Below are 144,179 nucleotides of genomic sequence, written 5' to 3'. Positions count from 1 at the left end.
TCTTTTTTCTCTCCTTTCTCTGCCAATTAATTTAACCCTTTGTGGGCCGGTCAAACTGTTATGGTTCTCAATGGCAAGAGAACATAGCCCAGCATACATAGGAACTAGCTCTTGGAAGGATGGAAACTTAAACTGACCATGAACTAAACCTGCCGCACAACTAACAGTAGCCGGGTAGCGTAGCCTGCGTTTTATCCCTAGACGCCCAGCGCCGGCCGGAGGACTAACTAATCCTGGCAGAGGAAAATATAGTCCTGGCTCACCTCTAGAGAAATTTCCCCGAAAGGCAGACAGAGGCCCCCACATATATTGGCGGTGATTTAAGATGAAAATGACAAACGTAGTATGAAAATAGGTTTAGCAAAATCGAGGTCCGCTTACTAGATAGCAGGAAGACAGAAAGGGTACTTTCATGGTCAGCTGAAAACCCTATCAATACACCATCCTGAAATTACTTTAAGACTCTAGTATTAACTCATAACATCAGAGTGGCAATTTCAGATCACAAGAGCTTTCCAGACACAGAAACGAAACTGCAGCTGTGAACTGGAACAAAATGCAAAAAACAAACAAGGACAAAAGTCCGACTTAGCTGGAAGTTGTCTGGTAGCAGGAACATGCACAGAAAGGCTTCTGATTACAATGTTGACCGGCATGGAAGTGACAGAGGAGCAAGGTTAAATAGCGACTCCCACATCCTGATGGGAACAGGTGAACAGAGGGGATGATGCACACAAGTTCAATTCCACCAGTGGCCACCGGGGGAGCCCAAAATCCAATTTCACAACACACTCCCATCAAAATTGTTGTCTTTTTAACCCTTTCCTGACATGCGCCACACTAGTACTGCTCTGTGGGAACTGCGTTCCCACAAACAGCAGTACTAGTGCGGCACACAGAACACGTGGCCTCATGCTGAGAGCTGCGGCGATCGGGTGCAGGTGTCAGCTGTATGTGACAGCTGATTCCCCACAGCAATGCCCACGATCAGTGCTAGCACCAATCATGGGCATTTAATCTCTCTGATGCCTCTGTCAGTAGTGACAGCGACCTAAAGGCGCATTGCGCAGGGAGTGGACTCCCTGCGTGCTTCTGCAGCGCCCCCACCGCCGCAGGGCCGAGGGGTACCCGGTCCCGGGCCTCTGAGTCTCTGCTCTGGGGTTGTCATGGTGGTTAAACCCGGTCCGTGACCCTGCTGAGGGGCGCCCAATGAAAGGTGTGGGTGGTGATGATGTTGTAGTGGTGCGGTGCAGGTCACAGTAAATAACAAGGACACCAGGTTGCAGTCTCTTTACCTCTTTACTGAAGGCTTCAGGATCCTCAGTCCGGAATACAGTTAACCAGGCTGCGCAAGTCCGGCCGGTCCGATGGCACCTCCAGAGTTCCCTTTGCAGGTGGAAATCTGTGCCTACCTTCTAGCGCTTGTGTGTTGTGGTCCTCCCCTGCTGTGCTTACGGGATAGTCCCCACAACTGTTGTGTCTGTTTCTGAAGTTCCCTCACAACTCGATTATGATGTTCTTCTTCGTCCCCCAGATTATATGGCTAGGACGCACCCGTATGACGGGTAGGCTCGGAGCTCTTCCTGGACCCTAGTGTCGCCCCTCTCCTGTTGTTGCCCCCTATGTCTTCTTAGGTGATTTGGGTGAGACAGCCTGCCTATAACTGACTGTCCTGCCGTAGGTTTGAAGTTAGGCCTGGAGCTTTATACTTCCTGGGCGTTCCGGCCACCGGCTGCGCGCCTCAGTAGGATGTTGCCTCGTCTTACAGCACGACTCCTACTGGTGTTTCTCCTTGTTGCGTTGATCTCGTTTCTCACTCAGCACAATAAACCTCGCTTCTTGTCCTTTCTTAGGGCACCGCCGCTATCTCGTGCAGGCGCGGTCCCGTAACGTTCTCTCTGTTCGCTAGGCCTCTGTCAGGATCCCACCCCTGACAGGGACCCCCCCTGAGTCTCTCCCCGCAACACCCACTGCCACAGGATGTTGCCTGTTCGATTCCCAGTCAGCTTCTCTCTAACTTCCTGTCTAACCCCCAGTTTTACCAGACTGTGAGGAGTGGCCTAATACATAGCGCCCTTAGCTCCCCCTGGAGGCCAGACTGTGAAGTGCATTGGTGTCTGTGATACCTGGTCAGGTGAACTCCTTCTGTGCCATCAGACGTAGCATAGCCCCCTTTAGCGGCGGAGCATCAGTACTGCAACGACCAGGACTCTGGGGCGCTGCACTCCCCCCCGGTTAAATCCAGTACTCCTGGACTGGGAAGAAAACAACAATACATGTCAGCAAAAAGACATACAATTTTGAAATGCAATAACAATAAGTAAGTTTGAACAGAGCTTCCCTTTATGGGAGGTGAGGACACTTGAACGTTACAAACATAGTTAAATACTTTAAATAACGTACTATAAATAACTTTTTCTTACCCAACCGGGTATTCTACTAAGTGCAAATTTTTGAACAATAATTTAACATTGCCTTTAAGGACGTACACACTGAATCCACCAAAGACCTTCTTATAAAACACTATAAGGCTAATCAACTTTTCCTTCATTTTCCATCCTTACATCTGCAGGACCACCTGTCTATCTGCCCCAGGCCTACTGCCTCTCGTTCTGTTGCAGGACCGCCCCTTTCCGCCCGGGCCTACTGCCTTTCTGCTACTATACACAGTATAGAACGTATCATCCATCTCTCAGTTCAGGATCACCGAGCCATCTCTGTATGGCTCCTAGGAGGACTCACCGACTAACCCCGTATGGGTTCACTTCCTGTCCTCATTCTCTAACACATTATTAAGCATTCCTTACAATTAACTAGCTAACTACATATAACTGCTACATGTCAGCATTATTACTTCTTCTGTTAAAGTATCATCATTCTCTAAGTGCTATCGATGAACATCCCCTTTAAGAAGGGACCAAGTCTCTATGAGGTAGTGCAACTTCTCAAGCTGCAAGTCCGTATGCAGTAAGGACTCCGGTGCTGTTTCCAGGAACAGTTTCTTCGCAAAGAGTCCTTTCTTTTGTAAAACCAGTAGAGGGCACCTTTAAGAAGGTGCAAACTATTTACAGTGAGTTTGTAATTATGCAGTGTTCATGATCCAACAGTTCTTTTCCAAATAGGGGGTTAAAAGGAGCAGAAAGGGAAAACAATAACAAAAATAAAAAGCAATAGGGATCCCGGGTAAACAAAGGGATCCCTTTAAGAATAACCCTTGTCGGGTTTAAAGCAGCAAAAAGCAGGGAAACAAACAGTTAACTATTTACATATCCATGGCATCGAGGTTTACTCTCGCTCTGGCGGCCGTAGCTCCGCATAGACCTCGCTCGGCAAGGTGATCGGCGAGATTGGGGCCTTTAAGGAGTGCTCCATACCCGTGGCCCAATCCCAGGGTGTAAAGCGCCGGAGTCTATAGGTCCCAGGGAGAGGGGGTAACGCGGCGGGGCCTATCAGCAGGTCCTCTACTGGTGAGGCAGCGTCGTTCTTCATACCTGCTTCAGATGTGGTCCCTCCGGTGCCGATCTGCTCCGTCTCTGCTGGGATCTGGAACGCTGGTTGCAGGGCCTTGCGCTGCGGCGTTGTCATCTCCGTTTGCAGCATTTCGCTTTCCGGCAGAGCCTTGCTTTCTGGCTTCGGAGCGCTGGAACTTCTTTCTTGCTCCGGACCAGACGAGGCTGCCGACAGACGTCTGGTGAGGCTCCCGATGAAGGTCTTCTTCCACCCGGCCTCAGTGCTCAGCTGCGTCCGCAGGAGTTGGTCGCTGAGCTCATCCACTCCGGCCGGCAGGAAGTCAGTATCAGCGGTGGAGGCCTGGTCACGGTGTCCCTCCGGGTAGCTGGGGGAGTCCTCTGCTCCGACCCCACGCTCCGGTTCCGGGCAGCTCACCATGGCGTCCTCCACGTGGTTCGCTTCTTCTTCCTCGTCCTTTTCCCGCTCTCTCCTTCGTGGGCGGTTTCGCTTTCTTTGCCCTCCATTAAGGATCAGGAGGCGGATCTCGGCTGCTGACGGACACGTCCTGAAGGGACAGAAATACTTAGACTGGGCGGCCATTGTCTTTCGCGCTCTTCAGCTTGTTTACGCCCACTTTCACGCCCTTATTCTTCTCCTGCGCTCTCCTTAGCGCTGTAATGGCGGCGGTTTTGGCGGGAACTTTTGGCGGCAAGTGGCAGTACACAGTCTTTGCAATAAGTCACAGTCCAAGTATAATAAATCACAGTTCCAAGGCACACATGACCTGATCCTTCAGGCTTAAGTAGATCCTGTTCGTGACGCCAAGTTTGCAGCGCCCCCACCGCCGCAGGGCCGAGGGGTACCCGGTCCTGGGCCTCTGAGTCTCTGCTCTGGGGTTGTCACGGTGGCTAGACCCGGTCCGTGACCCTGCTGAGGGGCGCCCAATGAAAGGTGTGGGTGGTGATGATGTTGTAGTGGTGCGGTGCAGGTCACAGTAAATAATAAGGACACCAGGTTGCAGTCTCTTTACCTCTTTACTGAAGGCTTCAGGATCCTCAGTCTGGAATACAGTTAACCAGGCTGCGCAAGTCCGGCCGGTCCGATGGCACCTCCAGAGTTCCCTTTGCAGGTGGAAATCTGTGCCTACCTTCTAGCGCTTGTGTGTTGTGGTCCTCCCCTGCTGTGCTGACGGGATAGTCCCCACAACTGTTGTGTCTGTTTCTGAAGTTCCCTCACAACTCGATTATGATGTTCTTCTTCGTCCCCCAGATTATATGGCTAGGACGCACCCGTATGACGGGTAGGCTCGGAGCTCTTCCTGGACCCTAGTGTCGCCCCTCTCCTGTTGTTGCCCCCTATGTCTTCTTAGGTGATTTGGGTGAGACAGCCCGCCTATAACTGACTGTCCTGCCATAGGTTTGAAGTTAGGCCTGGAGCCCTATACTTCCTCGGCGTTCTGGCCACCGGCTGCGCGCCTCAGTAGGATGTTGCCTCGTCTTACAGCACGACTCCTACTGGTGTTTCTCCTTGTTGCGTTGATCTCGTTTCTCACTCAGCACAATAAACCTCGCTTCTTGTCCTTTCTTAGGGCACCGCCGCTATCTCGTGCAGGCGCGGTCCCGTAACATTCTCTCTGTTCGCTAGGCCTCTGTCAGGATCCCACCCCTGACAGGGACCCCCCTGAGTCTCTCCCCGCAACACCCTCTGCCACAGGATGTTGCCTGTTCGATTCCCAGTCAGCTTCTCTCTAACTTCCTGTCTAACCCCCAGTTTTACCAGACTGTGAGGAGTGGCCTAATACATAGCGCCCTTAGCTCCCCCTGGAGGCCAGACTGTGAAGTGCATTGGTGTCTGTGATACCTGGTCAGGTGAACTCCTTCAGTGCCATCAGACGTACCATAGCCCCCCTTAGCGGCGGAGCATCAGTACTGCAATGACCAGGACTCTGGGGCGCTGCACTTCCATCAGGACAACGTGAAGCGATCACATTGCCCTGATGGTCTCCATTGAGACCCCCTGCCCCGGCAGGGTCCTGCAGGAAAGATGGCTTCCCAGTGCCTGCAGAGAGCAGGACCTGAGACGCCTCCTTCCCTGCCTGTCAGATGCTGCTCCGATGTTCTTCAGTGCAGATGCATTGAAGAACATCAGATCAGCGATCTAATGTAGTACAGTGATGTCCCAGGATGGGACAATGTAAAAAAGTTTTTAAAAAATTATTAAAAAGTGATAAAATATTTTTTACAAGATCCTCAAATAAAGTAAAAAAAAGAATCAAATATTTTTCTAATAAATACATTTATTTATATAAATAAAAAAATAAACAATAAAAGTACACATATTTGGTATCGCAACGTCCGTAACGACCCAATCTATAAAATTGTCCCACAACTTAACCTCTTCAGTAAGCACTGTAAAAAAAGGCAAAAAACAATGCTTTATCATCATACCACTGAACAAAAAGTGCTATAAAACGCAATCAAAAGGCATACAGCTTCATCAGCAGAAAAATTAAAAAGTTATAGCGATGCAAAAATAATTATTTTTTATATAAAAGTTTGTATTGTGTAAAAGCGGCAAAACATAAAAAACAATATAAATTGTGTATCACTGTAATCATACTGACACGAAGAATAAAGCTGCCCTACCAATTTTACCACAAGCGGAACTGTATTAAAAAAAAAAAAAACAAACAAACAAAAAGCAATTCCTGAACTGCTGGTTTTTGTTCATTTTGCCTCCCAAAAATCAGAATAGAAAGCGATAAAAAAAAATGTCATGTGCCCGAAAATGGTACCAATAAAAACATCAGCTTGTCTTGCAAAAAACAAGCCCTGACATAACTCTGTGAGACGAAATATGGAAAAATTATAGCTCTCAAACTTTGGTGATGCAAAAACTAGTTTTCACAATAAAAAGCGTCTTTTAGTCTGTGACAGCAGCCAAACATAAAAACCTGATATAAATCTGGTATCGCTGTAATTGCACCAACCTGAAGAATAAAGTTGCCTAATCACTTATACCGCACGAGGAACGGCGTAAAAAATAATAAAACCAATTCTTCACATGCTGTTGATTTTTTTAATTTTGCCTCCCAAACATCGCAGTAAGGCTCGGCGCACATTTATCCTGAGCTCTGCGCTGAGCGCTTACACCAGGGTTTCCGTGTAAATCTCTGAAATACATGATTCAGATAGAACCTCTCGCAGAAGATTCCCTATATTGAGGCAGATGGAGGCACTGTCGATGCCATGGGACCTATGATCCAGCGGTGTCCGTCTTTTTAGGATTGCATAAATGTGCCGTAGGCCACAGTTTTGTGCACTTCTGAAAAGAAGGACACGGCTGAACAGAGGCCAAACAGAGTCCAGAGTAACGCTTCTGCCTCATTATATTGAATGGATCCATCGAGGGTTCCATCTGTCACGTTCCTCGGAGATTTAGATGGAAACCCCGATGCACCATATTTTTCGGACTACAAGACGCACCGGACCATAAGACGCACCCCAAATTTGGGGTGAAAATTGCAGAAAAAAAGATTTTTTATAAGATGGGGGTCCGTCTTATTGTCCGAATTTACAGTATCTTACCTGAGGGCTGGCAGTGGCAGAGCAGGGTCACAGGAGGCATGGTGGTGGCAGAGGTGCGGTGATGCGGTACGGCGTGTACCTGAGCAGGGTCCCTTCCTGCTTAGGTGGGCGATGCCATGGCCTGGTGTCCATGGGGGGGTTGCAGCAGTGGTGTGGCGACGGCAGAGGTGCGGGGATAATGAGCGGTATGGCATGAGCAGGGTCTCCTCCACAGGTGAGGTGACACTGCAGCCCAGTATCCAAGGCAAGCAGCAGAGCCGGGTTAATCACCGGTTTCTCGGTGGCAGCGGCCATCTTCCTAAGGCTACGCGTGCGCAGATGGAGTGCTCTGCTTCCCAGGGATTCAGGAAAATGGAATTTTGGTGCCATGTTTACCATTTTCTCAGTGTGAAAATGTAAAATTTGGGGATAACACAATTTTGGTGGTAAAAATGTAAATTGTTTTTTCTTTACTGCCCAATTGTATAAAATTCTGTGACACACCTGTGGTGTCAATATAATCACTGCACCCGTTATTGAATTCATCTAGAGGTGTAGTTTGTAAAATGGGGCCACTTATGGGGGGGTTCTGCTGTTCTGGGACCTCAGGGGCTCTGCTAATGTATCATGGCAGCCTCAAGCAAGTGCAGCAAAATCTGCACTGTAATATGGCGCTTCTCTGAGCTTTGCACTGTGCCTCAAAAGTGGTTTTCGACCACATATGGGGTATCAGTGAACTCAGGAGAAATTGCAAAACAGTTTTTGGGATCCATTTTCTCCTCTTACCTCTGTGAAAATACAAAATTTGGAGCTAAAAAGATTTTTACGGGAAATATGTTATTTTTCTATTTTCACAGCTTAACGCTATAAACGTCTGTGAAGCACCTGTGGGGTCAAGGTGTTCAACACACATCTAGATAAGTTCCCAAAGGGGTCTAGTTTCCAAAATGGTGTCACTTGTGGAGGGTTCCAATGTTTAGGCACATCAGGGACTCTCCAAACGCGACATGGTGTCCGCTAATTATTCCAGTAAATTTTACATTCAAAAAGTCAAATGGCGCTCCTTCCCTTCCTAACCCTGCCTTGCACCCAAACAGTTGTTTTCCTCCACATATTGGGTATCTGAGCACTCAGGATAAATTGGACAACAAATTGTATGAAGCAATATCTCCTTTTACCCTTATGAAAATGTAAAATTTGGAGCTAAAAAATATTTTTGCAAAAAAAATTTGATGTTTTTTTATTTTCACAGCTTTGCTTTATAAACTTCTGTGAAGCACCTGTGTTTTCAATGTGCTCAATACACATCTAGATAAGTTCCCTATTGGGTCTAGTTTCCAAAGTGGTGTCACTTGTGGGGGGTTTCCACTGTTTAGGCACATCAGGGGCTCTCCAAACGCGACATGGTGTCCACTAATTATGCCAGCAAATTTTACATTCAAAAAGTGAAATGGTGTACCTTCCCTTCCAAGCTCTGCCGTGTGCCCAAACAGTAGGTTTCCCCCACATATGGGGTATCGCCATGCTCAGAATAAATTGCACAAACTGTATGGTCCATTTTCTCTTGTTACCCTTGCGAAAGTAAAAGAAATTAGGTCTAAAGGAAAATTTTTGTAAAAGAAAAGTAAATGTTTATTTTTTCCTTCCACATTCCAACAATTCCTGTGAAGCATCTGAAGGGTTAATAAACTTCTTGTATGTGGTTTTGAGTACCTTGACGGGTGCATCTTTTTAGAATTGTGTCACTTTTGGGTATTTTCTGTCATACAGACCCCTCAAAGTCACTTCAAATGTGAGGTGCTCCCTGAAAAAAGGTTTTGCAAATGTTGTTGTAAAAATGAAAAATCGCTGGCTAACTTTTAACTCTTATAACTTCCTAACTAAAAAAAAAATGTTTAAAAATTGTGCTAATGTAAAGTAGATGGGTGGGAAATATTATTTATGAACCATTTTGTGCGATATGACTCTCTCTGATTTAAGGGCATAAAAATTAAGTTTGAAAATTGCAAACTTTTTCTCAAATTATGTTTTTTTCACAAATAAACGCAAGTTATATCAAAGAAATTTTACCACTATCATAAAGTACAATATGTCCCGAAAAAACAAACTCAGAGTCAGTGGGATCCATTGAAGCATTCCAGAGTTATGACCTCATAAGGTGACAGTGGTCAGAATTGTAAAAATTGGCCTGGTCAGGAAGGTGAAAACAGGCTTCGGGGTGAAGGGGTTAATATATTGCTGTCAGGGTCATCATTAGGGGCAGGCAGACCAGGCAGCTGTCTAGGGCCCCTGCTTCTCCAGGGGCCCCCAGCCAGTGGCGTAGCAGCACACCATGCGGCGGCTATGGGGCCCATAAGAGGGGCCCGGCGCTGCCCCCGGCATCACGCATTCAACTGCACTCAGTTGAAAGCAGTGATGGTGGAGAGAGCATTAGATGACACTGCCTCACCCATCATTCCCCTCAGCCTCTGATACAGCAGGCGCATGATGACGTCACTTAATCGTGTGCCACGCTGTACCAGCAATTGAGGGAATAGCAAGAGAATGCCAGAGTAGAGCATAAGCAGAGTGAGAACACTAGAGCAGTGGTGGAATGGCAAGAGGTAAGTAATATATGTATGTATGTGCATGTGTATGCGTTATACTGTGTGTGTGGGGTGGTTGGCTGCATTATAGTGTGTGTGGGACTACATTATACTGTGTGTGTGGGCCGCATTATACTGTGAGTGGGGATCCTGCATTATACTGTGTGTGGGGGCTGCTTTATACTGTGTGGGGGGCTGCATTATACTTTATGCGTTTGCTGCATTATACTGTGTGCGTGCTGCATTATACTGTGTGTGTGGGGGCTGCATTATACTGTATGTGTGTGCTGCAATATACTGTATGTGTGTGCTGCATTATACTGTGAGTGGGGGCTGCATTACACTGTGTGTGGGGGGGCTGCATTATACTTTGTGTGGAGGGCTGCACTATACTGTGTGTGTGTGGCTGCATTATACTCTGATGGGGCTGCAATTATACTGTGTGTGTGTGTGGCTGTATTATACTCTGAGGGGACCTGCATTATACTCTGAGGGTACCTGTATTATACTGTGTGTGGGGGGGGGCTTCAGTATACTCTCTCACGGACCACGGGGAGTGCATTATACTATTTGGGACCTGCATTACACTGTACCGAGGACTATCTGGCCTCATCATTCTTCCTCAGCCGGTATAAAGAATCTCGGGAACAAGTGTCTAACGACTTCTATATTGTCGATCTCGCTTGTTTAACGGCCTGAACTCAGCGCATGTAAATACAACCAAAACATTTCTGTGTGATGGTGCAATATATTAGCATTTGGGGCCCAACTTTAAACTTTTGCCCAGGGCCCCACTTTGTCTAAAACTGGCCCTGATTGCAGTCATCATTTAATACAGCACTCTGCACTTACAATTACTCATTTTGTCGCTCTACCCAGTTATCTTTTCTCTGCTTTGTGTAGAAACAGGAAGTCTCTTTTCCCTGCATTTATCATTCCCCTCTTCAACTCCTGACCCAGCTTCTCCCTCCTCCCCCTTGTCAGGAACTTTTGCAGTGACTTACGACTCGTACAGGGAAAATTGACCTCCTGTTTCTACATAGAGCTTAGAAGGATTCAGCACATCAGTTTTTAATCACGTGATGTCATAGACCTAATTCTTCTCTTTTCTATTAACTGGGTAGAAAGGCAAAAAGAGCAATTGTAAGTGCAGAGTGCTGTATAATTTGGTGGCTGCAATATATTAAGAGGATAAACATTTTGATCGGAGTGCTTGGTTAAATTAATGCGGTGGGATTAAAGGGTTATTCCCAACATTAAAAGTTACCATCTATCTGTGGTATAGATGATATTTTTGCATGTGGTGGCGGTTTCAGTGCTGGTTCCCTCACTGATCCCAAGAATGGAGTTCTTAAATGCCCGTCGAACTTGAGCATTTGCATATATGTACTCCACTCCTACATTAATTTTCTAAGGGACTGCTAGTGAAAGCTGTACTTAAAGGGGTTGTCCACTACTCAGACAACCCCTTCTGAATCCCTATGGTTCACTCAAAATAATAACACTTATACTCACCTCCGGTGATCGAGTCGGTCCACTGGTGTTGGTACTGCCTCTTCCAGGGCTCGTGTGACATTGTTATGTCATGTGATCCTTGTGGACAATCAGAGGTCACTTCACTCTCCCTGCCTTTGGATGTAAACATGAATCCAGAGGAAATGAGAGCTGCAGCACCTTTGACTGACTCCAGATATATGTAATATGTCAGAAGGCGGGGAGAGTGAAGCCAGCTCTGATTGGAAGCAGGGATTGTGTGACATAATAATGTCAATTGAGCCCTGAGAGAGCCAGTGCCGTCCCTGCCGGAACAGCAGCATCATCAGAGGCGATTATAAGCGTTATTATGTTACAGGGGAAACATAGGGATTGAGAAGGGGTTGCTTGAATAGTGGACAACCCCTGGCAGCCCCATAGAGAATGAATGGTCAGACCCCCATCAGTTGGACCTGCGCCGATCAGAAAGTTACTGCCTACCTTGTGGATAGGTGCTAGCTTTTAATGTTGGGAATAACCCTTTACATTCCAGACGTAATCATTTTTAACTAATTTAATAAAGCCCTTTAATATGGAAAAATCCCTTTACAGAGGACATGTCACTTGCTGTAAATGTATATATATATTTTACCTGGTGTAAATGCTGCTGTGCTTCTGAATCCAGCGCTGTTTTTCTTCTGATCCTGCAAGAAAAATGGTTTGGTCCCCAATATATATATATTGTATTTTTTCATCTGTAATATTTGTGCAACAATACTCTGGCACTGGGACCCCACCTGTGTGCCCAAAATATTCAAAATATACAAAGTAACTTTATTCAGCTCATTCTGATTTTATATTATATTTTCTACTCCAATCACATCCAAATCTGCACTCAAAATTCTATTATGTTCCAGTATCTAGTATCAAATGCGTTAGCACTGAAATGGCTAAACATAGCTAGAGGAATTATGATATTCGTGAAACATGGCTGATTCTTTGCAGAAACAATGTTACTAAAATGAGACTGAGCTTGCAGTTCCAGACATGGCCCATAGTCAAGAGTGGCGCTACTTCAGAAAAAAAGACTGCCATGTGTATTTAATTTCAGGTAACCCTTTTAAATAAATTTGTTGAAAGTAGATAGTAGTTGTATGTTTTAAGCAAATTTTTTAATGGAGCTTTGGATGTGACTTGTCATGGATCCCAAATTCAGTACAACATAAACATACTTACCAACATAAGTGTTGGGGAACAAAAGGACATTTAAAGGAATCTGTCATCATTTTTTTTGCCACCTAATCTGAGAGCGGCATCGTGTAGGGACAGAGGCCCTGTTTTCAGCAATGTGTCACTTACTGGGCTGCTTTCTGTAGTTTTTTTTGTAAATTGCTGTTTTATCAGCAGGAGATTATCAGTAGAGGACTAGTAAACCTTCTGCCATGTAGTCCAGCCACACCCCCAACTCCGATTGGCAGCTTTCTGTCTGTGCTCAGTGTACACAAAAAGCAGCCAATCAGTGGTGGGGGCGGAGTTATACAGAGCTCAGCATTCAGAGAAATAGAAGATCTGCAACAGTGAAAACTGTGATTTTATTTTATTAGATTTTTGGCAGGAAAAGATTGCAATAAATGTAAAAAAAAAGAAACTCTACTGGGGATGATTTTAATCTTATCCATCCCAAGCCCTGAACCCAGGGGCAGACTGCACTCCGTACCCCCGGGTGTTAGGTGTCGTGGGCCCGTTATGATCCACTACAGACATATATTATGCATAGCTTAGATTGCCACCGGGAGTGACAAAATGTCCAAATCATCCTCATCCCCTGCCTGCGAGTGTGAAGTCCCCAAACCTTAGGTTGCTCTCGGTAGCAGGAGAGTTAACGCCAGGTCCTGACTATGAACATATGTATTTTTGTTCCTTCACGGCGCAGTGAAACAACTTGGCCCTGATAATTAAGGGTGACATTCTAAACTCAGGCAGTCGCACACAGGAAACCTGTCACACACAGCGGCCCCTTCCTTAATTTGGAAATTTGCATTTTTCTAAAAAATCTCAAACAGAGTTGTTTAAGGTGGAAAGAAAGAAAACAGAAAATTGCACATGAAAATAAACCTTCTAGAAAAAGGCGGCGAGGCGGGGAAGGTGAGGGTGACGCTCATTTATCAAATCTAATAGAACAACAAGGCCCAGATGTTATAATCTGTGGAATGTGAAAAATCTCAAGATTTACTCTCCAGCCAGAGGAAGGGATGGAAGATCAAAACAGGTATCCTCTGCTATATGGCCTTATAATGGGCTATTTATGGCCTGTGTGTACTCGGGACCTCTGCTGGACCCCAGGATCAAACACTGAACACATTTATATTCAGATCTCAAACCTCTGCTCCCTCCACTATGAAACCGGACATTATCCAGAGGCACCACCCTCCCAGCTGTTGCCAGAGGCCAGATGAATGCATTTTCGGGGTAAAATTTCAAGCAGCAAAAAGAATAAAACAGTTTTAAATCAAGTATGGGGAGGATGGAGTTGTTATTCCAGATCCTGACACCTACAACCATACAGGACTTAAAGGGAAATTCTACTTCTATCGAGACTTTTAAAAGAGGACCTATCACTTGCCATCAATATGTTTGTTTTTTTTTAACCTGGTGTAAATGGCGCTGTTCTCCTGAATCCAGCGCTGTTTTTCTTTTGTCCCTGCGCTTCTCTGTTCCTGAGATACGTCCCCTTCTTCCCTCTATGTAAATCTAGACTTGTTAGCCAAGTGGGCGCAATCATCCATTCTTCTCTAAGGCCATCTTCTAGTCTAAGACTAGACTTATCTACAGAGAAGAAAGGGCCATATCTTAGGAATATAGAGGCGCAGGAACAAAAGAAAAACGCCTGATTCACAAGAACAGCGGGAATTACACCAGGTTAAAAAAAATATACAACCCCTGGCAAAAATTATGGAATCACCGGCCTTGGAGGATGTTCATTCAGTTGTTTTATTTTGTAGAAAAAAAAGCAGATTACAGACATGGCACTAACTAAACTAAACTAAAGTCATTTCAAATGGCAACTTTCTGGCTTTAAGAAACACTAAAAGAAATCAAGAGCAAAAAATGTGGTAGTCAGTAATGGTTACTTTTTTTAACCAAGCATCGGTGAAAATTATGGAATCACTCAATTATGAGAGAAAAAATTATGGAATCACCCTGTAAATGTTCATTCCCAAAAATAAAACCTGCATCAAATTAGATCTGCTCGTTAGTCCGCATCTATAAAGGAGTGATCACACCTCGGAGAGCTGTTGCACCAAGTGGACTGACATGAATCATGGTTCCGGAACCTGGGAGGAAAAGCACTACTGCAAAAAATGCACACCACAACAATACAACTGATACAAAATTGATAATACAAGTTTTATTGGCACACACAATAATAATAAAAACACAATTAAAACCAAAACAAGGACATCATAACCGCTCAGAGTAAATAATGCAATGCCCGATAACACCAAATTTGCAAGAAGACATTCCCAAACCGAACCGAATGGCTCATGAGGCAATTATAGTTACCCTAAAACAGGACTCTAGCGAATTAAGAGATCCTCAACCCATCAGCCCAATAGCCGGTAGCTTAGAAGGGTCCAATGCTGTGGAAGCCCCATGCAGCTGAAAAAAGAGATATAAGGTTTGATTATCAAGTCCTCAATACTTCAGGGAACAAACCCCCAGAATCCGGGCCGTGAGTGGGAGAGACCGTGGCCCCACGCGTATCACCCTAACAGGTAGGGCTTTCGACTTCCCCTGATGAAGCCCTGTTAGGGCGATACGCGTGGGGCCACGGTCTCTCCCGCTCAGGGCCCGGATTCTGGGAGTTTGTTCCCTGACTAGTGATGAGCGCATATACTCGTTACTCGAGATTTCTCGAGCACGCTCGGGTGTCCTCCGAGTATTTTTTAGTGCTCGGAGATTTAGTTTTCATCGCCGCAGCTGAATGATTTACAGCTACTAGCCAGGCTGATTACATGTGGGGATTCCCTAGCAACCAGGCAACCCCCACATGTACTCAGGCTGGCTAGCAGCTGTAAATCATTCAGCTGCATCAACAAAAACGAAATCTCCGAACACTAACAAATACTCGGAGACCCCCTGAGCGTGCTCGGGAAAACGGGCAACGAGTATATGCCCTCATCACTATCCCTGACGTATTGAGGGCTGTTTTTCTTTTATTCCTCTCCGTTCCTGAGATATGGCCCCCTCTTCTCTGTCGCCAAATGGGCATGGCAGTCATGAAGACGCCCACAGATAAGAGCTGATGATCTCGCCCACTTGGCCAAAAAGACTAGATTTAAATAAAGGAGAGGTGCAAGAAAAAAAGAAAAACATTGTTGGATTCAGGAGAACAGCGGTGATTACACCAGGTTAAGAAAAAAAAACATTTATGGCAAGTGACTAGTTTACTTTAAATCTACATAAATGCGGACCCAAGGCCTTGTGTAAAGACACCAGACTGTAATTGGCACACAATCTTTGGGGTCCTGTTACGTACTTTGCAATGGGGCTTAGGAGCTTCTAGTTGTGCCTTTTAGTGATGAGCGAGCATGCTCGGGTGCTAACCGAGTGTCTTCGGCGTGCTCGAATAATATGTTCGAGTGCCCCCGGCTGTATGTCTCGCATCTGCTCGACAGCCGCAGCACATGAAAGGATTACCTAACAAAGAGGAAATCCCTGCATGTGTTGAGGCTGTCAAGGAGCCGCGAGACATACAGCCGGGGGGACTCGAACATATTATTCGAGCACAATGAAGACACTCAGCACCCGAGCATGCTCAGATACCACCTTATCCGAGCACGCTCGCTCATCACTAATGCCTGTTTGTCGATCCCTCTCAAAGGCAGTTGGGATGCTGGGAGTTTTAGTTCCACAATGGATGTTCATGGGCTGCCTAAGTGACAGCACTGACATCATTGTGAAGCTGCTTCTCCTTTATGTTGATCACCTGGTCCCACAATTTAAATCCATGCACAGATGGCTACCTTGTGGCTGTTCTCTGAACAGGCGGCTGCTGGGGTATAAATAAAATCAGTTCAATATGACATATCAGAATACTTCCTCTTTTCGCTTTGACAGTCTCACTGGTCTGATGGTCACCTGTACAACCAGCCAACCTCAAATCCGGGGAAAAAAACGTCCTCTACAGCGTGAATACAAGGCACATGTCTGATAAATCTGCAACAATTGCAAGTAGTGCGAATGCCCCCCTTCATCACACCCCAAAATGACTACAGACCCAGGATCGGACCCCTAAAACAAATAGAGACCCAAGACTTTCTAAATACAGACTCTGACTAGGTGCCAAAAATAAATACAGATGCCAGACCCGGCCCCCATACTAATACCTGGCAAGAACCCATCACTCAGAAATCTGTGAAGTAGAGACCAGCTCTGGAGTATAATACAGGATGTAACTCAGGATCAGTAATGTAATGTATGTACACAGTGACTGCACCAGCAGAATAGTGAGTGCAGCTCTGGAGGATAATACAGGATGTAAATCAGGATCAGTAATGTAATGTATGTACACAGTGACTGCACCAGCAGAATAGTGAGTGCAGCTCTGGAGTATAATACAGGATGTAACTCAGGATCAGTAATGTATGTACACAGTGACTGCACCAGCAGGATAGTGAGTGCAGCTCTGAAGTATGATACAGTAGGTATCTCATCAAGATCGGCAAACTTGTTCAGAAAAGATTCGCCAATCTCAAATTCGGCACAAACGTTGCACATTCAGATTCGTGTTAAGATTCCCAAGCTTTTTCCCTAAAAATTGGCAAAAAATGGCCAAAGTTCGATAATTATCAAGTTCACTATGGGCTCTTTCAGACATCAGTGTTTCCGGTAGCAGCACGAGCTGCAATACATCCTGCACACGTGCACACTGATGACACATGGATGACATCCCTTACTAGCCTGAGAATAACAACACGGAGCTGTCAGCTTTAGCTTGGCTGGTTGTCAAAAATGGGGGTGACCCCACGCAATTTTTTTAAATTATGGATTTACATAATTTAAAAAAAACAGTGTAGGACCCCTCTATTCTTAATAACCAGCTTTGCTAATGTTGACAGCTGAGGGTGCAGCCCACAGCTGTCAGCTTTGCCTGGCTGGTTATCAAAAATACAGGGGAAGCCACGCCAATTTCTGTTAAAATTATTTATAGTTCAATTGATGGGTCAATTAATGCCACTTTTCCTGGAGTCTGCCCCTAATTTGAGCTGTTTTGACAGCTTTTGTGCCCCCCTGAAGGTGCTTTCTATGCATTTGCATTTCGTCTGCCATTGAATTGAATGGTTTTCGGTGAACATCGGGCAGTTCGGGAAACATAGCCCAACCGAACCTTTAAAGGTAGAATACTTCTCTATGTGTATTAGTGATCACAATTTGTGATGAGCGAGTATACTCATTACTTGAGTTTCTACGAGCATGCTCAGGTGGTCTCCCAGTATTTCGGAGTGCTCGGAGATTTAGTTTGTTGAAACAGCTGCATGTTTTGTGACTGCTATACAGCTTGAATACATGTGGGGGTTGCCTGTTTGTTGGGGAATCCCCACATGCAGGGCCGTATTTAGAGTTTCTGCTGCCCTAGGCACTTTTCGTGCTGCCTCCCCCATTGGTGAGTATGACACTATCGGCAGTGACTTAGGCTACTTTCACATCAGCGATTTTTGCTATTCGCGGCAGATCCGGCAGCTTTTCCACATCCGCATAAAAAGAAAAAAAAAACCTTGCTCAGGTGCACCCCCTCCCCCGCATCCTGGTGCCCTCAAGTGACTAGTGACAAATACGGCACTGCTGCCAGGTTACACTCAGCAAGTATGTGGAGCTTAGAGGGCCTGGGACCTGGGAGCAATGAGTTGCTTGACCATTGGGGCAGGGACAAGTAACATTCGACCCTCCAGCCACAATACACTGGCCACAGCAGTGCAGGAGGCACTGGGCACCACAACACATGGGGCACAACAGTGCAGGTGGCACAGGGCACCACAAACGGGGCACAGCAGTGCAGGTGGCACAGGGCACCACAACACACGGGGCACAGCAGTGCAGGTGGCACAGGGCACCACAACACACGGGGCACAGCAGTGCAGGTGGCACAGGGCACCACAACATTTGGGGCACAGCAGTGCAGGAGGCACAGGGCACCACAATACATGGGACACAGTAGTGCATGAAGCAGAAGGCACAGAGGTGCCTGGGGGAGAGGATACAGCAGCACATGGAGCACAGTACTATAGGAGCACAGCAGCACAGTGTACAGTAGTGTAGGGGGCACAGGGTACAGTAGTGTAGGGGGCACAGCAGCACATGGGGCACAGGGTACAGTATTGCAGAGGGCACAGCAGAACATGGGGCACAGGGTACAGTAGTGTAGGGGGCACAGGGTACAGTAGTGTAGGGGGCAGAGCAGCACATGGGGCACAGGGTACAGTAGTGTAGGTGCCACAGGGTACATTAGTGTAGGGGGGGCACCAGAGGCGTACCTAGGGTTTCTGGCACCAGGGGCAAGAATTCATTTTGGTGCCCCCCCTCCGCCAAGGACATATGCGATTTGCACACTCAGTCATGTGCCCATGAGCCGCTCTCCCTAATGCTCTCAATGTTCAGTGAAAAACTGAGAGAAGGGGGAAGAGAAGGTCGGTGTCACAGGACCATAAGTGTGAAAGTCGCATGTGAGTGACGTGTCCATGTGACGACTACTGGAACCTGCAGAGCTGAATCCTGACATCGCAGCTTCTGAATTCTCACAACTAATGCACTGCACACTTTTAGGATTCTCCCTGGCCGGTGGACAGTCATGTCAGTACAAGCATGTGATTTGTATACTTCTGACCACATTCCAACTAGACATGTCCGGCCTCGCTTAGTTAATTTTCATTGAGTGAGGCCACACATGTCTAGTCAGCATGTGACCGCATGTATGTAAATCACCAGCACGAGAGAATCCTGACAGTGTGCAGTGCGCACTGTGAGAATTCAGAAGTCTGCAGTCACAAAGAATGACTGCAGACTCATCACAAACCTGGACATTCCCTTTAATGCTCCTAACAAATAAAAACATGAGAGTTAGCATCACAAATAACATTTACATCCAGGTACCTTATAGATGACGTCGCCTCTGCAGCCGTTCTTCTTTTCTTCATCTTGTCCAGACCCCATGATGAGTTTTCTCATCCACAGCCGTCTCTGCAGACTTCCATCTTCTCCGCTCTTTTGCAGAAAATCTCCACATGACGCCCTTAAAGATACAAGTGTCATTATAATGCTCCTGAATAAAAAATTGCCCCTCACTATATTGTCTGCACAAAATATGACCCCCACACTGTCCCTCTTATGGTACATGCTCTTTACACTGACCTCTCCTTTCTATACCGGCCCCCTCTTCACACTGTCCTCTCACACTGTGTCCCCCCTATAGGGCCCAGTATTTATACTCCATATTTATACGCCATCCTCCCACCCTGTGTGCATGGCTCCCCCATCTTCCCACCCTGTGTGCATGGCTCCCCCATCTTCCCACCCTGTGTGCATGGCTCCCCCATCTTCCCACCCTGCGTGCATGGCTCCCCCATCTTCCCACCCTGCGTGCATGGCTCCCCCATCTTCAGGGGCTGGCTGGCAATTTTCAGCCTGGGGGGCAATCACAAGGCAGTGGTCCTCGAGTTGCGGTGGCCCTCCTTTTCCCTGCTTATATCTGGCCACTGCATTAAAGTAGCAGAGATAACAGGCTTTAAAAACAGGCTGGTACACAGATATGGGAACTGAACGGAGCTTGCTGCATAGATATGGGAGCAGAATCGAGCTTACTCCAGAGATATGGGAACAGAACGGAGCTTACTACAGAAATACGTGAGCAGAACAGAGCTTACTACAGAGATATGGGAGCAGAACAGAGCTTATTATAGAGATATGGGAGCAGAACCGAACTTACTAGATTCAGAGATATGGGAGCCGAACTGTTATGGTTCTCAATGGCAAGAGAACATAGCCCAGCAAACATAAGAACTAGCTCTTGGAAGGATGGAAACTAAACTGACCATGAACTAAACCTGCCGCACAACTAACAGTAGCCGGGTAGCGTAGCCTGCGTTTTATCCCTAGACGCCCAGCGCCGGCCGGAGGACTAACTAATCCTGGCAGAGGAAAATATAGTCCTGGCTCACCTCTAGAGAAATTTCCCCGAAAGGCAGACAGAGGCCCCCACAAATATTGGCGGTGATTTTAGATGAAATGACAAACGTAGTATGAAAATAGGTTTAGCAAAATTGAGGTCCGCTTACTAGATAGCAGGAAGACAGAAAGGGCACTTTCATGGTCAGCTGAAAACCCTATCAAAACACCATCCTGAAATTACTTTAAGACTCTAGTATTAACTCATAACATCAGAATGGCAATTTCAGATCACAAGAGCTTTCCAGACACAGAAACGAAACTACAGCTGTGAACTGGAACAAAATGCAAAAACAAACAAGGACTAAAGTCCAACTTAGCTGGGAGTTGTCTAGCAGCAGGAACATGCACAGAAAGGCTTCTGATTACAATGTTGACCGGCATGGAAGTGACAGAGGAGCAAGGCTAAATAGCGACTCCCACATCCTGATGGAAACAGGTGAACAGAGAGGATGATGCACACCAGTTCAATTCCACCAGTGGCCACCGGGGGAGCCCAAAATCCAATTTCACAACAGTACCCCCCCCTCAAGGAGGGGGCACCGAACCCTCACCAGAACCACCAGGGCGATCAGGATGAGCCCTATGAAAGGCACGGACCAAATCGGAGGCATGAACATCAGAGGCAGTCACCCAAGAATTATCCTCCTGACCGTATCCCTTCCATTTGACCAGATACTGGAGTTTCCGTCTGGAAACACGGGAGTCCAAGATTTTTTCCACAACGTACTCCAACTCGCCCTCAACCAACACCGGAGCAGGAGGCTCAACGGAAGGCACAACCGGTACCTCATACCTGCGCAATAATGACCGATGAAAAACATTATGAATAGAAAAAGATGCAGGGAGGTCCAAACGGAAGGACACAGGGTTAAGAATCTCCAATATCTTGTACGGGCCGATGAACCGAGGCTTAAACTTGGGAGAAGAAACCCTCATAGGGACAAAACGAGAAGACAACCACACCAAGTCCCCAACACAAAGCCGAGGACCAACCCGACGCCGGCGGTTGGCAAAAAGCTGAGTCTTCTCCTGGGACAACTTCAAATTGTCCACTACCTGCCCCCAAATCTGATGCAACCTCTCCACCACAGCATCCACTCCAGGACAATCCGAAGATTCCACCTGACCAGAAGAAAATCGAGGATGAAACCCTGAATTACAGAAAAAGGGAGACACCAAGGTGGCAGAGCTGGCCCGATTATTGAGGGCAAACTCCGCTAAAGGCAAAAAAGCAACCCAATCATCCTGATCTGCAGACACAAAACACCTCAAATATGTCTCCAAGGTCTGATTCGTCCGCTCGGTCTGGCCATTAGTCTGAGGATGGAAAGCAGACGAGAAAGACAAATCTATGCCCATCCTAGCACAGAATGCTCGCCAAAATCTAGACACGAATTGGGTACCTCTGTCAGAAACGATATTCTCCGGAATACCATGCAAACGGACCACATTTTGAAAAAACAGAGGAACCAACTCGGAAGAAGAAGGCAACTTAGGCAGGGGAACCAAATGGACCATCTTAGAGAAACGATCACACACCACCCAGATGACAGACATCTTCTGAGAAACAGGAAGATCCGAAATAAAATCCATCGAGATGTGCGTCCAGGGCCTCTTCGGGATAGGCAAGGGCAACAACAATCCACTAGCCCGAGAACAACAAGGCTTGGCCCGAGCACAAACGTCACAAGACTGCACGAAGCCTCGCACATCTCGAGACAGGGAAGGCCACCAGAAGGACCTTGCCACCAAATCCCTGGTACCAAAGATTCCAGGATGACCTGCCAACGCAGAAGAATGAACCTCAGAAATGACTTTACTCGTCCAATCATCAGGAACAAACAGTCTACCAGGTGGGCAACGATCAGGTCTATCCGCCTGAAACTCCTGCAAGGCCCGCCGCAGGTCTGGAGAAACGGCAGACAATATCACTCCATCCTTAAGGATACCTGTAGGTTCAGAATTACCAGGGGAGTCAGGCTCAAAACTCCTAGAAAGGGCATCCGCCTTAACATTCTTAGAACCCGGCAGGTAGGACACCACAAAATTAAACCGAGAGAAAAACAACGACCAGCGCGCCTGTCTAGGATTCAGGCGTCTGGCGGACTCAAGATAAATTAGATTTTTGTGGTCAGTCAATACCACCACCTGATGTCTAGCCCCCTCAAGCCAATGACGCCACTCCTCAAAAGCCCACTTCATGGCCAAAAGCTCCCGATTCCCAACATCATAATTCCGCTCGGCGGGCGAAAATTTACGTGAGAAAAAAGCACAAGGTCTCATCACGGAGCAATCGGAACTTCTCTGCGACAAAACCGCCCCAGCTCCGATTTCAGAAGCGTCGACCTCAACCTGAAAAGGAAGAGCAACATCAGGCTGACGCAACACAGGGGCGGAAGAAAAGCGGCGCTTAAGCTCCCGAAAGGCCTCCACAGCAGCAGGGGACCAATCAGCAACATCAGCACCCTTCTTAGTCAAATCAGTCAATGGTTTAACAACATCAGAAAAACCAGCAATAAATCGACGATAAAAGTTAGCAAAGCCCAAAAATTTCTGAAGACTCTTAAGAGAAGAGGGTTGCGTCCAATCACAAATAGCCTGAACCTTGACAGGATCCATCTCGATGGAAGAGGGGGAAAAAATATATCCCAAAAAGGAAATCTTTTGAACCCCAAAAACGCACTTAGAACCCTTCACACACAAGGAATTAGACCGCAAAACCTGAAAAACCCTCCTGACCTGCTGGACATGAGAGTCCCAGTCATCCGAAAAAATCAAAATATCATCCAGATACACAATCATAAATTTATCCAAATAATCACGGAAAATGTCATGCATAAAGGACTGAAAGACTGAAGGGGCATTTGAAAGACCAAAAGGCATCACCAAATACTCAAAGTGGCCCTCGGGCGTATTAAATGCGGTTTTCCACTCATCCCCCTGCTTAATTCGCACCAAATTATACGCCCCACGGAGATCTATCTTAGAGAATCACTTGGCCCCCTTTATGCGAGCAAACAAATCAGTCAGCAGTGGCAACGGATATTGATATTTAACCGTGATCTTATTCAAAAGCCGATAATCAATGCACGGCCTCAAAGAGCCATCTTTCTTAGCCACAAAGAAAAAACCGGCTCCTAAGGGAGATGACGAAGGACGAATATGTCCCTTTTCCAAGGACTCCTTTATATATTCTCGCATAGCAGCATGTTCAGGCACAGACAGATTAAATAAACGACCCTTAGGGTATTTACTACCCGGAATCAAATCTATGGCACAATCGCACTCCCGGTGCGGAGGTAATGAACCAAGCTTAGGTTCTTCAAAAACGTCACGATATTCTGTCAAGAATTCAGGAATCTCAGAGGGAATAGATGATGAAATGGAAACCACAGGTACGTCCCCATGCGTCCCCTTACATCCCCAGCTTAACACAGACATAGCTTTCCAGTCAAGGACTGGGTTATGAGATTGCAGCCATGGCAATCCAAGCACCAACACATCATGTAGGTTATACAGCACAAGAAAGCGAATAATCTCCTGGTGATCCGGATTAATTCGCATAGTTACTTGTGTCCAGTATTGTGGTTTATTGCTAGCCAATGGGGTGGAGTCAATCCCCTTCAGGGGTATAGGAGTTTCAAGAGGCTCCAAATCATACCCACAGCGTTTGGCAAAGGACCAATCCATAAGACTCAAAGCGGCGCCAGAGTCGACATAGGCATCCGCGGTAATAGATGATAAAGAACAAATCAGGGTCACAGATAGAATAAACTTAGACTGTAAAGTGCCAATTGAAACAGACTTATCAAGCTTCTTAGTACGCTTAGAGCATGCTGATATAACATGAGTTGAATCACCGCAATAGAAGCACAACCCATTTTTTCGTCTAAAATTCTGCCGTTCACTTCTGGACAGAATTCTATCACATTGCATATTCTCTGGCGTCTTCTCAGTAGACACCGCCAAATGGTGCACAGGTTTGCGCTCCCGCAGACGCCTATCGATCTGGATAGCCATTGTCATGGACTCATTCAGACCCGCAGGCACAGGGAACCCCACCATAACATCCTTAATGGCATCAGAGAGACCCTCTCTGAAATTCGCCGCCAGGGCGCACTCATTCCACTGAGTAAGCACAGCCCATTTACGGAATTTCTGGCAGTATATTTCAGCTTCGTCTTGCCCCTGAGATAGGGACATCAAGGCCTTTTCCGCCTGAAGTTCTAACTGAGGTTCCTCATAAAGCAACCCCAAGGCCAGAAAAAACGCATCCACATTGAGCAACGCAGGATCCCCTGGAGCCAATGCAAAAGCCCAATCCTGAGGGTCGCCCCGGAGCAAGGAAATCACAATCCTGACCTGCTGAGCAGGATCTCCAGCAGAGCGAGATTTCAGGGACAAAAACAACTTGCAATTATTTTTGAAATTTTGAAAGCAAGATCTATTCCCCGAGAAAAATTCAGGCAAAGGAATTCTAGGTTCAGATATAGGAACATGAACAACAAAATCTTGTAAATTTTGAACTTTCGTGGTGAGATTATTCAAACCTGCAGCTAAACTCTGAATATCCATTTTAAACAGGTGAACACAGAGCCATTCCAGGATTAGAAGGAGAGAGAGAGAGAAAGGCTGCAATATAGGCAGACTTGCAAGAGATTCAATTACAAGCACACTCAGAACTGAAGGGAAAAAAAAATATCTTCAGCAGACTTCTCTTTTCTCTCCTTTCTCTGTCAATTAATTTAACCCTTTTTGGGCCGGTCAAACTGTTATGGTTCTCAATGGCAAGAGAACATAGCCCAGCAAACATAAGAACTAGCTCTTGGAAGGATGGAAACTAAACTGACCATGAACTAAACCTGCCGCACAACTAACAGTAGCCGGGTAGCGTAGCCTGCGTTTTATCCCTAGACGCCCAGCGCCGGCCGGAGGACTAACTAATCCTGGCAGAGGAAAATATAGTCCTGGCTCACCTCTAGAGAAATTTCCCCGAAAGGCAGACAGAGGCCCCCACAAATATTGGCGGTGATTTTAGATGAAATGACAAACGTAGTATGAAAATAGGTTTAGCAAAATTGAGGTCCGCTTACTAGATAGCAGGAAGACAGAAAGGGCACTTTCATGGTCAGCTGAAAACCCTATCAAAACACCATCCTGAAATTACTTTAAGACTCTAGTATTAACTCATAACATCAGAGTGGCAATTTCAGATCACAAGAGCTTTCCAGACACAGAAACGAAACTACAGCTGTGAACTGGAACAAAATGCAAAAACAAACAAGGACTAAAGTCCAACTTAGCTGGGAGTTGTCTAGCAGCAGGAACATGCACAGAAAGGCTTCTGATTACAATGTTGACCGGCATGGAAGTGACAGAGGAGCAAGGCTAAATAGCGACTCCCACATCCTGATGGAAACAGGTGAACAGAGAGGATGATGCACACCAGTTCAATTCCACCAGTGGCCACCGGGGGAGCCCAAAATCCAATTTCACAACACCGAACCGAGCTTACTGTAAAGATATGGGAGCAGAACCGAGCTTACTACAGAGATATGGGAGCAGAACTGAGCTAACAGCAAGGATATGGGAGCAGAACCAAGCTTACTGCAGAGATATGGGAGCAGAATGGGGCTTACTACAGAGATAAGGAAGCAGAAACGAGCTTACTACAGAGATATGGGAACAGAACCGAGCTTACTACAGATATATGGACGCAGAACCGTGCTTACTGCAAAGATATGGGAGCAGAACCAAACTTACTACAGAGATATGGGAGCAGAACCGAGCTTAGTGCAGAGAAATGGGAGCAGAACCGAGCTTACTGCATAGATATGGGAACAGAATCAACCTTACTACAGTGATATGGGAGCAGAACCAAACTTACTACAGAGATATGGGAGCAGAACCTAGCATACTACAGAGATAAGGGAGCAGAACCGAGCTTACTAGAGAGATATGGGAGCAGAACCGAGCTTACTACAGAGATATGGGAGCAGAACCGAGCTTACTGCAGAGATATGGGAGCAGAACCGAGCTTACTACAGAGATATGGGAGCAGAACCGAGCTTACTAAAGAGATATGGGAGCAGAACCGAGCTTACTGCAGAGATATGGGAGCAGAACCGAGCTTACTACAGAGATAAGGGAGCAGAACCGAGCTTAATAAGTCTGCTACATAGAAACTGGAGCAGAACTGAGATTACGACATACATACAGTACCATAATCTAGATTACTACATTGATAGAGCACCAGAACCAAGCTTACTGCTTAGATATGGTGGCATAACGGAGCTTACTTACAAACATACGCACAACAATACAGCTACACAGTGCCTAGTACTATCACCACTACACAGAGAATACATAATATTATAATATCACCATTACCTCTACATGAAACTACATTCTATACAAAGACCAATGATGCCACCATACACTCCCTGACAGAAGTTATGTCGCTTATCCATGTTATGTAAATAAAAGCTTATAACCTGATTCTAAATTTATCCATTGGTTGTATAAGTTATTCTTTTGAAAGCTGGAACCCTCCAAAATGTGATTTAGGTTAAGAAAATAAATTGTTATCAAAGCAGAAATATTGATCAGTTAATGGACACAGAATGGTCAGATTTTGGCAAGACAAAATTTTTGTTGCCCACACACAAATAATTAACTTAAAATACAAATATATGTTGCATAACATTGGTGAATGAAGTTGTGGTGCTCATCTAGATTCTTTGGTTTTGTCTTACAAGCTTCCTCTTTCATCCTTCCCCAAACATGCTCAATGATGTTCATGTCTGGTGGGCTGGCCAGTCCTTGAGCACCTTGATCTTTTTTGCCTGGAGGAACTTTGTTGTAGAGATGGATGTGCAGCGCCCCAGAGTCCTGGTCGTTGCAGTACTGTGGCTCCGACACTATGGGGAGCCATGGTGCGTTCGATGGCACTGAAGGAGTTCGTCTGATCAGGTATCACAGACACCAATACATTTCACCGCAGGGCCTCCGGGGGGAGCTAAGGGTTCTATTCATTAGGCCACTCCCCACCATAGTGGGTAAACTGGGGGTCAGGCAGGAAGTTAGTAGAGAAAGCTGACTGGATTGAACGAAGCAACACCTTGTGGCAGAGGGTGTTGTGGAGGAAGAGACAGTAGGGCCTCTGTCAGGGGTGGGATCCTGACAGAGGCTTGGCATTGGAAAGAACGTAACGGGACCGTGCCTGCTCAGCATAGCGGCGGTGCCCTAAGAAAGGACTAGAAGCGAGATAGATTGTGCTGAGTGAGAAACGAGATCAAGCGAAAGGAGAATACCAGTAGGGGTCATGCTGTAAGACCGGAGCAACATCCTACTGAGGCGCACTACCGGTGGCCGGAACGCCGAGGGAGTGGAATAGCATACAGCTTCAAGCCATACTCCAAACAGCGGCAGGGCAGTCAGTTTAAGGCGGGCTGTCTAACACATATCACCTATGAAGTCTTGGGGGGCAATTGCGGGAGAGGGGCGTCTCTAGGGTCCCGGAAGAACTCCAGGCCTACCTGACAAACGGGTGCCGTTCCAACCTGAATAACAGGGCGGGATGGAATACGAGAAGAACATCAAGTAATCGAGTTGTGAGGGAACTTAAGAAACAGACACAACCGTTGTGGGGTACTTTCCGTGAGCACAGCAGGGAAGGACTACAACACACAGCGCTAGAAGGAGGGCACTGATTTCCACCTGTGAGGAGAACTCTGGAGGTGCCATTGGACCGGTCGGACTTGCGCAGCCTGGTGAACCGTATTCTGGACTGAGGACTCAGAGATCTCCAGTAAAGAGGTAAAGAGACTGCAACCTGGTGTCCTCGTTATTCGCCGCGACCTGCACCGCTACACCACCATTAACCCCACTTATTGCATCGGACGTCCCCCACTGGCAGACAGGGCCACGGACCGGGCCTAGCCACCGTGACAACCCCAGGACTGAGACTCAGAGGCCCGGCTCCGGGTACCCCTCGGCCCTGCGGCGGTGTGGGGGCGCTTCAGATGTATGATATGGAGCACCATCCTGCTGCAGAATTTGACCTCTTTTATGATTTGGAATATAAGAAATAGCTAATACTTCTTGATATTTTAGGCTATTGATATAGCCTTCCACCTTGCAAATGTTTCGCACACCCCCATACTGAATGTAACCCCAGACCATGATCTTTCAACCACCAAATTTAACTGTCTTCTGGGTGTATTAGATCCATACTGGATCCAGTAAGTCTCCTGCAGTGTTTGTGGCAGCTGTGGTGTAATTCTACTGCAGAGAAATCCATCTTCTGCCACTTTTCCAGTGTCCATCTATTTAGCAGGCTGTGGGAGTTTGCAAATGCCACACGGTTTTTTATTTGCCTTTTGTTTAGTGCTGGCTTCTGGGCACTGATTTGACCATGGAGGCCATTTTGAGACAGAATCCTACAAACTGTTCTAGTTGACACAGGTAAAGGTTTAGGTGTGCACTCAGCCTTAATATGGCGAGGTGCTGGTGTAACGGACCAATGGCCCAGAATAACTGTAAAAGTTAAATTCACTGCACTCTCTCTAGGTTTCTTATGCAAAGTCTGGTATAAATTTATTATACATAAACTGGGAGTGTAACAGAATATTACAGCATCTGTGATTTTTTATATACAACGTTTCAGCTCAACCAGAGCCTTTGTCACGTAATCGCTTGTTCCAGCTAAGGCTACTTTCACACTAGTGTCGGGCTAGGCCCGTCGCGGTGCGTCGGGCCGAGGTTCCCGACGCTAGCGTTGTCTCCGCCGCACAACGGGGGCAGCGGATGCATTTTTCCAGCGCATCCGCTGCCCCATTGTGAGGTGCGGGGAAGTGCGGGGAGGTGGGGGCGGAGTTCCGGCCACGCATGCGCGGTCGGAAAAAGCGGACCGTCGTGAGCAAAAAACATTACATGTAGCGTTTTTTGGTCCCGACGGTCCGCCACAACACGGCGCAACCGTCGCACGACGGTTGCGACGTGTGTCAATCCGTTGCAATACGTCGCTTAATGTTAGTCTATGGGGAAAAAACGCATCCTGCAAGCACTTTTGCAGGATGCGTTTTTTTGCGGCAAAACGACGCATTGTGGCGGATTGCAGTTAACGCTAGTGTGAAAGTAGCCTAAGATAGTGATATACAGAGAAGGCGGAAAGTCCCAGCGGTGCAATATAAGCTCTATTGTAATCTAAATGTCTGCCTATGGAAGATCATGTCCAGTAGTGTGGACCTGCAGTGTCTGTTATGACAAGCGGCGCTCCCGCGCCTTGCTAACGATCGGCGTGTCACGTGCGGTGAATTTAACTTTTACTAGTTGACACAGGGACTTGAGGTGACCAGACCTGTTGGAGCTCTGCTGCTGTGGAAGAGGGGCTTGCTTTGGATTTTCTAACCAACAAACATTCCTCCTGAGCAGTTGTCTTGCGGGGTCTGCCGGACCTGGGCTATTCAAACACATCTCCAGTCTCTTCAAATCTTTTTTTTAATTCTTTGTACTTGACGCTGAGACACATTAAAGGTGCCCACCACCTCTGCAGTGGATCTGGTCTTCAGCCTCTTGATAATCCAGGCTTTGGTCGCAGGGTGGATTTTTGGCATGTTGTCAAGAGCTCAAGTTGCAGTTCAAATGAAGGTCTGGGGTGCTGGGTTTCTTTTTATACACACACACTAAATAACCAATCATTTACTGAGCACAGGTGAGGATGTAAACTAGGATTGGGTGCATTATATGACCAGGCGACAAAACTTTTGTCTTGCTAAAATCTGACCATTCTGTGTCCATTAACTGATCAATATTTCTGCATTAATGTCAATTTATTTTCTTAACCTAAACCACATTTTGGAAGGTTTCAGCTTTCAAAAGAATAATTTGTACAACCAATGGATGAATTTAACATCAGGTTATAAGCATTTATTTGCATAACATGGATAAGCGACATTACTTCTGTCAGGGAGTGTACAACTTTTACTACTAGTATACTACAATACTGATCATTAATTTTAAAAAAGCACAACACTATGTGGCATTGTATACAGGAACTCTGTATTTACGGTCAGTGTAAAGATACTACAGTGATCACTGGTGACATTATACACAGGAGATCTGTATAAGGTGTCAGTGTACAGGTAATACAGTGATCACCACTGCCAGTGACATTATACACAGGAGCTTTGTATATAGTATACAGTGTATAGTGTCAGTGTACAGGTAATACACTGACTCACTAGTGATGTCTCTAGCTGAAGTCCTTCATCTTTGCTTTTCATTTTCATCCAGCACAGACTGCCGTCACTTCTTCCAGCCAGGACTCGTCTCTGCATAAAATAACACAGTTACCTAGAGCACGGCTTCCAGACCACATTCCCCACTTTTTCCCTTTCTTCTGCACCATGTTCCAAATTATTATGCAAATTATATTTTTCTCGGATTTTCCTAAATGGTCGGTGCAAATGAGAGTCAGTCTAATAAAAGTCATCACTCGTTAGAGTATACATCGAATGTTATTGGAGAAACCTCCCAATGATAACAGTATAATCTCCAAAATGAATAAAAACTAAAAATGCACTGTTCCAAATTATTAGGCACAGTAGAATTTCTAAACATTTGATCTGTTTTAAAGAACTGAAAATGCTCATTTGTGGAATTTGCAGCATTAGGAGGTCACATTCACTGAGCAAAAAAAAACTAGTTAACTCCAAAACATCCTAACAGGCCAAGTCACATGTTACCATAGGACCCCTTCTTTGATATCACCTTCACAATTCTCGCCTCCATTGAACTTGTGAGTATTTGGAAAGTTTCTGCTTGTATTTCTTTGCATGAAGTCAGAATCGCCTCCCAGAGCTGCTGTTTTGATGTGAACTGCCTCCCACCCTCATAGATCTTTTGCTTGATGATACTCCAAAGGTTCTGTATAGGGTTGAGGTCAGGGGAAGATGGTGGCCACACCATGAGTTTATCTCCTTTTATGCCCATAGGAGCCAATGACTCAGAGATATTCTGTGCAGCATGAGATGGTGCATTGTCATGCATGAAGATGATTTTGCTCCTGAAGGCACAATTCTGATTTTTATACCATGGAAGAAAGTTGTCAGTCAGAAACTCTATATACTTTTCCGAGGTCATTTTCACACCTTCAGGTACCTTAAAGGGCCCTTCCAGCTGTTTCCCCATGATTCCAGCCCAAAACATTACTCCTCCATCTCCTTGCTGACGTTGCAGCCTTGTTGGGACATGGTGGCTATCCACCAACCATCCACTACTCCATCCATCTGGACCACCCAGGGTTGCTCGACACTCATCAGTAAACAAGACTGTTTGGAAATCAGTCTTCATGTGTGTCTGGGCCCACTGCAACTGTTTCTGCTTGTGAACACTGTTTAGGGGTGGCCGAATAGTAGGTTTATGCAACACAGCAAGCCTTTGAAGGATCCTACACCTTGAGGTTTGAAGGACTCCAGAGCTACCAGCAGCTTCAAATAACTGTTTGCTGCTTTGTAATGGTATTTTGGCAGCTGCTCTCTTTATCCAGTGAATTTGTCTGGCAGAAACCTTCCTCATTATGTCTTTATCTGCATGAACTCTGTCTGTGCTCTGTTTCAGTCACAAATCTCTTCACAGTATGATGATCACTCTTAAGTTTTCGTGAAATATCTAATGTTTTCATACTTTGACCAAGGCATTGCACTATTTAATGCTTTTCAGCAGCAGAGAGATCCTTTTTATTTCCCATATTGCTTGAAACCTGTGGTCTGCTTTATAATGTGGAACATCATTTTTAAGTAGTTTTTTTTAATTAGAATCACCTGGAAAACTAATGATCACATGTGTTTAAGATTGATTTCAGTGATCCATTGAGCCCTGAGACACAATACCATCCACAAGTTTATTTGAAAAACAAAACAATTAAATCTTTATGACACTTAAATCCAATTTGCATAATAATTTGGAACATGGTGTACACTAGACATCTGAATACAGAGGTGCACCCACAAACAATATATAATTGGTTATTATGCAACCTTATAGATTGTAAGCTTGCGAGCAGGGCCCTCATTCCTTTTGGTATCTGTTGATCTATGTGTTTATTGTTATGCTTAATGTCCATTGTCTGTACAAGTCCCCTCTAAAATGTAAAGTGTTGGCACTATAGAAATAAAATTATCATAATTATTATTATTAACCAACCATTCCAAATATAAATTATAATCCACCACTGTGCACCCACTAACTATAAATAACCACTTTCCCCATTTAATATATAAATTAATTAGCACCTGTACTCTTTCCCCCAATTCATTACCAGTCACTTCATCCTCAACGCCCCCCACTATGTACCTACCACTCTAACCCTATCCCCGATTCATTATAGTTACATGCCCCTCCCGCCCCAATTCATTGTCATGTCTTTCTCTCTCACCCTCTATTATTTATCAACTGCTCTACCCCACATTCAATACATCATTTACTCCCCCACCCTTAAAATTCATTATTTGTTCTTCCCCTAGATCATCATTTGCTCTCTCCACCCCCTCTTCAATTGATCATTTGCTCTCCCCACCCCACCTTCAATTAAATTGCTGTCCCCCACACTGAATTTATCATTTTGCAGCCCCCCCACTTTAATTTGAAGTCCCCTTACTTCATTCATTGCAGTCCCCTATCACCCCCTCACTTCATCTGCAGTGCGCCTTCATCATTTGCAGCCCCCTATCCCCCTTCCATTTCATTATGAGCAGTCCCACATCAGACACACTTCATCATGTGCAGTCCTGCAGTCCCCTTCTCCCACTTCATCATGTGCAGTCCCCTTACCCCCCACTTCATCATGTGCAGTCCCCTTACCCCCCACTTCATCATGTGCAGTCACCCTTACCCCCCACTTCATGTGCAGATCACCTTACCCCCCACTTCATCATGTGCAGTCCCCTTACCCCCCACTTCATCATGTGCAGTCACCCTTACCCCCCACTTCATGTGCAGATCACCTTACCCCCCACTTCATCATGTGCAGTCGCCTTTAACCCCAATTCAACATGTGCAGTCCCCCTTACCCCCCACTTCATGTGCAGCCCCACTCCCCCTTCATCATGTGCAGCCCCACTCCATCATGTACAGCCCCACTCAACCTTCATCATGTGCAGCCCCACTTACCCCCTCACTCCATCATGTGCAGTCTCCTTTAACCCCCAAATTCCATCATGTGCAGCCTGCTTACACCCCCCACTTCATAACTTGCAGTTTCCCACCATAAAATTTATTTTATAAAGAAAACAAAAAAGTTCTTCATACTTACCTCACCAGTCGCTCCCCTGCAGTGCCTCTCTGCTTCTAGCATCCGGGTCATGTCGGCGTGTGCGTGAGGACGCCATCCTGCATGCCCAACACCTAACCTGGAAGTATAGAGAACATGAAGGGAGCAGTAGCTGCGCAGCCGTCAAGGTGACAGCCAAGCATAGCTCCTGGCCCCAGCGCAGACGTGTGTGCTAACTGTGATGCGGCTGTGTCTGCTGCCAGCCACGTCACAGTACAGCAGACATGGCTGCAAACAATTTGCTGTGTGGCTGTAGCCACCACCAGGCAGCCGGCCCTGAACAGCTGCTGGGGGAGCGGCCCGGGGGGCATTTGCCTCTTTGCCACCTGGGCCAGTCAGCCCCTGCCCATCTTCCCACCCTGCGTGCATGGCTCCCCCATCTTCCCACCCTGCATGCATGGCTCCCCCATCTTCCCACCCTGCGTGCATGGCTCCCCCATCCTCCCACCCTGCTTGCATGGCTCCCCCATCCTCCTCCCCTGCGTGCATGGCTCCCCCATCCTCCTCCCCTGCGTGCATGGCTCCTCTATCCTCTCGCCCTGCGTGCATGGCTCCCCCATCCTCCTCCTCTGCGTACATGGCTCCCCCATCCTTCTCCCCTGCGTGCATGGCTCCCCCATCCTCCTCCTCTGCGTGCATGGCTCCCCCATCCTTCTCCCCTGCCTGCATGGCTCCCCATCCTCCCACCCTGCGTGCATGGCTCCCCAATCCTTCTCCCCTGCGTGCATGGCTCCCCCATCCTTCTCCCCTGCGTGCATGGCTCCCCCATCCTTCTCCTCTGCCTGCAAGGCTCCCCATCCTCCCACCCTGCGGGCATGGCTACCCCATCCTCCTCCTCTGCGTGCATGGCTCCCCATCCTCCCACTCTGCATGCATGGCTCCCCCATCCTTCTCCCCTGCGTGCATGGCTCCCCCATCCTTCTCCCCTGTGTGCATGGCTCCCCCATCCTTCTCCCCTGAGTGCATGGCTCCCCCATCCTTCTCCCCTGCGTGCATGGCTCCCCCATCCTTCTCCCGTGTGCATGGCTCCCCCATCCTTCTCCCCTGTGTGCATGGCTCCCCCATCCTCCTCCTCTGCGTGCAAGGCTCCCCATCCTCCCACCCTGCGTGCATGGCTCCCCCATCCTCCTCTTCAGCGTGCATGGCTCCCCATCCTTCCACCCTGCATGCATGGCTCCCCCATCCTTCTCTCCTGCATGCATGGCTCCCCCATCCATCTCCCCTGCGTGCATGGCTTCCCCATCCTTCTCCCATGTGTGCATGGCTCCCCCATCCTTCTCCCCTGTGTGCATGGCTCCCCCATCCTCCTCCTCTGCGTGCAAGGCTCCCCATCCTCCCACCCTGCGTGCATGGCTCCCCCATCCTCCTCTTCAGCGTGCATGGCTCCCCATCCTCCCACCCTGCGTGCATGGCTCCCCCATCCTTCTCCCCTGCATGCATGGCTCCCCCATCCGTCTCCTCTGCGTGCATGGCTTCCCCATCCTTCTCCTCTGCGTGCAAGGCTCCCCATCCTCCCACCCTGCGGGCATGGCTACCCCATCCTCCTCCTCTGCGTGCATGGCTCCCCATCCTCCCACCCTGCATGCATGGCTCCCCCATCCTTCTCCCCTGCGTGCATGGCTCCCCCATCCTTCTCCCCTGCGTGCATGGCTCCCCCATCCTTCTCCCCTGCGTGCATGGCTCCCCCATCCTTCTCCCCTGCGTGCATGGCTCCCCCATCCTTCTCCCCTGTGTGCATGGCTCCCCCATCCTCCTCCTCTGCGTGCAAGGCTCCCCATCCTCACACCCTGCGTGCATGGCTCCCCCATCCTCCTCTTCAGCGTGCATGGCTCCCCATCCTCCCACCCTGCGTGCATGGCTCCCCCATCCTTCTCCCCTGCATGCATGGCTCCCCCATCCATCTCCCCTGCGTGCATGGCTCCCCCATCCTTCTTCCCTGCATGCATGGCTCCCCATCCTCCCACCCTGCGTGCATGGCTCCCCCATCCTTCTCCCTTGCGTGCATGGCTCCCCCATCCTTCTCCCCTGCGTGCATGGCTCCTCTATCCTTCTCCCCTGCGTGCATGGCTTCCCCATCCTTCTCCCCTGCGTGCATGGCTCCCCCATCATTCTTCCCTGTCATACTTACCTCTCACCGCGCCCGGCATCTCTGCAGCGTCTTCCTTCCTGTATGAGCGGTCACGTGGTACCGCTCATTAAGGTGATGAATATGCACATATTCATCACCTTAATGAGCGGCACCACGTGACCGCTGAAGACAGGACACGCTGTCGACGCTGAGACGGAGTTGCAGCCGCCGCTGGAGGAAGGTGAGTATGATGTCTTCAGGGAGGGGGTCGTCAAGAAGGGAGGGAGGGGGCGTCAAGGAGGGAGGAAGGAGGGAGGGAGGAGGGGGGGCAGGCACTTGACCCCGGACTTTCATAAAAAAAAAAAAGAAAAAACTTAGCTCAAGTGCGCCCCCCTGCATCCTGCCGCCCTAGGCACGTGCCCTCGAGTGCCTAGTGGCAAATACGGCCCTGCCCACATGTATTCAAGCTGTCTAGCAGCCGCAAATCATGCAGCTGCGTCGACACAAACTAAATCTTCGAGCACGCTGAAATACAGGGAGACCACCTGAGCATGCTCGGAGAAACTCAAGTAACGAGTATACTCGCACATCACTAATCACAATCTTTTAACTCTTTAGTTTAGCTGAATATCTCTCTGGTATCCTTAGCTTCTCTATGAAAACAAATACATTATCTGACAGCTGGGAGCTCAGGAGTGTAAACTAAACAAGCCGTAAATACTACCCAGTAGCTAAATACATGCAGGTTCTTCTGTATTCATTCTGTGAAAATGAACAGAGTCCGAGGAAGGGTCTGGGGTTTACCGCTGATTTATACAAACATGCTTGATAAGACCTAAATATTGAGAGTACTCTGCAGGACGCGCTCACTCACATAGTCCTGCTTGGACATTTATGATATATGGTTAACAATTTAACTATCTGTTTTCACTTACCCAATGTTTGCTGCTTAGGTTTGACCTTTGCTGAGCCAAATGTATTTATTGGTAGGCTATATCCACAGCAACTGCCAAATATACATCTATAATTGCAATGACCCCTCTAATTGATCTTCTAAGATATTGGTGGAGGCCCCTGAATACAACATTTCTTGGGGACCTTATCCCATGTTTTGGTCTCTTGGCCCCTATACACATTAGATAAAAGTGAACTGCAGTCTGTGTGATGTGTATACATGTCCCATCCTTTAGTCCTATGGTAACATGTGTGTCCCATTGCACTAAAGATAATGGGAGGTTTGGAGTAGATGAACTCATCAACCGCTTGAATGAATGACCACGGGGTAGGTGGTGGAGGACAGAATAATGGATAATCTAGCCAGGGTTCTCTAGGTACGTACCTGTCAACAGTCCTATGAGTATGCCTAAAAACTGGAGTGAAAAGGTCCAGAATCCTGCAAATCGATTTGCTCATCTCTAGCAAATTTACATTAAAAGGGGTCGTTTATTGACATCTTGCAGACGAGACCTGAAAATAATAGTTAAGCACGTAAGTTAAGGAGATCAATTACTGTACAAAGGGCCCCATAGACTTCAATGAATGGAGCCATAATGGTAACACCTGTGCCGGTTTCTGCTTCGTGGTGTTGCGCCTTTGTTGCAATTGTGTGGCGTTGCAATTAGTTTTGCTACCTGGCTTGTGCTAGTCATTGCTTGTGTGGTTTTCCTGATTTCTCCTGTTTTCTGACATTGGTTTGAATTTTGACTATCATCTTGTTTTATGACTCTAATCCTGGTGTGACCCCTTGACTTTGACCCTGCTTGGCGAGACTTCCTCCCTCTTGTTTGCTCCACTGGAGGCCAGCCTTTCAATGGAAGCAATCCTCAGGACCCCATTTTAAGACCACATCCATGTACAGGGTTTAAAGGGTGAAGGTTGGGGTTCCTCTGGAATCTGCTAGATGGAATGGCAGGTGCCAAAATTTGCACTTTTGGGACAATATGTGTCGTGAACTTAGCAGTTACAATAGAGGTGAAGGGTGAATATTGTTCGACCATAAGAGAAACTGAAAGATCTCACAGTATTTATCATCCATCAGTTGTGGCTATGCTGGTACATTGCTCTGCACCTTATACATTATGTTACCATCCGCACCTGAGTCTAGTATTTGCAGCCTTCATCATATCACCAAAATCAGCCCATCCTTCTGCCCATACAGAGACCTTGTGCTGCTTCTCCGATCACTTTAATCTCAGCAGACAGCCTTACACTCCCCACTAAATGTCCCTTGGACAATGCCATCCCTAGGGGCACATGAGAGCCAGGGGGCACTAGGGCACCAGCTGCTGTGGCTATAAATAAAAATTTCCTATGCAGGCTGAAATAAGGTGGATCTGGATCAGTTCAGAGCTTCATGCAATAAGCTCGGGATGTCTATTTAAGCTTCCGTGCTCAGTCGATTCACTTAAAATAACATCACCAAGTAATTACTGAAAATTCAGTTTAATTGGCATCATAGAGTGCCTTCATTTCACATAGCATATATACGGTGCTGGCTGAGGTAGGACTAGATGCTTGCATTGTATTGCACCTGCTCATAGAATGATGCAATGTGCAGCATAGAACACCAGCTACTGGAGGTGTGAATGGCGATATATGGCTTATGGTGTCACCGTATATTGATCTTTACAATTTTCCAAAGGAACCAGGCAACCCCCACATGTACTTATGCTGGCTAAGAGATGTAAATCATTCAGCTGCGGCAATAAAAACTAAATCTCCGAGCACTAAAAAATACTCTGAGGACACCCGAGCGTGCTCGAGAAATCTTGAGTAACGAGTATATTCGCTCATCACTAATCATTTCCCATTCTCATGGAGCATCCAGGAGGTTCCTAGTATAAAGAGAGAACTCCTAACTTGGAAAATAGGCATAGTTGCATGCCAAAAAGATGCATGGAAACAATGCCTCCACAATGCCAACCAGCAAAGTCCAGTTCCAGTAGCCACCAAGGGACCAATCTATATAGTTCTCATATTGAATAGGAGCCAGAGGCGTAGCTAGGGTTTTGGTCCAGGGGGACGAAGCTTCTGAGTGGGCCCCTAACCAGGTAACCTTGATTACAACTCGGTGATGCACCCTAATAGTGGAGGAGAACCTCAGCAGATGACCGCGCTGTTACTGAAGATAATCTCTATATAAAGACCAACATGCATATTACCACCATATGGTCAGTGGTAGATAGCAGCCCTACAGAACATATAAGAGATCACAGCACAGTTACAGATAATGACTTACTGCTGACGTTCTTTCTGATGGAATCGTTCATTTTTCCCGTCTTTTCCATCTGGCCCAGACCGACATGACAACTTCTTCCAGCCAGGACTCGTCTGCAGAGAATACAACAGACACATTTCACTTCTCACATCCCAGCCCCATCACCATCTATTCCCAACTGCACAAACTCCTCATCCTGCTGATACCCCAATACAGAGCCGCTGCTGCCGTATGTGTCCCTATTACTGCACCTGATACCCCGATACTGAGCCGCTGCTGCCGTATGTGTCCCTATTACTGCACCTGATACCCCAATACTGAGCCGCTGCTGCCGTATGTGTCCCTATTACTGCACCTGATACCCCAATACTGAGCCGCTGCTGCCGTATGTGTCCCTATTACTGCACCTGATACCCCAATACTGAGCCGCTGCTGCCATATGTGTCCCTATTACTGCCCCTGATACCCCAATACTGAGCCGCTGCTGCCGTATGTGTCCCTATTACTGCCCCTGATACCCCAATACTGAGCCGCTGCTGCCGTATGTGTCCCTATTACTGCACCTGATACCCCAATACTGAGCCGCTGCTGCCGTATGTGACCCTATTACTGCGCCTGATACCCCAATACTGAGCCGCTGCTGCCGTATGTCCCTATTACTGCCCCTGATACCCCAATACTGAGCCGCTGCTGCCGTATGTGTCCCTATTACTGCACCTGATACCCCAATACTGAGCCTCTGCTGCCGTATGTGTCCTTATTACTGCACCTGATACCCCAATACTGAGCCTCTGCTGCCGTATGTGTCACTATTACTGCACCTGATACCCCAATACTGAGCCGCTGCTGCCGTGTGTGTCCCTATTACTGCACCTGATACCCCAATACTGAGCCTCTGCTGCCGTATGTGTCCCTATTACTGCACCTGATACCCCAATACTGAGCCTCTGCTGCCGTATGTGTCTCTATTACTGCACCTGATACCCCGATACTGAGCCGCTGCTGCCGTATGTGTCCCTATTACTGCACCTGATACCCTGATACTGAGCCTCTGCTGCCATATGTGTCCCTATTACTGCCCCTGATACCCCAATACTGAGCCGCTGCTGCCGTATGTGTCCCTATTACTGCACCTGATACCCCAATACTGAGCCACTGCTGCCATATGTGACCCTATTACTGCCCCTGATACCCCAATACTGAGCCGCTGCTGCCGTATGTGTCCCTATTACTGCACCTGATACCCCAATACTGAGCCGCTGCTGCCATATGTGTCCCTATTACTGCACCTGATACCCCAATACTGAGCCGCTGCTGCCGTATGTGTCCCTATTACTGCACCTGATACCCCAATACTGAGCCACTGCTGCCATATGTGACCCTATTACTGCCCCTGATACCCCAATACTGAGCCGCTGCTGCCGTATGTGTCCCTATTACTGCACCTGATACCCCAATACTGAGCCGCTGCTGCCATATGTGTCCCTATTACTGCACCTGATACCCCAATACTGAGCCGCTGCTGCCATATGTGTCCCTATTACTGCACCTGATACCCCAATACTGAGCCACTGCTGCCATATGTGACCCTATTACTGCCCCTGATACCCAAATACTGAGCCGCTGCTGCCGTATGTGTCCCTATTACTGCACCTGATACCCCAATACTGAGCCGCTGCTGCCGTATATGTCCCTATTACTGCCCCTGATACCCCAATACTGAGCCGCTGCTGCCGTATGTGTCCCTATTACTGCACCTGATACCCCGATACTGAGCCTCTGCTGCCATATGTGTCCCTATTACTGCCCCTGATACCCCAATACTGAGCCGCTGCTGCCGTATGTGTCCCTATTACTGCCCCTGATACCCCAATACTGAGCCCCTGCTGCCGTATGTGTCCCTATTACTGCCCCTGATACCCCAATACTGAACCACTGCTGCCGTATGTGTCCCTATTACTGCACCTGATACCCCAATACTGAGCCTCTGCTGCCGTATGTGTCCCTATTACTGCCCCTGATACCCCAATACTGAGCCACTGCTGCCGTATGTGTCCCTATTACTGCCCCTGATACCCCAATACTGAACCACTGCTGCCGTATGTGTCCCTATTAATGCACCTGATACCCCAATACTGAGCCGCTGCTGCCGTATGTGTCCCTATTACTGCACCTGATACCCCAATACTGAGCCTCTGCTGCCGTATGTGTCTCTATTACTGCACCTGATACCCCAATACTGAGCCACTGCTGCCGTATGTGTCCCTATTACTGACCTGATACCCCGATACTAAGCCGCTGCTGCCGTATGTGTCCCTATTACTGCACCTGATACCCCGATACTGAGCCACTGCTGCCATATGTGACCCTATTACTGCCCCTGATACCCAAATACTGAGCCGCTGCTGCCGTATGTGTCCCTATTACTGCACCTGATACCCGAATACTGAGCCACTGCTGCCGTATGTGTCCCTATTACTGCACCTGATACCCCAATACTGAGCCGCTGCTGCCGTATATGTCCCTATTACTGCCCCTGATACCCCGATACTGAGCCTCTGCTGCCGTATGTGTCTCTATTACTGCACCTGATACCCCGATACTGAGCCGCTGCTGCCGTATGTGTCCCTATTACTGCACCTGATACCCTGATACTGAGCCTCTGCTGCCATATGTGTCCCTATTACTGCCCCTGATACCCCAATACTGAGCCGCGGCTGCCATATGTGTCCCTATTACTGCACCTGATACCCCAATACTGAGCCACTGCTGCCATATGTGACCCTATTACTGCCCCTGATACCCCAATACTGAGCCGCTGCTGCCGTATGTGTCCCTATTACTGCACCTGATACCCCAATACTGAGCCGCTGCTGCCATATGTGTCCCTATTACTGCACCTGATACCCCAATACTGAGCCGCTGCTGCCGTATGTGTCCCTATTACTGCACCTGATACCCCAATACTGAGCCGCTGCTGCCATATGTGTCCCTATTACTGCCCCTGATACCCCAATACTGAGCCGCTGCTGCCGTATGTGTCCCTATTACTGCACCTGATACCCCAATACTGAGCCGCTGCTGCCGTATGTGTCACTATTACTGCCCCTGATACCCCAATACTGAGCCGCTGCTGCCGTATGTGTCCCTATTACTGCACCTGATACCCCAATACTGAGCCGCTGCTGCCGTATGTGTCCCTATTACTGCCCCTGATACCCCAATACTGAGCCGCTGCTGCCGTATGTGTCCCTATTACTGCCCCTGATACCCCAATACTGAGCCGCTGCTGCCGTATGTGTCCCTATTACTGCACCTGCTGTGTGGTTCTCTGTGCCCTCTAAATTCGAAAGCACCCCTCTATAATATAGTAATGCCGGGTGCAAGTGCCCTAGAAAGCAGTACCCATATTTAGCCCCTAGAAAATAATAAAGCCCTGTGTACCCCTTTGATAGCCACAGTAACCTGAGTTCCCCTATAACAATAAGTGCCCTCTTTACATTTAACAAAGTCCCAAGTCTCCCCTGTACAGCTCCTCTATACACAGTATGATGCTCTCTTATACACAGTATAATGCACCCACACAGTATACTGACTCCTTAGTAGCCCCCAAACTGTTTGATGGCTCCAACAATGTATAATGATCCCCACACTGTAATCTCCATACTGTATGATGGCCCCCTAGATAGCCTCCATATACTGTAGCATAATGCATCAAATAGTCCACAATATAGTATAATGCACTCCCCATAGGCAGACTCTATAGCATACGGCAGCCCCCATAGGCAGACACTGTAGTAAGGCAGCACCCCCATATAGGCAGACCCTGTATTAAGGCAGTACCTCCATAGGCAGACTTTGTAGTATAAGGCAGCACCCCATAGGCAGACCCTGTAATGAGGCGGCAGACCCTGTAATAAGGCAGCACCCCCATAGTCAGACCCTGTAATAAGGCAGCACCCCTATAGGCAAATCCTGTAATAAGGCAGCACCCCCATAGTCAGACCCTGTAATAAGGCAGCCCCCACAGTCAGACCCTGTAATGAGGCAGCCCCCATAGTCAGACACTGTAATAAGGCAGCACCCCCATTCTGTAATGCTGTAGATAAGCCCCCGATGTAACCTGAAAGATAAGAAAAAGAGGTTATATTATACTCACCTGGGGGGCGGTCCGGTTCCGATGAGCGTCGCAGGTAAAGGTGCCTCCCATCTTCATATGATGTCATCCTCCTCCTTCTGTTGCGGCTCCTGCACAGGTGTACTGATTTGCCCTGTTGAGGGCAGAGCGAAGTACTGCAGTGCGCAGGCGCTGGGAAAGGTCCGAGAGGCCCAGTGCCTGCGCACTGCAGTACTTTACGCTGCCCTCAACAGGGCAAATCAGTACACCTGTGCAGGAGCCGCAACAGAAGGAGGAGGATGACATCATATGAAGATGGGAGGCACCTTTACCTGCGACGCCCATCGGAACCGGACCGCCCCCCAGGTGAGTATAATATAACCTCTTTTTCTTATCTTTCAGGTTACATCGGGGGGCTTATCTACAACATTACAGAATGCTGTATGTAAGCCCCTGATGGTGGTGGCCGCAGCTTATATACGTAAAATGAGGTGACAGATTCCCTTTAACAATTTGCAGCTCAAGTGCTTCCACCCCAGCTGGTTTCATTATACTGACACATTTTAGCATCCTGCAGTCATTGACCATCATGGTTGTTCTGACCCGAATTTATATCCCTGGACCCCTACCAGCACTGATTCCTGACTTTACTGCTTCTTTCATACACAGGAAGCGAATTAAAGGAAGACAGAAGTTTTAGTAAAGAAGGATTTTTCCCATTTTGTAAAAGAGGATAAGCATGAGCCAGAAATGCACGGTGCTCAGTCCAGAGGTTATCCAGTAGTCACAGGCCCCAATGGAGCACTTGAACGTCATCTGTGTTTATATGAGTTAAAGTGCAGCTATTTTAGGTCAGAGTAAATAAGTCATGCACCGTATACCTCAAGCTTTGTACAAGTGCTTTCAGCTTGTTAATAATACATGCAGGCGTCCATTATAGGGTCTCCGTGTGCATGTGTTTGGAGGGGGAGGCAGTCATGCAGAGAACCTTGTCTTGCCCATATCTACCTAATGTTCAAAGGACAGGACACGTCCGAATGTTGGGAATGACCTGAATAGGGGCAAAGGGCTCCCTATGATCATTCTGCCAGATGCATCATTTATAAGGCATTATTCCCAATATAGAACGGCCGCCGGCATCTTTCCTACAAGTAAATGGAGTGCGGCTACATTAGTTTTAGTAATAATCAAGGTTGGAAGAGTTAGGGAACCAATATTGTATTTACCTTTTGGGGTGAATGTTATATATCATGGATAGCAGAACTGGATTTTCAATACTGGACTCTTTATTGTCTGTGGCTATTATCATTTGGGATATCTAAGCATTAACATGCCTTTCTTCCAAAAACAGTGCCCATTGTGTCAATGATTGTGCCTGGTACTGCAGCTCAGCGCCATTGAGGTGAGTTTGGAAGAGCTGCATTACCACATATGACCTGCGGACTGGTGTGGTGCTGTTTTTGTAACCCTGTACAAACTCTAATTATGCCTCTTTGGTGTTCTAGGAAATTAGATTTGTTTAGGAACCATGAGTTTGTCGGAGTATACAACAGCTGCAGGCTTATGCTAAGGACAGGCTGTGTTGAGCGCCCAGCAGAAGGCACTGTTTTAAATTTGAAGAAAAGAGAAATAAACCAGCTCACCCGTGATGCATTAGTTGAACTTCGGGAGCACGGATCCGCTGTGTCCAAACGTGTAAAGTCAAAAAAGAAAAAAAAAAGGAATGTCCAGCTCCACCGAATCTGTGAAGATAAAATTTCTTTATTCACAAACTTGTAGCATAGAGGATGCAAACTTCAGCACAAACCATATGGGTGTGAATCTCAACGCGTTTCTGGAGACTAAGCTCCCTTAAACATGTTTTAAATTGTTAGTGCTTGGTAATTCTATAATTTGTGACCTCTCTTGTTTCTTTGTGTCTCTCTTGTAATCCACAAAGTTGTGGATGGTGAAGATAATGGTTATGGTACGTCCTGAGTGAAACTCTACATTCACCCACAATGTCTGAGTGATGATGATTCTGCTGAAAGCTGAAATCTGCAACAGCATTAGATGAGGATTGCCAAACTATCCGATTTATGTGGCCAAAAGGGTTGTCTATTTCCTTCCCCCACAGAAGAAAAATGGGCGAGGGGGTACTATAAGTGACATAGTCAGTTCTGCTACCCGTGATAACTATACTCCTCAACATTGCAACACCAAGAAGGAAAACTAGTGAAATTATGAAAATCACTGGATGGATAGATGTTACTAATCTGGAAATGATGACAAAACGGAGACAAAATTTTCAAAATAACAGGATTTATTCAGTCTGGAATATGAGCACCAAGTGCAGAATTTCCGGCACTTGCAGCCTCAACCGCTATAAATGTGATTATTATTGGTCATCTGATGAAGGTTCTGCCACTGAATGCAGTTGGGATAATAATCAAGATCCTCTTCTGGCAGCTCCTGTGTAATCACTGATCAATGACTTCCTAGATTTGCTCGATGGGAGACAAGTCTGGAGACGCTGCAGCCATGGGAGCACATTTAGGCTGCACAGGCTGCTCACAGTGGCAACATGCGGCTTGACGTCATGTTGAAAATCGTCTCCTGGGACATTTTGGAGAAATGGCCATACCACCGGGTCCACTAAACAAATAAATCTAACATGGAGTTGTTAGTGCACCTAGATGACTAGAGGGGTCCGACTACCATACGTTATGCGACCCCACACCATAATCCTGGGAGTGGGACCAGTGTGACATTCCCTTGTGAAGGCCTCTTCACTATCATGGAGCAGAGCAAAACAGCTAGAAAAGCTGCAACGGAGGTCTGTCCTTGTCATTGTTCTGGAGACCACAACAGTATGAAAAGGCCTTCACAAGGGAACATCACACCGGTCGTACTTCTGGGATTATGGTGTGGGGTGTCATATTGTACGGTAGCCAGATACCTGTAGTTCATGGAGCCATTGGCGTGGCCATTTCTGAAAAATGTCCCAGGAACTGTTTTTCAGCATGACAACGCCAGGCTGCATGTTGTTGCATGGCCGAAACATGCCCTCAAGGCTGCAGCGTCTCAGGACTTGTCTCCCATCGAGCATATCGGGGACCTCATTGGTCGGTATTTACGGTGTACAAGAGCTACCAGCAGTGGTTCTTGATGATTTGCCCAAGTGCATTCAGCAGCAGAACCTTCCTCAGATGATTAGTAATAACCCCAGTGATAGCATCCGAGGCTAGAAGTGCGGGGATTTCTATATGAGGTTCATACTCCACACTGAATAAATCTGGGGGATTTTTCAGAATTTTCTCTCCCTTTTTCACCATGTGAAGATCAGTTAATCCATCCTGTCATTTCCATAATTCCACAACTTTTCTTTCTTGGTGTTGTAATTTCACTGTTGAGTGTGTGTATATTGGGGAATTGTCACCTAAGCATCTGGTTAATATACTTGAGTGTGACCAGAAAGAAATGAGGACAAAAGTGAGTGGTTGTAAATTATGAAATTTGCTGCATTATGAAGGGATAGAGGACATCTACTTTGTATGGTCCCAGTCAATTCAACTGATATCTAAAGAGGGCAGTATAATTGTAGAAAGTAGTGCCCAGGAGGCAGAAGTGGAAGATGAGTAAACGTCTGATTGCTGGGACCACTACTGATCTCAAGGTCCTGGGCCCCAATACAAAATCTGTAATGGCGCACTCCTAACTATCATGTGTCATATACACTCACCGGCCACTTTATTAGGTACACCATGCTAGTAACGGGTTGGACCCCCTTTTGCCTTCAGAACTGCCTCAATTCTTCGTGGCATAGATTCAACAAGGTGCTGGAAGCATTCCTCAGAGATTTTGGTCCATATTGACATGATGGCATCACACAGTTGCCGCAGATTTGTCGGCTGCACATCCCAAAGATGCTCCATACAAGGCAGGATGGATCCATGCTTTCATGTTGTTTACGCCAAATTCTGACCCTACCATCCGAATGTCGCAGCAGAAATCGAGACTCATCAGACCAAGCAACGTTTTTCCAATCTTCTACTGTCCAATTTCGATGAGCTTGTACAAATTGTAGCCTCAGTTTCCTGTTCTTAGCTGAAAGGAGTGGTACCCGGTGTGGTCTTCTGCTGCTGTAGCCCATCTGCCTCAAAGTTCGACGCACTGTGCATTCAGAGATGCTCTTAGGCCTACCTTGGTTGTAACGGGTGGCGATTTGAGTCACTGTTGCCTTTCTATCAGCTCGAACCAGTCTGCCCATTCTCCTCTGACCTCTGGCATCAACAAGGCATTTCCGCCCACAGAACTGCCGCTCACTGGATTTTTTTTCTTTTTCGGACCATTCTCTGTAAACCCTAGAGATGGTTGTGCGTGAAAATCCCAGTAGATCAGCAGTTTCTGAAATACTCAGACCAGCCCTTCTGGCACCAACAACCATGCCACGTTCAAAGGCACTCAAATCACCTTTCTTCCCCATACTGATGCTCGGTTTGAACTGCAGGAGATTGTCTTGACCATGTCTACATGCCTAAATGCACTGAGTTGCCGCCATGTGATTGGCTGATTAGAAATTAAGTGTTAACAAGAAGTTGGACAGGTGTACCTAATAAAGTGGCCAGTGAGTGTAATACTGGTGCCTTCCTTGAGGCAAGAGACTTGGGGCCCTTTTAGATATTAGGGCCAAGATTCCACCTCCTTTAGGCATGCATGTGTCTATTCTTAGAATGGAGGGACTTGCACATTAGGTAACACAGTCTCAACACACCTGACCAGGGGTAATGAAAGCCAAAGTGGCTTCGGTAACTTGTTTAGGGGTCCCAAAAGTCAAATTACCATCAGTCAGACATGGGTGAACCATTAAAGGGTATTTCAGAGACCCTTAGCTATCTGCTGTGAACTGATAGGAAGTCTGTTTTCTAATTTTCCTGCAGCACCACCGCAGGAGAAATGAAGTATTACACTGCGATCAATGGGCTGTCTTTATAATGCACAGACAAGCTGGGTCCTCCAGAGTAAGACACATTCTTTATAATCACTCTCCACGTCGACTAACTGATGAAGGTAAAATCCTGGAGGGCATTCTAAGGGATGCTATACTGGAGTATCTGAAGAGGAATAACCTCATGACCCAGTATCAGCACGGGTTTACTAGGGACCGATCATGTCAGACTAATTTGATCAGCTTCTATGAAGAGGTAAGTTCCGGTCTGGACCAAGGGAACCCAGTAGATGTAGTGTATATGGACTTTTCAAAAGCTTTTGATACGGTGCCACACAAAAGGTTGATACATAAAATGAGAATAATGGGGATAGGGGAAAATATGTGTAAGTGGGTTGAGAGTTGGCTCAGGGATAGGAAACAAAGGGTGGTTATTAATGGAGCACACTCGGACTGGGTCACGGTTAGTAGTGGGGTACCACAGGGGTCAGTATTGGGCCCTCTTCTTTTTAACATATTTATTAATGACCTTGTAGGGGGCATTCAGAGTAGAATTTCAATATTTGCAGATGACACTAAACTCTGCAGGGTAATCAATACAGGGGAGGACAATTTTATATTACAGGCTGATTTATGTAAACTAGAAGCTTGGGCTGATAAATGGCAAATGAGCTTTAATGGGGATAAATGTACGGTCATGCACTTGGGTAGAAGTAATAAGATTTATAACTATGTGCTTAATTCTAAAACTCTGGGCAAAACCGTCAATGAAAAAGACCTGGGTGCATGGGTGGATGACAAACTCACATTTAGTGGCCAGTGTCAGGCAGCTGCTACTAAGACAAATAAAATAATGGGATGCATTAAAAGAGGCATAGATGCTCATGAGGAGAACATAATTTTACCTCTATACAAGTCACTAGTGTGACCACACTTAGAATACTGTGCACAGTTCTGGTCTTCGGTGTATAAGAAAGACATAGCTGAACTGGAGCAGGTGCAGAGAAGAGCAACCAAGGTTATTAGAGGACTGGGGGGTCTGCAATACCAAGATAGGTTATTACACTTGGGGCTATTTAGTTTGGAAAAACGAAGACTAAGGGGTGATCTTATGTTAATGTATAAATATATGAGGGGACAGTACAAAGACCTTTCTGCTGATCTTTTTAATCATAGACCGGTGACAGGGACAAGGGGGCATCCTCTACGTCTGGAGGAAAAAAGGTTTAAGCATAATAACAGACGCGGATTCTTTACTGTAAGAGCAGTGAGACTATGGAACTCTCTGCCGTATGATGTTGTAATGAGTGACTCATTGCTTCAATTTAAGAGGGGACTGGATGCCTTTCTGGAAAAGTATAATGTTACAGGGTATATATATTAGATTCCTTGATAAGGCGTTGATCCAGGGAACTAGTCTGATTGCCGTATGTGGGGTCGGGAAGGAATTTTTTTCCCCATGATGGAGCTTACTCTTACCACATGGGTTTTTTTTGCCTTCCCCTGGATCAACATGTTAGGGCATGCTAGGCTATGGGTTGAACTAGATGGACTTAAAGTCTTCCTTCAACCTTAATAACTATGTAACTATGTAACTATGTAAGATGTTGAAGAGGGGGACACCTTCTAATAAAGGGATTGTCCAAGATTAGAAAAACATTGCTGCTTTCTTCTCTTCCAAAGAAAACTAGCGTCACACCTGTCCACATGTGGTATTACAGCTCTGCCCTATTCACTACTAATGCTTTGGTGCAAGATAAAAAAGGAAGAGATAAAATAGTAATGTTAGCATCCAATAATGGAGAGTTTTAACATTTCAGTGAGCGGCTCATAATCATCCGCTGAACATTTATTCACAAATCAGGGTAAATAACGTCTTCCTAGCGAGCAGCATACTTTATACATCACCCCAGGGCGTAATAAATAATTGAAATGGTATTCAGACTGGAGGTAGATACCCTGACAAGCCCTTTAAAGACACACACTAATGCACTACAAATGAAGCTGGAGTACGCACCTTTTAGCCCTGGACTTGTCTCACATCCCATACTGGGATAGCGCCATCACAGATATTTAGACAGAGCTGCGACCCTGCAGTTTCCTGACATAGAGCTCCTAGGCCCCAATCCAGTTCTGTACCACATAAAAAGGCCAGTGTCGTAACGTGGAACTCGTGGGCACCAATGCACAATCTCCAACAGGACACACAACTGGAAAAAAGGTCTTAATAGTACTGGTCTTCTCATATGGGTCAAAGGGACTTTTTAGTCTCCAGAGTCCTACACTCACAATAGTTATGACCCTGTTTCAGATGTTCCTAGTCTCTTCAGGCACTACAGCCCTGGCGGGATTGAAACCTTGGTGCTTCCTGAAAATTCAAACGGAGCATTGATCCTTGAATGCCCTCACCAATGCAATACATATCCCTTCTTTTTTGCACCCACCCTTTGGTCTATGATATCAGGAAGATGGTCCAGCAATACTGAGGCACCTTGAGGTCGGGCTTGCACAAGTCATAATTTCACGGCCCGAACAATTCCATTCCAAAATCCAGGTCTTAGGTGGCTTATGTTCTCATTTCACTCTAGGTTCAAGACGACGTCAGCAATATCTATCTTCAGGCAGATGAAAAAGTGTGGTAACTGTGCCTTTGTGCCCAGACGATACCAGAATGGAGACTCTGTCTACCTCATTAAAGTGAGTAGCTCTGTTGGGGCGAATTCTGTCTAAATTCTGTTTTTTAGGGCTTTAGTTGTAAGACATTGACGGAGTCTAGAATGTGGGATCTACCTACCTGAGGTGGGCCCTGCCTAATCTGCAGATTTAGATGTGGATTCGCCAAAAATGACATACTGAAGGTGAAATCTGCAAAAGTTCAGACTCATTTCCGTAGCAAATCTGCGCCAAAGTCCTCAAGTGTGGCAGATTTCTCAAAGCATATAATAACTAATATCGTCCCATGTTAATCCGCCCTTGTACCTCCCCATAGTGCTTACTAGGCCAGGATGGCAGGTTACAAATCAACAGGGCTTCCAAATATAGAAAGACCTAGCTTCTTTCTTTAAGTAATTGCGCCACACATGTCCAGTGGTTGTGTCTGGTATTGCAGCTCAGCCTTATATATGTAATTGGGGCTGAGATGTAATACATGAGCTGTGGACAGGTGTGGGCTATTACTACTACACTTACTATTCCACACACATGACATTTGTTTTTTTACCTTGAAAAAGGCACCAGTCCGGCACCAAAACGCGTTGGTGGAATAAAAACCTCAATTTATCCAGAATTCTTTATTCCGCTCTCTTTGAAAAATTGGGCCAAACCCCCCAAAGAGAAGAGTCCATAAACCTAAGAGGTAGAAGTTTCCTCCATGAGACCTCTTGACGCATTTGATTGACAGGAAGGTTTTGGCCATGGTAAATAATAAAATGGCCCTTAGATCAGAGGTGCACCTGCAGATATGGTTTGGCATCTTTGATAACTAAGATCAATCGTAAAAGAAGGGACCATGGTATTAGTAATTAAAGTAGACTTTCTCTTTAATGCAAATCATCCAAAACTAAAATCCTCAATCTATGGTAAGACAATTAGGATACTAATGTGCGCAGACGTTCCCGCGTCTTCCTGACACAAACGCCAGATGAAATCCATAGGTGAATGGCTGTCACTGATGTGGATAATCCAGTCATGTGGAAACTAAATTAATCTCCCGGCTAATTGAAGTTTACATGCAGGAGAATATGATCCCATCCCCTCCCCCATCTCAAGGGTATACGCAGAAAGCAATATGATGTGCCGGATGCTTATGGAGCTCCCCATAACTAAGGCTGCGGCTGGATTGGAATACATACTAGATGTTTTTGGGGCGACATGACTGTCAATGTCAATACTCCCAATGACGACACTTCCGGTGAACAAGACAGTGTGACGACACTTCCGGTGAACAAGACAGTGAATAGATTTTAGACTTTATTGTGGCCTATAACAACAATGACTGTCAGGAAGACACTGATAAAGTTGCTTCATTGTTACATTGATTTCCAAGATTTTACGGCCTTGGGTTCTATCTCGAGCTATGGCAACTTGATGGACGAACAATCTGTAGGAAGCTTGATCTTGTGCAAGTCTAGATGGGTCCACCAGGGTCTTCTCCTCTGTTGTCTCGATAGTATCAAGTCTTCGGGTTAGTAGAAAAGGGCTGTTTAGGTCTCATCAAAGAACAACCAGGGAATCAATCAGGGAATGCCCGCAAACCAAATAAGACGACCTACTTTTATGAAGTGGATCTACACCTTAACAACCTGAGACAGCCCCAAATTTGTAAGGATTGCATCCAAAAAAAAGATCAGGGCAGTCTGGGCACATTTGGGACTTGACACTCAAGATTACAGATTTTGCATCAGTGCCCAAGAGTATTGGGATAGTGATACGGTACACCTCCAGGAGCTTTTCTGACCTTCCATTCTACATCAATATGGAATCAGCCCCTCTACAGATGTAATGGATCCCGTTCTCCTGGAAAGATTTCTATAAGATTTTAGCAGCGTCAGTGGGAATTTTTTTTAGCTCCATCAAGAAGAGCATTTGTGGGGTCAGACACTGATGCCGAGGAGAGGCCGGGCTCACAATCTCTGCTCTAGTTCATCTCAAAGGAGTTGGATGGGGCTGAAGTCGGGGCTCGATGCAGCCGGTCATGTCCTTCCACCAAACTCCTCCAATGGAGTACTTTAGGAGGGTTTTCGTTTAAGCCCGTATGATAACCCGGAATTTTTCTTACATTCAATCCAGACTACAGGAATTTTGCTGCAATGTATTGGAATTTACAGGCGCATTAAACAGAGTTTGACAAAGTTAATTTCATAACAACACCTAGCGGCGAGATCGGAGGTATTTACTGCCTAAGTACTCATTACCGCCTATTCATTTGACATTCACCGGGATGGCAGATCGTCTCACCAAGGTGTGTACTTTACAATTTAGCATTAGTTAATGAACACCTACATTATACTATTACCAAAATACGATTTGCATTTTTTCATTACAAATGTCACAGGAAGTCCAGTCTCCAGGCGCGGCGGCAATTGAAGGCACCGCCAGCCGGCTCTACTTTTGATATTAATTAAAGTGAAGGATGACAGCGGCATAAAAAAAAATGGAAGAACGATTTTGCTGCTTATAAAAATGACCTTTTCTCGAGTGTTTGTTCTTCTGTAAGAACTGGTCATTACTTGAAATTACTGCGAATTTTCAATAAAGCTTCAACGCCGGAGTCAATTTGTGACTTTAGACAGAGAGATATGTTTTGTAATGAACAATCTACTATTATCAAAGCCCTTACTTTATCACAGCCGGGAGCACAGAATTCAAAGAGCCAGATTAAAAACAAAGGTAGCAAGAAAAAGCGTGCGGCCTTCATACAGCTCTATACCAGTGTTTGATATTTCCATCCCTTTCATTTAATCGCCCATGTAGACAAAGATCATCTTAATATTGAAATATTCCGGGCGAGGCTTTAAAAAAAAAAAAAAAAAAAAAGGGCCACGAGATGGGTTGTTAATCAGAGGGTCTGGCATCTAGGGCTGGTGTTAACCTGGACAAAGCAAGGGCACAATGTGACTATTATGGAGATGGGTTAGGGGATAGATTCTTATAAAACAGTTTTATTATTTCTAGCCTGCCATATCCATACTCTGGGTTAAAGTTTTTTTTTTTTAGGTTATTTAATCTGTGATGGCAGCTGACTTAAAGACAATTCCAATGTCTTTCAAGAAATCAATTACCATCTCCTTTCATCACTGCTGTGTGGAAGAATGAAAGCCGCTGCAGCCTGACTCCCCAAACGAAGAACGACATGTAGAGACAGGGAGAAAGTACTATCTGTGCCTATGCTACTTAAAGAAATAGCGTGCAGTAACTGTTTGAACATACGTTTTAAGACAGAGATAAAGTAGTACTGGCTGTGCCAATGTGTGTGATACAGCAAGACAGTACTGTTTTTGCTAAAATATTTGTACCTGTGGAAGACTAAGATGCAGTAATATCATAGCCTGCATCATTTACAGAGAGACCGCATTTATAGAGCGAGACAGAAAAATAGTACTGACATGATTTACTTGGGACTCGGAGCAAATAGAACTAGTTGTACCTTTATTTTCAGTGAGAAACAAGGACGCAGTGTTATCGGTGCCTACATCATTAACAAACAGGGAGTCTGTACTATTTTGCCTATCATTTACTAGGGTCGTAGAGGAAGTACTATTTGCAGTATTTCTAGTGAGAAACAAGGACGCAATACTGTCTGTGCCTTTACAGAGAGGTAGGACTATCTGTGCTTACATCATTGATAGGGTGAGACTGCAAAATAGGACAATTTTTGCGGATATGATTTACTTGGAATGCAGAACCAATAGTACTAGTTGTACCTGTATTTTCAGTGAGAAACAAGGAGGCAGTGTTATCTGTGCCTACATCATCTCTAGGGAGAAACATGGAGACAGTAATATTTTCTATATTTCACGTACTGAGGTCTGAAAAGCAATAATACTATTTTTGCATATAAAGGGTGGGCAATTTATATGGATACACCTGAATAAAATGGGTGGGGGAGGGTATATGGGAGGGGGAAACGTTTCAAGATGGGTGGTGACCATTTTGAAGTCGGCCATTTTGGATCCAATTTTATTTTTTTTCAATGGGAAGAGGGTCCTGTGACACATCAAACTTATTGAGAATTTCACAAGAAAAACAATGGTGTGCTTGGTTTTAAAGTAACTTTATTCTTTCATGAGTTATTTACAAGTTTCTCTTTGTTTACAGCAACTGACATGTCGCAGGGGTTAACACGTGAGGAGCGGATAGAAATTGTGTTGATGTCTGAACGCAGTACCCGGGTCATTGCAGCAGATTTCAATGCAAGTCACCCTATGCAAGAAAACAGTCACTATTCCCATGTTATTTAGATGTATCCATATAAGTGGCCCACCCAAAAAAGTTTGCCTCATCACTGAACATAATGTTCTGTGTAAACTGAGGGTCCTGTTCCAATTTTTGTTTTGCCCATTCTGCAAATTCAGCGTGCCGATCTGGGTCACCAACCATTCCCATTTCATTTAGGTGTATCCATATAAATGGCCCACCCTGTACATTTGCACCTACATCCTTCTCAGTGGAAGACTAGGCTGCAGTACTATCTGTGCCTGCATCATTTGTTTACATCATTTACAGGGCGATACAGCAAAATAGTACTGATACGACTTGCTCGGGACTCAGAGGCAATAGTATTAGATGTTTTGCACCGAAAATAATACAGGTACAAAGAGGTAGTGTTATCTATGCCTACATAATTTACAAGGAAAAACAGGGGCAAAGTACTGTGTTGCCTATATCATTTATTGGGGTCTGAGAGGCATTAATACTAGTTGTATTATTTCTAGGGAGAGACAAGGAGGTAATGCTAGCTGTGCCTGCATAATTTACAGAGAGACAGAACTATCTGGTTACATAATTTAGAGAGTGAGACAGCAAAATAGTACTGATATGATTTCCTTGCGACTCAGAGCCAATAGTACTAGTTGTACCTGTATTATTTTCAGTGAGAAGGAAGCAGTGTTATATGTGCCTATACCATCTACAAGGAGAAACAGGGAGGCAGTATTATGTTCCTTATATCATTTCCTGAGGTCTGATGAGCAATAATACTATTTTTGCAGATATATTTGTACATATATCCTTCTGAGTAAAAGACTAGGATGCATTACTATCTGTGCCTACATCATTTTCAGAGAGACAGACTATCTATGCTTACATCATTTATAGGGCAAGACAGCAATAGTACTGATATGATTTACTGGGGACTCAGAGCCAATAGTATTAGTTTTGCATATACAGGTCCTTCTCAAAAAATTAGCATATAGTGTTAAATTTCATTATTTACCATAATGTAATGATTACAATTAAACTTTCATATATTATAGATTCATTATCCACCAACTGAAATTTGTCAGGTCTTTTATTGTTTTAATACTGATGATTTTGGCATACAACTCCTGATAACCCAAAAAACCTGTCTCAATAAATTAGCATATCAAGAAAAGGTTCTCTAAATGACCTATTACCCTAATCTTCTGAATCAACTAATTAACTCTAAACACATGCAAAAGATACCTGAGGCTTTTAAAAACTCCCTGCCTGGTTCATTACTCAAAACCCCCATCATGGGTAAGACTAGCGACCTGACAGATGTCAAGAAGGCCATCATTGACACCCTCAAGCAACAGGGTAAGACCCAGAACGAAATTTCTCAACAAATAGGCTGTTCCCAGAGTGCTGTATCAAGGCACCTCAATGGTAAGTCTGTTGGAAGGAAACAATGTGGCAGAAAACGCTGTACAACGAGAAGAGGTGACCGGACCCTGAGGAAGATTGTGGAGAAGGACCGATTCCAGACCTTGGGGAACCTGAGGAAGCAGTGGACTGAGTCTGGTGTGGAAACATCCAGAGCCACCGTGCACAGGCGTGTGCAGGAAATGGGCTACAGAGAAGCAGCACTGGACTGTTGCTAAGTGGTCCCAAGTACTTTTTTCTGATGAAAGCAAATTTTGCATGTCATTCGGAAATCAAGGTGCCAGAGTCTGGAGGAAGACTGGGGAGAAGGAAATGCCAAAATGCCTGAAGTCCAGTGTCAAGTACCCACAGTCAGTGATGGTGTGGGGTGCCATGTCAGCTGCTGGTGTTGGTCCACTGTGTTTCATCAAGGGCAGGGTCAATGCAGCTAGCTATCAGGAGATTTTGGAGCACTTCATGCTTCCATCGGCTGAAATGCTTTATGGAGATGAAGATTTCATTTTTCAGCATGACCTGGCACCTGCTCACAGTGCCAAAACCACTGGTAAATGGTTTACTGACCATGGTATTACTGTGCTCAATTGGCCTGCCAACTCTCCTGACCTGAACCCCATAGAGAATCTGTGGGATATTGTGAAGAGAAAGTTGAGAGACGCAAGACCCAACACTCTGGATGAGCTTAAGGCCGCTATTGAAGCATCCTGGGCCTCCATAACATCTCAGCAGTGTCACAGGCTGATTGCCTCCATGCCACGCCGCATTGAAGCAGTCATTTCTGCCAAAGGATTCCCGACCAAGTATTGAGTGCATAACTGAACATTATTATTTGATGTTTTTTTTGTTTGGTATTAAAAAACACTTTTATTTGATTGGTCGGGTGAAATATGCTAATTTATTGAGACAGGTTTTTTGGGTTATCAGGAGTTGTATGCCAAAATCATCAGTATTAAAACAATAAAAGACCTGACAAATTTCAGTTGGTGGATAATGAATCTATAGTATACGAAAGTTTAATTGTAATCATTACATTATGGTAAATAATGAAATTTAACACTATATGCTAATTTTTTGAGAAGGACCTGTAATAGTGTTGATATTACTATTAGATAATATTCTTGGTATGTAATATTGTTAGTAATAATATTGTGGCTATTTGAGGCTTAGAAAGAAAAAAAAAATTACATCCAGAAAAATGGCACCGTCAGCGGCGCCTGCGCAGTAGTATCTATGGGCAAGAGATAGATACTACTGCGCATGCACCACCATTTTGCTGCAGGAAAAAAAAACAATTAGCTGCAGCAAAATGGCGCATGTACAGTAGCATCTATCGCTTGCCGATAAATGCTACTGCGCAGGTGTCGCTTTCATTTTGCTGCAGCTAATTTTCTTCTCCTTCAACAAAATGGCGCTTGTGCAGTAGTATCTATCAGTAAGAGATAGATGCTACTGCGCATGCGTCGGTGCCATTTTCCTGGACGTAATTTTTTTTTTCTAAGTCTCACAATAGCCAACAATATTATAGGTATTACCAACAATATTACATATCAAGAATATTATCAAATAGTAATATCATAAGCCCATAAGGATGAATATCTAGGCAGAGCACCACATAAAGCCCCGCCCACAGACCACCCCAGAGCACAAGAATCTCACTAACTGAAAATAAAGATTTCACAACAACCACAAGATGGATTTCATCAACCAAGATATCATTTTAATCAGTATAACCACGCCAACCTGACACGGTCTGTAATTTACCAAGCACCATCCTGCTGATAGGTTTCCTTTAAGGGGAAATAGCACTATCTGTGCCTACATCAGTGGGCAGTACCATCTGTGTAGTTCATTTTCTAGAATCTGAGAAACTTTTTTGTACTTACTGTGATAATAGAGGATGGCAGTACTATCTGTGTCTAGATCATTTACAGGGAGACACAGGAAGGTAATACTGTAAGTGTATTCAAGATTTACAAGAGAGGCATCATGTTTAGTGCCCGTATTACTACAAGGGAAGACAGAGGAGCAATAGCAGCTGATGATTTCCGTCAGATAGTAGTCACTATTATTTAAAGCAGAGACAGGAACACAGCACTACCTGGGCCTACATCATAAATCTGTTTGAGCGATGTGGTTTTGCCGTTAGAACATTGTGGACTCCTGCCCAGTTTCATTGTCAGAACTGAGAAGCCACGCAGCAGCTGAGCCTTGTGCCACATTATTCTCTGTGCAAAGGACGGAATGGGGACAATATGACCTTTATTAACCAACTGAACTGTCATCACCACCGCAGGTATAAAACTAATGACCAAGTAAGTACACATCTAGACGTATGACAGCAACGTAGAGATCTTCACTCTGTGCCAGGAAAGAGAGGAAATGGTCTGCCTTATAATTCAGCAGCTGAGATTAAAAGGAGCACATTACTAGAAATCACGCAGAGTTTATAGTCCTAGATACCAAGGTGCCGGCTTTAGGTTAAAGTGGGTGATAATACTGCAAACACAGGGGGTGCAAAGTGATGCTTTAGATTTGGATCAAACATAACCTTATGCAACTATCCACAACCCCCCCCCCCCCCAAAAAAAAAAATATTATATTTGTTAGAGGTCAAAGTCATGACGTCATTGGCAGGGAAAAGGGGTATCTAACCATTGGGGGCATGGTTAGTAGAGTCACATCATTATGAGGCAGAGTCTTCTAAACAGAGGACAGGTGCAGCAGAGTTATCCAACCATTAGAGGATAGTGTCATTTCAGGTCTCCGGACAGGGACAGAAAAGTCATCTCATTAGAATAATAGTCATTTCATTATTAGAGGCAGTCATCTAACTATTAGGGGGCAGTCTCAAGAGAGTCCTCATTATTAGAGGCAGAGTCATGTAATTAGTGCATTGAGGCAGCAGAATCATCCAACCATTAGGGGCTAGAGTTATCCGAGAGGAGGGGGGCAGAAGAGTAATATCTTATTATTAGAGGCAGAGTCATCTCATTACAAAACAGGGACAGAAGAGTCATTCTAGTATTTGAGAGCAGAGTCATCTCATCAATAGAATCCTGGGATAGCAGGGTTATTTAATTATTGCAGGACAGGAGAACCCGGAGTCATTATTAGAGGCTCCAGCAACAACAAAGTCATCTCATTATTAGACGCCCAAGGCCACAGTCATAATATTATAATTATAGTGGGATTAACAATCTCATTTCATATTTAGAGGGCCCGGTCAGCAGAGTCATGTGCCCATTAGAAGGCCGGGTCAGCAGTCATGTGCCCATTAGAAGACACGGTCAGCAGAGTCATGTGCCCATTAGAAGGCACGGTCAGCAGAGTCATGTGCCCATTAGAAGGCACGGTCAGCAGAGTCATGTGCCCATTAGAAGGCACGGTCAGCAGAGTCATCTCACCATTAGACTAGTGTCAGCAGAATCATCTTCCCATTAGACTACAGTGTCAGCAGAGTCATCTTCCCATTAGGCTAAAGTGTCAGCAGAGTCATCTATCCATTAGACTACAGTGTCAGCAGAGTCATCTTCCCATTAGGCTACAGTGTCAGCAGAGTCATCTTCCCATTAGACTACAGTGTCAGCAGAGTCATCTCCCCATTAGACTACAGTGTCAGCAGAGTCATCTCCCCATTAGACTACAGTGTCAGCAGAGCCATTTCCCCATTAGACTACAGTGTCACCTGAGCCATCTCCCCACTAGACTACAGTGTCAGTAGAGTCATCTTCCCATTAGACTACAGTGTCAGCAGAGCCATCTTCCCATTAGAATACAGTGTCAGCAGTCATCTAACCATTAGACTACAGCGTCAGCAGAGCTATCTGCCCATTAGACTGGTGTCAGTAGAGTCATCTTCCCATTAGACTACAGTGTCAGCAGAGTCATCTTCCCATTGGACTACAGGGTCAGCAGAGTCATTTTCCCATTAGACTACAGCATCAGCAGTCATCTTCCCATTAGACTACAGAGTCAGCAGAGCCATCTGCCCATTAGATTACAGTCTCAGAAGAGTTAATTCATCATTGCTGAGCAGGAGGCACCAGAGTTATTGTTATAGGCCAGTGTAAGCAGTCGTTAGATCAGAGGCTTGGGTCAGCAGAGTTATCTCACCAATAGGATGCAGGGTCAGCAGAGTCATCTCACCAATAGGATGCAGGGTCAGCAGAGGCATCTCACCAATAGGATGCAGGGTCAGCAGAGTCATCTCACCAATAGGATGCAGGGTCAGCAGAGTCATCTCACCAATAGGATGCAGGGTCAGCAGAGGCATCTCACGAATAGGCTGCAGAGTCAGCAGATCTACCTCATCAGGAGGCAGGACCAGCAGTCATCTGACCAATAGAAAGCAGGGAATTTAATCCACTCCCTGATCTCTGGGGAAGGGGACTGTGCACCATAACTTTAGGAAGGCGGCAAGGACACTTTCTGACCAGTGACTCCTATTCACAACATTTGCCATAAAGCACACAGTAAAATGACATGACACAGTCCCTTTAATGGTGACATATATATAATCCACAATAGCAGAAATCATTCACGTTGGTTTTATTGATAATTTCAGAGAAAGAAAAAAAAAAGACAGTTGTCAAAAAAGTCCTAGCTATGGTGAAAGCCAGAGGAGCCAAAAAGCCACCACGGTAGAAGCAGCTTACTGCCGGGAGTTTCGGTTTACTATCAGCCCCTCCAACACTGCACTGATTAAAGCTTTTGTGTGGACCCGTAAACCTCCGAACTAGCAGCGACTGAGCGTGCCGTGCTAGTCATGTGATTGACGGCTTTAAAATATAGATTTCTATTTACACGTATATATTAACGAACGCCTCTATTTTGTCTCAAACTGAGGAAGTAAACCTGGGTTATTAAAGCGGGAGTATAAAACCGTACAGACTAAAGTCTGGGGGCGAATTACGGGCTTTGCTTAAAATGGTTGGAGGAGATTAGTAAAAACATGGCTGCTTTATTCTAGAACAGCACCCCCCTCTTGTCCATAAGCCGCTTATGGTACTGTGGCCATATGTAAGGGAATAGGTCTGAGATACTATACCAGATGGACCCAGGAATTAGGAAGGCATGGGGTTGTCACCCAGCACCGGTCAACTGGTAGCAGCTCTGTAAGCTGTAGTGGCCATTTAGCTGTACGTCAGCTCTGCTCCCATTCACTTCCAATAGGAGCGGAGCTGAATACTCATGATCGGCCACTACACAGGGTACGGCGCTGTACCATTTCAGCTGTACACTGTATTTACGGCACCCGTCAGACTTGGTAACAGCTGACCGGCGGCGGTGCGAGGTTTCGGATCCCCCCCGACCTGATACCGTTGACCATCCTAAGGGCATAAGTCATCAGTCTCTTGCTATTGGATATGTCCGTATGATGACCAGGCTTTGAGGCTCGGGAATGCCGCAAGGACCCCACAGAAGCCATACTGGCAGCCATATTGGTTGCCACGCAGATACAACAACCTGAAAAGGCAAAGTAAGAACCTACATTTATTGGGGGGGTGGGCTTTTAAAGGGTACATTTCTTAAGGGGTGATGAGTGGCAATACTGTCAAATTTAGGATTTTCATAAAAGAAAAAAATAATCTAACTATATATTATTTATAGTGCTATGATTCTATGAGCTGGGATTAGGCCACAACCTGCTCTCGGCACCAGTAGTCACATCTGCAGCCATCTTACTGCATGGCCACCGCCATGGTAAACGTCGCCTATTCTCGCTCTATGCATTAAAGTCAACGTTAAGTGAAAAAAAAAAAAAAAAGGTTAAGCAGCAACATCTCCTCTTGCCGAAATGAGGAGCAGTCTCCGAAACCTCTGCTCTTCATCCTTAAAAGTTCCAAACCAGTTCACAATTGCACTTTTGCCTCCTTGCTGTCATGTGCCGGACTGTTATTTGGCATCGCTGGCGGTGGTGTCGTCCTCTGCCTGGGCACTGTTGCGCTCAGATTTGGTGCCATTATACAGAGAGTCCTGTGTGTCCAGGTAGTCATTTTCAGTGATCTCTGTGATGGTTAGGGTCTCTGGTCGTTTCAGCTCACTGCCTTCTGCCTTTTCATCATTGAAGTTTCTCAGGACCAGGGGAAATTTGGTGTTGGTGGCGGAGTTCTCCAAGAAGGCTATGTTGCTTTCCTCATATTTGGGCAGTGCCTCTCCATCCTCCAGACGCTTGGTGTACAGCTTGCAGTAATCGGAAGCGCTTTTTACAGCTTTCTCCAAGATTTCTTTCTCAACGAGACGAAGCTTGATGGCCATGGCGGCATGTATCGAGAGGCTGCCATTGTCCAGAATCTGCTTATCGTCCTGGAAAGAAATACAGACATCAGCGGTGAAACATCTTAGAATGGTGCATGCGGGATTGGAAAAAATGACCTGTAGGCGTTGATCAGACAGTATCAAAGTGTATGCACGTGCCCTGCAGACAAGGAGGATGGTCACCACTGCAATAATGACTGGCTGGCTCCAGACTTACCCTTTAAGAGTTTTCCCATTGATTGCATCTTGTCATGTGCAAAGAAGACCTGATTGGTGGGCTTTAACCACCCACTGAGGCCCCTTTAGCTTTTTCTGGCATAATGCCATTGCCAATTAGGCACAGACATTGCGTCAAAGCCCTATTTAATATGAATGGGGTGGTGTTGCATCCCCAAGACAATGCCAAGTCAAAGCAGCTTAGCACGTGGCCAATATACACCAGAGATATCAAAATAATGGAGTCCAACCTCTATGTTAGAAAGGATCACAAATCATCTCCTGTCCCAACTTACCTCCAGCGATCCAGAGAGTGACTCAGAAAAACTAGGTCTCCAAAGGAGCGGAGGCGCACATGCTCGACATCTGCTGCATTCATCTATCCCTAACCTGCATGCAGAGAGGGACAGGAGATGCACGGGAGACTAGTCAGACAGACGGGTCCCCGGTCTCTTCCCTCCGCCCGCTCCCTGTAGTGACAGGTCTATCCCTATACCTGCATGCAGAGAGGGACAGGAGATGCACGGGAGACTAGTCAGACAGGCGGGTCCCAGGTCTCTTCCCTCCGCCCGCTCCCTGTAGTGACAGGTCTATCCATATACCTGCATGCAGAGAGGGACAGGAGATGCACGGGAGACTAGTCAGACAGGCGGGTCCCCGGTCTCTTCCCTCCGCCCGCTCCATGTAGTGACAGTTCTATCCCTATACCTGCATGCAGAGAGGGACAGGAGATGCAGGGGAGACTAGTCAGACAGGCGGGTCCCTGGTCTCTTGCCTACGCCCGCTCCATGTAGTGACAGTTCTATCCCTGTACCTGCATGCAGAGAGGGACAGGAGATGCACGGGAGACTAGTCAGACAGACGGGTCCCCGGTCTCTTCCCTCCGCCCGCTCCCTGTAGTGACAGGTCTATCCCTATACCTGCATGCAGAGAGGGACAGGAGATGCACGGGAGACTAGTCAGACAGGCGGGTCCCCGGTCTCTTCCCTCCGCCCGCTCCCTGTAGTGACAGGTCTATCCATATACCTGCATGCAGAGAGGGACAGGAGATGCACGGGAGACTAGTCAGACAGGCGGGTCCCCGGTCTCTTCCCTCCGCCCGCTCCCTGTAGTGACAGGTCTATCCATATACCTGCATGCAGAGAGGGACAGGAGATGCACGGGAGACTAGTCAGACAGGCGGGTCCCCGGTCTCTTCCCTCCGCCCGCTCCATGTAGTGACAGTTCTATCCCTATACCTGCATGCAGAGAGGGACAGGAGATGCAGGGGAGACTAGTCAGACAGGCGGGTCCCTGGTCTCTTGCCTACGCCCGCTCCATGTAGTGACAGTTCTATCCCTGTACCTGCATGCAGAGAGGGACAGGAGATGCACGGGAGACTAGTCAGACAGACGGGTCCCCGGTCTCTTCCCTCCGCCCGCTCCCTGTAGTGACAGGTCTATCCCTATACCTGCATGCAGAGAGGGACAGGAGATGCACGGGAGACTAGTCAGACAGGCGGGTCCCCGGTCTCTTCCCTCCGCCCGCTCCCTGTAGTGACAGGTCTATCCATATACCTGCATGCAGAGAGGGACAGGAGATGCACGGGAGACTAGTCAGACAGGCGGGTCCCCGGTCTCTTCCCTCCGCCCGCTCCATGTAGTGACAGTTCTATCCCTATACCTGCATGCAGAGAGGGACAGGAGATGCAGGGGAGACTAGTCAGACAGGCGGGTCCCTGGTCTCTTGCCTACGCCCGCTCCATGTAGTGACAGTTCTATCCCTGTACCTGCATGCAGAGAGGGACAGGAGATGCACGGGAGACTAGTCAGACAGGCGGGTCCCCGGTCTCTTCCCTCCGCCCGCTCCCTGTAGTGACAGGTCTATCCCTATACCTGCATGCAGAGAGGGACAGGAGATGCACGGGAGACTAGTCAGACAGGCGGGTCCCAGGTCTCTTCCCTCCGCCCGCTCCCTGTAGTGACAGGTCTATCCCTGTACCTGCATGCAGAGAGGGACAGGAGATGCACGGGAGACTAGTCAGACAGGCGGGTCCCAGGTCTCTTCCCTCCGCCCGCTCCCTGTAGTGACAGGTCTATCCCTGTACCTGCATGCAGAGAGGGACAGGAGATGCACGGGAGACTAGTCAGACAGGCAGGTCCCCGGTCTCTTCCCTCCGCCCGCTCCCTGTAGTGACAGGTCTATCCCTATACCTGCATGCAGAGAGGGACAGGAGATGCACGGGAGACTAGTCAGACAGGCGGGTCCCAGGTCTCTTCCCTCCGCCCGCTCCCTGTAGTGACAGGTCTATCCCTATACCTGCATGCAGAGAGGGACAGGAGATGCACGGGAGACTAGTCAGACAGGCGGGTCCCCGGTCTCTTCCCTCCGCCCGCTCCCTGTAGTGACAGGTCTATCCCTATACCTGCATGCAGAGAGGGACAGGAGATGCACGGGAGACTAGTCAGACAGGCGGGTCCCCGGTCTCTTCCCTCCGCCCGCTCCCTGTAGTGACAGGTCTATCCCTGTACCTGCATGCAGAGAGGGACAGGTGATGCAGGGGAGACTAGTCAGACAGGCGGGTCCCCGGTCTCTTCCCTCCGCCCGCTCCCTGTAGTGACAGGTCTATCCCTATACCTGCATGCAGAGAGGGACAGGAGATGCAGGGGAGACTAGTCAGACAGGCGGGTCCCAGGTCTATTCTCTCCGCCCGCTCCCAGAAGTGACGGTGACTTTTAAGCTATGTTTTTATCTGAAACTTTGCAGCAATATATGAAGAAATGCCACGGCCAAGCAGAGGAAGTAATGAAAAGTTTTCCAGAGAAGACTGACAGCTGGACGCCACTTCTATCTAGTCAGCATCTTGATCACACTTCTGCCTCCGCGGAAGGGGCAGACATGACACCATGTGTGCAGACCCTACCTCCACTGTAGATCTGTAGGTTTTGAGCAGGAGTGAAGCCCTTGTCTCCAGGAAGGTCCACAGCTTAATCTCATTGTCCCAGCTGACTGGAAACTCGTTATTCCCCAAGGTGAATATCTTATCGATCGCGTGGTCGCCGATTAAATGTTCTTTTAACTCCTCTGTAAAGACGTAAAATGAAAGGTCAGCGATGAGATCTCCTGCACGGTGCTCTGCGACAGAGCTTACGAGGGGTCACGTGCGCAATGCTTTTATGTGGCTTTCGTACTATTAATCCCAGCATGCCCTTTGACTTTTATAGAATTGCTAACATATGCAGTGGGGAAAATAAGCATTTGATACACTCTAATTTGCAAGTTTTCCCACCTACAAAGAATGGAGAGGTCTGTAACTTTTATCTTAGGTACACTTCACCTGTGAGAGACAGAATCTAAAAGTAAAATCCAGAAAATCACATTGTAAGATTGTTACATTTAAATTGCATTTTATTCCATTAAATACGTATTTGATCATCGACCAACCAGCAAGAATTCTGGCTCTAACAGGCCTGTAAGGCTATATGCACACGTTGCAGATTTTCTGCGGATCCGTAGCGTTTTTTCCGCACAAATGCTGCAGATCCACAAGTGATGTACAGTACAATGTAAATCAATGGAAAAAAAATGCTGTGCTAATGGTGTGGAAAAATCTGCACGGAAAATGCAGCGGATTAAAAAAAGGAGCATGTCAATTCTTTGTGCGGATCTGCAGCGTTTCTGCATCCATTCCATAACAGAAATCCGCAGAGGTAAAAACGTATGAAATCCGCACAGAATCTGCAGTAAAACCGCAACAAAAACGCACAAAATCCGCATAAAAAATGCACAGATTTTGACCTGCGTTTTCTGCAAAGAGATGCAGAATCCGTACAGAAAATTCCACAGGCAAATCCGCAACGTTTGCACATAGCCTAAATCTTTCTCTAAGAAGCGTCCTACTCTGCACTCATTACCTGGATTAATTGCAACTGTTTGAACTTGTTACCTGTATAAGAGACACTTGTCCACACACTCAATCACACTGCAACCTCTCCATCATGGCCAAGAGGGATGAAATTGTAGACCTGCACAAGGCTGGGATGGGCTACAGGACAACAGGCAAGCAGCTTGGCGAGAAGGCAATAACTGTTGGCACAATTATTAGAAAATGGAAGAAACACAATAGGACTGTCAATCTTCCTCGGTCTGGGGCTCGATGTAAGATCTTGCCTCGTGGATGATTCTGAGAAAGGTCAGGAATCAGCCCAGAACTACATGGGAGGACCTGATCAATGACATGAAGAGGGCTGGGACCACAGTCTCAAGCATTACAGTTAGTAACGACTGCACTGTACTGAAGGGAGGATGGATGGGGTCATGTATTGTGACATTTTGGCCAACAACCTCCTTCCCTCAGTAAGAGCATTGATGATGGGTTGTGACTGCGTCTTTCAGCATGACAATGACCCAAAACACACAGCCAGGGCAACTAAGGTGTTTCTCCGTAAGAAGCATTTCAGGGTCCTGGAGTGACCTAGCCAGTCTCCAGATCTGAACCCAATAGAAGATCTTTGGAGGGAGCTGACACTCAATGTTATCCAGCGACAGCCCCAAAACCTGAAAGATCTGCAGAAGATCTGTATGGGAGAGTGGGCCAAAATCCCTGCTGCAAGGTGTGTAAACTTGGTCAAGAAATAAAGGTTTCTGGCCAAATATCAAGTTCTGATTTTCTATTGTATCAAATACTTATTTCATGCAATAAAATGCAAATTACTTATGTAACAATCATACAATGTGATTTTCTGGATTTTATTTTTAGATTATGTCTCTCACAGGTGAAGTGTACCTGCGATAATTACAGACCTCTCCATTCTTTGCAGGTGGGAAAACTTGCCAAATCTGCAGTTTATCAAATACTTATTATCCCCACTGTACGTTTATTAAGACTGACCACAAGACCTGCTGCATCCTCAAAGGAGTCGCCTTTTTTAATACAGACTAGCTGGGTTCACTGTTTATTAGTGTCCCCAGAGGCGGACCCCCGCACCCCCCCCCCCCCCATCTCCAACCTCCGACGAAGCCTTATGGCTAGAGTAGCATTAAGACCCCCACAAGCATTTGTAATGCAAGTCTGTGCATACATACGGTATATCTTACCTTCACTCATGCAGAAGACTCGCAAGAAAGCCAGAAGCTGAGCCGATATTGGAGGCTCGGTGATGTGCAGCGCGAACACACTGGACCTGTGCACAGACAATAGCATTAACACCAGGACCGTTCACATTGCATTCCTGTAATGAGAGTCCCAGGATCTGCTCTGGGCTAATAACTTCAGGAACCGGTCCAGTACTGACGCTGCCTGCTCTCCATACATCTCCCAAAGGTCGTATTCTCCAATCCTGAGGATCGGGAATTCTCCAAGCAGGACCCAGTCTCCATATAAAGCCGATGGAAACAACCACCTTTTGGATCATTAGCTCGGATGAAGAGAGTAGTGGGGCACAGTATGGCGGTATGTAAAAGAGAAGTATAGGTCCTAATAGCTGGTGGCTCAGTGGTTAGCACTGGTGCTTTGGAGCGCTGAGGTCCTGGGTTCAAATCCCACCAAGGACAACATCTGCAAGGAGTTTGTATGTTCTCCCCGTGTTTGCGTGGGTTTCCTCCGAGTTCTCCGGTTTCCTCCCACATTCCAAAGACATACTGATAGGGATTATAGATTGTGAGCCCCAATGGGGACAGTGCCAATAATGTTTGTAAAGCACTGTGGAATTAATGACACTATATAAATGAGTAAAATAAATAATAGCCAGCTTCCAGTAATGATGTGCCAGCACTGCGAAATCAAGAATCTAAGCCCCATGCAAATTAGCGTGAAAGTGCACTGACATACGTGCACCGACACGCCCCATTGCACTTCCAAGCCAATTTGCATAGAGCTCCAAAACTGGATTCTCAGTGCTGGCAAAAAAGAGGTATGTAGGGTAGAGTTTAACTTAAAGATTTGCAGGGTCCCAGTCCATGGTCCCAGAACCGGAGTCCTGCGATCCTCCTACCGGGCATCCAGCACAACATCAAGGTGCGCATGACATCATGCTGGACATACTAATCAGGAGAGGCATGAGGGATGTTTCAAGGTAGAAGGAGGATGGAGCACAGGACTCTGGTCCGGAGGTCATGGACAAGGGTCCTGTGAGTTTTTTCCCCAACACTGATCATTTGTCTTGCCGCACTAGGAGCCAGCCAGCTATATGACTGGTATTGCTAGTAAAACACGTCTGACAAGTTTACTTTAATTGCGCCTTACAAAAATTTTAGATGACCTCCTCACACACTCACAGGAATCCATAAAAATGTGAAATCCATTTTCCAATATCTTACTTTTATGATCAATACAAGCTGAAGGCCCCCTGAGCCTGATGGTGCACTACTGAGACTCTGACCTCATTCACATCACCCTTCACCTCTGGATTACAGTCCTACTTGCTGAGTTATTACGTTTTCCAGAAAAATCTTAAAAGTCATTTAATAAAATGTCATGACTTACAATGGGGGAAATAAGTATTTGATCCCTTGCTGCTTTTGTCAGTTTGCCCACTGGCAAAGACATGAACAGTCTATAATTTTAAGGGTAGGTTAATTTTAACATTGAGAGATAGAATATCAAAAATAAAATCCAGAACATCAAATTGTATAAATTCTATACATGTATTTGCATTTTGCAGTGAGAAATAAGTATTTGATCCCCCTGGCAAACAAGACTTAATCCTTGGTAGCAAAACCCTTTTTGGCAAGCACAGCAGTCAGACGTTTTTTGTATTTGATGATGAGGTTTGCGCACATGTCAGGAGGAATTTTGGTCCACTCCTCTTTGCTGATCATCTCTAAATCATTAAGAATTTGAGGCTGTTGCTTGGCAACCCGGAGCTTCAACTCCCTCCATAAGTTTTCTATGGGATTAAAATCTGGAGACTGGCTAGGCCACTCCATGACCTTAATGTGCTTCTTTTTGAGCCACTCCTTTGTTGCTTGGCTGTATGTTTTGGGTCATTGTCTTGCTGGAAGACCCAGTCATGACCCATTTTTAATGTCCTGGCAGAGGGAAGGAGGTTGTCACTCAGGATTTTACAGTACATGGCTTCATCCATTCTCCCATTGATGCGGTGAAGTAGTCCTGTGCCCTTAGAGAACCACCCCTAAAACATAATGTTTCCACCGCCATGCTTGACAGTGGGGACGTTGTTCTTTGGGTCATAGGTAGCATTACCCTTCCTCGACACACTGCGAGTTGAGTTAATGCCAAAGAGCTCAATGTTTGTCTCATTTGACCACAGCACCTTCTCCCAATCACGCACAGAATCATCCAGGTGTTCATTGGCAAACTTCAGACGGGCCTGCACATGTGCCTACTTGAGCAGGGGGACCTTGCGGGCACTGCAGGGTTTTAAACCTTTAAGGTATAATGTGTTATCAATTGTTTTCTTGGTGACTGTGGTCCCAGCTGCCTTGAGACAAACAAGTTCCCCCCGTGTAGTTTTAGGCTGATCTCTCACCTTCCTCATGATCAAGGATACCCCACAAGGTGAGATTTTGCATGGTGCCCCAGATTGATGTTGATTGACAGTCATTTTGTATTTCTTCCATTTTCTTGCTGTTGCACCAACAGTTGTCTCCTTCTCACTTATGGTTTTGAAGCCAATTCCATCTTTACGCAGGTCTATGATCTTGTCCCTGACATCCTTATAAAGCTCTTTGGTCTTGCCCATGTTGTAGAGGTTAGAGTCTGACTGATTAATTGAGTCTGTGGACAGGAGTCTTTTATAAATGTGACTATGTAAGACAGCTGTCTTTAATGCAGGTAACGAGTTGATTAGGATTGTCTAACTGGTCTGTAGGAGACAGAACGCTTAATGGTTGGTAGGGGATCAAATACTTATTACTCACTGCAAAATGTATATAATTTATACAATGTGATTTTCTGGATTTTATTTTTGATATTTTATCTCTCAATGTTAAAATGAACCTACCTTTAAAATTATACACTGTTCATGTCTTTGTCAGTGGGCAAACTTACAAAATCAGCAAGAGATCAAATACTTATTTCCCCCACTGTAGATGGGGATGAAATCTCAACCTAGTGTCACCCGCAAGCAGTTTACATAATCTTCTCCAGCACAATATAGGTTAAAAATAAGTGATGTAGCAGAACCAAACTGGATATTTCTGTGTGTGATTGACATTCTGTATTGTAGGACCACCCACAGTCGGAGGACCACTAGTATGAAGACAGATCAGGCAGCCCAGTACCACGCAAATCAGCAAGAAAAACGGTGCCAAGTGACAAAGTCAGCCCTGCTTTATCTGTAAGCTGTGGTTCAAGTTGCAGCGTAAACAACGCACCCTGTAGGTCGGATGTGATGTGGCAGATGACAAACCCACTTCTGCCCCAGCAGCAAAACCCATTGTACTTACGTAGGTATGCCGGCCCGTGCCAGGACTTCGGCCTTCATGGCATACAGCCGGTCACTCTTGCTGACGCCCAGTTTTATCTTCACCCGGTCGTGAGCGTTATTCTCAAAGAAGAATCCGTTGTGGATGACAAACTCGGCATTGGACCGAGTGCCATAAAAAATGTAAATCTGGGGATGAGAGACGAGTCAGGATTAAAAGTCAGACAGACGGTACAAAAAAGGGTACGCAGAGACCTCTTTGGGTTTAATGGAGGGCTCTCGCTGCTCTGCTTATCCGACTGCGATAGCAAAATAAGAAATCATCTGCCTCCCACCCCATAAAAGTTACTGTGACCGCTCGCTCCATAGATGGCGTCTGGTGTCAGCCGGCCCAGACACACAGACAGCGGAGCCCGCACTGCCCAGCAATCTGTCCGCACGCTCATGGCAGCCTAGAAAATAAAGACTTAAAGGGGAAAGCCACCTAAAGGTGTGCTGTTCCGCTCTGTACACTTTTGAGTTTCACCCATTATCATAGTTTACCAATGGGGACCCATTGATCTTTTATTGATAGGTCATCAATATCAAAGTAATGGCCTATTCCCAAGTTTGGAAGTTATAACTTTCCAATTTCTGAGAGTCCGACTTCCATCGACAACCGGAGTGGAGGTCGATCATCCATTCATTCTTATGGGAGTGCCAAAGACGAGCCAAAATGTGAGACCACCCCTTTAAGGCTCTTCTGCAGAGGGCGATATAATAGAGGGGGTTACCCTACGCAAATTATCATTTCTCTAAGTAACGGAGGCCGCTCTAATGATAAGACGCTCTCAGTGGACGTCGCGCACTGCCCTTCAGGCACAAAGCTGCCGTGGAGAGTCAGCCCTTACCTGCTCGCCCTCCTTAAATTCCTGCAACGCCACGCACTCGCATCGGTCATCCTCCAAATTATAACCGGTAGTTATCTAAAGCAAGAGGAGAAGTAATGAATAAAGATGTGGTCTCATTAGATACCATTTTACCTGAAGCAAGATTGTCTCTTTAGACGGCATAAAACATTAATGAAAATCATTCAACGTGCGACTCTGTTCCACCTGACGTGACAGGTTTGGAGATGAATATTTTATGAAACCTACTGGGGATCACAAACGTGGTGGCGGATTTAGAAAAGCAAAACTGGATTCTCACTCGACACCTGCCTTATGGAGACCGGTCTGAGGAGGAGAAAAAAAAATGGTCCCCAAGTGCAGCGGAAGACACATTTAGTGCTTCTGACAAGGAGCCCGGGATAGAAGATATGGCCACATTTACCAAATTAAGGGGGCATAAGGGAGACTGGGTTTTGAGGAGTTGATAGAGGGTCTCATGATCAGCTGTTACCATTGGCCAAACCTGACAGTAAGTATTCAGTTTCCCTGCAGTGCCTCCGCAGGTAAAATGAAGTATTACACACTGTCCATTCATATTGATAGGGTGTCTGTGTAATTCAAGACTGTTTGGGACCTCCAGAACAAGAAATGCAGTTCTAGAAAAGAACCCCCCAAGATTAAAGGTTACCTATTGTTTTATTCAATATTTAGACCCATTAATATTTAGCCTCTTTCTTAGCAGCGCATCAAGAGTAGTTTTGCCCACAAGAATGGCATGGAAGTTTAATTTGGTTAAGGTCCTACCCATGGGACACCCACGAATCCTAAGGATAGAGGGGGCCACAGTATGGATTTGTATAGGGGATGCCCCAGCCACAAAAAAAGATCTGCAGGTCGGTCCCATTCACTTTAATAGGGATTAAGAACCTGCTGGTTAAAGAAAAAAAATTGAAGGTGGGCACATCCTCAGGATTGTTCGGGGTCCCACAGCTGGATTATAAAGTTCCATCCTAGCAATATGCCATCACGTTTTATGATGGGAAACCCTTTTTTACTTGAATAATCTGAGCGGCAACCAACAAAGCCCGCAAATTACAACTCCCACAGGAACACCTATAGGAGCTGTATTGAGGCCTTGTTGGTTGACATCCTGCTGCCCAGTCTAGTTATGCAGGAACTTGGGAAAGCTGGGTTATGACTGAACTAAACTGACACTACGGACGGCCCAGTACTCAATACACTGGTGTCCAGTTACTTACCAGGCCGTTGGTGTGATTACACATGTCCCATAACGGAATCAGCGCCAGGGTTACCCGAGATCCATCCTCGGTGGGAATCTGATTCTGTCGGGTCATGACGGATGATACAGCCCACCTGCAGCCAAGAAAAGGACCCCCACAGGAGAGTATATGAAGTCATACGTATTTTATGATGGGGAGGGACGGCAGAGAGTTCTGCAATGAAATGCAGAATTTACAAATCGCTATAGGCAGCTGATAAGACACCGGGGGCGATGTGCTACTTTGTAGTTATCCCTGCGAGTACAGTCCATAAATAAAATACTTCAGTGATTGATGGGAGCGGCGTCCGGGGGCCAGCGGATCATTGATTTTAATAGAGCGTTTCAATAAAACATACGACATGAGAAATACTGCACGGTCATCTGTTCTGTCGCTTACCTCACAAATAATTGGCTTCTAATCAATATTAGTGTGTCTGGTAATTATTTTTTTTCATTTTTAAAATTTTTAGGATACTTTTATTAGGAGGTGTGATGTAAGTAAAGGGGAAATATAACCTCCCTTGGTGCAGAGATTCCTTAAATGGTTGCTGTCGTTTCATTAAACTTCACATTGAATCAATAATACTAGCAAATAAATATCTCATGAGCCACTTCTCCCCCCTCGACACCTGAACTCATCATTTACGCTATAAAGAAAAAAAAACAACAACAAGTCTTGGCAATAAGGGTCACCAGCTCACTGAGAGATTAGATAACAGTTAACTACTGAAGTTTATGGAGAGGGGAGTAGAGTAAGAAGTTTTCAGCTGCTGCTTTCTAGTAAGGGTTTTATCTCCACCTAGTGCTAATTTTACAGATACACTGCTTGGTAATGCTATGCATTATCCTACCTGCTGCGGCTTTATAATAAGGTTTTTATTTCACCCCAGTGCGGCATTCACAACTACACTGCTCAGTATTGATGTATGTGGTTCTAAATGCGGCTACATTCTAGTAAGGGTTTTATCTCCTAGTGCTGAACTCACAATTACACTGCTCAGTAATGCTATGTATTTCCCAAAATGCTGCTACTTTGCACAATGATTTTATTTCACCGGCGTGCTGAAGTAACAGCTACAGTGCTCAGTAATGTCATGTAGTCTCATAAATGCTGCTGCTTTCTAGTAAGGGCTTTATCCCACCATAGGCTGAATTCACAGCTGCACTACTCAGTAATGCAGTATATTATCCTACATGCTGCTGGTTTTACTAAGGATTTGATCTCTTGACAGTGCTGGATACACAGCAATACTGCTCAATACTGGAATATAATGTGTTCCATGCTGCCACTTTCTAGTATATGTTGAATTACCCCTAAAAGCTGGATTAATAGTTACACTGCTCCTCTCCTGAACACGTGCTACAAAGAGATATTAAAGCAGGAATCACTTATGTCTGTATATAAGACATCAGAGCTGCTACTCTATCCACTAGCTCTGAGACAACTGAAAATGACAGTTAGAGCCTCTAGAGGGGATAACTGCAGTATCAAAGTCAAATAATGGCCCATATGGTGTCGTGCCACACATGCAGCTTATGTGCTGAAGTCACCTGAAGGCGCCACAACCTCTAATAATGCAAACAGTTTACTGTAATAATAATTATATATATATATATATATATATAGCCTCGACCAATCAGCGACGGGCACAGTATCGACGTAGATGTCATAATGGTTGCCATGGCGACGATGATGTCATAAAGGTTGCCTTGACCAATCAGCGACGGGCACAGTCTGCCGCGAATTCTGGAATCATCATTGTCCATATACTACGGGGACATGCATATTCTAGAATACCCGATGCGTTAGAATCGGGCCACAATCTAGTATATATATATGTGTGTTATATGTGTGTGTATATATATATATATATATATATATATATATATATATATATATATATATATATATACACACATACATACATACATATACACACATACACACATACATACATATATACACACATACATAGTTTCCCACATGCGAAAGTAAAGAAAGATGTTGATGTAAATTTCACAGCTCAAATGAGGGATAGAAAAAAAGCAACAAAGAGCAAGTGCAGCACAATCATATGAGCATGATTGAAAAAAAAAAAAAATTATTTTTGTATTTTTTTTTTTTTTAAATCATAACAACTCGCACTTTACAAATGCGATCACTACATTAAAATGTTATCCCAAATCTGATCTCACCGTCAGCCCTCGGGCGCACATGATCCACACCTGTATTCGTGTTCAATTTTTCTATACCCAATTAACCTTTTTTTGTGTACATGACACATTTCTCCCAAGCACTAAGAATGAACCCCTAACTGAAAGACTTGTCTCCCTTTTGACTTCTCCATTAGGTAGCGGTCTCCCCTCTATATAAATCTAAACATGTGCAAGGATATGTAAATACCTCGAGTCTTGTTGTAAATATAGGAAATACACAATTAAAAATGACTGGGAAAAATATAATAAAAATGATAAATAACCAACCTGTAGTCGTCGAACGTGAAGGCATCCTTTAGGGGCAGCTTGCTGGCATTGGGATGAGTCTGAGGTTCCAGGAAAAAAAAAAAAAATAGAAAAAAAAAAAGTGAAAAACGTCAGAAATTGCTAAGCAAAATTTCATAATTTACCTTCCTAACGAGAGCCAAATGAAACAGGAGGTGCCCAGAAATGTTACGCAGGGATCATCGTGCTATTATGTTCTCATATATCAATGTCAACTTAATTTGTTGTGCCCAGCAGCTCCCATTAATCTGCGTCTCCGGATTCTGAGACAGAACTCGCAGGCAACGCAGATTTAACAATATAAGGTGGACGCTATGGACAGGGAAACGGCCATCATTTATACATGTCAGCGAGGAAGCAAGAATTAATTAGGCATTTCAGTTTACACTCTCTAAACAAATGTTTCAGACAATTTTTTTTTTCTTCCTCATAAAAAAATTATATATATATATATATATATATATATATATTGTAATTCTTTTTTTTTTTTCTTTTTATTCCACACCATAGCATACACCAATGGTTGTCCTTACAAACTGATGGGGGGCCAGATCTCATCATCAGAGACCCTTTGGCAGAGATAAGCTGTTGCCCGATTGGTTGGCCAGACATAATGTACACTTTTTTTGCCTTTGGAGGGATTTTTCATCTTATGAAGCATACACATGACAGCATCAGTAGAAAATCTTTCCACCGTACACCTCCAATACCCTTTTTTGCTTGAAATTCTGGAAATCATTTGATTAGTTCTATGTGATCACGGAATACAGTCGGCGTCAAGCACCAGGGTCAGCAGCGTCTTAGGAGCCCACTGTGCCCAGGTTTCAAATCTATGACATCCACCACACGTGTAGAAGGATCTGTACATTGCACATCTGTGTCAGGCTTTGCTTCATGCAGCGCAGGGGACGGCTGTGTGATACAGATGGCACCCAAGGCAACAGTAACAGCAGCATTTAGAAGGATAGAAACAGGAAACTTTTTATCTTTTTCTGACCGCCCCATTGGTTCCCCACGACATGACTGCAGGGAGTTAATAGCATTGTAATGGCTGCTAGGGGACCTATTGATGGCCCCCATGTCTGCCTTGTAGACGGACCTTTGTTTGGTATTCACAAGAAATTGGTTATTTTACAATGCACAGCAATAATTACAGCATTGCCGTGTATTTCACAAGTGATCAATAATGGAGGAAAAAAAATAAAATATGTTTGAATACTACAAAATCTATAAATTAAAATGATATTTTATAATTAAATCTATAAAATGAAAGATTATTTTTTATCATCATCAACAATATATAAATATCAATTACATTAAATTAGAACATATAAATTAAGTGATACAAAATAATAGTACTATTATATAAAATGCTAATATTGTTTAGTATTTTTATTGTATTAATAATAATAAGTTCATATCATCTCCCTCTCCTGGGAAGCAAAATATAAGACTGAACAAATGTAACCGTATCATTAATGTTATGCTATTTTATGCCACATGGGATAGAAAAATGTAAAACAAACAAACAAAAAAAAAAGAAGATCAAAAAGTCATATGGATCCCATGTAAAGATAAAAAAAAACTCTAGCTCATAGAGAAGAAAAAAAAAAGCCCGGATATAATGCTGTCAGCGGAAGAATTAAAGACAAATCTAAAATGCTATATAGTGGGCTTTACCGCCCCTGGTGCCCACATGGAGCCACGCTGCGGATAGAGGACGACTTCCGCCTCGTCTTAACTTACACAATTATTCGGACAGATCGGATGCAGACTATAGGCAGGCACTTATGGGTTAAATCCCCAAAATGACTGACATCGCTTTTCAAGAATCTGATGAGGGAACCCCATGATATTATTACGGACCCGAGAAGGGTTGACCCCCCAGAGGTGCATTGTACGATCAGACCATTCCTCGGCGTCCCCCTATCTGCCGTCTTCTGTGCGTCCCCCCTATAAGCCGCACTCCAGCCTTTGATGGCGGCCGCGGCGTTCTGGTTATGTAGCAGAATGTAATCAAACACTTCTGCCTGGCGGAGAGGCCTCCTACCACTGTTAATGAAGCCCCCGTGTCGTCCCCGGTTTTCCTCCTGATGCATTAGCATCTGGAGTGCGCGGCAATTCATCATCCCTCACTGTAATGTGCTCGCTGGCACCGTGTGCAGGACAGTAGGGGATGAGGCAAAAGTGGCTCAAACTATAAATCAATTAGAAAACAAAAGCCGGAGCTCACTGAGCAATTTGAGGAAAATTATACACTGCAAGACTGCCAATTGGGTGGGAGATCTCCGTGGAGGCTTCTCCCACCCCCTCCTTGCCATGCCCCTATAAGACCCCTTTCATTCCCACCTCCTCGAAGATTTAACTCGTTAGTGTCACATCAAGTCCTCGTGAAACTCCAACTCCCATCAGGCCATAAAGTAGCCAGTGACCCACCTGGTTGGAGGTCATACCTCCTTGGTGTCATATGGACAGATTAGAAACACTGGAAGTGCGGTGCAAGTCATACAACCAGGCAGCACATCTAAGGTCCGGCGGCTGCCATAAGCCTGGACATTTATGTTATGGTGAGAACCAGCAGCAAGAAAGGACAAACGTGGCAACCGTATATGAAGGTCAGAAATAAATGACAATTTCAGTAGGATCAGATAAGAGAAGGTGCAGGCCTCTAAAAGACCCTCATTCTGCAGACCACCATCTCTCCTGAAGAGCCCATACACAAAGCCGAGGATCCCTGTACTCTCTACCAGAAAGTTGATGCCAGACTTCTCTGGCAGCTCCCGCTGAGCAAAACAAGCGACTTGATAGTCCAGCAAATGGATCTTTTTATTCTCAGATATCACTGGTGGGGAACAGTCAGGAGGCCCACATAAACATTAGACTGTCAGCCAATCCTGCCTATACAAGAGGGTTCGGACGACTTGTCAAATCTGTATGGAGGTCTCTAGCAGATGAAAGTCATAGAATACAACAACCCATCTAATGTCAGGCGGCTGCCGTAAGCTCGTGCATTTAGGTTATGGGGAGAATCATCAAATCAGGTGGCAGCAAAAAAAACAAACAGATGAATAACAATATATGGAAGATATCAAACAATCGAATGATGACCACATTAGAGAAAAATCGAGCTGCGGGGGGGGGGGGGGGGGGGTGTGAGACTAAGGAGGGGAAAAAAAATAATGGAGGAACGGACCGATGAGCTGACCGGGTGGATGGACGCAGTCAGGCTGTGAATTACTGTGGCCAAACCTCAGATTGTATAGTATGGGGAGCAAGAATTCGATCGTAGCCTGAGTTTCTAGAAAGAGTGTCTTTGGCTTGGGGGGGCAAATACTCACCTCCGTGTATCAATGCTAAATATTAATCCACAGCACAGTAAATAGTTGACATTTTACTATATTGCGTACAAATGATAAAATACAAGAGACGAACGTTATTTATACATGGAAACTATTGTGGAGAAGAAAAAAGGTGGAGGATTAAATGGGGGATTTACAGTGACAACAGTGTCATTCTACTGCCACCTGGTGGCAGGATGCAGTGTTCACCGGCCGCCTATAGAGCCCTCACTAAGGATGTTGCCAGCAATACTCCATATCTGGGGTCTGCACCCTCTTCCATACAGCTTGCACGCGCTGTCTTTAACTCTATAGTTGCTGCCTTCATGCATCTTTAGGGTTAAGAGGACTTCGATTCATTTTCGCTGTCGCCAGCCGCGTTTCAGTAACATCTTAGGAGTGGGGGGAGGGTTTGGGAACTGCAGGAAAGGTTTATGAGATGATAAATCCATTTTTTATTAAATGAGAGCCCCCTGCATGACACCGGAAAATCATTTAGTAAACAGCGATAGTCGGCCACATGTGGGGTCCGGCTCCCCCCACCGCCTCGTAATCACAAGGATAAATGAAGGCGTTTATATATTACCTGTGGGATCCTTCAGCTGCTGCCAAACTACTACTCCCAGCACTTTAGCAGCCTGGATGGGACTGAGCTGCAATACCTGGCACTGCCACTTCTACATGTACGGCGCTGTGCCTTGCGACAACAATGTGATTGTCGTTGTCAGCTGATCAGTGGGGTGCGGGCAACCTCGTCAAAACGCGTGTGTATGAGAAAGCAGGAGACTGTGGTGGCCCGAGACCGCAACCTAAGGCCCCTTTCACACATCAGTTTTTTGCAGACAGTCACAATCCGTTGGCTCGATGGATCCATCGCAGATTGTGAAAAACTGATGCGACGGATCCAATTTGGATGGATCCGACTAGCGGATCTGGCTAATTGGATCGGAGCATGCTCCGTTTAAAAAAAAACCAAAAAACGGAATCCGTCACTGGATTCCATCATTTGACAGGTCCGGCGCCCATAGGCTTACATTCGAGCAAACGACAGATTGCGACGGATCCGTCACTGTCCGATTTTTCGACGTACACAAAAAACTTTACTTTGTCCGTTGTCTCCGGCCGCCGGACAATTGTCAACGGATCCGGCGAACGACTGATGAAACGTGAGGCCATCTGTCACGAATACAAGTCTATGAGAAAAAAACGGACCCGGCAGCATCAGTCGCCGGATCCGTTTTTTCAAAATTCGACAGATTACGACTGATAGCAAAAAAACTGATGTGTGAAAGGGGCCTAAGGCCGGTACCACATGTTCAACCTTCAAGGCCTCAGTATGGACCGCCACATCCAGACCACGAGACTTTTCTGTACAGGTCAGAAGACCAGTAGCTGGTCAGGATATGGCGGTCCGTACCCAGGCCGCGAAATTTGGACATGAGAAACCGGACGATACATTTTAACAGGCTACTTCTGCTCAGTCTGATCAGATTTTCTGAATTATCAGATGCCACATTAAAGAAATTAATAGGATAGTTTGGTCTGTGAACACGAGCCACAAGGGGTTCTACCCCCAGCCCACCTGTGATGACCAGTACTGGCTATCTCAATTCCAAATATTTTAGGAAATAGCTTGTAATACAATTCTTTAAAATATATATATATATTTTTTTTAAAGTTAAATCTTCAGAAACTACGCCACCCCAGTCCAATGGCTTAGTCAGATATTGCAGCACAGCTTGATTCAAATTATTGCTGCAATACCAGACACAGCCGTGGCCGGGAGCCTCCACCATGGTTTTCCCCTTTAAGCCTCCGGCCCTCGCTTCCATACGACATGCGGTTCCTGACAGGAGGCATTAATCCCCGTGTCTTTCATCGAGTCTTTGAAACTTTTACACGTGTAAGTGCCGCAGCCGCAATCTCCCCTTACAAGTGGCAGAACACAAGGCTGGGGGGGGGGCAAGAAACGCTGCAAGAATATCAAGCATTTTCCCGAGGACGTGACGTGTCCGCCCGTATTACACCTGGATAAGAGGAGAGGGACGAGGCTGCTTATCGGGAGGCGCCGCCGGAGGATCAGGGATGATGAATGGAGGAGGCCCGGGAACGGCGATTATGTGATTCCCTGGTCGCGCACACATGGATGCGGCTGATGCTCGGAGACATGACTAATATTTGGGAGGTGTAAGGGGCGATGGGATGATGGAGCACCGGGGCGCAGGAACACATCGCACTGCCGCCGAAGATTCTCATCATTATGCAAAATCTTGTTCCCCGTCATGGGAGCCATGTAAGAAGTTTCAGCGAGGACAGGATGAAGCTAGAAAGTTTATAGCAAAAAAGCAAAAACAAACCAAAAAAAACCAACGACTTTTAAAGGGGAAGTGCACCTCTGGAATTGCAGGGGTCCAACCTCCGTGACCCCTCATTCTGCCGAGCACATGCACCGCCCCGCTATTCATTCTCTAAGCGAGAAATGCCAGAAGACCCCTTTACTAACCCATTTTAGTCAATTCTTCTATCTTTAAAAAAAATAAAAGATGTGCCTGAATATATTTATTTCTTATAACTGTTCCTCTGTTATTCTTCTTGGAAATCTAAGCATAAAACTGACCAAAGTTGCCATATGATCCCAAAGCTTGCAGCGTCGCAGCATACTGGAGGTGAACAGGATCACGCTGCAACCCACATGCATTACGCTGCCATATAGCAGCGGCACACCGCAATCTCTGGCCGCCCAACTGGGTCACTGACAAAGGCAAAGAGCTTGGACAAAAAAGTCTCCAGATTTTGTCCAACTGAGGAAGGCCCACAGAGTGATCGGGGCAGCGGTGCGCATGTTCAGAGAGTTACCCACAATCACATCCTCTGCATTGCTCCCACCAGTTATGGCCACTGTGGCCTTATACGGCCCATGTGCGCCCACCAGAGACACTGAACGGTCTCATTCCCATAGCTCTGCCTGTAGTACGGGATTCTAGGAGGATTTGTCGTTTCTCCCAATATAGTCATTTATAATCAATACTTGCATTCCTCCTAAAGGAGCAATTCTGGAGAAGAATTTGTGCAGTTCCTCTGTTATTCCTCCTGGAAATATACAAATGCAGACAATGTAGGGACACAGCTTATTGGGTAAAGGGAAAGATAACACCCATATGTCAATTTACTCATATTTCCAGGAGACATAACAGAGGAACAGCACAATGCAGAGTTGTAAGGAAACAATTATGCAAAATTGTGCCTTTGTGATGAATACAAGACATTACTAAACATGGGTCTTCGGTAAACATAAATGTAATAAAGGGGCGGCCAGGAGGCGAGAGGCGGCAATGACGTCACATCGGCAGACATGTGCCAGCATGCAGCAGGTATTGTGCACGTGCACTATTCTAATGAATAGGATAGGTGTGTATCAGACAACGCACAGAGGGTGCACGTGTCCCAGCAAGGGGCATCAGACGACACACAGAGGGTGCACGTGTCCCAGCAAGGGGCATCAGACGACACACAGAGCGTGCATGCGTCCCAGCGAAGGGCACCAGACGACGCATGCGTCCCAGCGAGGGGCATCAGACAACGCACATGTCCCAGCGAGGGGCATCAGACAACGCACAGAGCGTGCACATGTCCCAGCGAGGGGCATCAGACAACGCACAGAGCGTGCACATGTCCCAGCGAGGGGCATCAGACAACGCACAGAGCGTGCACATGTCCCAGCGAGGGGCATCAGACAACGCACAGAGCGTGCACATGTCCCAGCGAGGGGCATCAGACAACGCACAGAGCGTGCACATGTCCCATCGAGGGGCATCAGACAACGCACAGAGCGTGCACATGTCCCAGCGAAGGGCACCAGGCGACACACAGAGCGTGCACATGTCCCAGCGAAGGGCACCAGACGACATATGCGTCCCAGCGAGGGGCATCAGACAACACGACGCTCAGAGGGTGCACGTGTCCCAGCGAGGGGCATCAGACAACGCACAGAGCGTGCACATGTCCCAGCGAGGGGCATCAGGCGACACACAGAGCGTGCACGTGTCCCAGCGAGGGGCATCAGACAACACACAGAGCGTGCACATGTCCCAGCGAGGGGCATCAGACAACGCACAGAGCGTGCACATGTCCCAGCGAGGGGCATCAGACAACGCACAGAGCGTGCACATGTCCCAGCGAGGGGCATCAGACAACGCACAGAGCGTGCACATGTCCCAGCGAGGGGCATCAGACAACGCACAGAGCGTGCACATGTCCCAGCGAGGGGCATCAGACAACGCACAGAGCGTGCACATATCCCAGCGAGGGGCATCAGACAATGCACAGAGCGTGCACATGTCCCAGCGAGGGGCATCAGACAACGCACAGAGCGTGCACATGTCCCATCGAGGGGCATCAGACAACGCACAGAGCGTGCACATGTCCCAGCGAAGGGCACCAGGCGACACACAGAGCGTGCACATGTCCCAGCGAAGGGCACCAGACGACATATGCGTCCCAGCGAGGGGCATCAGACAACACGACGCTCAGAGGGTGCACGTGTCCCAGCGAGGGGCATCAGACAACGCACAGAGCGTGCACATGTCCCAGCGAGGGGCATCAGGCGACACACAGAGCGTGCACGTGTCCCAGCGAGGGGCATCAGACAACACACAGAGCGTGCACATGTCCCAGCGAGGGGCATCAGACAACGCACAGAGCGTGCACATGTCCCAGCGAGGGGCATCAGACAACGCACAGAGCGTGCACATGTCCCAGCGAGGGGCATCAGACAACGCACAGAGCGTGCACATGTCCCAGCGAGGGGCATCAGACAACGCACAGAGCGTGCACATGTCCCAGCGAGGGGCATCAGACAACGCACAGAGCGTGCACATATCCCAGCGAGGGGCATCAGACAATGCAGAGCGTGCACATGTCCCAGCGAGGGGCATCAGACAACGCACAGAGCGTGCACATGTCCCATCGAGGGGCATCAGACAACGCACAGAGCGTGCACATGTCCCAGCGAAGGGCACCAGGCGACACACAGAGCGTGCACATGTCCCAGCGAAGGGCACCAGACGACATATGCGTCCCAGCGAGGGGCATCAGACAACACGACGCTCAGAGGGTGCACGTGTCCCAGCGAGGGGCATCAGACAACGCACAGAGCGTGCACATGTCCCAGCGAGGGGCATCAGGCGACACACAGAGCGTGCACGTGTCCCAGCGAGGGGCATCAGACAACACACAGAGCGTGCACATGTCCCAGCGAGGGGCATCAGACAACGCACAGAGCGTGCACATGTCCCAGCGAGGGGCATCAGACAACGCACAGAGCGTGCACATGTCCCAGCGAGGGGCATCAGACAACGCACAGAGTGTGCACATGTCCCAGCGAGGGGCATCAGACAACACACAGAGCGTGCACATGTCCCAGCGAGGGGCATCAGGCGACACACAGAGCGTGCACATGTCCCAGCGAGGGGCATCAGACAACACACAGAGCGTGCACATGTCCCAGCGAGGGGCATCAGACAACGCACAAAGCGTGCACATGTCCCAGTGAGGGGCATCAGACAACGCACAGAGCGTGCACATGTCCCAGCGAGGGGCATCAGACAACGCACAGAGTGTGCACATGTCCCAGCGAGGGGCATCAGACAACGCACAGAGTGTGCACATGTCCCAGCGAGGGGCATCAGACAACGCACAGAGTGTGCACATGTCCCAGCCAGGGGCATCAGACAACGCACAGAGCGTGCACATGTCCCAGTGAGGGGCATCAGACAACGCACAGAGTGTGCACATGTCCCAGTGAAGGGCACCAGGCGACACACAGAGTGTGCAAGTGTCCCGTGAGCACTTTCTGATACACAAGCACAATTTCCCCAAGAACATTAATGTGCCTTTTTCTGTCAGTCAGAACGCCAGCAACCAGTATGGCCTCCAGCGCAGCTCCCTTCAGCGTGGTCACACAGCTTTCCAACCCCTCTGCACAGCAATTCTGCCCCAGAAGTCTGGAGGAGCAGTATTGGCAGCCATGTTAGTTGGTCACCCAGCTTTCTAGAAACATGTGAAGTGAATGTGCTCCTTGGAGATGCGCTGGCGGAGTCAGATTTTATTCCTGTCTGACGCGTTTCACACCTGCTTCTTCTCATCACTTCGGGCCACAGGCCGGTTTGGAACAGCAGCTGCAAAACATAAAATGTGTGTTTTCTTCCCGTCCGTGGAGTCTGCCGGCCAAGCTCAGGGTTATTCGCTCTCCCTGCACAGAATCCAGCCATTTATGGGCAAGCCGGTGAGTGAAAGCAGAGGCCAGCTGAAATGTTTATGGAAAGCAGAGCGGCCTAACCCTGCCGTCCACGGGTCTCGTTCAGGGGATTCATTAACCCTTTAGTGCCCGGTTATCCGGTGGGGAGATATGTGTTGGAATCCTCGATCTGCTCCTCCCTGTGTGACCCAATGTCAACTTCACCTTGGAGGCCCGTACAATAACAGCTGCAAAACGTCCCCGCTTGCCTCCTCAAAGAGGGTCAATGAGGGGGGAAAGGGATTTACAGGAGGAAAGATCTCTATAGAAACACTGAAGACGGGGGCCAGTTTTGGGGTCACTGTATTTCAGGGTCCCTTTTAAAGGTCATATGATATTGGGCAGTAGTAATAAACAAGAAAAAAAAAATTTTCCTTGGATTTTGTAATTACGGTAGATACTTCTATAGAGGATCCCTTTAACTATGGATGCATTTATTTAAAAAGACATAAGAAAAAAATCACAATAGAACCATGTGTCACATGTTGCAGCTGTAAATGTAATAAATGAGCATGCAATGGTTTCTGCAGAACTGGCGAGATTTTTAATTTGATAGTTAATGGGTCAATAACTAGATTGCCGGCCACCTCTTTCAGTATGGGAGAGCGCAGAGTTCAGACCGGCAGCACGACCATGCTGTCAGCATGCAGGAGCGCACCGCCTCTGGCAAGCAGTGAGCTGGAAGGCTGGGGAGCGGTGTGCTCCTGAAGGAAAAAATAATAAACAACCCCTTTAAGCGCACCTGCACTTCAACAATCATTTTCACTGCTCTGATGAGTCGGATGTAAAACAAGCAACGTAACTTTCTACCGTTTTGTTTACAGATCCTGTGCAGATCAATGTGTCTCCATGGTTACAGACTACAAACAAACCCTGTGAAGTCTGATCCCAGCATGAAATGTTTCAGTTTTTTGAAGTCTTATGTCTCCTCCATGGTTACAGAAGACCAAAAAAAATAAAATAAAATAAAATTCCGGAGTGAATTCGGATTCTAAAATCATGCGTCACTCCTTTGAAAAGAAGACAAGGTAGTAACTCATGACTGCTGGGCTCAGACTACTCTGGGAATGTTTGTAGTCTGTAACCATGGAGACACTCAAGTCTGAATAGTTGCTGTATACACAACACAATAGAAAAACTTGAAAAACCATGACTTATCCATGTTAATCTGGGACAACCCCTTTAAGACTTTTTGCAAAGTTGCTTCATTTATTACACATTGGAAAAGTTGCTGCAGATTATTACACGTGTTGACGTGGATTCACTCACAGATCAGCGTCCATACCTGGATGACTTTGTAGAAGTAGGCGTATTGCCGGGCCGTGTTCTTGTACTGGCTGAAGACATCATGGATGGCCTGTGTAGACTGGAGCTGCTGCACCTCTTCCTCCTGGAAGTACAGGGGGGTGTCATACTCGCTGGGCAGCGTCTTGATGTAAGGGAGCCAGAAAGAATTGGGATTCGCTCGCTCGCACAACAGGTGGAACGCCAGGGTGATGTTCCCCATCGCTTGCAGAATGCGGTCCTGAGAGTACAGAGACCCTAAACATACAGAGGAGGGATTATTGCCAAAGTAGAGAAAGCAATGAAACACTGGAGCAATACTTAAAGGGTTAACCCAAAACAAGCTATCCCCGCTCTACACAATGGGGCATACCTTTCTGATGGCTGGGATGCCCACCGTTCCTGAGAATGGGGACTGCAGCCTTGTCTTGAACAGAGTGGAAAAGGGGGCGCTCTGCCTCTGATCCATTCATGCTTTATGGGACGGCCGAGCACAGCACGCCGCTAGTTCCAGCCGTCCTATAGACGATGTGTGTAGCAGAGGCCGAGCGCGCATATCTCTGCCCAGGACAAGGCTGCGGAGCCCCATTCTCAGGAGTTCAGGTCTCCATCTGAGGCTCCCAGCACTCAACATCCTATGGATAGCCGATAACGTTTGATCCCTGGACCAACCCCTCTATAAAGTGAGAAGTGAAGATAAGAGGCGCCAACGTTTTATAGCAGTCCCCATCTCCAAGTCACAGTACTCTTTCCACTCTGGACAGTTACGACACCTCTACTAGTTAAGGATGATGCGGGGACCCCTGTTTCCTACAAGGAGAGGGGTCCCTGAGGATGGAGCCACATCTACTCTGCTGATATGTGAGATAACGGTGTGATGCCTATGGCAAACTTAAAGGTTCCTTATTAAAAGGTCACATACCTTTAAATTACATTGAAATGCAAACTTATGTATAGCATTTAAAGTATATATTGTGCATTGCACTGGCATTAAATGTGGGATGTAGCAGAGCCGATAACGCTACCGCCCTATGGAGACCACAGATAAGTGGACTGGGACGATCACAGACGTGGCAAGTAACAGCCTCAGCTCTGCTGCATCTACTGAGCAGGTAATCCCAGACCAGGCCTGAAGCCCGCCCAGGAACTAGGCGCTCACTCTCCGACCGGAACAGCGGGACAGACCATGTTCTTACCCAGGACTGAGTGCTTGGCAGACTCCACAGTCATCAGTAACCTCCTTGGTACCCAAAGGAATAACTCTTCAGCCTGTGGGGGAGAAACAAGCCTTTAGTCTCTGAGTGGCCCAGATCTCTCCATGCTTTACACCGCAGCATTGCTCACTCAGATTGCTGCACGGCTGCTGCCAAACTCGAAATTTTGATACTTAAAAAAGTAAACGAAGAAATGGGAAAAACGACAACACACCAGTAAAAATCTCTGAATAATAATTTGGAAAACCATCTGACTTATCTCTACTGTTATCAATCGCGGGAAAGAAATGATTATGGACAGCAGAGTGTAGCGGGGACTGAGCAATCAGAGATTAATGTTACTTTTCTTATAACAGACGGATAAATGTATTCTGTGATTGAGTTTGCAGATAACAATCCACGTGCAGCGGAGGAGCGGCGCGCTATTATCCGGCCGGCCATTAATATACACCAGATACCTGCTGACTCCATTTACTGCGGACACAATACAATCTAGAATTTTTTTATTTTTTTTTACATAAAAACTGCCTACAAATCATGTGAGAGTGATCTGTGGGCACAGCGGGAACGCCGAGAACATGCAAATGACATAACACGTCCCAACAAGCCACAAAACCGCCGCAGAGGCGACTACTGCAGGCCAAAAACAAGGGGTAGTGACGGATTATGTGTAAAGTGAAAAAGAGAAAAATATTAAAATGAAATAATTGTATATGAACGGACAGAAAAGACAAAAGGCAAAGAATCAAGACGTGGACGCTGATGATAGGCTGGTGGATTACACTTAGGTCCAACATTCAGGACTAATTAAAGGGATATTCCAACCTAAATAACAGATTATTGAGAGCCGAACCGGCCAGAGGAAATCGGGAAGGCGACTCCCCAACAGATCAAAGCAGTATCGGTACAAACCCCCCACCTCCTGAACATTCGCTAAAAGGGTCCCGAGACCCCCACCTACTCTGCGAAGGTAAGAGACGCAGCACTGTGAGCTGTGCCGGCATCAGCAAACAGCAGGGGCCCGGAAAAGCCGACATGCAGTGCAAAACTAGTAACGGACGCAGCCATATTCCAGCTCTGCATCGGCTTCAGCCTCATCACAGATGTCCTGCCCCATCTACCATTATCAGCGGCACCTCCCAGCAATATGCGGTCATGCTACTACACGGAAAACCTTCTATACAGATGCTAAGTCCTGCAGCAATAATGTTATTATGGAAGCATCCCGTTGTTAAAAACCCCTGGTGGTCACAGGCACCAATCAAGTGAACCTATTATATGGTGTACACTTATATTAGTAGGTTGTCTGGTCACGATATATTAATGACCTATCCAAAGTACATCAATATCACATCAATGGGGTCTTATACACGACATCCCCACAGATCACTGTTACAAGCTCAATCTGAAAGGAGCAGCAAACCGCCGCTACAGTCAGTGTAGAAAATAGCAGCTGATCTGCAGCACCCTGCAGGGGCCGCTACACACTAACAAACTTTCACATCCGGTCCCTGCAGGAGCATAGAGGCTCATACTCATTTCAGAGAAAAACAGACGAGTGCATTCCAAGAAAAAAAAAAAAAAAAATCGAATTGCACTCGGACCAATGTTATTCAATGGGTGACATCTCACTCGCGATTGTTTTTCTCAGCTGAAATTGGACTTAAAAAAAAAATAAAAAATAAATAAATCGCAGTATATCTCAGAAGAGACTCACCAATTTAAGTCAATGGGTGCGAGAAAAAAAAAAAACTACACACAGCACTCGCACCATGGAAAAGCCGGCATTTCATGTGCTGCATACAGTACACTGACAGGTTTGAATAGAATAATAGAATAGATATATACATAGAATACATAGGTATATAGATGTCAGTGACACATATAGATATATTTTGTTAAAAAGTTAAAATATATTATATGCATATATATTACAGTACAGACCAAAAGTTTGGACACACCTTCTCATTTAAAGATTTTTCTGTATTTTCATGGCAATGAAAATTGTACATTCACACTGAAGTTACCAAAACTATGAATTAACACTAGTGATGAGCGAATATACTCGTTACTCGAGATTTCCAGAGCACGCTCAGGTGACCTCCGAGTATTTTTTAGTGCTCGGAAATTTAGTTTTCATCGCCACAGCTGAATGATTTACATCTGTTAGCCAGCATAAGTACATGTGGGGCTTGCCTGGTTGCTAGGGAATCCCCACATGTAATCAAGCAACAGATGTAAATCATTCAGCTGCGGCAATAAAAAATAAATCTCCGAGCACTAAAAAATACTCGGAGGTCACCTGAGCATGCTCGGGAAATCTCGAGTAACAAGTATATTCGCTCATCACTAATTAACACATGTGGCATTATATACTTAACAAAAAAGTGTGAAACTGAAAATAGGTCTTATATTCTAGGTTCTTCAAAGTAGCCACCTTTTGCTTTGATGACTGCTTTGCACACTCTTGGCATTCTCTTGATGAGCTTCAAGAGGTAGTCACCGGGAATGGTCTTCCAACAATCTTGAAGGAGTTCCCAGAGATGCTTAGCACTTGTTGGCCCTTTTGCCTTCACTCTGCGGTCCAGCTCACCCCAAACCATCTCGATTGGGTTCAGGTCTGGTGACTGTGGAGGCCAGGTCATCTGGCATAGCACCCCATCACTCTCCATCTTGGTCAAATAGCCCTTACACAGCCTGGAGGTGTGTTTGGGGTCATTGTCCTGTTGAAAAATAAATTCTGGTCCAACTAAACGCAAACCGGATGGAATAGCATGCCGCTGCAAGATGCTGTGGTAGCCATGCTGGTTCAGTATTCCTTCAATTTTGAATAAATTCCCAACAGTGTCACCAGCAAAGCACCCCCACACCATCACACCTCCTCCTCCATGCTTCACGGTGGGAACCAGGCATGTAGAGTCCATCCGTTCACCTTTTCTGCGTCGCACAAAGACACGGTGGTTGGAACCAAAGATCTCAAATTTGGACTCATCAGACCAAAGCACAGATTTCCACTGGTCTAATGTCCATTCCTTGTGTTCTTTAGCCCAAACAAGTCTCTTCTGCTTGTTGCCTGTCCTTAGCAGTGGTTTCCTAGCAGCTATTTTACCATGAAGGCCTGCAGGACAAAGTCTCCTCTTAAAGGGAACCTGTCACCCCAAAATCGAAGGTGAGCTAAGCCCACCAGCATCAGGGGCTTATCTACAGCATTCTGTAATGCTGTAGATAAGCCCTTGATGTATCCTGAAAGATGAGAAAAAGAGGTTAGATTACACTCACCCAGGGGCGGTCCCCGCTGCGGTTCTGGTACGATGGGCGTCGTGGTCCGGGGCCCCCCATCTTCTTACGATGATGTCCTCTTCTTGTATTCACGCTGCGGCTCCGGCGTCCTTTGTCTGCCTTGTTGAGGGCAGAGCAAAGTACTGCAGTGCGCAGGCGCCGGGAAAGGTCAAAGAGGCCCAGCACCTGCGCACTGCAGTACTTTGCTCTGCCACTCGGTCCCAACCCCACATATAAGGCAAAAAATCCCACTTATTAAACCTGACAGGGCACACCTGTGAAGTGAAAACCATTCCCGGTGACTACCTCTTGAAGCTCATCAAGAGAATGCCAAGAGTGTGCAAAGCAGTCATCAAAGCAAAAGGTGGCTACTTTGAAGAACCTAGAATATAAGACATAACAAAAAAGTGTGAAACAACTGAAATTAAGTATATAATTCCACATGTGTTAATTCATAGTTTTGATGCCTTCAGTGTGAATGTACAATTTTCATAGTCATGAAAATACAGAAAACTCTTTAAATGAGAAGGCGTGTCCAAACTTTTGGTCTGTACTATATTATATCTATCTATAAACTTTTTTTCACAAAAAATTTACTTCAGACCCAATTTGTTTTACTTTACCAAGGGTAACAGGAGATATTGGACCCCAAAAGTTGTTGTGCAATTTGTCCTGAGTATGCTGATACCCCATATGTGGGGGACTTTTCAATGCAAAATTGGTTGGAATTGAGATTGGATGCCATGTCGCGTTTGCAGAGCCCCTGATGTGCCTAAACAGTAGAAACCCCCCCAAGTGACCTCATTTTGGAAACTAGACCCCCTAAGGAACTTATTTAGATGTGTGGTGAGGACTTTGAACCCCCAAGTGTTTCAATAAAGTTTATAATTCAGAGTCGTGAAAATAAAAAAATCATTTTTTTATTTTTTTCCACACAAAAATGAATTTTAAGCCCCAATTTTGTATTTTCACAAGGGAAACAGGAGAAATTGGACCCCAGAAGTTGTTGTCCAATATGTCCCGAGTACGCTGATACCCCATATGTGGGAGAACACTACTGTTTGGGCACACGTCGGGACTCGGAAGGGAAGTAGTGACATTTTTGAATACAGACTTTGATGGAGTGGTCTGCGGGCGTCATGTTGCATTTGCAGAGCCCCTGATGTGCCTAAACAGTAGAAACACCCCACAAGTGACATCATTTTGGAAACTAGACCCCACAAGGAACTTAAGTGTTTCACTAAAGTTTATAACGCAGAGCCGTGAAAATAAAAAATTTTCCCACAGAAATTATATTTTAGCCCCCAAATTTTTATTTTCACAAGGGTAACATGAGAAATTGGACCACAAAAGTTGTTGTCCAATTTGTCCCGAGTACGCTGATGCCCCATATGTGTGGGTAAACCACTGTGTGTGCACGGCAGAGCTCGGAAGAGAAGGAGTGCCGTTTGATTTTTCAATGCAAAATTGGCTGGAATTTAGATCAGACGCCATGTCACGTTTGCAGAGCCACTGATGTGCCTTAACAGTGGAAATCCCCCCAATTCTGACTCCAACCCTAACCCCAACACTCCCCAACCCAATCCACCCTCATTACCCCTAACACACCCCTATCCCTAATCCCAACTGTAAACGGAATCCCAACCCTAACCCTAACTTTAGCCCAAACCCTAACCCTAACTTTAGCCCTAATCCTAACAGGAAAATTGAAATAAATATATTTTATTATTTTTTCCCTAACTAAGGGGGTGATAAAGGGGGGTTTGATTTACTAAATATAGTGGGTTTTTATAGCGGTTTTTTATGTTTGGCAGTTGTCACACGCTAAGAGACGCTTTTTATTGCAAAAAAAAGTTTTTGCATCACCACATTTTGGGAGCTATTATTTTTCCATATTTTGGTCCACAGAGTCATGTGAGGTCTTGTTTTTTGCGGGACGAGTTGACGTTTTTATTGGTACCATTTTTGGGCACATGACATTTTTAGATCGCTTTCTATTACGATTTTTGGGAGGCAGGATGAACAAAACCAGCAATTCATATTTTTTTTTGGGTGGGGCATTTATACCATTCCACGTTTGGTAAAATTGATAAAGCAGTTTTATTCTACGGGTCATTACGATTATAGCGATAACTCATTTATATCTTTTTTAGATTTTGGCACTTTTATACAATAAAAACTATTTTGTATAAAAAAAAAATTATTGTTTTTGCATCCCTTTATTCTAACAGCTATAACTTTTTTATTTTTTCGCTGATCACGCTGTATGGCAGCTCGTTTTTGGCGGGACAAGATGGTGTTTTCAGCGGTACCATGTTTATTTATATCCGTCTTTTTGATCGCATGTTATTCCACTTTTTGTTCGGCGGTATGATAAAGCATTGTTTTTTGCTTTTTTTTTTTTACGGTGCTCACTGAAGGGGTTAACTAGTGAGACAGTTTTATAGGTTGGGTCGTTACGGACGCGGCCATACTAAATGTGTACTTTTATTGGTTTTTTTTATTTACATAAAGCAATGTATTTATTGGAACAAATTTTTTTTTTTCTTTATTTAGGAATTTTTTTTTTTTAAAAAAGGAGATTTTTGTGTACTCACCGTAAAATCTCTTTCTCTTAGCCTCTAATTGGGGGACACAGGACCATGGGTGTTATGCTGCTGTCCACTAGGAGGCGACACTATGCATAATCTGAAAAAGATTAACTGTGGCTCCTCCTGTGCAGTATACACCCCTGGACGGCATCAGACTTCTCCAGTTTTGTGCAAAAGCAGTAGGAGGAACGTAACATGAATAACATAATTATGCCTGTAAGAAGGCAACTATGTACGAGCTCAAGAAACAATATGAGAACTCAACAGTTACAACAGCCCGGAAAGGGCAACAGGGTGGGAGCTGTGTCCCCCAATTAGAGGCTAAGAGAAAGAGATTTTACGGTGAGTACACAAAAATCTCCTTTACGCTGTCGCCTCATTGGGGGACACAGGACCATGGGACGTCCTAAAGCAGTCCCTGGGTGGGAAGCAATGGACGAATAATGTGCAGACAGGCCCGTACACTTAGGGCACCGCCGCCTGCAGGACACGTCTACCCAGGCTCGCGTCCGCTGAGGACTGGGTATGAACCCTGTAGTGTTTAGTAAACGTGTGTAAGCTAGTCCAAGTGGCCGCCTTACACACTTGTTGTGCCGAAGCCTGGTGCCGAATGGCCCAGGAGGCCCCTACCGCCCGTGTAGAGTGTGCCGTAATACCGGCTGGAAGAGGAGAATTCTTAAGGCGGTACGCCTCTTGTATGGTGGATTTGATCCACCTGGCAAGAGTAGCTTTGGAAGCTGGCATACCCTTGTGGCTGCCTTCCGGAAGGAGGAAAAGGGAATCAGACCTCCGGAAGGACGCAGTCCTAGACACGTATATACACAAAGCCCTGACAAGGTCAAGCGTATGCAGAGCCTTCTCCACTCCATGAACCGGAACCGGACAAAGGGATGGTAGTGAAATTTCCTCATTGAGGTGGAAGTCGGACACAACCTTCGGGAGGAAGGATGGGACCGTACGAAGAACTACCTTGTCCTGGTGAAATGCCAGGAAAGGCCGTCTGCAGGAGAGTGCTGTCAGTTCAGACACCCTGCGTAGCGAGGTGATTGCCACCAGGAAAACCACCTTCTGGGAAAGAAGGCGGAGCGGGACCTCCTTAAGAGGTTCGAAGGGTGGTTCCTGCAATGCTGTCAGGACCAGGTTGAGGTCCCACGTTTCTAGTGGTCGTCTGTAGGGGGGAACCAATCGGGAAACCCCCTGAAGGAAAGTCCTTACTTGCGGCTTGGTAGCAATGCGCTTTTGGAAAAGCACTGAGAGGGCTGACACCTGGCTCTTAAGCGAGCCCAATGACAGCCTGGCCTCCAGACCCGATTGGAGAAAACCAAGTACTTTGGGTATGGAATAAGGGAGTGGGATCTGGCCACGAGATTCGCACCAGGTAAAGAAAGCTTTCCAGGTACGGTAATAAATCTTGGCAGAGGCTGGTTTCCGTGCTCTGATCATGGTTCCAATGACATCTGCCGAGAGCCCTGCCTGGGTTAGAACCCAGGTCTCAAGGGCCACGCCGTCAAATTGAGAGCCCCTGAGTTCTGGTGGTAGAACGGCCCTTGTGATAGAAGATCGTGGCGGTCGGGGAGACGCCAAGGGGCGTCTGCTGAGTTGTACGATGTCGGCGTACCATGTGCGTCTGGGCCAGTCCGGTGCAATGAGGATGGTTGGAACTCCCTCTTGTTTGATCTTCCTCACCACTCTGGATATCAGGGGGAGAGGTGGAAAAATGTACAGAAGCTGGAACTGGGTCCAGTCCTGAACCAGAGCGTCTGCTCCGAGCGACCGCGGATCGTGTGTTCTGGCAATGAAGTTGGAGACCTTGGCATTGAAATGGGATGCCATTAGGTCCACATCCGGGGTCCCCCAGCGGAGACAGATCTGTTGAAAAATTTCGGGATGGAGAGACCACTCTCCCGAGTCTATTCCTTGTCGGCTGAGGAAGTCTGCTTCCCAGTTGTCCACACCCAGGATGTGGACCGCCGAAAGAACCGACCCTGTGTCCTCCGCCCAGCGGAGGATATGTGACACTTCCCGCATCGCCTGGGTACTGCGGGTCCCCCCTTGATGATTCACATATGCCACAGCCGTGGCATTGTCTGACTGTATCCTGATGTGAGAGGCTGCCAGTAAGTGATGGAAGGCCCTCAATGCCAGTAGGATGGCACGAATTTCCAGGATGTTGATGGGCATGGTCGCTTCCGCTGGGGACCACTTGCCCTGTGCCCTGTGGTGTAGGTGCACCGCACCCCAACCCGTCAGGCTCGCGTCGGTGGTCAGGACCTTCCATTGACCTGAGAGAAAGGATTTCCCCTTTGCTAGCGAGGTTGGCTTGAGCCACCAGTGCAGGGACCTCCTGGTTGACGACGTTAGCTGGAACTCCCTGTCGAGAGAAAAGGGATTCCTGTCCCAGGACTTGAGAATGGCTAGTTGGAGAGGTCTGAGGTGAAACTGGGCAAATGGGACAGCTTCTATTGCCGCTGCCATCTTGCCGAGGACTCTCATGGCAAACCGGAGAGATCGAGGGGGTTTGCGGAGGAGGGTGCGAACTGCTAGTCGGAGAGCCAGTGCCTTGTCCTTGGGAAGGAGCACTAGACCCCTGGAGGTGTTGAATAACATTCCCAGGAAGGTCAGGGACTGACTCGGGGTTGGTGATGACTTTTGTAGGTTGATTAACCAGCCCATGCGACTGAGAGTATCGGTTGTGATTGAGACGCTGAGCTCGCAGTCCTTGAAGGTGGGAGCCTTGATGAGTAGATCGTCCAGGTATGGAACGACTACTATGCCTCTGGAGTGCAGGACGTCCATGGTGGCTGCCATGACCTTGGTGAACACTCTGGGAGCCGTGGCGAGTCCAAAGGGGAGAGCCACGAATTGGTAGTGGTCCTGGCCTATTGCGAACCTGAGAAACCTCTGATGGGCAGGTGCAATGGGTATATGCAGGTATGCGTCTTGTATGTCTATGGAGGCGAGATATTCTCCCTTCTCCATGGACGCAATGATGGACCGAAGGGACTCCATGCGGAAATGACGGACCCGTACATGTTTGTTGAGCTGTTTTAGGTCTAGTATGGGCCGTACGCTGCCTCCTTTCTTGGGAACTACGAACAGATTGGAGTAGAACCCTCGGAAGCGGTCGGTCGTGGGTACCGGTACTATGACTCCTGATTGACAAAGCGAGGAGACCGCTTGGTGGTAGGCTCGAGCCTTGGCTGGCGGTTTTGGGGGGACAGAGAGGAAAAACCGGTCCGGTGGGTTGGAGGTGAAGTCTATTTTGTATCCGGAAGACACTAGTTCCGTGACCCACCTGTCTTCTGTAATAGGCAGCCAGACTTGATGAAAGAGCAAAAGTCGGCCGCCTACTGGTGTGGTGTCTTCCGGAGTCCGTGAGTCATGAGGAGGAGAAAGTCTGAGATTTTCCTCCTCTGGGCTTAGACTGGCCTGCTTTTGACTGCCAGGTCTTGTCCGACCTTTGCGTCGATCGTGAGTTGTCCCTGCGTGGGGAACGGTTACGATTTTGTACTGGACGTGAGACGGACCAGCCGGAGGAATTCCGAAAGGATCGGAATCGAGTTTGGTTACGCTTCTTCTAAGTGCATTTAGGTTTCAGTTGGGGAAGAGAAGTACTCTTACCCCCTGTGGCGTTGGATATCATAGTGTCCAACTGTTCACCGAAAAGTCTCCCACTGAGGTAGGGGAGGTGCGTGAGGGACTTCTTTGAGGCTGCGTCCGCTTTCCATTCCCGCAGCCAGAGGATACGCCGAATCGTGATGGCGTTTGATGCTATCCCCGCGACTCCCCTTGCTGAATCCAGAGCTGCATGGAGCATGTAATCTGCTACAACAGCAATTTGAACCGCTTGGTCCGACAGTTCAGGAGCGGATGCTTGGAAGGCTTGTAAATTGTTTGCCCAGGCCAGGATGGCCTTGGCAGCCCAAACTGAGGCGAACGCGGGAGCCAGGGATGCCCCTGCTGCCTCGAAAATTGAACGAGCCATGCGTTCTACCTGCCGGTCTGCTGCGTCCCTTAGGGTTGAGCTATCTGGCAGTGAAAGGAGGGTCTGTGCTGCTAGCCTGGAGACTGGGGGATCCACTTCAGGTGGATCTGTCCATTCCTTGGTGTCCTTCTGTGGGAAGGGGTACCTCGCGCCTCCAGATATTTGCGATTAGCGAATTTTTTCTCAGGCTGTGAGAGCTGTTTTTTAAGGATCACCTTAAACTCTGGATGGTTAGAGAAAACCTTAGGCGGCTTCAGAGGTCCTTCAAAGGAAATCTGATGTTCTGGGGCCTCTGGTGGCGGATCAGAAATGTCCAGCACCTGATGGATGGACGATATTATGTCCTCAACTAGCGCTGTATTGCTAGGAGGGATTGGGATCAGGGACCCCTCCGTTTCTCTGTCTGAGTCAGAGTCGCAGATGCCTTCCGAATCCTGTGTATCACTGAGGCGTCCCCTGCTGGGTGAGCTGGGGAGGAGGCCTTCTCTGGTTGGGGATTGCGGAGATCTGCATTGTCTGTCCCTGGAATGGGACGGTCTAGATGACCTGGAGCAATGGTGTCTCTCCCTAGAGGGGGATGACCGTGTGCTATGGGATGACGCAGATGGACTTGATCTATGGATCCGCTTGCGTCGTGACCTAGACGTGGATGTGCCAGGGTCATCTTGTTCCTGAGTCAAGCTCTCCCTTTGCTGGGTAACGGTCATAGCCAGGGAATGACCCTGCAGAGCCTGAAGCAATGTGGAAGTTAGGTTATCTATAGACTGCGTCATAGATTGCGATATCTGAGTAGCCCATTCCGGTGTGGCATTAGACACCGAGGCATTGGCAGGGGCTTCTTGAGGCTGTGACACAGTAGTTTGTATACAGTTCTGACAATGCGGGTACGTGCTACTACTGGGGAGAGCGGTCCCGCAGGCTGTGCAGAATGCATAATAGCACTTCTGCCTGGTTCTCTTAGACCTTGAGCCCTGCATAATGCACAAAGTGCAGAAGTGCTGCCAGCAGATGGACCTTACAGGGGTAGAGAACCTACAGGGGAGCCTTATAGGTAATATGGATTCACAGCTGAGTAAAGATAACCCAGCTGTGATCTTACCCCACCAGTGTACCCCTAGGTCCAGCGCCGAAAATCCACAGTCCTGTGCCCCCCGGAGACTGGCTGCCTGGTCCTGGTCCTGCAGACCGGGAGATGCAGGGTTAATCTGCAGCCGAAAATGGCTGCAGAGACAGAGGAGAGAGGAGGAGAAGGGGGCGGAGAGCTGGAAAAAGGCGGCAAGGCTATAAAAAACCCGCCCTTTCTGTCTCGATCCGCCCCTTGTATGACACTGTAGAGTGTCATATTTGTCACCCGGGGGGCGGGCCGGGGGGGCGGAGAGGAGGCTGCTGCTTCAGCTAGGCCGAAGCCGGGGCCTAAATTAGATGCCTGAGGCCCAGAAGGGCTCCAGGCCGGCGCGAAAGTCCGGGAGGGGGTCGGATCTGAACCGGACCCCTCCGGATTTGAAGGCAGGATGGCGGTGGGGCTATAAGCGGAAGGGGGAGCCCGGCTGGGGTCCCCCTGAGGCAGTATAGAGCTGGTGCTGCCGCAGAGACAGGGACGCAGGGAGCCCTGTGTCTGTATGTGCCATGCCTGCCTGCACTCCCCCCGGCCCCAACAGGAGCCCACAGCTGGGCTGGGGTCCCTGGATGCAGGCGCAGTATGCTGGCCCATTGCTGGGAGCTGTAGGATGCTGCCTGTACAGGCCCTACCTGAGGTGTCTCAACCTAATACCCCCAGAGGGGGATAGGGAGGGTGCTTTTGTCACACCTTAAGGGGCCTTTATCCTCGCCTCGACCTCAACCCAGAAACCAAAAGGAATTGGGGAAGGAGGGGGGTCTCGACTTCGAACCAACACTGTTGTGAATTTGGATTCTGGGCTCCCCCGGTGGCTACTGGTGGAATTGAACTGGTGTCTTCATCTTCTCTGTTCACCTGTTCCCATCAAGATGTGGGAGTCGCTATATAACCTTGCTGCTCTGTTAGTTGCTTGCCGGTCATCAATGTTATCAGAAGCCTCTCTGTGCTTGTTCCTGCTCCTAGACAACTACTAGATAAGTTGGACTCTTGTCCATGTTTGTTTTTGCATTTTGTTCCAGTTCACAGCTGTAGTTTCGTTACTGTGTCTGGAAAGCTCTTGTGAACGGGAATTGCCACTCTGGTGTTGTGAGTTAATGCCAGAGTTTTAAAGTAATTTCTGGATGGCGTTTTTGATAGGGTTTTCAGCTGACCATGAAAGTGTCCTTTCTGTCTTCTGCTATGTAGTAAGTGGACCTCAAATTTGCTAAACCTATTTTCATACTACGTTTGTTATTTCATCTCAACTCACCGCCAATACATGTGGGGGGCCTCTGTCTCCTTTCGGGGTATTTCTCTAGAGGTGAGCTAGGACTAATATTTTCCTCTGCTAGCTTTATTTAGTCCTCCGGCTGGGCTGGGCATCTAGAATCAACGTAGGCATGCTACCCGGCCACTGCTAGTTGTGCGTTAGGTTTAGTTCATGGTCAGCTCAGTTCCCATCTTCCAAGAGCTAGTTCCTATATATGCTTATGCTATGTTCTCTTGCCATTGAGATCATGACAGTTTGACCGGCCCGCAAAGTGTTAATTGTTTGGGCTGAAGCAGGAGAAAAAGAAGTGTTGAAGGGAAATTTTTTTTTTTTTCCCCTCAGAGTTTTGCTGCTTAGCCCTTAATTGCTGTCTAGCTGCTTCTTACCTCCTCTTAACCCTTGAATGGCTCTGTGTCCACCTGTTTGTAATGGATCTTCAGAGTGTAACTGCAGGTTTGAATAATCTCGCCACGAAGGTACAAAATTTGCAAGATTTTGTTTGTCATGCACCTGTATCTGAGCCGAGAATTCCTTTGCCGGAATTTTTCTCGGGGAATAGATCCGGGTTTCAGAATTTTCGAAATAATTGCAAATTATTTTTGTCTCTGAAATCTCGCTCTGCCGGAGACCCTGCACAGCAGGTCAGGATTGTGATTTCCTTGCTCCGGGGCGACCCTCAAGACTGGGCTTTTTCATTGACACCAGGGGATCCTGCGTTGCTCAATGTGGATGCGTTTTTTCTGGCCTTGGGGTTGCTTTATGACGAACCTCATTTGGAGCTTCAGGCAGAAAAAACTTTGATTTCCCTATCTCAGGGGCAAGATGAAGCGGAAATTTACTGCCAAAGATTCCGTAAATGGTCTGTGCTTACTCAGTGGAATGAGTGCGCCCTGGCGGCGATTTTCAGAGAGGGTCTCTCTGATGCCATTAAGGATGTTATGGTGGGGTTCCCTGTGCCTACGGGTCTGAATGAGTCCATGACAATGGCTATTCAGATCGATAGGCGTTTGCGGGAGCGCAAACCAGTGCACCATCTGGCGGTGTCCACTGAGAAGTCGCCAGAGAGTATGCAGTGTGATAGAATTCTGTCCCGAAGCGAGCGGCAGAATTTTAGACGGAAAAATGGGTTGTGTTTCTATTGTGGTGATTCTACTCATGTTATATCAGCATGCTCTAAGCGCACTAAAAAGCTTGGTAAATCTGTTTCCATTTGCACCTTACCGTCTAAATTTATTCTATCTGTGACCCTGATTTGCTCTTTGTCATCTATTACCACGGACGCCTATGTCGACTCTGGCGCCGCTTTGAGTCTTATGGATTGGTCCTTTGCCAAAAGCTGTGGGTATGATTTAGAGCCTTTGGAGACTCCTATTCCTCTGAAGGGGATTGACTCCACCCCATTGGCTAATAATAAACCACAATGCTGGACACAAGTAACTATGCGTATTAATCCGGATCACCAGGAGATTATTCGCTTTCTGGTGCTGTATAATCTACATGATGATTTGGTGCTAGGATTGCCTTGGCTGCAATCTCACAACCCAGTCCTCGACTGGAGAGCTATGTCTGTGTTGAGCTGGGGATGTAAGGGGGCTCATGGGGATGTACCTGTGGTTTCCATTTCATCATCCATTCCCTCTGAAATTCCTGAGTTCCTGTCTGACTATCGTGACGTCTTTGAAGAATCCAAGCTTGGTTCGTTACCTCCGCACCGAGAGTGCGATTGTGCCATAGATTTAATCCCGGGTAGTAAATACCCAAAGGGTCGTTTATTTAATCTGTCTGTGCCTGAACATGCTGCTATGCGAGAATATATAAAGGAGTCCTTGGAAAAGGGACATATTCGTCCATCGTCATCTCCCTTAGGAGCCGGTTTTTTCTTTGTGTTAAAAAAAAGACGGCTCTTTGAGACCATGTATTGATTATCGGCTTTTGAATAAAATCACTGTTAAATATCAATACCCATTGCCGTTGCTACTGATTTGTTTGCTCGCATAAAGGGGGCCAAGTGGTTCTCTAAGATTGACCTTCGTGGGGCGTATAATTTGGTGCGAATCAGGCAGGGGGATGAGTGGAAAACCGCATTTAATACGCCCGAGGGCCACTTTGAGTATTTAGTGATGCCTTTTGGTCTTTCTAATGCTCCGTCAGTTTTCCAGTCCTTTATGCATGATATTTTTCGCGATTATTTGGTTAAATTTATGATTGTGTATCTGGATGATATTCTGATTTTTTCGGATGACTGGGACTCTCATGTCCAGCAAGTCAGGAGGGTTTTTCAGGTTTTGCGGTCTAATTCTTTGTGTGTGAAGGGTTCGAAGTGTGTTTTTGGGGTACAGAGGATTTCCTTTTTGGGATATATTTTTTCCCCCTCTTCCATTGAAATGGATCCTGTCAAGGTTCAAGCTATTTGTGATTGGACGCAGCCCTCTTCTCTTAAGAGTCTTCAGAAATTTTTGGGCTTTGCTAACTTTTATCGTCGATTTATTGCTGGTTTTTCGGATATTGCTAAGCCATTGACCGATTTGACTAAGAAGGGTGCTGATGTTGCTGATTGGTCCCCTGATGCTGTGGAGGCCTTTCGGGAGCTTAAGCGCCGTTTTTCCTCTGCCCCTGTGTTGCGTCAGCCTGATGTTGCTTTACCTTTTCAGGTTGAGGTCGACGCTTCTGAGATCGGAGCTGGGGCAGTGTTGTCGCAGAAAAGTTCTGACTGCTCCGTGATGAGGCCTTGTGCCTTCTTTTCCCGTAAATTTTCGCCCGCTGAGCGGAATTATGATGTTGGGAATCGGGAGCTTTTGGCCATGAAGTGGGCTTTTGAGGAGTGGCGCCATTGGCTTGAGGGGGCCAGACATCAGGTGGTGGTATTGACTGACCACAAAAATTTGATTTATCTTGAGACCGCCAGGCGCCTGAATCCTAGACAGGCGCGCTGGTCATTATTTTTCTCTCGGTTTAATTTTGTGGTGTCATACCTACCGGGTTCTAAGAATGTTAAGGCGGATGCCCTTTCTAGGAGTTTTGAGCCTGACTCGCCTGGTAACTCTGAGCCCACAGGTATCCTTAAGGATGGAGTGGTATTGTCAGCCGTTTCTCCAGACCTGCGGCGGGCCTTGCAGGAGTTTCAGGCGGAGAGACCTGATCGTTGCCCACCTGATAAACTGTTTGTTCCTGATGATTGGACCAATAGAGTCATCTCTGAGGTTCATTCTTCTGCGTTGGCAGGTCATCCTGGCATTTTTGGTACCAGGGATTTGGTGGCAAGGTCCTTCTGGTGGCCTTCCCTGTCACGAGATGTGCGAGGCTTTGTGCAGTCTTGTGACGTTTGTGCTCGGGCCAAGCCTTGTTGTTCTCGGGCTAGTGGATTATTGTTGCCCTTGCCTATTCCTAAGAGGCCTTGGACGCACATCTCGATGGATTTTATTTCAGATCTGCCTGTTTCTCAGAAGATGTCTGTCATCTGGGTGGTGTGTGACCGTTTTTCTAAGATGGTCCATTTGGTTCCTCTGCCCAAGTTACCTTCTTCTTCCGAGTTGGTTCCTCTGTTTTTTCAAAATGTTGTTCGTTTGCATGGTATTCCTGAGAATATCGTTTCTGACAGAGGGACCCAATTCGTGTCTAGATTTTGGCGGGCATTCTGTGCTAGGATGGGCATAGATTTATCTTTTTCGTCCGCTTTCCATCCTCAGACGAATGGCCAGACCGAGCGGATTAATCAGACCCTGGAGACATATCTGAGGTGTTTTGTGTCTGCTGACCAGGATGATTGGGTTGCTTTTTTGCCATTGGCGGAGTTCGCTCTCAATAATCGGGCCAGCTCTGCCACTTTGGTGTCCCCGTTTTTCTGTAATTCGGGGTTTCATCCTCGATTTTCCTCTGGTCAGGTGGAATCTTCGGATTGTCCTGGAGTGGATGCTGTGGTGGAGAGATTGCATCAGATCTGGGGGCAGGTGGTGGACAATTTGAGGTTGTCCCAGGAGAAGACTCAGCTTTTTGCCAACCGCCACCGTCGTGTTGGTCCTCGGCTTTCTGTTGGGGATTTGGTGTGGTTGTCTTCTCGTTTTGTCCCTATGAGGGTCTCTTCTCCTAAGTTTAAGCCTCGGTTTATCGGCCCGTATAAGATATTGGAGATTCTTAACCCTGTTTCCTTCCGTTTGGACCTCCCTGCATCCTTTTCTATTCATAACGTTTTTCATCGGTCATTATTGCGCAGGTATGAGGTACCGGTTGTGCCTTCCGTTGAGCCTCCTGCTCCGGTGTTGGTTGAGGGTGAGTTGGAGTACGTTGTGGAGAAAATCTTGGACTCTCGTGTTTCCAGACGGAGACTCCAGTATCTGGTCAAGTGGAAGGGATACGGCCAGGAGGATAATTCTTGGGTGAATGCATCTGATGTTCATGCCTCCGATCTGGTTCGTGCCTTTCATAGGGCCCATCCTGATCGCCCTGGTGGTTCTGGTGAGGGTTCGGTGCCCCCTCCTTGAGGGGGGGGTACTGTTGTGAATTTGGATTCTAGGCTCCCCCGGTGGCTACTGGTGGAATTGAACTGGTGTCTTCATCTTCTCTGTTCACCTGTTCCCATCAAGATGTGGGAGTCGCTATATAACCTTGCTGCTCTATTAGTTGCTTGCCGGTCATCAATGTTATCAGAAGCCTCTCTGTGCTTGTTCCTGCTCCTAGACAACTACTAGATAAGTTGGACTCTTGTCCATGTTTGTTTTTGCATTTTGTTCCAGTTCACAGCTGTAGTTTCGTTACTGTGTCTGGAAAGCTCTTGTGAACGGGAATTGCCACTCTGGTGTTGTGAGTTAATGCCAGAGTTTTAAAGTAATTTCTGGATGGTGTTTTTGATAGGGTTTTCAGCTGACCATGAAAGTGTCCTTTCTGTCTTCTGCTATGTAGTAAGTGGACCTCAAATTTGCTAAACCTATTTTCATACTACGTTTGTTATTTCATCTCAACTCACCGCCAATACATGTGGGGGGCCTCTGTCTCCTTTCGGGGTATTTCTCTAGAGGTGAGCTAGGACTAATATTTTCCTCTGCTAGCTTTATTTAGTCCTCCGGCTGGGCTGGGCATCTAGAATCAACGTAGGCATGCTACCCGGCCACTGCTAGTTGTGCGTTAGGTTTAGTTCATGGTCAGCTCAGTTCCCATCTTCCAAGAGCTAGTTCCTATATATGCTTATGCTATGTTCTCTTGCCATTGAGATCATGACACAACACCCGAGGGGCTGGGGAAGGAGCAGCATGGGGAATAGCCATCTCAACTTCAACTGGGCACCCCATAATAGGGGGCCGAGGAAGGAGCCATGCCGGGAGTCTCACAGGAGACCCTCTTTTCTTCATCTGTAATCCCGTCGGAAAACGGGAAACGGAGTAAAACGGAGTAAAAATCTTTAGGTGTGCCTCCTTTGCGACACTAAGCAAAAACTGGAGAAGGCTGATGCCGTCCAGGGGTGTATACTGCACAGGAGGAGCCACAGTTAATCTTTTTCAGATTATGCATAGTGTCGCCTCCTAGTGGACAGCAGCATAACACCCATGGTCCTGTGTCCCCCAATGAGGCGACAGAGTAATATATTTTTACACAGTATAATTTTTTTTTTTTTTTACATCGACCCAGGGTGGGACATCACTGTATAAAGTCAGATAGCTGATCTGACACTTTGCACAGCACTGTGTCAGATCAGCGTAATGACAGGCAGTGAAGGAGGCTTCTCAGGTCCTGCTCTCAGCAGGCACGGAGAAGCCACCTCCCTGCAGGACCCCGCGGCCATCTTGAATCCAGGGGTCTGCAGGCAGGGAGATCCTCGCTTTGTTCTGAAGGTCTGAAGGAAGCACGCAGGGAGCCCCCTCCCTGCGCGATACTTCTCTTTGCCACCGGAACGCTGCAATTTTGTTTGATTGCAGTATTCCGGGGGTTAAAGTGCCGGGAGCGGTCCGTGACAGCTCCTGGCACTTAGTGCCGGGTGTCAGCTGTGAGAATCAGTTGGCACCCGGCCGTGATCGGCCACACTCCCCCCGTGAGCGCAGCTGATCGCACGTGACGTACTATTCCGTCCATGGGAATTAAGTCCCAGGTCACATGGACGGAATAGTTTGTCGGATAACAGAAAGGGGTTAAAAGGACTTTTTTCTGGGTGTATGTTTTCTTAAAATGTGACTATGGGGTTAGTAATGGGGACGTCTTATTGGCGCATCTCCATTACTAACCTCAGGGCTTGATGTCACCTGACGGTGTTATTAACCCCCCAACTGTTAGCCCACTTGCCACCGCTACAGGGCAAGTGGGAATAGTGAGGCTAAGTGCCAGAATTGGCGCATCTTAGAGATGCGACTTTTATGGGGCGGCTGAGAGCTGATGTTTTTAGCCTGGGGGGGCAGTATACATGGCCCCAAGGCTATTAATGCCAGCCCGCAGCAGTCAGAATAGCCTTTGCTGATTATTAATTATAGTGGGACCCCACTTAATTTTTTTGGGGGGTCCCCCATTTTAATAGCCAGTAAAGGCTAAGTATACAGTTGTGAGCTGATATTAATAGTCTGGGAAGCTCCATGGGTATTACCGCCTTCCCAGGCTATAAACATCTGTCCCCAGTCGTCAGCTTTCCCCCTGCCGGTTACGAAAATTGAGCGGGAGTCCGCTATTTTTTTCTGAAAAATAATCTTTTATTAATTAAATACATGTACAGTAATTTGCACACACACACTGTACTAATTATATTTGTCACTAACATCTATATACAGTGGGGAAAAAGTATTTAGTCAGCCACCAATTCTGCAAGTTGTCCCACTTGAAAAGATGAGAGAGGCCTGTAATTGACATCATAGGTAGACCATAACTATGAGAGTCAAAATTGAGAAAACAAATCCAGAAAATCACCTTGTCCGATTTGGCAAGATTTATTTTGCAAATTATGGTGGAAAATAAGTATTTGGTCACCTAAAAACATGCAAGATTTCTGGCTCTCACAGACCTGTAACTTCTTCTTTAAGGGGCTCCTCTGTCCTCCACTCATATTTACAGTAATGACACCTGTTTGAACTTGTTAGCAGTATAAAATACACCTGTCCACAACCTCAAAACAGGCACACTCCAAACTCCACTATGGTGAAGACCAAAGAGCTGTCGAAGGACACCAGAAACAAAATTGTAGCCTTGTACCAGGCTGGGAAGACTGAATCTGCAATAGGCAAGCAGCTTGGTGTGATGAAATCAACTGTGGGAGCAATAATAAGAAAATGGAAGACATACAAGACCACTGATAATCTCCCCATGCAAAATCTAACCCTTGGGGGTCAAAGCGATCACAAGAACGGTGAGCAAAAATCCCAGCACCACACGGGGGGACCTAGTGAATGACATGCATAGAGCTGGGACCACCTTAACTAAGGCAACCATCAGTAACACACTACGCCGCCAGGGACTCAGATCCTGCAGTGTCAGATATGTCCTCCTGCTTAAGCCAATACATGTCCGGGCCCGTCTGAAGTTTGGTAGAGAGCATTTGGATTATCCAGAAGAATATTGGGAGTATGTCATATGGTCTGATGAAACCAAAGTAGAACTGTTTGGTAGTAACAAAAGTTGTGTTTAGAGGAGACAGAATGCGGAGTTGCATCCAAAGAACACCATACCAATTGTGAAGCATGGGGGTGGCAACATCATGCTTTGGGGCTGTTTCTCTGCAAAGGGACCAGGACGACTGATCCGTGTACATGAAAGAATGAATGGGGCCATGTGTCGTGAGATTTTGAGTGCAAACCTCCTTCCATCAGCAAGGGCATTATAGATGAAACGTGGATGGGTCTTTCAGCATTATAATGATCCCAAGCACACCGCCAGGGCAACAAAGGAGTGGCTTCGTAAGAAGCATATGGAGGTCCTGGAGTGGCCTAGCCAGTCTCTATCCAGTCTCCAGATCACAACCCCACAGAAAACCTTTGGAGGGAGTTGAAAGTCCGTGTTGTCCAGCGACAGGCCCAAAACATCACTGCTCTATAGGAGATCTGCATGGAAGAATGGGCCAACATACCACCAACAGTGTATGCCAAAGTATTGAGATGAACTTTTGTTAATGACCAAATACTTATTTTCCACCATAATTTGCAAAATAAATCTTGCCAAATCAGACAACGTGATTTTCTGGATTTGTTTTCTCATTTTGAGGCTGCCGTCACACTAGCAGTATTTGGTCAGTATCTTACATCAGTATCTGTAAGCCAAAACCAGGAGTGGGTGATAAATACAGAAGTGGTGCATATGTTTCTATTATACTTTTCCTCTAATTGTTCCACTCCTGGTCTTGGCTTACAAATACTGATGTAAAATACTGACCAAATACTGATAGTGTGACGGCAGCCTGACTCTCATAGTTGTGGCCTACCTATGATGTAAATTACAGGCCTCTCTCATCTTTTTAAGTGGGAGAACTTGCACAATTGGTGGCTGACTAAATACTTAATTTCCCCACTGTATCTACCTATTCTGTTTGTATTTACTGTATGCAATCCACCTCTTCTATCCTGTCGGCTCCTGCAGTGATTTTACAGAACACGGCAGATTATGTGCCGGCTTTTCTTGTATCTATCAATGCAATATAAATACATACATGTGTGTGTCTCACTAACACACATACATACAATACACACACATATATACATACACTCGCACCATGGAAAAGCCGGCATTTCATGTGCTGCATACAGTACACTGACAGGTTTGAATAGAATAATAGAATAGATATATACATAGAATACATAGGTATATAGATGTCAGTGACACAGATATATTTTGTGAAAAAAAGTTAAAATATATTATATGCATATATATTACAGTACAGACCAAAAGTTTGGACACACCTTCTCATTTAAAGATTTTTCTGTATTTTCATGACTATGAAAACTGTAAATTCATACTGAAGGCATCAAAACTATGAATTAACACATGTGGAATTATGTACTTAACAAAAAAGTGTGAAACTACTGAAATTATGTCTTATATTCTAGGTTCTTCAAAGTAGCCACCTTTTGCTTTGATGACTGCTTTGCACACTCTTGGCATTCTCTCGATGAGCTTCAAGAGGTAGTCACCAGTAATGGTTTTCACGTCACAGGTGTGCCCTGTCAGGTTTAATAAGTGGGATTTCTTGCCTTATAAATGGTGTTGGGACCAGCAGTTGTGTTGTGCAGAAGTCTGGTAGATACACAGCTCATAGTCCTACTGAATAGACTGTTAGAATTTGTATTATGGCAAGAAAAAAGCAGCTAAGTAAAGAAAAACGAGTGGCCATCATTACTTTAAGAAATGAGGGACAGTCAGTCTGAAAAATTGGGAAAACTTTGAAAGTGTCCCCAAGTGCAATGGCAAAAACCATCAAGCGCTACAAAGAAACTGGCTCACATGGGGACCGCCCCAGGAAAGGAAGACCAAGAGTCACCTCTGCTTCTGAAGATAAGTTTATCCGAGTCACCAGCCTCAGAAATCGCAGGTTAATAGCAGCTCAGATTAGAGACCAGGTCAATGCCACACAGAGTTCTAGCAGCAGACACATCTCTACAACAACTGTTAAGCAGGAGACTTTGTGCAGCAGGCCTTCATGGTAAAATAGCTGCTAGGAAACCACTGCTAAGGACAGGCAACAAGCAGAAGAGACTTGTTTGGGCTAAAGAACACAAGGAATGGACATTAGACCAGTGGAAATCTGTGCTCTGGTCTGATGAGTCCAAATTTGAGATCTTTGGTTCCAACCACCGTGTCTTTGTGCGACGCAGAAAAGGTGAACGGATGGACTCTACATGCCTGGTTCCCACCGTGAAGCATGGAGGAGGAGGTGTGATGTGTGGGGCTGCTTTGCTGGTGACACTGTTGGGGATTTATTCAAAATTGAAGGCATACTGAACCAGCATGGCTACCACAGCATCTTGCAGCGGCATGCTATTCCATCCGGTTTGCGTTTAGTTGGACCATCATTTATTTTTCAACAGGACAATGACCCCAAACACACCTCCAGGCTGTGTAAAGGCTATTTGACCAAGAAGGAGAGTGATGGGGTGCTACGCCAGATGACCTGGCCTCCACAGTCACCAGACCTGAACCCAATCGAGATGGTTTGGGGTGAGCTAGACCGCAGAGTGAAGGCAAAAGGGCCAACAAGTGCTAAGCATCTCTGGGAACTCCTTCAAGATTGTTGGAAGACCATTCCCGGTGACTACCTCTTGAAGCTCATCACGAGAATGGCAAGAGTGTGCAAAGCAGTCATCAAAGCAAAAGGTGGCTACTTTGAAGAACCTAGAATATAAGACATAACAAAAAAGTGTGAAACAACTGAAATTAAGTATATAATTCCACAGAGCATTCCATGAGAAGGTGTGTCCAAACTTTTGGTCTGTACTGTACATACATACACACACACATACATATATTTATATATATGTGTGTGTTGTGAAGAATATTTCCTTTGAAAACGATGTGTAAATGACAGAACAGCTGTATGTAAAAGCTCATGTTAAAATCAATTTCAATCGCAATACATACGGATGTTCCGTTTAAAGATTGCATAACACTTGCCCATTTTTTCAGTCCGGGTATCGGAACTTTTTTTTCATACATATGGACATGAGCCCCAAGACAGATAATACAGTGGAGATTCCGGGAGTCATACCCCCCACTGATCAGACATCAACAGTCTATCTTGTGGGCAAGTCATTAGTAAGCTGATTCTCCAGGAATCAAACCCACAACCCCTATCTTGGCAGGCACGAGCTAGAGCTATGAGCCACAAACTGAACTGACCGGGTCAATGTAGGCTGTGGCTCAAAGCTTTAGCTACTACCTGCACAGATAGAGGTTATGGGTTTGATTCGCAGGAGACCAGATGTCAAGAGAAAGTAATTTCTGAATGTGTCCAGCTAAGAGGAGAATGATTGCAGCCCCCCAGTACATCCACAGATAAGATCAGGAATATTGAGATCTAACATGCACAATCCTTGTCTCCCCTGATGTCAGACATTGCTGATCACACTTATTATAGGCGGGATCCACTACCACGTATAGCCATCATAATAAAGTTGGAGTCCAGACCCGGCGACACCTACCCCTCTATTACCGCCATATGTCTCAGGACATGGGGGATCTCTGTGCAGGGTAATTACTGGGCTACACTTACCTTTATGTCTTGTGTCGCTTTCAATCCAAAACCCTCATTGGGGAATTCGCTCAGTACAAAGCCCTCGGTTGAGGCGCCGTTTTCTTTTGCCCATTGGATCAGTTCAGGAAAATAATCTTCCCTTTTGCCATCAAAGACGACAGATAAACCTGCTGTGATTAGAAGAGGCCATGAGGGGGAATCAGCTCTGGATCTGATCTCATGCTGCTCTAGGTACATTATATGCTGCTACATCAGAAAATATTACAGAGCGAGACGCTCAAAAGCCTCCTGGATGAGACATGTGCAGACGTAAGGTGGCTGTTCAGCGCATCTGCTGACCTTTCTGCTTCTTGCGAATCCTCTCGACCAGTCCCCGGATCTGCACATATTCTTCCCACTCTCTCCCTGGTGCGGAGCTGGGGTTACTGCACTCTGCCAGAACACAAGGGCCACGATAAGCATCAAGAACTGAAACCTTTATGTGTCTAACAATATTACACACCACAGCTGTACTCTATAGAGGAGCAAACAGATTCACAGGACCCCGATCCCGTGGCCAGGTCAGAATTCTGTGGACGCTGCATGGGAACCCTGCAAATCAGCTCACAAATGCAGTCATCTGCAGCTATTCTTTACATCAGCAGGCCTGCAGCAACATCATGTGTCAGTCTGCAGTGGCCACAGAATACTGACCTGGCCACCACAGGACCAGGGTCCTGCAGAAAGATTCACTCATCTCTAGTACCAGCTATTCTTCTGCTGCAGTCACTGTGTACATACATTACTGATCCTGAGTTACATCCTGTATTATACCCCAGAGCTGCACTCACTATTCTGCTGGTGCACTCACTGTGTACATACATTACTGATCCAGAGTTACATCCTGTATTATACCCCAGAGCTGCACTCACTATTCTGCTGGTGCACTCACTGTGTACATACATTACTGATCCAGAGTTACATCCTGTATTATACCCCAGAGCTGCACTCACTATTCTGCTGGTGCACTCACTGTGTACATACATTACTGATCCTGAGTTACATCCTGTATTATACTCCAGAGCTGCACTCACTATTCTACTGCTGCAGTCACTGTGTACATACATTACATTACTGATCCTGAGTTACATCCTGTATTATACTCCAGAGCTGCACTCACTATTCTTCTGCTGCAGTCACTGTGTACATACATTACTGATCCTGAGTTACATCCTGTACTATACTCCAGAGCTGCACTCACTATTCTGCTGGTGCAGTCACTGTGTACATACATTATATTAATGATCATGAGTTACATCCTGTATTATACTCCAGAGCTGCACTCACTATACTGCTGGTGCAGTCACTGTGTACATACATTACATTAATGATCATGAGTTACATCCTGTATTATACCCCAGAGCTGCACTCACTATTCTGCTGATGCAGTCACTGTGTACATACATTACAGTACTGATCCTGTATTATACCCCAGAGCTGCACTCACTATTCTGCTGGTGCAGTCACTGTGTACATACATTACATTACTGATCCTGTACTGATCCTGAGTTACATCCTGTATTATATCCCAGAGCTGCACTCACTATTCTGCTGGTGGAGTCACTGTGTACATACATTACTGATCCTGAGTTATATCCTGTATTACACTCCAGAGCTGCACTCACTATTCTGCTGGTGCAGTCACTGTGTACATACATTACATTAGTGATCATGAGTTACATCCTGTATTACACTCCAGTGCTGCCCTCACTATTCTGCTGGTGCAGTCACCGTGTACATACATTACATTACTGATCCTGAGTTACCTCCTGTATTATACCCCAGAGCTGCACTCACTATTCTGTTGGTACATACATTACATCTTCATTGTTAGGATATGGGGGTCCCGGCAATCACCTCTTCCCCCTCATGACAGCACATTATTTTCTTCCCGCTCTGGACAGACCGTTTCTTACTTACTCTGCAGTAAGTCACTGATCAGGTTCATCATCTCTTTTGGGGACACAGCTGCTGTGGCTCCGCCCCCCGACTTCTGGGTTTTCACTCGGCTTTTCTTCCCCATTTTGGGTTCGCTCTGCAATAAATTAGCACAGAACTAAATTGTTTTCCATTTAAGGAAGGAGGCGATTTCTATAAGCTGCCCCTCGCTGACGGGTGCGCAGGTCCCCTGAGGGCGGGCACTGACATGTAGTGGGGTTACTTTCCTAGGGGACCACATATCCTACTTAAAGGTATGTACTCTTATAACCAAGGCGTTTTCCCAGCATTATCCCTCTAAAGCATCTAAAATACAAAATCCCTTTTCACCACATTACCTTTATTTCCTATGGAGCCTCTTAAAAGAAATTCAGGTGCACCTGGAAAACCAATAAAACTTCAGTATATTAGCAGGATAAGTGGAGAATGATCATGAAGATGTAAACGGCCCGCACCCGCTCGTATCTAATGTGTAGCTTGGGCCTTACAAGTAATACAGTGCACCCCTATGCTTTACACTGCAGCGCTCCCTCTCCAGGCAGGAGGCTCACCGCCAGCACAACCTCAACCTGAACTACAAGCATGTGAACCGGCAGTGAGAAAAAGGAGAATATTGGGCAATGAGCTTGGGTAAAGGATGGAGCCTGGATTATCTGCGTCTGTTCTGGAAATGCAAAAATCGTCATGTAAAAGGGAAAAAAAAACACTACCAGCAGAAGAATCCAGTATCATTTCAGCCTGGAAAAGCATAATTATTGTGTCACTGGCGCCATGGTAACAGAAGAAAGGGACTATTTAAATATCACGAGCGATTGCAGCACAAAAACGGGGATCGGCCATCACATTACTTTCTACGGGTGACGCAGGGCCCCGCACTACTACTCCGGACAGATGGCGATGACAGAAGTCGGACCCCCGGTGGTCTGTAGCCCATGCAATTCCAACTCTGGGAATATCCCCTTAGCTAAAGGTTCTGGCTTCACTAATATCACTTGTGGTGCTGCAGAGGCTTGTTATCAGGTCAGACATTGACGTATAGGGTAGATTCCTCCACTAGGTGGCACATCATGGGGGTGGGTTCTTTCTGGCATAGAGCATATTTTTGCCCCCATGAAGCCTCCATACTTAAAAGGCTGTATAAGGGGTATTCATCAGGATAAGGTTAGACTGTTGTGTGGGTCCCACTGCTAAGACCCCCAACCAGGAACAGCGCCATCCTCTGTGCAAGAGTCAGACAGCAGTGCAGCGCCATCTCTGCCTCGCTGTGCAGCGCCATCTCTGCCTCGCTGTGCAGCGCCATCTCTGCCTCGCTGTGCAGCGCCATCTCTGCCTCGCTGTGCAGCGCCATCTCTGCCTCGCTGTGCAGCGCCATCTCTGCCTCGCTGTGCAGCTGCTTCTTCCTCCTCCCTCTCCCCATTCCTTACACTTCTGGGCAATGTTATCCAACTAAGTGCCAAAAGTTGGTCTCCTCTCTAAGCAGATTTTATGGCACATGCAGGGGGGCAAACTAAACACATTTAATTTAGGATCAGAAAACTTTTGAAACTGGGCTTCATTTCACATTTTGCACCATTTGGTTTCCACGAGTTACCTGAGAATCAGTCAGTGAGATGGTTCCTATGAGGAGATGGTGCCCCTCTTATCTGTCTTTTGCTAAAATCCTGTCAGCTTTTTAATGACCAAAGACCACATCAAAGAAGAGATGAAGATTGACCTGGTCATAAATCACCCGAGAGGAGCTCAGAAAAACACAGCTATAGAAATCACAGACTTTCAAAACAAGTGCAAGCTCCCTGACAAGCCTCTCAGTCAACTCTTTCTGCAGCCAGCATTGTGCAAGGAAACAAAGAGCATGTAAAAGCCAGTGAGTGGAGAAGTAAGTAAGAGAGAGAACGTCTTGTACTGTCGCTATCAGGACCAGATCACTTATTGGCAGCCAGGGGGCTTTTGATCCTCTATTTCATACATTGTACTGTCCTCTGTTATTCTGCATGGAAACTGAAGCTGATCACTGGGAGATGCCCCTTCACTTGTCTGCCTGGACAATGTAAAGCTCGCACCCCCAACTGGTAACGCTCAGCTGCCACTATACATTTCCAGGAGGAATAACAGAGGATTAACAAAGTCCTACAAAAAAAAAAAAAAAAAAGTGATTCGGACTGGTTCACAGAGACCAGGCGTGCTGGAATATCTGACCAATCCTCTATGTTCACACACAGGTCCAGGCTGCCTGCAGCTCGGCATTATGCAATGACTGACAGCAGCGGTACCGACCTCTGACCCCATTGATCACAACTCTGACAGTCATCTGCCCATACAGATGTGTTTATACGGTGACTCAAGGCCATCATAGCATATAAGAAATGAGCTAATGTGCAGAGCAGTGGGACTACAACCTCAGCACTTCCTGTGAGTGGGCAACTACAAATCCCAGCATGCACTGACAGCCGCCAGCTCTAGACTAGTTGTCTCTAACAGCTGGGGAACTACAACCCCCAGCATGCACTGACAGCCGCCGGCTCCAGACTAGTTGTCTCTAACAGCTGGGAGCATGCACTGACAGCCGAGGCTCTAGACTACTTGTCTCTAAAGGCTGGGGAACTACAACCCCCAGCATGCACTGACAGCCGCCGGCTCTAGACTAGTTGTCTCTAAAGGCTGGGGAACTACAACCCCCAGCAGGTCTTCAGCGTTAAATCAGTGGTGTCCAACCGGTGGCTCTTCAACTGATGTCAGACTATCACTCCCAGCATGCCCTGATATATTCGAGAACAACCTTTCTAGGCATGCTGGGAGTTATAGTTTCCCAGCCGCTGAAGAGCCCCAGATCGGGGAGCACTGGCTGCACCATGAGGGGCCATTAGCACAGACCACCAGTAAATAGCCGCTATACATCCTCCCGGCCCACCGGACACGGATGTCACAGCAATGAATGGGCAGGAGACAGACATCTCCCACTGGCTTCTATGGGAAACTCGTGTGCACAGCAGGGGGCGCTCCTGAGCCAGGGGCTGAGTGCGAGCTCCTGGGTCTATTCCGCAGTGCGCAGGACGTGCAGTGTAAACGGAGCGGGCGGGAGAGCAGCCAGCACTCACCACCCGCGTCCCCCCGGTCACCCGCCACACAGCGGCCTGCACCCGTCACCGGCTGGGGAGAATCAGCCGCAGAGCGCCGGAGAGATGGAGAGAGAGGAACCCAGCACAACCAACCCTCACCCCGACAGCGCCCAGCATCACTCTGCAGCGATTGGTCAGCGGGAGACCTATGAAGCCTATGATTGGTTACATCACCCGCCTATCACTCACACCCTACAGGCTGAACATAGTACATCAGTCACGTTCGGTTGTTAGTGCAACATCGCTAAACCCGCCCCTTACTCCGACGTCTTTCACCCTGATTGGTTCGTGTCGGTCCGTGTCCTTTTTAGAGATTAAAGCAGAGGCGTGTCCACTTGTGATGACGTCACGTCGCACATTCGGATCCAAGATGGCTGCCGCTGGATTGCTGCGCTAGTAGTTTCTCTTACGGAAGCCGCTTAGTCCGAGGAGCCGCGGGCTGCGGGTGAGTGTCAGTCTTTATAAGGCCTGGTGTGTCCTGGTTAGCACCTACCCATGATTGCCGAACTGACTGTACGCAGCTCCATTGATACTGACCCTTCTCCACAATCTCACCTCTATCTGGCCACATTGTAGAGTTAAGCCACGCCCTGTGGAACTACAACTGCCAGTGTTCTGTGATGGCTGAGCCCCGGCGCGCGTCCACCTGCGGTGGAGCCCCGGCGCGCGTCCGCCTGCGGTGGAGCCCCGGCGCGCGTCCGCCTGCGGTGGAGCCCCGGCGCGCGTCCGCCTGCGGTGGAGCCCCGGCGCGCGTCCGCCTGCGGTGGAGCCCCGGCGCGCGTCCGCCTGCGGTGGAGCCCCGGCGCGCGTCCGCCTGCGGTGGAGCCCCGGCGCGCGTCCGCCTGCGGTGGAGCCCCGGCGCACATGTGTCCACTGGCAAGATCTCTGCTTGCTGCCTGGAAAATTTCAGTAAGGTTACTGTCACACATCAGGTTTTTACCATCAGGCACAATCCATCGAATGTTGAAAAAAACTGATCTGTCGCAGATTGTGAAAAACTGATGCAACCGATCTGACTAGCATATCCAGATAATTAGATTTAAAAAAAATTGGAGCATGCTCAGTTTAAAAAAACCTGAATCCGATGCCGGGATTCGTCATTTTCAGGATCCGGCGCTTTCGGCTTTTTACTAGAATGGAAGCCTATGGGTGCCGGATCTGGCACTTCCAGCTTTTTCGCCAGAGACCAAAAGCGTTACTGTGTATGTTTTTTCCAGAAGCCGGAATGGAAATTTTAGCCAGATCCGGAAAAAAGCGGAAGGAACGGTGGGCCATGCGGCGCAATCCAGCGCTAATACAAGTCAATGAGAAAAAAAACTGATCCGGCTTTTGATTTCGCCGGTTCGGGTTTAAAAAAAAAAAAAAAAGCTGGATTGGGCCGGAGGGAAGAACCTGATGTGTGAAAGTAGCCTAAGATCTTAAGTGGTGCTGTACTAAAACATAGCGCATAGAACGTTGGAGTCTGTGGCTGCAGGAGTCGGTATTTTGTGATGAAGAAACTTCTTGTTATATTCCTTGTTCAGTGATTTACCTTGTTCTTGTTTCATTGATTTATTATAAACGGCTGAAAGATTTTAGATTTTGCTAATAAACCAAATGTGCACTGGGGGGGTGACTGATGTTGTCTGCGGCTTTGTATCTTCTCGTTATCATCTGACTGGTCTATGACGGCAGCTTTGTGTTTCCGTTCTTTGCAGGTACTTTGGATGTTTTCTAGAATCAATGAAGGAAAACAAGGAAAACTCAAGCCCTTCGGTGGCCCCTGGTGCCCCAGACCACTCCAAACCATGTTGGTATTGGGACAAGAAGGACCTGGCTCACACCCCCTCTCAGCAGGAAGGCCTGGACCCCGCCACCGAAGCCAGATACCGACGGGAGGGAGCCAGGTTCATATTTGATGTTGGCACAAGACTGGGGCTGTATCCTTATGTGCATTATCTAACGGGGGGCGCGGCGTCTGCAAAATGTGACTGATCTCTGTGATATTTTCCTTAACCCTTCCATCAGACATTATGACACTCTTGCCACTGGCATTATTTATTTCCACAGGTTCTATATGTTTCATTCATTCAAGCAGTTTGCCAGATACGTAAGTTGAGCGTTCCGGTCACCGGCCTTCCAGATTCTGCGCTGTTCTCCTGAGATGACCACGGAGTTCTTTCTTTCAGGTGACGGGCGCCTGCTGTCTCTTTCTGGCTGGAAAGGTGGAAGAAACGCCTAAGAAGTGTAAAGACATCATAAAGACGGCACGCAGCTTGTTAAATGATGTGCAGTTCGGACAGTTCGGAGACGATCCGAAGGTGAGGAATAGGGCTCGTAGGATTCGCAGTGGCCACTCTTCGACTGATTGATACCATATATCCTTGTTGCATGCAGTAAGTTTAGTACAGGGGTCTACAGCAGTTGTGAAACTTCAACACTCAAGACCAAAACATGAAAAAAAAAACATTTAAAAACAATATTTTAGTAGCTATTCTTAAAAATATATACTCTAAAAACAAAGAAAAGTACATATATGTAATTTTGCATTCCAAAAGTGCAAAGTTTATGGATGAGCGACATACATATAATATTTCAAGGAAAAGTAGGTAGCACCAAAATCACTCAATCACCCTCAAAAATACCTCCTAACTTCCTGCCTTACCGCGGAGGCTGGCACACTAAAATAAACTAATTGGAGCCCCCTGCTCATCATAGGTAAACCGTATTCTTACCCCATCATGCAACCTAATGCTAATTAAATGCAAGGACATACAGACGTATACAGTAATACTTGTAGATAGAAAGATACAGATATTTCTGGGATAATAGTCAATAGGGGCCTAATTAAATAGTAATGAATATAACCGTATACACAATGGTAGCCCCCCTGTGGTCGGATACCAACTCACGGGGAAAAGGTCCCAAAGACCCGATCACAGGATCCTACACACAATAATAAACCTGCTCTGATAGAAGATGGGGACTTATCAAATCACGGTTTGGGAATCTATTGTTCCTATCTCAAATACTCCAATGCGTTTCTTCCCACTAGTTATTGTAGTATTTGAGATAGGAACAATAGATTCCCAAACCGTGATTTGATAAGTCCCCATCTTCTATCAGAGCAGGTTTATTATTGTGTGTAGGATCCTGTGATCGGTTCTTTGGGACCTTTTCCCCGTGAGTTGGTATCTGACCACAGGGGGGCTACCATTGTGTATACTGTTATTTTCATTACTATTTAATTAGGCCCCTATTGACTATTATCCCAGAAATATCTGTATATTTCTATCTACAAGTATTACTGTATACGTCTGTATGTCCTTGCACATTGTGGAATTTTTGCACCTTTAGCAATAGGTTGCACAAAAAAAGTGTAAGGCTTATATGGAATCACATTATCAAATGTCTCCATTCATTTGTTTGGGAGTTTTAGAAGATTATGAAGCGTTGTTGTTTTGGTTTGTTTTTATGATTTCGCATCCAGATAATAGACTTGATATGTCACCTTCATCTTTTGCTGATTGCAAACTGAGAAGACTGAGAATCCATCAGTGAGCTTCTGTTCATTTGGGAGTGTGTAACTCGTGTTTTTTTTTTTTGTTTGTTTTGTTGTTTTTTTTTATCCCTTCTACTTTTGAGCTTTTTTTTGTGCAGATTTATCATCAGACACCACATCAAAGTTGAGCTGAACTTTGATGTAGTCTTAAATCAGCGAGATAATCTCAATAAAATACATAAATGTTACACATTACCCTCAGATCAAGCTCACTGATAGATCCTCAGTTAACACATTCTGCAGCCAGCAATGTAAAAGCCAAACACAAAACTTAATTTTTAGCCCAAAATACCATACATTCATTTAAGAAAAAAAAAAAAGACAGTCCTTCTTGGAGCTGTTATAGGCGTCTTCAACTTCCCCAGAAACACATTGAACTGAATGGAAATGTTAACTTTGTAGAAGAAGATAACGATTCTCCTTTCTTCCTGTCGTTATGTCGCCCGTTTTCTTGCATAGATGATCTCTGGGGACTGCGACTATTACAGCAGAAATCGCAGCAAAAAAAAAAAATGTCATCCCCTGATTCTGATTTTCTTCTTTTTTATGTTTAGGAAGAAGTTATGGTCCTAGAGAGGATTCTTCTGCAAACCATTAAATTTGACCTACAGGTGGAGCATCCCTATCAGTTTCTACTAAAGTACGCAAAACAGTTAAAAGGTAACGCGTCCCATCATGTAACAGAGATGGAGGAGACCTGAGGATTTTCTAGTTTCATTTTATTTTCTTTACAGCGTTTATCATGAGTAAATTAATTTTCTAATTTCATAGGTCAGATTTTTTTTTTTAGAACCGTCAATACCAATTATTTTTTTTCTTTATTTACATATTTTAAAGTTGTAAATGGGAAGTTAATCAACCCCTCATCTTCACTTGTACCTTATTGTGTATAATACATTTTTTTTTTTAATTTTTATATATCTTGTGTGTGTATATGTATGTGTGTATATCTATCTATCTATCTATCTATCTATCTATCTATATACACACATATATATATATACATATACGCACACGTACACATCATATGCACATACGTACATTTTTTTTTTTCTCTGAACTATTCAGGGTATTGAGCAGGGTATTAGCTTCTCAGTATTGTAGCATATAACACACATTACAATATATTCACAGGCTGGGCATCATGGAAGCATAAAGGTGGCAATTATTGGAAAAAAAAAAAAAAAAAACCCTTGCAAGATTTAAGCATTCTCGGCCAATGCTGCTAAATTGCATTGGTGACCGGTAGCCTAGAAAACAAGTATAGAGTGTACCTTGCGAAAACATAATTGTTGATTAAAAGCAAAAATTTGCAGAAATAAAGAGTCTGCATATTTGGGGACCAATACCTTTTTTATTTTGTTTTTAACCCCTTAACGACCGCCGATACGCCTTTTAACGGCGGCCGCTAAGGGTACTTAAACCACAGCGCCGTTAATTAACGGTGCTGTGGAAAAAGTGAATAGCGCCCCCCAGAGTCGGATTTTCTCTGGGGTCTCGGTTACCGGGGGTAGCCGAGACCCCAGAGAACATGATTCGGGGTTTTTTTACCGACCCCCGAGTTGCGATCGCCGGTAATTAACCGTTTACCGGCGATCGCAAAAAAAACCGCGATTTCCCATTTAATTTCTCTGTCCTCCGATGTGATCGCACATCGGAGGACAGAGAAATGGGGTCCCCGGTCGCCCCCGATGCGCCCCCGATACTCACCTGTCTCCCCCGGTGCTCCTCGTGGCTCCCCATGGGCGCCGCCATCTTAAAAATGGCGGGTGCACGCGCAGTGCGCCCGCCGGCCGGCACCTGGGAGATCTTTGGGGTCTCGGCTGCTGGGGGTAGCCGAGACCTCAAAGAACATGATCGGGGTCGGTTTTTACCGACCCCTGTTTTGCGATCGCCGGTAATTAACTGTTTACCGGCGACCGCAAAAAAAAAAAAAAAAAGTGATGTGTAATTCTCTGTCCTCTGATGTGATCGCACATCAGAGGACAGAGAAATAGGGGGATTCGGGGACCCTATCATACTTACCGGTGTCCCTGGGTCCTCCTGTGTCTTCTCCTGGCCGCCGGCTTCTTCCTATGAAAAGAAAATGGCGGGCGCATGCGCAGTGCGCCCGCTCTCTGCTGCCATCTGCCGGCCGGCAGGAGAGAAGAGTTGGGGCTAAAATTAGGGTTAGGGTTAGGGCTAGGGTTAGGGCTAGGGTTAGGGCTAGGGTTGGGGCTAAATTTAGGGTTAGGGTTGGAGCTAAATTTAGGGTTGGGGCTAAATTTAGGGTTAGGGCTGGGGCTAAATTTAGGGTTAGGGTTAGGGTTGGGGCTAAAGTTAGGGCTATAGTTAGAGTTGGGGCTAAAGTTAGGACTAGGGTTGCGGCTAAAGTTAGGGTTAGGGTTGGGATTAAGGTTTGGATTAGGGTTGGCATTAGGGTTACGTTTGGGATTAGGGTTAAGGGTAGGGTTGGGATTAGGGGTGTATTGGGATTAGGGTTAGGTTTGAGGTTAGGGTTGAGATTAGGATTAGGGGTGTGTTGGATTTAGGGTTCTGATTAGGGTTATGGTTGTTTTGAGGTTAGGGTTGCGATTATCCTTAGGGTTGTGATTAGGATTATGGATCGGGTTGGCATTAGGGTTGGGCCTCTTTCACACTTCAGTCTTTTGGCGTCAGTCTGAAACCGCCATTTTCATCAAATAGCGGATCCGCCATATTTTTTGGCGGTTCCGCTATTTTCCCATAGACATGCATTAGCGACGGATTGTGGCGGATGGTCGTCCGTTCCATCCGCCATGTGACGGATCCGTCGAGATTTGGCGGACGTCATCTAGACATTGACGGCCATCGTAACGTTTTTTGTCCGTCGCGTTCGTCATTCCATAGAATGGCCGCCTATGGGCGACGGATCCGTTGTTACCGTCATTTCGGCGGATCCGTCGCCCCAATCCGCTTTTTCAATTGCACATGCTCCAAAAAGTAGATACTTTTCCCAGACAACCCCCAAGTAACGGATCCGTCAAAACGGATCCGTTAGAACCGTTTTCTCAACAATTGTGACGGATCCGTCACTATGTCGGAGCTGACTGACGCCAAACAACTGAAGTGTGAAAGAAGCCTTAGGGGTGTGTTGGGGTTAGGGTTGGAGTTAGATTTGGGGGGTTTCCACTGTTTAGGTACATCAGGGGGTCTCTAAACGCCACAGCCAATTTTGCGCTCAAAAAGTCAAATGGTGCTCCCTCCCTTCTGAGCTCTGCCGTGCACCCAAACAGTGGTTTACCCCCACATATGGGGCATCAGCGTACTCGGGATAAATTGGATAACAACTTTTGGGGTCCAATTTCTCCTGTTACCCTTGTGAAAATAAAAACTTGGGGGCTAAAAAATCTTTTTTGTGGAAAAAAAAAATATTTGTTATTTTCAGAACTCTGCATTATAAACGTCTGTGAAGCACTTGGGCATTCAAAGTTCTCATCACACATCTAGATAAGTTCCTTGGGGGCTCTAGTTTCCAAAATGGGGTCACTTGTGGGGGGTTTCTACTGTTTAGGTACATCAAGGGCTCTGCAAACGCAACATGACGCCCGCAGACCATTCTATCAAAGTCTGCATTCCAAAATGCGGTTCCTTCCCTTCCGAGCTCTGCCATGCGCTCAAACAGTGGTCCCCACCACACATGGAGTATCGGTGTACTCAGCACAAATTGGACAACAACTTTTGGGGTCCAATTTCTCTTGTTACCCTTGTCAAAATAAAAATTTGGGGGCTCAAAAATCTTTTTTGTGGAAAAAAATGTTTATTTTTATTTTCACGACTCTGCATTATAAACTTCTGTGAAGCACTTGGGCATTCAAAGTTCTCACCACACATCTAGATAAGTTCCTTGGGGGCTCTAGTTTCCAAAATGGGGTCAGTTGTGGGGGGTTTCTACTGTTTAGGTACATCAAGGGCTCTGCAAACGCAACATAACGCCCGCAGACCATTCTATCAAAGTCTGCATTCCAAAACGGTGCTCCTTCCCTTCCAAGCTCTGCCATGCGCCCAAACAGTGGTTTACCCCAACATATGGGGTATCAGCCTACTCAGCATAAATTGCACAATAAATTTTGGGGTCCAATTTCTCCTGTTACCCTTGAGAAAATAAAAAAATTGCAGGCTAAAAAATCATTTTTGAGGGAAAAAAAAAGGATTTTTTATTTTCACAGCTCTACTTTATAAATTTCTGTGAAGAACTTGGGGGTTTAAAGTGCTCACCACACATCTAGATAAGTTCCTTAAGTGGTCTAGTTTCCAAAATGGGGTCACTTGTGGGGGGTTTCTACTGTTTAGGCACATCAGGGGCTCTCCAAACGCGACATGGTGTCCGATCTCAATTCCAGCCAATTCTACATTGAAAAAGTAAAACGGCACTCCTTCTCTTCCAAGCTCTGCGGTGCGCCCAAACAGAGGTTTACCCACACATATGGGGTATCGCCATACTCGGGAGAAATTGCACAACAACTTTTGTGGTCTAATTTCTCCTGTTACCCTTGTCAAAATAAAAATTTGGGGGCAAAAAGATCATTTTTGAAAAATAAATGCGACTTTTTATTTTCACGGCTCTACGCTATAACCTTCCGTGAAGCACCTGGGGGTTTAAAGTGCTCACCACACATCTGCCTTTCTCTGACTGTTTAGATCCCACAGTCACTAATTGCCACAGCATCTAAGGTGTTAAACTGCACCAATGGATGCTCGCTCTGACAGATGCTGGCCGTGACCTTGTAGTTTTGTGACCTGCACATGTCCTCAGTTTGTTGCCTTGTGTTTTCCTGTGGTCGGTGATCTCCTCCGTTGCTGCCACATTCTGCCAAGGGTCGGCGTGCTCCATCCACCAGCAGTTGTCAAGCTGCAACTCCCAGAATGACTGCCAGGGAATGCTGGGAGTTGTAGTTTCACAACAGCTGGAGGTTGTGGATCCCTGTTCTACACCTTTGCCATCTTGTTCCACATTATTCTTCACTTTATAAATAATGAGATGGTAAGATCTTGTAGAGACAGGGATGAGGATGGGGTCCGTGCAAGGGGAGTGATAACCGCTGCGTTGCTCTCTCTATCTTATGTGTTTTTTGTGTTTGTTTTTTTTTTTATATATATATATATTCAGGAGACAAGAATAAAATCCAGAAGCTGGTGCAGATGGCATGGACGTTTGTTAATGACAGGTAATGGCAATGCAAGTGTTAATGTGACTCCTTGCGCTGAGCTGCGGGCCTCACTTCTCACCATGTGCTCTGTCTGCAGCCTCTGCACCACGCTGTCCTTGCAGTGGGAGCCAGAGATTATCGCAGTCGCTGTCATGTATCTCGCCGGACGACTGTGCAAATTTGAAATCCAGGAATGGACGTCCAAGCCCATGTACCGGCGATGGTGGGAGCAGTTTGTGCAAGACGTGCCCGTCGATGTACTGGAAGGTAAGTGCTACTTCTGCATCTACTCATTGCCACACATTCATCTCCACGCTCAACCACTGCAATTGCTGAACTAACAGCATGAGGGTCAGCACTTATGGTTCATAAAATACTTGCCCGTTGTTGCATTTTAATGCAATGTTGCGGGAGCAAAAAAACTTAATTCTAGCTTTTTGAATTTTTTTTTTCTTGTTACACCGTTTAGCAATTGGGTTAATTTTTTTTTTTTTATACTGACAGATCAGGCGATTCTGAATGTGTCGATACCAAATGTGTGTTTTTATTTATTTATTTTATTTTGATTGGGGCAAAAGGTGCCATAACCCATTTGGCTCTGCTATATACAGGCGATGATCAGATCGCCTGTATGTAGCTGAATTGCTGACTGCTATGCCGACCACCAAGCGATGCTCATAGCAATCCGGCATTGACAACCATAGAGGTCTGCTGGAGACCTGGTTGTCATGCTGAGCAATCTGTGACCCGCGATCACGTGACGGGGGTCACCGATGGGCGGGTTTCCAGAGCAATTGCCGGAAGTGCGCATTAAATGCTGCTGTCAGTTTGACAGTGGCATTTAACGGGTTAACAGCCGCAGGTGGGTCATGATTCCTCCCCCGCTGCTGTTCCGTGCATGTCAGCTATTCAAAACAGCTGACATGTTCCGGGAAAGATGTGGGCTCAGCGCTGGAGCCCACTTCAAAGGGGGAGACACAACATGCTCAGTACATGAGAAGGAGAGTTGGATCCTGGAAGGGAGCGTAAAAGCTGCTGCCTCCACATCCCCCTTTCCATGAGCATTTGGAGCAATAGTCTTTTGAAATGGGGTGAAATATCCATAAATCAGGGTGCACGTGACCTTTTGTGTGTTAAGAGGGGTGATGGCATGAGGAAAAGTTGTTATATGACAAGATAATATAGAAAATAAGGACAAAAGCTTCATTAAATGTCAGAATATAATCGCCACCTTTAAAAAAAAAATAAATAAATAAATAAACTAAAACAACATTCACAATTAGATTTCTGCCGGATAAAGCAATCCCGACACCTCCTGCAATACATGAAAATGTACACAAGGGGGCATCATCATTCTAGAAATAACACTAGTCCTCCGGGGGGGGGGAAATGTTATAAAGTATCTGCCGGTAACAGGAAGACGTACTGGTAGGATATCTGATCCAAGACCCCAGCACGAAGTAAGCCCCTTGCTCGTATAGTACAGGTGCAATCACATTGTCCAATTTAGCCAAACCCCTATATGATAGAGCAGCCTTCAGGGAGCTCGCTTCGTTTATAAAAGCCATCAAAACATAAAATTATGTAACCCATATGGTTAAAGCTTTTAATAAAATGACTGTCAATTTTTAGCCATCATATCTCCCCCTAAAAAAGTAATCAGGACAGCATGTACCCACAATGGAGCTAATAAAAACTACAGCACATGCACAAAAGTCAAGTACACCGACAGAAAAAGTAAAGTCACGGGACTTCTTAAAATTACAAAAAAAACCAAAACAAAACACGAAAACCTATTTTTTTTTATTTACTTGTGGTTTTTTGTTTAACCAATGTTTTTCGTTTTTTTTTTTTTTTTTTCATTTAACCCCTTAGTGACTGAGCCAATTTTTACAATTCTGACCACTGTCACTTTATGTGGTTATAGCTCTGGAACGCTTCAATGGATCTCACCGATTCTGAGATTTATTATTTTTTTTTTTTTGTGACATATTGTACTTTATGATGGTGTTAAAACTTCTTCGGTATGACTTGTGTTTATGAAAAAGGATTCAATTCAAAACAGCAGAAAAAAGGCAGCAACACTTGCCTGCCCAGATCTTGGAACAAATGCACTGCAGGGTGCAGCCAGCCCATAAAGCAAGATGTTAGCAACACAGGTGCAAAATACCAGATCAACAGCCACTCAGACTGCCCAGTATACAATTGCACAATGAATGCTCACATTGGGCGTTGTTCACACAAGGGTAATGCATAGTGCCTGGTTCACAGCCTATTAGTCACGCCCCTACTTTTCGATTAGGCGGGCTGGCCAGTACACTCTCAATGCATCCCAGTGCGAACACCAAGGGTCCCCACACTTACGAGTCCTACACTAAACTAAATAGCAAAGCTACTAGAGACTCAAGGTCTACAAAAATTCAATTCAAAACAGTAGAAAAAAAGGCACCAACCCTTACCATGGACCATACATTTTGTTTTGCAATTACTCCTGAGCATGCCAATACCCTATATGTGAGGGAAATCCACTGTTGGGGTACACGGCAGGGCTTAGAAGGGAAGGAGCGGCATTTTGACTTTTTGAATGTAAAATTTGCTGGAATAATTAGCGGACACCATGTAGCGTTTGGAGAGCCCCTGACGTGCCTAAACAGTGGAAACCCCCCACAAGTGACCATTTTGGAAACCACACCCCTCAAGAAGGGTGGAGGGCGGGATAGTGAGCATTTTGAACACACTGGTACCACACAATTTGATAACATTAGGTCATCATATTGAAAATGTCGTCATTAGTGTTCAGCGCAAGTGCTCGCTACTCCAGTTTGCATTGGGTGCTCGGGTATATGCACTGAATATCGCGGGTGCTCAAGTGACATGCTTGAGCCCACACCCCACATGTTTTGTGGCTGATAGACATCCAAAAAGCAAATAGCGAGCACTTGCGCTCAACACTAGCCATCATATCGTCTTTTTTTTTTTTTTTTTTTTTAAACTCCATTCTAATCCTAACACAACCTTAACTACAACCCTCATCCCAACTGCAAATGGAAAAAAATAGATTTTTTTATGTAACTAAGGGCGTGACAAAACAAAGGGGGGGTTGATTTACTATTTTTTTTTTTTATTTTGATCACTGGATAGACCCTATCACAGTGATCAAAAGGACCCAATAGGAAAAATGTCTGGCAGATCTTGACAGGTGCACTGCGCGTTTGCCGGCATTTATTTGTTTTCAAGGAACATGATGGAGGACGTATCAGGAGAGCACGAGGATGGCAGAGCTTACCGGGAGGTTCTTGGGGGGGGGGGGGGGGGTGGCCCTCGTTTCTCTCCCGTCTGACGTGTATCATATCGGAAGAGAGAGAAATCATTGAAACATCGGGCACAAATTTTTTATTTTTTTTCTCCTTCGCCTCTTTGGGGGACACAGGACCGTGGGTGCATGCTGCTGACACTAAGTGATACAAAGAAAGGTAGCTCCTCCTCTGCAGTGTACACCCTCGTGCTGGCTCTCAGCTAACCAGTTCATGCTTAGTGTCCATAGGAGGCACACGGGTCTGCTATTCAGACCAAAAACTTTCTTATTTTAATTCTTAAGATTTTTTTACCTGGACAAAGGAGCGACGGATTCTTTCAAGATTCTTTTCTCAAACCATCAACAGGCGAGCAGGGAGAGTGTCGCCTCCACTTATCTTCTCCTGCGATGTGGGATGCCAAGCCTGGGCTGATTTTTAGGGGCGATGGGTCCCTTAAAGGGCACCGATCTCCCCGCATTATCAACATACGAGCACATAGTGTCGCCTCTATGTACCCTCTTCGGCAGCCAGGCCTAATGCCGGACAACCAGCCCTGTCCACCACGATTGAACCCCTTGGATGCACAGAGGCACCCTCCGTTTTGGCATCCATGCAGCCCCCACTGCTCCACCACTGTCCAGCGGATGAATTAAGGAGGCGGAAGGTTCCTCTCCATGTCCCTATGAAAGGGAGAGTGGATTGAGGGTTTTTATCCTTATCCCTGCACCATCCAAAAAAAATCAACAGCGACAGCAGCTGCACAACAGAGGTAACTGCACTACAGCGAAGGTACCTGCAGCATCATCCGAAGGACATCTCCAGCCTCTCCGGGTAAGTGCTGAGAGGGGGGGCTCTGAGCAGTCCGGGCACAGGCAGCAGACTTTTCCGCAGGGGGGACGTTTTTCGGGCCTGGGTAAAAATTTAGTTCCTGGCTTTGGCCTTCTATAGGCCGAAATTCTGCCCCCGCTTTGACGCGATTTGCTTCTCCGCCCACTCTGCAAATGAAATCTCTTTGGCCATCTTCCTACACCCTGTCGCAAGCTGACAGGGCCTCCGGATGCTCAGGAAGCCTCCTGCTTGCTCGGATAGCGACGTGGAGTGTGATTCTCGTGGCTGGGAAACAGGACCTGGGTAAGGAGCGCTGCCATTAGCTGTCTCTCTCCCGTTCAGTATCCTATCCTCTGTGAGACCTCTGATTAAGGGGGCACATAGGAGTACATCATGTCCCAGCCTCAGGCACCTAAAAAGTCACCTAAAACTCTTAGTCTTTTTCACTTCATGTAACTCCTGCCAGTCTGCGTTTCCAAAAGCTCAGAGTTCGCCACTCTGCAAAGCCTGTGACCCCAAATGTGCTCATGAACGCCCAATGACACTGAGCCCAGTGTCCTTAGTTCCCTTGAGTGGATCTCGTCTCTGTCGTAATCTATGACTTCTCTGGCCAAAGCGCTTGAATCCTTCAGTGTTCCTTCTGGGGATCGTGGCATTCGCACGTCTGATGCATAGGGACCCTCTCCTACACGGGAACAGTCGGCTAGCAGGGGCCGCACACAATCTAAAAACGTACAAGCGTCCAGGAAACGGATACGTAGTACGTCTCCCGTACAGTCACGTACCATGACGTCCGTGAGCCCTGTCTCTCTCCCTCTCCAGACGTTGGTAGCGAATTTGATTCTGAGTATGAATCGGACGTCTCCTTAGATCCGGATTCACCAGACTTTGAGGACGTTTGATTGTCTGATTGGGGCCGTCAACCAAACACTGAAGGTTGATGAAGACTGCGGCTCTGTGCTTCAAAAAAGCTAAGCGTCCTCATAGAACATTCACCCGGAGTTTCGGGATATAGTTAATCGGCACAGGGAGTGACTGAATAAGCGCTTTACAGGACAAAACTGCTTGGGCTGAGTTTCCTATAGTTGGACCCGCCAGTCTCTCTCGCCTGGCATCCAAAACCCTTCTATCCTTCCTGGACGGTCATCTATTAAAAATCCCACAGACCGCCAGATAGAAAATTTGGCTTGATCTGTTTTTTAGTTTTAGGCCTCAGGTGCGGCTCTATATTCTTCCTTCGCTGCAGCGTGGGTAGCTAAAGCAATTGTTTTGTGGTAGGAGGCCTTGGCTAATTCCATTCAGAGCAGTAATCTTCCTCCGGAGGCAGCGCAGCTGGCTAGCCAAATTTCTCAGGCAGGAGAATACCTTGTATACGCTTCTTTGTATGCGGCCAGTTGTGCCACTCTTTATCGGCGGCAAATGCCATCACGATCAGAAGATCTTTCTGGCTCAGAGAATGGAAGGTGGATTCTGCATCAAAAAAGTCTCTGACATCTCTTCCTTACCAGAGTGGGCGTTTGTTTGGGGAGAAGCTGGATCAGCTTATCTTGGATGCTACTGGAGGAAAGAACAAATTTCTACCCCTAGCAGAGGCTTAGGCGTCCTTTTCGTTGTCAACAACAAATCGGTTTCCGATCCTTTCGCGCCAGTCCGGGTTGGTCCACTACCACTTCCTCTTCAGGATCAGGACGCTCCTCGCACTAACAGAGGACCCCAGGAATCCTTTAGGTCCAATCAGCGATGGAAAGGCCGGCCCAAACAGTCTGAATCTAAGGGATCTAGGTCCCACAGATTTTCCGCCCAATGACTCATGGGGTTATCCGGTCGACACTAGCAGGGTAGGCAGTTTCGTACTTCTGTTTCACCAGGTCTGGCTCTCAGTCGTTCGTGACGAATGGGTCAGACACCTGGTGTCTTCCGGATACAAAATCGATTTTTCATCGCCTACCCTGGTTCGTTTCTTTCCTTCCCAACTTCCAGCATCAAGGGCAAAGGTTCTTTTCTGAGCCATAGACTCTTTGCGCCACGATGGCATCATTGTCCCTATTCCGTGAAACGAAAGGTTCGAGGGATTCTACTCCAATCTATTCGTTGTCCCAAAAAAGGACGGAAAGTGATACCCATACTAGACCTCGAACTTCAAAGGTCCATCATTTCCGCATGGAGTCTTTGCGTTCGGTCATCCCCTCAATGGAAAAAAAGGAGTTTCTAGCATCTATCGATATTCAAGATGCTTAACTGCACATCTCGATTTCCACCTTCCCCCCCCCCCCCCCCCCCCCCAACAAAAGTTCCTGCGTTTTGCCTCTCACAAACAGCATTTTCAGTGCACGACCTTGCCCTCTGGCCTTGCTACCTCTCCCAGGGTCTTCACAAAGGTCATGGTGACTGTCATATCCATCCTGCACTCTTGGCGCGTGGTCGTACTACCCTATCTGGACGACCTCCTGGTCAAAGGGCCATCTTTCCACGACTTCGCGGAGTCCGTTCGTATCATTTGCGATACTCTTTCTCGTCTGGGTTGTCTGATAAACTTAGCCAAGTCTTCCCCCGTTCCAGCTCAACGGATATTTAGGCATGACCTTGGACACCTCTTGGGGGTTGGTTATTCTCCCTCAAGACAAGGTCCTTGCCCTTCAGCAAGGAGCCCGAGCATTTTCTCAGTCATGCCCTCATTCCATCCGCTTTGCGATGAGGGTACTGGGCAAAATGGTGGCAGCAATGGAAACTGTTCCTTTTCGTACAGATGCACCTCCGTCCCCTACAGCATGCTCTTCTAGCAGCTTGGGACAGGAACCCGTTCTCCCTCGACTGCTGGTATCTCCTATCCCCGTCGGGACAGGCAGACTCCCAGATGGTGGACATTGAGTTCTTCCCTCAACCAGGAAAAGTCCTTTCTCCTGGTTCAATGGCTAGTGGTGACTACCGATGCCAGTCTTCTGGGCTGGGGAGCAGTTTTTCATCACCACACTGCTCAGGGCCGCTGGTCATCTCAGGAATCAAAACTTTCAATCAATATCTTGGAAATCCAAGCGATATGGCTAGTGCTACTGCAGTTTCATTATCTCCTAGCGGGTCAACCCATCCAAGTTCAATCTCAGCACCATGGCTGTGGCATGCATCAACCATCAAGGGGGGTACCCGCAGCCGGGCGGCCATGTGCGCGGTATCTCGCATTCTTCGATGGGCAGAGAGGAACCACTCGGTAATCTCAGCAATACACATACCAGGCGTTGAAAACTGGGCAGTAGACTTCCTCAGCCACCAGGGTCTCTCTTCCGGGGAGTGGGAACTTCATCCGGATGTTTTCCAACAGATCTGTCTTCGTTGGGGGACCCCAGATGTGGATCTGATGACGTCCAGACTGAACGCCAAGGTCTCCAGGTTCATAGCGAGATCCAATAGCCATAGGAGTGGATGCTCTGGTTCTTTCGTGGAGACAGTTCCATCTTCCGTACATTTTCCCCCGCTGCCGCTTCTTCCGAAAGTCATCAGCAAGATCAAGGCAGAAAGGGTTCCAGTGATCCTGGTCGCTCCGGATTGGCCACGCCTGGCGTGGTTCACAGAATTGGTGCGCCTTGTCGCCGATGTACCCTGGCGACTGCTGGATCGTCCAGATCTGCTCTCCCAGGGGGCGATTTACCTCCAGAACTCAGTGGCCCTGTGTATAATGGCTTGGCCGTTGAATTCTGGATTCTGACCCAGGCTGGTTTTTCACAACAGGTCGCGTCGACAATGATCAGTGCTCATAAGCCTGCATCGGTACGCATTTATCACCGTACCTGGAAGACCATTTTTGCTTGGTGCAAAGCTCGTGGATGTCTAACACCCCCCCCCCCCCCCCCTCGTCTTCTCTATTCCCACCATTTTAGAATTCCTACAGATCGGTCTGGACTCAGGCCTAGCGCTCAGCTCGCTCAAGGGCCAGATATCTGCCTTATCGGTATTATTGCAACGTAGGATTGCGACAAAACCTCACATGAAGATGTTCATTCAGGGGGTTACTCGTGCTTCCCCCCGCCCCCCTTCCCCCGGGAAGTTGCTTTTCTCGTGGCAATCACATCAGGCGGGTTTCGGAGCTGGCTGCTCTGTCCTGTCGGGCGCCTTTCATTATTTTCCATCAGGACAAGGTTGTCCTCAGGCTGTCCCCAGCCTTTTTGACCAAGGTTGTCTCATCCTTCCACTTTAACGAGGACTTTGTTCTTCCTTCATTTTGTCCGACTCCTGTCCACAGGGTGGAAAGGGCTTTCCATACTCATGTAGTCAGAGCTCTGAGAAGGTACGTATCAAGGACCGCGTCCTTCCGAAGGTCAGATTCTTTGTTCGTGCTTCCTGAGGGGCACAGGAAGGGCGTGCCGCTTCACAGGCCACGATAGGTAGGTGGATTCATTCCACCATTCAGGATTCCTACCTCATCAGAGGTGAGCCTATCCCAGCAGGGATCAGAGTGCACTCCACTCGGTCAGTGGGTGCTTCCTGGGCCATTCGGAATAAGGCGTCGGTGGAGTTGGTCTGTAAAGCCACGACTTGGTCCAGCCTACATACTTTCTGGAAGCACTATAATGTTCATACCCAAGCTTCGGCTGATGCGGAGCTGGGCAGAAGAATTCTGCAGGCTGCGGTGGCGCACATCTAGGCAGTTGTTACGTGAAGCCTGATGTTTTCTGTTGTTTTCCCACCCAGGGACTGCTTTGGGACGTCCCACGGTCCTGTGTCCCTCAATGAGGTGAAGGAGAAACAGAGATTTTTGCGTACTCGCTGTAAAATCCTTTTCTCCAAGCCACTCATTGGGGGACACCGCGCCCACCCTGTTAGCCTAATGGCTGGTATTTTTCCGTTAGTTTGACATGTTGTACTTTTATATGTTGTTATTGATCTCCTACTTCTTTTGCACTGAACTGGTAATCTAGGAGCCAGCAGGAGGGTGTATACTGCAGAGGAGGAGCTAATTTTCTCTGTATTAAATTAGTGTCAGCCTCCTAGTGGCTACAGCATACACCCACTGTCCTGTGTCCCCCAATGAGTGGCTCGGAGAAAAGGATTTTACGGTGAGTACACAAAAAACCCTGTTGTTGTTTTTGTTTTGTTTTTTTTAATAACAGCGATTAGTGATCGGTTACCGGAAAATCCGGACCTGATCATGTTCTCCTACCCTCGGTAGCCAAAACCCCGGAGATTTTCCGACTCTGGGGGGCATTATAGCCTTATACCTGATCACTGTTTTAAAACTGCAATGAGGGAATAAGTATCCTTAGCGGCTGCTGTGTTAATACGCATTGGCAGTCGCTGAAGGGTTAATTTGGGGATGACCAATTGTAAAATTGTAACTTTTTTCTTAGACATCTGTCATCAGATCTTGGACCTGTATTCTCAAGGAAAGCAGCAGATGCCTCACCACGGGGCCCAGCAGCAATCCCCACAAGTCCAGGCACAGATTGCTTCTGTGCAGCCTCTACCGCCATCCCTGAACTTGGACTCCCAGGCAGTGCAGCAAAAAGAGCCACAGCAAGCAGGAGGTCAGCAAACGAAGAAGCCTTCCCCACAGTCCAGCCCACCAAAGCAAGCCAAGAGACCGCTGGTATGTTACCATCTGAATAGAGGCAGGATAGCCCCCACAAGAGGTTCTTGATCTTGGAGAACTCCCCCTTTTGTCTTTGACAAATAGTGGATTCATGTGTCTATAATTGTGTCTTGAGTTTTCATCTGCATTTCAGAGAGGGAAAGTATGTACAGTCTATAGAAAAGAAGAAAGCAGTAAGTGCAGGATAGAAGCTGTGCTGATACTTGAGCTAAGGCCTCTTTCACACGTCAGTGTGTCTGGTACGTGTAGTGACAGTTTCCATATGTACCAGAGACACTTATACACATAAACCCATTCAAGTGAATGAGTGTGCAAATGTCAGTGTGTTTCCACGGACCGTGTGTCCGTTGGCAAAATACGCTGACATGTCCGTTTTTTAATAGCGGCGCAGGCCGCAAAACATCCCGCACACGGATGACATCCATGTGTCATCAGTGTGACACGTTGCGACGCCTAGGAAGCAGCGCTACAGTTACTGCTGTTCCCAGGCGCCCGATGCTGAAGACTGCTTGCATCATTCTCCCCTGCTGTGATCATCTTTATTTATTTATTTATCACTTATGTATCTTTATTTATAGCGTAGGCGGTGGCAGATGAATACTCCCATCAGCCGCCGCCTGCTCTCACTGTTATTAGCGGCCGCAGCGGTAGTGGGAGTAGTAGTCCCTTCAGCCGCCGCCTATTCTCTCTTTTATTAGTTTAATATAGCTGTCAACATTCTCCTCTGCTTGTGCTGATCTCAGCACGAGCAGGGGAGGATGATGCGAGTGGTCCTTAGCACTCAGCGCCTGGGAACAGAGACGATGTCTTCGGTACTGTTTTTTCCAGTAGTGGAAATATCAGGATATGTGAAACCGGCCTAAAGCAGATAGCAGCACTCTGGATGCACACAGACCTCACATCCTCTCGTCCGGCCTATATTACTGGGAGAGACACTGACCTAAGAGAAAAATCAAAAACTTGCATCAGGCTGTAAAATGATTTTGAAAATGAATGAAGATTGCTGACAGAAATCTTAGTGGTTACCTTTTTAGTTAGGAAAATTGTACTAACATGAAAAAAATTGTTTATCCCTGTGAAAAATGTCCGTAGCCTTTATACAAGGGGCTGACTAGCAAGTGGTCCTTGATGTGTAGCAGGATGCAAGCGGTATATTTGTTTTCTGTAGTGACCTGTTCGCTATCAGAATGCTGCCTAATACCGCACTGTTTACATTTCTGATCGGTTATTAATGTCTTTCAGCCGACGTCGCCCAAAGAGGAGGGGAAAGTACAAGGTGGGTTTCTTGACACTGTGTCAGTGTGTTGTATGATGGTTGTGGCCTGATCTGCTGCGCAGCTTACATCACGTGAGTGGAACCTCGTCTTCACGTCTCCCATGTTTTTTACAGAACCATTAAATAAATTGCCTAAAATTGAGACTTCACATCCGCCGCTTCCTCTTATGATCACACCCGCAGGTAAGTCTTGTCTAAACGCCTTGTATTCTTGTCGCTGGTCCTTTTTAATCTCCCTACACTTGACACTTGTGGTAATACATTTTGGAAGCAATCCCTTACACCCATCACCCCTCTCCCCTACCATTTCTTAATTTTGTCATGGCTTTTAATTTCTGGCTAATAGAGAGAAAACCTGTGCCACCATCTCTTGCTCCAGGGGAAGCCGATCCTGTCAGCGTCCCTGAGGCTGCGGACTTGACGAAGCTCCAGATCCCTCCACCAACTCATCAAACGGTTCATCAGCCGCCACCTCTACCACATCGGCCACCACCGCCTCCTTCTAGTTACATAACCGGGATGTCTACAACCAACTCGTACATGTCTGGGGAGGGCTACCAAAGTCTCCAATCTATGATGAAGACCGAAGTACCAGCTTATGGGAGCATGCCGCCCACCTACGGCCCCCCGTCACATATAGCATATCATCCCCATGTGTATCCACCCAATCCACCACCATCTGTGCCACCACCCCCGCCACCATCTTCATTCCCCCCTCCTAATATTCCTCCTCCTAATTCAGTCTACCCCCCTCCACCACCGGCTTACAATCCCAATTATCCCCCACCCAGACTTCCCCCTACCCATACTTTACCTAACCACCCTCCTCCAGGTATTGGTTTGCCACCAGCTTCGTATCCCCCTCCGACAGTGCCACCTGGGGGGCAGCCTCCTGTCCCTCCTCCGATACCACCCCCGGGCATGCCACCCGTTGCTGGACTCGGCCGTGCCGCCTGGATGAGATAGCATGGTACAGCGACCTATAAGGACTTGAAGGGATTGATGCGCGGCAAAACAAAACATGCAGCTCTCATGAAAATGTAAAATGTGACACCATCTCTTATCCTTTACTGCCAAGTGTGGGCAAATGAGGTGGCATTGAATGTCTTTGTATTGTTACAATGTGCCTGGCTGATATAACCATATACTGAGCTGCTGATTGGCAAACAATAGGCATCGCCTCACTTCTGTGACTACAGAAATCCAACCGGCGAGGGCCATATTGGCCGAGCTAAAAAAAAAAAAAAAAATGCATATTAAAAAAATTAAAGCAATTTTCACTAATAGTTAAAGCAAAGATTAGCGCATTTGCTTTAACTTTTATCGTCTTGTTTTTTTTTTATTCTAATTTGTTTTGTTTTGCAGAGATTTTGGAAGTTTTACAAATGTTTGTAAATATTTTTTAATGTAAAGAGTTTAATTGTCAGCGCTCAGCCGAATCCTTAGCATCTGTCGCCTCGATGTTGGTGAATAAAAAAAATCCTGGAAATCTGCGTCTTCTGTGTAAGAATGGCTTTTTCATTTTCTGCCTGCTGTGTGTCTTTCTCCCCAAAAAAGGCACAAAATCACATGACTGTATGTTGCAAACAAGATGCACATTTGTTTGTTGCGTGACTATTGCTTTTAGCCCTAAAAGTCGCACCTCAAAGACGGAGGGGGGGGGGGAATTTCTAATCATGGACAGACCATTTAGGGCGGGATGACACTTGCGTCAAACTCGCACGACTGCTCCCTGCACTTGGACCGGAGTGTGCGGCTGCATGTATTTCTATGCAGCTGAATGCTCCGGTCCAAGTGTCGGCGGCAGTGTCAGGTATTGAGATGCGAGACTTTTGCGAGTTTCTTGCAAGTGTGACCCTGGCCTTAAGGTCAGTATTTGCCGGACTGTCAATTCCCTAACATTTTCTAATTAGGACTTATGTGGACTCCAAAGCCCCGACGTTGCTCATGCAAACTGCCAATTAAATATCTGTGTGGATTCAACACGTAGCAGATTTGCTCTGGTTTTTTGAGATTGGCACTAGAGTTAACCCTTGTTAATGAAAAGGATGAATCCCATGCAAAATTAGAAATAAAATTACATGCTTCTGGGTGTAAAGGGAACCTGACACCAGGGCCGGCTCCAGGTTTTTGAGGGCCCCGGGCGAAAGAGTCTCAGTGGGCCCCCCCCCCCCTTTAAAATATATCACGATTCATGATGCCCAGATACAGCGGAGAAATATAGGTATAGTACAATGCCAGATTTCACTTCTTACATGAGTGATAGCTATTGTAAATTCTGCAGTGTATATATACAGGGGAGAGGTACTGTGCAGTGTATATATACAGGAGGAGTGGTACTGTGCAGTGTATATATACAGGAGGAGAGGTACTGTGCAGTGTATATATACAGGGGAGAGGTACTGTGCAGTGTATATATACAGGAGGAGCGGTACTGTGCAGTGTATATATACAGGGGAGAGGTACTGTACAGTGTATATATACAGGAGGAGAGGTACTGTGCAGTGTATATATACAGGGGAGAGGTACTGTGCAGTGTATATATACAGGAGGAGCGGTACTGTGCAGTGTATATATACAGGAGGAGAGGTAATGTGCGGTGTATATATAGAGGGGAGTGGTACTGTGCAGTGTATATATACAGGAGGAGTGGTACTGTGCAGTGTATATATACAGGAGGAGTGGTACTGTGCGGTATATATATACAGGAGGAGTGGTGCTATGCAGTGTATATATACAGGAGGAGTGGTACTGTGCAGTGTATATATACAGGAGGAGTGGTACTGTACAGTGTATATATACAGGAGGAGTGGTACTGTACAGTGTATATATACAGGAGGAGTGGTACTGTACAGTGTCTATATACAGGACAGGAGGAGTGGTACTGTGCGGTGTATATATACAGGACAGGAGGAGTGGTGCTGTGCGGTGTATATATACAGGAGGAGTGGTACTGTGCAGTGTCTATATACAGGACAGGAGGAGTGGTACTGTGCGGTGTATATATACAGGACAGGAGGAGTGGTACTGTGCAGTGTATATATACAGGAGGAGTGGTACTGTGCAGTGTATATATACAGGGGAGTGGTACTGTGCAGTGTATATATACAGGAGGAGTGGTGCTATGCAGTGTATATATACAGGAGGAGTGGTACTGTGCAGTGTATATATACAGGAGGAGTGGTACTGTACAGTGTATATATACAGGAGGAGTGGTGCTATGCAGTGTATATATACAGGAGGAGTGGTACTGTGCAGTGTATATATACAGGAGGAGTGGTACTGTACAGTGTATATATACAGGAGGAGTGGTACTGTACAGTGTATATATACAGGAGGAGTGGTACTGTACAGTGTATATATACAGGAGGAGTGGTGCTATGCAGTGTATATATACAGGAGGAGTGGTACTGTGCAGTGTATATATACAGGAGGAGTGGTACTGTGCAGTGTATATATACAGGAGGAGTGGTACTGTACAGTGTATATATACAGGAGGAGTGGTGCTATGCAGTGTATATACACAGGAGGAGTGGTACTGTACAGTGTATATATACAGGAGGAGTGGTACTGTGCAGTGTATATATACAGGAGGAGTGGTACTGTACAGTGTATATATACAGGAGGAGTGGTACTGTACAGTGTATATATACAGGAGGAGAGGTACTGTGCAGTGTATATATACAGGACAGGAGGAGTGGTACTGTGCAGTGTATATATACAGGACAGGAGGAGTGGTACTGTGCAGTGTATATATACAGGAGGAGTGGTACTTTACAGTGTATATATACAGGAGGAGTGGTACTGTGCAGTGTATATATACAGGACAGGAGGAGTGGTACTGTGCAGTGTATATATACAGGACAGGAGGAGTGGTAATGTGCAGTGTATATATACAGGAGGAGTGGTACTGTACAGTGTATATATACAGGAGGAGTGGTACTGTACAGTGTATATATACAGGAGGAGTGGTGCTATGCAGTGTATATATACAGGAGGAGTGGTACTGTACAGTGTATATATACAGGAGGAGAGGTACTGTGCAGTGTATATATACAGGACAGGAGGAGTGGTACTGTGCAGTGTATATATACAGGACAGGAGGAGTGGTACTGTGCAGTGTATATATACAGGAGGAGTGGTACTTTACAGTGTATATATACAGGAGGAGTGGTACTGTGCAGTGTATATATACAGGACAGGAGGAGTGGTACTGTGCAGTGTATATATACAGGACAGGAGGAGTGGTACTGTGCAGTGTATATATACAGGACAGGAGGAGTGGTAATGTGCAGTGTATATATACAGGACAGGAGGAGTGGTACTGTGCAGTGTATATAAACAGGGCAGGAGGAGTGGTACTGTGCAGTGTATATATACAGGAGGAGTGGTGCTATGCAGTGTATATATACAGGACAGGAGTGGTACTGTGCAGTGTATATATACAGGGGAGTGGTACTGTGCAGTGTATATACTTCAACAGCCGCCCAGCCCAGGCCCCCAGCACCTGTCCTGTATATATATTATATACACTGTATCTATACAGGCTGTGCTGGGGGCCTGGGCTGGGCGGCTGCTGTAGTATATATATATATATATATATGTCAGCTGCAGCCGCCCAGCCCATGGCCGCCCCAGGTCACCCAGTCCCAGACTGTCAGAACATACAGCGATATAGCATTGCACTCACTCAGGTGCTGGTAGGAGCTCGGTCTCCTTGATAAGATCAGCAGTGCACACAGTCAGGAGATACAGAGCAGGAGAACTCTCCGCCCACAATGTCACGCTGGCTGTGTCCTTAATTAACCCCTATGTGTGCCTGGCCCTGCACTGACAGTGAGAAGATGCTTGTGCCAGCGCAAATTGAAAGGGTAGAAAGGGTTAAAGCAGCCAGATGGCTCTATGACTGTGTGAGTGGGCCCCCCTGTCTCGTCAGGGCCCCGGCAATTGCCCGGCTAGGCCGGGTGTTGACGCCGGCCCTGATTATATATATCAGAATATAACTCCAAGTAAATCAAGCTGTCCACTTAGGAAGCAACACTGACAATCAATTTCACATGCTGTTGTGCAAATGGAATAGACAACAGATGGAAATTATTGGCAATTATCAAGACACACTCAATAAAGGAGTGGTTCTGTAGGTGAGGACCACATCTCAGTACCAATTCTTTCTGGCTGATGTTTTGGTCACTTTTGAATGTTGGTTGTGCCAGGGCCGGCGTCAGCACCCGGGCAAGTGCCGGGGCCCAGGCGAGAGAGGGGGGCCCACTCACGCTGTCATAGATACAGCTGCCGGCACAAGCGTCTTCTCACTCACTCAGTCAGTGCAGCCAGGCAGGCAGCAGGCACATAGGGGTTAAGAGAACGCAGCCAGCTGTGACTTTGTGGGCGGAGAGAGCACGTTCTCCTGCTCTGCTCTCCACCCCTGGCCGGCTGCAGTGCAGTGCTCCGGAGTTCGGTCTGTGCAGAGAGTGGCCATGAGCCTGGTTGTGAGGTAAGGCTGGCTGCCGGGACCTACCCTGGGAGCATGACCGCACATTGCGTGTTCTCTATGGTGGGAGATGACTGAGCTACATTAGTTCCAGTGGGTCTCCAGGTGCCTGCAGTGTGGAGCTTTCTGGGATGTGGGGGTGCAGCTGCAGGAATCCGGGGGTCTCCAGGAGCCTGCACTGCGGAGCTCTCTGGGATGTGGGGGTGCAGCTGCAGGAATCTGAAGGTCTCCAGGGGCCTGCACTGCGGAGCTCTCTGGGATGTGGGGGTGCAGCTGCAGGAATCCGGGGGTCTCCAGGAGCCTGCACTGCGGAGCTCTCTGGGATGTGGGGGTGCAGCTGCAGGAATCTGAAGGTCTCCAGGGGCCTGCACTGCGGAGCTCTCTGGGATGTGGGGGTGCAGCTGCAGGAATCCGGGGGTCTCCAGGAGCCTGCATTGCGGAGTTCTCTGGGATGTGGGGTGCAGCTGCAGGAATCTGGAGATCTCCAGGAGCCTGCACTGCGGAGTTCTCTGGGATGTGGGGGTGCAGCTGCAGGAATCTGAAGGTCTCCAGGGGCCTGCACTGCGGAGCTCTCTGGGATGTGGGGGTGCAGCTGCAGGAATCCGGAGGTCTCCAGGAGCCTGCACTGCGGAGTTCTCTGGGATGTTCTCCTGTATATATACATTGCACAGTACCACTCGTTCTGTATATATACACTGCACAGTACCACTCCTCTCCTCCTGTCCTGTATATAAACACTGCACAATACCGCTCCTCCTGTCCTGTATATATACACTGCACAGTACCACTCCTCCTGTCCTGTATATACACTGCACAGTACCGCTCCTCCTGTCCTGTATATACACTGCACAGTACCGCTCCTCCTGTCCTGTATATATACACTGCACAGTACCACTCTTCCTGTCCTGTGTATATACACAGCACATTACCACTCATCCTGTATATATACACTGCACAGTACCACTCCTCCTGTCCTGTATATACACTGCACAGTACCACTCCTCCTGTCCTGTATATATACACTGCAGAATTTACAATAGCTGTCACTCATGTAAGAAGTGAAACCTGGGATTGTACTCTACATTTCTCTGCCGTATCTGGGCATCATAAATCGGGGTGTTAAATGTGGGGGCCCACTGAGACTCTTTCGCCCGAGGCCCTCAAAAACCTGGAGCCGGCCCTGGGTTGTGCTTTCACACTCGTGGTAGCATGAGACGGACACTACAACCCACACAAGTGGCTCAGGTAGTACAGCTCATCCAGGATGGCACATCAATGCGAGCTGTGGCAAGAAGGTTTGCTGTGTCTGTCAGCGTAGTGTCCAGAGGCTGGAGGCGCTACCAGGAGACAGGCCAGTACACCAGGAGACGTGGAGGGGGCCATAGGAGGGCAACAACCCAGCAGCAGGACCGCTACCTCAACCTTTGTGCAAGGAGGAGCACTACCAGAGCTCCAGCAGGCCACAAATCTGCATGCGTCTGCACAAACAGTTAGAAACCGACTCCATGAAGATGGTCTGAGTGCCCAATGTCCACAGATCGGGGTTGTGCTCACAGTCCAACACCATGCAGGACGATTGGCATTTGCCTCAGAACACCAGGATTGGCAAATTCGCCACTGGTGCCCTGTGCTCTTCACAGATGAAAGCAGGCTCACACTGAGCACATGTGACAGACTTGACAGAGTCTGTAGACGCCATTGAGAGCAATCTGCTGCCTGCAACATCCTTCAGCATGACCGGTTTGGCAGTGGGTCAGTAATGGTGTGGGGTGGCATTTCTTTGGAGGGCCACAGAGTCCTCCATGTGCTCGCCAGAGGTAGCTTGACCTGCCATTAGGTACCGAGATGAGATCCTCAGACCCCTTGTGAGATCATATGCTGGTGCGGTTGGCCCTGGGTTCCTCCTAATGTAGGACAATGCCAGACCTCACTGGAGTGTGTCACAGTTCCTGCAAGATGAAGGCATTAAAGCTATGGACTGGTCCGTCCGTTCCCCAGACCTGAATCCGATTGAACATATCTGGGACATAATGTCTCGCACCATCCACCGTTTCATTGCACCATAGACTGTCCAGGAGTTGGCGGATTCTTTAGTCCAGGTCTGGGAGGAGATCCCTCAGAAGACCATCCGCCGCCTCATCATGAGCATGCCCAGGCGTTGTAGGGAGATCATACAGCCACATGGAGGCAACACACACACAACAGAACATCATTTCCTTTTCTTGAGGCATTTCCACTGAAGTTGGATCTGCCTATAATTTGATTTTCCACTTTGATTTTGAGTATCATTCCAAATCCAGACCTCCATGGGATATTAGTTGTGATTTACGTTGATCATTTTTATGTTTTATTGTTCTCAACACATTCCACTATGTAATGAATAAAGATTTGCAACTGAAATATTTCATTCAGCGATATTTAGGATGTGGTATTTGTGTTCCTTTTATTTTTTTGAGCAGTGTGTGTGTATGTATGTATGTATGTATATATATGTATATATATATATATAATATAAGTGAAAAGTGCAAGAGGTGCGAGTGTGAACGCAGCAAAAAATTGATTAATCAAAAAATTATATAGATATATTAAAAATTTGTCGCACAATAAAGTGCA

The 144,179-nt window shown here is 46.7% G+C and overlaps 2 protein-coding genes across 4 annotated transcripts; one reads left to right on the top strand and one right to left on the bottom strand.

Annotated features, from left to right (window-relative positions):
* Positions 1 to 60,832: 60,832 nt before the first annotated feature.
* Positions 60,833 to 116,572, bottom strand: SETD3 (SET domain containing 3, actin N3(tau)-histidine methyltransferase). 2 transcript variants are annotated; one of them, XM_077267352.1, is made up of 14 exons: positions 116,485 to 116,572; positions 113,608 to 113,649; positions 113,252 to 113,366; positions 111,632 to 111,724; positions 111,311 to 111,462; positions 87,908 to 87,980; positions 86,713 to 86,969; positions 75,777 to 75,835; positions 73,270 to 73,384; positions 72,032 to 72,106; positions 71,164 to 71,330; positions 67,852 to 67,937; positions 65,678 to 65,838; positions 60,833 to 62,607 (listed from the first exon to the last, which is right to left on the bottom strand). In XM_077267352.1, the coding sequence occupies exons 3-14, from the start codon at positions 113,352 to 113,354 to the stop codon at positions 62,197 to 62,199; spliced, it is 1,752 nt and encodes a 583-aa protein (XP_077123467.1). In that variant the 5' UTR covers positions 113,355 to 113,366; positions 113,608 to 113,649; positions 116,485 to 116,572; the 3' UTR covers positions 60,833 to 62,196. The 2 variants fall into 2 exon arrangements, with proteins under 2 accessions (XP_077123467.1, XP_077123466.1); XM_077267351.1 differs by having other exon boundaries at positions 116,365 to 116,508.
* Positions 116,573 to 116,701: 129 nt separating this feature from the next.
* Positions 116,702 to 137,568, top strand: CCNK (cyclin K). 2 transcript variants are annotated; one of them, XM_077267354.1, is made up of 11 exons: positions 116,702 to 116,830; positions 118,083 to 118,304; positions 118,393 to 118,474; positions 118,554 to 118,685; positions 120,481 to 120,586; positions 125,055 to 125,112; positions 125,192 to 125,361; positions 134,558 to 134,796; positions 136,042 to 136,075; positions 136,190 to 136,258; positions 136,455 to 137,568. In XM_077267354.1, exons 2-11 carry the CDS (start codon positions 118,108 to 118,110, stop codon positions 137,039 to 137,041), a joined length of 1,674 nt encoding a protein of 557 aa, XP_077123469.1. In that variant the 5' UTR covers positions 116,702 to 116,830; positions 118,083 to 118,107; the 3' UTR covers positions 137,042 to 137,568. The 2 variants fall into 2 exon arrangements, with proteins under 2 accessions (XP_077123469.1, XP_077123468.1); XM_077267353.1 differs by having other exon boundaries at positions 136,422 to 137,568.
* The last annotated feature ends 6,611 nt before the right edge of the window (positions 137,569 to 144,179 follow it).

This window comes from Ranitomeya variabilis, chromosome 1, assembly GCF_051348905.1.
Source record: "Ranitomeya variabilis isolate aRanVar5 chromosome 1, aRanVar5.hap1, whole genome shotgun sequence".
Taxonomy (NCBI): Eukaryota; Metazoa; Chordata; class Amphibia; order Anura; family Dendrobatidae; genus Ranitomeya; species Ranitomeya variabilis.
The sequence above is the reverse complement of the archived record's forward strand: the minus strand, read 5'-3'. Positions and strand labels throughout refer to the sequence as shown.

Bases quoted from the DNA above. Each gene is read 5' to 3' on its own strand.
- SETD3 (XM_077267352.1), bottom strand. From the start codon at position 113,354: ATGGGGAAGAAAAGCCGAGTGAAAACCCAGAAGTCGGGGGGCGGAGCC. The intron at 111,725-113,251 runs GTAAGTAAGAAA...GTGTTCTGGCAG, and splicing joins GATCAGTGACTTACTGCAGA to AGTGCAGTAACCCCAGCTCC. The intron at 72,107-73,269 runs GTAAGTAACTGG...CTCTTGCTTTAG, and splicing joins GTAATCACACCAACGGCCTG to ATAACTACCGGTTATAATTT.
- CCNK (XM_077267353.1), top strand. From the start codon at position 118,108: ATGAAGGAAAACAAGGAAAACTCAAGCCCTTCGGTGGCCCCTGGTGCC. The intron at 118,475-118,553 runs GTAAGTTGAGCG...TCTTTCTTTCAG, and splicing joins TCAAGCAGTTTGCCAGATAC to GTGACGGGCGCCTGCTGTCT. The intron at 136,259-136,421 runs GTAAGTCTTGTC...TCTGGCTAATAG, and splicing joins TCTTATGATCACACCCGCAG to AGAGAAAACCTGTGCCACCA.